Below are 144,179 nucleotides of genomic sequence, written 5' to 3' on the forward strand. Positions count from 1 at the left end.
TGTTGTAGCTCCCCCCCGATGGTTGTTTTTCCTCTAAGCTTTCTTTCTTTAAATTTTCCTCTGTCTGACTAGCTCGAGAGACCTTCTATTTTGTTTGACCTAACATGTTTTCTACCATAGTCTGGACCTCTAGCAGGCCGAGGTGAACAGCAGGAGTCCAATATCCATATGAATGCAAATCTTAACATAATCATATCATCTCAATGGCTTGCTGGCATCACCTTTCAACCAAAAATGCCATGCACCATATTATTTGACTGTGGCTCTTAGCAGATGAACATTTTGTCATGTACTTGTTGATTGATTGTATGTCCTCTTCTGAGAAGTGTCTGTTCAGGACCTTGGCCCATTTGTTGATTGGGTTATTTGTTTTCTTATTGTTTAATTTTTTTGTGTTCTTTGTATACTCTGGATATTAGGGCTCTATCTGAAATGTGAGGAGTAAAAATTTGTTCCCAGAATGTAGGCTCACTATTTAGCTCTCTTATTGTTTCTCTTGCTGAGAAAAAACTTTTTAGTTTGAGTATGTCCCATTTTGTTGATTCTTGATTTTTAACTCTTGTGCTATAGGTGTCCTATTAAGGAATTTGGAGCCCGACCCCACGAGATGGAGATTAGAGCCAACTTTTTCTTCTATCAGACGCAGAGTTTCTGGTTTGATACCTAGCTTCATGATCCATTTTGAGTTAACTTTTGTGCATGGCGAGAGAAAGGGATTCAGTATCATTTTCTTGCATATGGATTTCCAGTTTTCCCAGCACCATTTGTTGAAGATGTTATCCTTTATCCATTGCATGCTTTTAGCACCTTTGTCTAATATAAGGTAGTTGTAATTTTGTGGATTGGTCTCTGTGTCCTCTATTCTGTACCATTGGTCTACCCGCCTGTTTTGGTACCAGTACCATGCTGTTTTTTTACTATTGCTTTGTAGTATAGTTTAAAGTCTGGTATCACTATACTGCCTGTTTCACTCTTTCTGCTTAGAATTTCTTTTGCTATTCTGGGTCTCCTATTTTTCCAGATGAATTTCATGATTGCTTTTTCTATTTCTGTGAAAAATGCCGTTGGGATTTTGATTGGCATTGCATTAAACCTGTAGAGTACTTTTGGTAATATCACCATTTTAATGATGTTAGTTCTGCCTATCCATGAACAGGGTATATCTTTCCGTCTTCTAAGGTCTTCTTCTATTTCTCTCTTAGGGTTCTGTAGTTTTCATTGCATAGGTCTTTCACCTCTTTTGTTAGGTTGATTCCCAAGTATTTTATTTTTATTTTTGAGGATATTGTGAATTGGGTGGTTGTCCTCATTTCCATTTCTGAGGATTTGTCACTGATATACAGGAATGCCTTTGATTTATGCATGTTGATTTTATATTCTGCCACTTTGCTGAATTCATTTACTAGCTCTAGAAGTTTCTTGGTAGAACCTTTTGGGTCTTCTAGGTATAGGATCATGTCATCGGCAAATAGTGCTACTTTAAGTTATTCTTTTCCTATCTTTATGCCTTTAATTTCTTTCATCTAATTGCTCTGGCTAGTGTTTCAAGAACTATGTTGAATAGAAGTGGTGAGAGAGGGCATCCCTTTCTTGTTCCAGATTTTAGAGGGAATTCCTTCAGTTTTTTTCCATTTAGAATGATGCTAGCCTGAGGCTTAGCATAGATAACTTTTACAATGTTGAGGTAAGTTCCTGTTATTCCTAGTTTTTTCTAGGGTTTTGAACATAAAGGGATGCTTTACTTTGTCAAATGCTTTTTCTGCATCTATCAAGATGATCATATGGTTCTTATCTTTAAGCCTATTGATGTAGTGAATAACATTTATTGATTTCCGTATATTGAACCAGCCTTGCATCCCAGGAATGAATCCTACTTGATCATGGTGCACAATCTTTTTGATATGTTTTTGCATCTGATTCGCCAGAATTTTATTGAGGATTTTTGCATCTAAGTTCATTAGAGATATTGGTCTGTAGTTTTCTTTCTTTGAAGTGTCTTTGTCTGGTTTCGGAATCGGGGTGATGTTGGCCTTGTAGAATGAGTTTGGAAGAGCTCCCTCTTTTTCTATTTCCTGAAATAACTTGAAAAGTATTGGTATTAGTTCTTCTTTAAAGGTTTTGTAAAACTCTGCTGTATACTCATTCACTCCTGGGCTTTTCTTGGTTGGTAGTCTTTTGATGGCTTCTTCTATTTCCTCCATTGATATTGGTCTGTTTAAGTTGTGTGTATCCTCCTGACTCAATCTGGGTAAATCACATGACTTAAGAAATTTATTGATGTCTTCACTATTTTCTATTTTATTGGAATATAAAGTTTCAAAATAATTTCTAATTATCTTCTGTATTTCTGTGGTGTCTGTTGTGATATTGCCTTTTTTGACTCTAACACTTTTTCATCCCATATGCTAGTAATTTGAGTTCTCTCTCTTCTTCTCTTCATTAGCATGGCTAAGGGTCTGTTGATCTTATTTATTTTTTCAAAGAACCAACTTTTAGTTTTGTCAAATTTTTCAATTGTTTCTTTTGTTTCAATTTCACTGATTTCAGCTCTGATTTTAATTATTTCTTGCCTTCTGCTACATTTGCTATTGTTTTGCTCTTCTTTTTCTAGGGTTTTGAGATGAAGTTTGAGATCATTTATTTGTTGGTTTTTCTTTTTTTTGAGGAATGAACTCCAAGCAATGAATTTCCCACTTAGAACTGCTTTCATTGTGTCCCATAGATTCCGATATGTTGTGTCTGTGTTTTCATTTATCTCTAAGAATTTTTTGATTTCCTCCTTTATGTCTTCTATAACCCATTGATCATTCAGTAACATATTGTTCATTCTCCACGTAATGTAGGATTTTTCCTTCCTTCTTTTATCATTGATTTCCAGTTTCATTCCATTATGATCAGATAAGATGCATGGTATTATCTCCACACCTTTATAATTTCTAAGAGTTACCATATGACATAACATATGGTCTATTTTTGAGATGGATCCATGTGCTGCTGAGAAAAAAGTACACCCGCTTGATGATGATTGATATATTCTATATATGTCAGTTAATTCTAGGTTATTAATTGTGTTATTGAGTTCTATAGTTTCTTTATTCAACTTTTGTTTGGAAGATCTGTCCAGTGGTGAGGGAGGTGTGTTGAAGTCACCCATAATTATTGTGTTGTCGTCTATTTGTCTCTTGAACTTAAGGAGAGTTTGTTTTATAAACGTAGGTACACCATTGTTTGGCGCATAAATATTGATAATTTTTATGTCTTGTTTGTGAATGGTTCCCTTTAACAGCATATAGTGTCCTTCTTTATCCCTTTTGATTAGCTTAGGCTTGAAGTCGATTTTATTCGATATGAGGATGGCCACTGCTGCTTGCTTCTGAGGTCCATGTGCGTGGTACAATTTTTCCCAACCTTTCACCTTCAGCCTGTGCATGTCTTTTCCTATCAGATGAGTTTCCTGGAGGCAGCATATTGTTGGGTCTGTTTTTTCAATCCAGATTACCAGCCTATGTCGCTTTATTGGTGAGTTTAAACCATTAACATTTAGGGTTACTATTGATATATGGTTTGTACTTCCCGTCATGTTTGTTTGTTTATTTATTTTTAATTTGGTTTGTTTTTCCCTCTTTGATTAGTCCCCCCCCCCCTATTTACTGAGGTACTTCCTACCATTGGTTTTGGTTGTTGTTTTTCATTTCCTCTTCGTGTATTGTTTTGCCCAAAATGCTTTGCAGTGCTGGTTTTCTGGCTGCAAATTCATTTAACTTTTGTTTATCATGAAAGATTTTTATTTTGTTGTGAAACCTGAAGCTTAATTTTGCTGGATACAATATTCTTGGTTGGCACCCATTATCTTTCAGCGTTTGAAATACGTTGTTCCAGGATCTTCTTGCTTTCAGCATCTGTGGTGAGAAATCAGCTGTTAACCTAATTGGTTTACCCCTGAATGTAATCTGCCTCCTTTCTCGTGTAGCTTTAAATATTCTCCCCTTGTTCTGTATGTTAGATTGCCGCAGTCTGGCTGGGCACAATCAGGAGCCACTTGTCAAAAGAAACTAACTTTATTTTTAGAACCACACACGACAAACAAAATAGTCTCTCAGGAAAAACCCTCAGAGCCTCAACTGCCACCACCGGCTTTCCCCAAGCCTCTCTCTCCCACACAAGCTTCTCTCCACCTCCCACAATCCTCCTGCTCTTGAGGCCGATTGGCTGGGTCACGTGGGCGGAGCCAAAAAAGTCCCCCAATGAGCAGCTCCGTGGTCTGAAAGGGCAGGGAAACAGTCCAATGAGCATCACCGCAGAGGAGCCAATCAGCTAGATGTTGCTGGGGCCGAGGAGCCAATCAGCTAGATGTTGCTGGGGCCGCTGTGAGCCAATCATCAGCCAGCAGCTGGAAGTTTGCTGGCAGCTGGAAGTTTGCTGGGGCCCCTTTGGCTGTGGCTCTCAACATCTCCCCCTCTCTGTTTAAACAACAAGCATGTGGCTTAGGGACCGTGCCTGTTAGGCAGTCCAATTCAACATATGGTCCTTACCCGTCATCGGATGAACTGACCTCTAGGCGTCAGCCTCCTGTCTTAGGTTGGTACCACTGCAATTGGATCATACCCGTCACTGACTACCGGTCCAGCATACAGCCATACTTGTGGATAGGCCTTTGCACCTGTGGGGGGGTGAGGTTCTTTGCCTCACCTCTGTTGGCCCCCAAATTTTAGACCATCACTAGTAGAGGAGGATGCAAAATGCCATGACATTAAGCCAATTGAGGGCTCCTTTGAAAAATTGTACCACCGGTGACATCATCAGCAAAAATACCCCAACACTACCACAAGTTGCTGCACCAACAGATAGTTCACAATGCATACAGGTGAGCTCACAATGTGTCCAGGCAAGTTCTGCAAGCAGTTCAGTGATGGCTATTGTAGAAGCTGTAGATTGGTTTTATCTTTGACTTCACCAGCACTGGGATGAAGATAGGAATTCTGGCAATAATGGCTAAAGAAAAAATTATGTAACATTCCAGAAGGCACTAAAAGAAAACAATTTTCTTAACAATTTACATTGTCTTTAAGAGAATTATTAAATATAATGAAAAGGAAAGGTGAAAGTAAACAAACAGATCTGTTAACCTTCTTTTTTGTTTACATATTAAAACAATCCTTAACAGTTGTTTACCCAATTTAAATTAAACCATATAAATCACGTGAAAAAAAATATTTGGATCCATTTTATCATGAGCGCTCATCATATATGATATATGGACATATGTACATTCAAACATATAACACAAAACACAAGTGTGCACACATAATATAATACATACAACACATAACATTATAGTAAAGGCCTTATAACTTTTTACAGGTGAAATCTCCATTGCAATGCTTAAAAACTCTATAGTCAAAAAATAGAACTGATCAGCAAAACATTAACCTAGGTCTGTATGAGCTCAAAAAACAAAATAGAACTTCATGATATGGCAAAGGGCAATAATAAAATAGATATTGAAAAAAGCATCCTGGTTCTGTTGCAGATGTAAGAATAGCCAAACTGGAGTTTTGGATATCAGTTGTTATGGATTTGAGCCAAATCATCTTCTTTTTGGTCTGTAGAAATCGCTTTAGTTAATCTTTCTGGAATCCAAATCGGCTGCTGTTCTCCCTGTGGAAACACATAAACAGACCCCCGACTCCAGACAATCACTGGGTCAGGACCTTGGTTAATCTCTCTGGAATCCAAATCGGCTGCTGTTCTCCCTGTGGAAACACACAAACAGACCCCCGACTCCAGACAATTACTGGGTCAGGACCTTTCCATTGTCCTGTTAGAATATCCTTCCAAAGTACCTTGGGCTTATGTACATTTTTTGGACACATATGCCTTTCCGCAGCACTAAGTCCTGATGAATCCAAATTTAAAAAGTTTAGAGTAAAAAGGGTTATTTTAAGTTTATCTTTGGGGAATATATACCCCTTCCCAATTCCTTCTTTTTGCTTTAATAAGTACATTTTAATAGTTTGATGAGCTCTTTCAACTATGCCTTGTCCCTGTGGATTGTATGGGATTCCTGTTATATGAGTAATGCCAAATGTTGAGCAAAATTGTTTAAAAGAGGTAGAAGTATAACCAGGGGCATTATCTGTTTTTAACTGTTTTGGAACACCCACAGTGGCAAAATTTTGTAAGCAATGAGCTATAACATCTTTAGTTTTTTCTCCGGCATGAAGGGAGCCCATCAAAAATCCAGAAGAAATATCAACTGTAACATGCAAATATTTTAATTTTCCAAATTCTGGCAAGTGTGTGACGTCCATCTGCCAAATATGGTTAGGTATCAATCCTCTAGGATTGACTCCAAGATTAACTTGTGGTAAAAAGGTCACACAATTTTGACATTGTTTTATTATTTGTCTAGCTTGTTCCTTAGTTATTTTAAAGTGCTTTTGTAAAGTATTAGCATTGACATGGAACTTTTTATGAAAATTTATAGCTTCTTCTAGTGTAGAGAAAATATGTATGTCATGTGTAGTTTTATCTGCTAAATCATTGCCCAAACTAAGGGCTCCAGGCAATCCTGTATGTGCCCTGATATGTCCTATAAAGAATGGATCTTTTCTGTCCCAGATTAGACTTTGTATAGTGGAAAGCAAAGAGAAAACAGTAGAAGAAGGGGAAATCCTACCAGCATCTTCAAGAGATACTATAGCATTAACTACATACGGACTATCAGAAAATAAATTAAATACAGAATCTTTAAACATCACAAAAGCTTGTAAAACTGCATTAAGCTCTACCTTTTGAGCTGATTGTTTGGGTACTAAAAATGTAAAAGTTTGATCAGGGGTAACTACTGCTGCTGTACCATTATTTGACCCATCAGTGAATATATTTGGAGCATTCATGATAGGTGTTTTTCTTGTCATTTTTGGAAAAATTACAGGATGCAATGACCAAAAAGACAATAAAGGATTAGATGGTAAGTGGTTATCAAATGAAACATTAGATTTGCACATGATTATTGCCCAAGTATTTAACTCATTAGCTAACTCATCAATTTGATTCATAGTATATGGAGTAATAATTTTATTGGGAGAAATTCCAAACACTCCCTTTGCTGCTTTTATTCCTTTGAGTATTAATTGTCCTACAGCCTCAGGATACCTAGTAAGAATAGTGTTAGGAGAATAAGATAAATGTATCCATAATAATGGACCTTCTTGCCAAAATACTCCTGTAGGAATATTTTTTGTTGGTAGTACAATAAATAATAAAGGCAAACTTATATCAATTCTATCCAAATGCATATTTTCCATATATGTTTCAATGATTTTTAATGCCTTTCTTGCTTCAGGCGTTAACATTCGGGGTGAATTTGGATCTGATGGACCTTTTAGGATATCAAATAAAGGTCCCAACTCTCCTGTTGGTATACCTAAATAAGGCCTTATCCAATTTATGTCTCCTAATAACTTTTGAAAGTCATTAAGTGATTTGAGTTGATCTACTCGTATTTGAATTTTTGGTGGACGGACCATGGTTGAGGATAATAGAACTCCTAAATAATTAATTGGAAAATTTAATTGTACTTTATCTATTGCTATCTCTAGATTATAATTTTTTAATAAGTTTGTAAGTGTGGCATAACATTCTAGCAATGTGTTTTTATCTTTGTGTGCTAATAATACATCATCCATATAGTGAAATATTTGTAGTTCAGGATTTTGATTTCTAAGTGGCTGGATTACTTTGTTAACATAAATTTGACACATAGTTGGGCTGTTAGCCATCCCTTGAGGGAGTACTTTCCATTCATATCTCTGATCAGGACCTTCATGATTCAGTGCAGGGATAGTAAATGCAAAACGTGGACTATCCTCAGGATGAATTGGAATTGAAAAAAAACAATCTTTAATATCTATAACTAAAACATACCAGGTTTTTGGCAAAGCAGACAACTGAGGAATCCCTGATTGAGCAGGTCCCATAATAACCATCTCATTATTAATGGCTCTTAAATCTTGCAATAATCTCCATTTACCAGATTTCTTTTTGATGACAAAAATGGGAGTATTATGGGGAGATACAGAAGGTTGTATATGTGCTTCTGCTAATTGTTGTTTGACCAGGTCATGGGCTGCTTGTATCTTTTCTTAGTCAGGGGCCACTGAGGAACCCATACTGGTCTTTCTGATTTCCAAGTAATTTTGATTGTCTCAGTGGCCCTTTCTGAAAATCCAACCCATGTCTGTCTGTTCCTTGATCTATTTGTATTGGTGCTGCTATACCTTGTTCTTGTTTTTCTAATCTTTTTCCTTTCCTAAAACCTTGTCTAGTCATAATAGTGGGTGCATTTTGGTTGATGTTATTTGTTAATGTCAAACCTAATTGATCTAGGACATCTCGTCCCCATAAATTTACGGGAAGATGATCCAATACATATGGCTGTATAGTTCCTTCACATCCTTCAGGATCCTTCCAATCTAATACCATTGCACTTCTATGGGGATTAGTCGCCACTCCTAGGCCTCGAAGCGTTTGAGTGGCTTGTTGTAATGGCCAGTGTTTTGGCCATTCTTGACGAGAGATGATGCTAAGGTCTGCACCTGTATCCAGTAGCCCATTAAATTCATGTCCTTGAATATTTAGTTTTAGCATGGGGCGAGAATCTAAATTTAAAGAAAGCATAGCCCAATCTACACCTGTGGAGCCTAATCCCTTGGAACCTCTTTCTACAGTACGACTGGAAAATTTATCATGTAGGCTGGGTATTATTAGTAACTGTGCTATTCTATCTCCTGGTGAAATTACTGATATACCCTTTGGAGAACTGGCTATAATTTTTATTTCACCTTCATAATCGGGATCAATTACCCCAGGACTTATCATAAGTCCTTTTAGAGTAGAAGAGCTGCGTCCCAATAATAAGCCTACTGTTCCTTTGGGAAGAGGTCCTTTCACCCCTGTGGGAATGATTTGAACTCCCATCTCTGGAGTTAGTACTGCTCTGGCGGAGGCGCAGATGTCCAACCCTGCGCTCCCTCTGGTTTGTCTGATGAGGGATCTGATGGACAATGTGTCCTGGGCACTACCCTGATGGGGTTGCTGGGTTCCTCCAGTGCTCCGTATATTTGTGGTTTGGGGCCCCGGAGCATTGGGCCCCCCTGTCCATTTTTTGGCAATGGAGCCCGATGCCTTTCTCCACGATATCATGGATAAACACCTGGTCCTTGTTCGTTTTTTGATAATGGAGTACCCTCTATGGTGGTTTGAGAACGGCATTCATTAGCCCAATGTCTCCCTCTACGGCATCGTGGGCAAATACCTGGTATTCTACTCCTTTGATACCTAGTTTTGTTAAACCCTCCTCCAATGGGGCAATTCCTTTTAAAATGTCCTGTTTGTTCACAATTGTAGCATGTTCTTGGCCTGGCATCTAAAGCCTGTTTTACTGCAGCTGCCACAATTTGCCCTTGTTCATTAATGTCTCTGGCATCTAAAGCCTGTTTTACTGCAGCTGCCACGACTTGCCCTTGTTCATTAATGTCTCTACATAATTTAATATATGTGTTTAAATCTTCATGTTTCCATGGTCTAATGATATCTCTGCACCAACGATTCGCTTGCTCATAAGCCAGGTGTTTTAGTAATGGCATTGCTTGTTCTGTATTCCCAAAAACTCTGGTAGCTGTTTGAATAAGCCTATCTACAAAATCAGCATAAGGTTCATTAGCTCCTTGTATTACCTTAGATAATTGACCTTGTAAACCTCCATGTCCTTGTAAAGTCTTCCATGCCTTAATTGCATCTGCAGCAATTTGTGCGTATACGCCAGGATCATATGCAATTTGTTGCTGCTGATCCTCATAAGGTCCCTTTCCTAACAACATATCTAGATTTCTCTGAGGATAACCAGCTGCTGCATTTCGCCTAGCCATCTCCTTGCAAAATTCCTCATTGGCAACCTTCCATAACAGGTATTGTCCTCCATTTAGCACAGCTTTACACATATTAGCCCAATCTGCTGGCGTCATGTTCAAGTTGTTAATGGATTCGACCAAGCTTACAGTGAAGGGTGCTTGAGGACCATAGGTTGTTACAGCCTCTTTTAGCTGCTTCACTGTTTTGAAATTTAAAACTTGGTAAAATCGCTGCCCTCCTGCCTCAAATACAGGGCATGTTAATATTTGAGACCTTGTCTCAGGATCCCAACTATCAACTGCGGGGGTTGGGGGCCTCCCAGCATATGGAGGTGGCGCTGTTGGTTGGACACTTACGCCCTCTGGTGATAGAAAGGTGTTAGTAGCAGTCTCCTGTAGAGGTGGTGCTGTTGGTTGGACACTTACACCCTCTGGTGATAGAAAGGTGTTAGTAGCAGTCTCCTGTTGTAACTTTCCCCCTGATGGCTTTTTCTGTTTTACACTTTCTTTCTCTGTCTGACTAGCTTGAGAGGCCTTCTCTTTTACTTGAATCTTTTCCTCTGTCTGACTAACTTGAGAGACCTTCTCTTTTACTTGAATCATTATGTCTTCTTCTTCCTCTACCATTGTCTGAACTGAAGGCTTTGGACTAAGCAAACAAGATATGAATGTCCACAATGGCAATGTGCCAACTGGCAGAGTCCCTGGGCTTTTCTTTTCTATTCTTTTTAAATCTTCACCATGATGGTTCCATTGTGATATATTTAACAACTCCTCCTTAAAAAGCCATGGGCTACATTTTTGTATTGTATCAACGTATGCCCTGATTGTTCTTGATTTTACTGAGATGCCTCCTTCCTCTAACAATTTACTTAACACTCTTTCAGTTTGTTTTTTACTAATTTCTGATCCCATATTTCTACTATAATACAACCCAACAAGATGACGCCAAACAAAACTGAGACAGAATGAAATAAAAAGGGAACAACAAAAAGTCATTATAGCCTTTCTATCCTCCTGACATGGGCATCCGTCCTTTCTCCCTATCTGTTCCTCAGATGTAAATAGTTTTTCCTCAGATGTGAGCGGTTTTTCTTCCGTCTCACTCATCTCCAGGGACAGGCAACTTAAAACAAAAGTGAAACAAAATAACAAAAGAAGAATCTTAAAATGGCTACCCATCCTCTCACCCTGCCCTCAGGGGCGAGCAGTTCACTTACCCTCAGTCGCTCCCCGTGCGAGCCACCAAATGCCGCAGTCTGGCTGGGCACAATCAGGAGCCACTTGTCAAAAGAAACTAACTTTATTTTTAGAACCACACACGACAAACAAAATAGTCTCTCAGGAAAAACCCTCAGAGCCTCAACTGCCACCACCGGCTTTCCCCAAGCCTCTCTCTCCCACACAAGCTTCTCTCCACCTCCCACAATCCTCCTGCTCTTGAGGCCGATTGGCTGGGTCACGTGGGCGGAGCCAAAAAAGTCCCCCAATGAGCAGCTCCGTGGTCTGAAAGGGCAGGGAAACAGTCCAATGAGCATCACCGCAGAGGAGCCAATCAGCTAGATGTTGCTGGGGCCGAGGAGCCAATCAGCTAGATGTTGCTGGGGCCGCTGTGAGCCAATCATCAGCCAGCAGCTGGAAGTTTGCTGGCAGCTGGAAGTTTGCTGGGGCCCCTTTGGCTGTGGCTCTCAACATTAGATATTTTCATAATAATGTGTCTTGGAGTTGGTCTATTGTGGTTCTGTATGTTTGGCGTCCTGTAAGCTTCTAGGATTTGGACATCTGTTTCATTTTCCATGTCTGAAAAGTTTTCTAAAATTATTTCATTCAGCAGATTCCTCATTCCTTTGGTTTGGACCTCTATACCTTCCTCTATCCCAATGTTTTTTTTAATGATATCCCATATCTCTTGGATGTTTTGCTGATGGTTTCTTACCAGCCTTTCTGAGTTGACTAGACTCTTTTCAATATGATATATTTTGTCTTCATTGTCTGATGTTCTGAATTCTACTTGATCTACTCTACTAGTAATAATCTCATTTGAGTTTTTAGTTTGGTTTATAGTTTCCTTCATTTCTAGGATTATTGTTTGATTCTTTTTTATAACCTATATCTCCCGGTAGAGTTGTTGATTTGCTTCTTGAATTTGTTTATGTAATTTGTTGCTGAGGTGTTCTTTCATTATTTGCATTTGCTGTCTAATGAACTCTTTAAGATTCCATTCCATCTGAGTCAGGTATGCCTTGAGTTCTTTATTTGACCATTTTTCTGATGCCTCTAGGTTCTCCTATAGATTTAGGATGTCCTGCATTGTTTGTAATCCTTTTTTTTCCTTGTTTTTTCATGATACTTGTGTTACTTTCCGGCTCTGTTTGACTTCTGTGTTACTATTTATTCCTATAAATTTGTTTTGGTTTTGAATATCTCCAGGATCTCTCCTTTGTGATGGGACACTATGTCTAGAGATGTTGGGTTTTATTGTACTTTAAAGCAGATTCATTCGTTTCATAAATGACATATGGATTCTGATGGCGTATAGTGATCTGTGTTTTGGTCTTAGGACTTTATGTTTGGGTCAGGTGATGTGATGGTATGGGGGTTGATATATCCTAGCAACCTTGGAAGATTGCTCTACTAAAGGGGGATATTAACAGGAGAATGGACCAGAGTATTTGGGGTAGCTAGGGACTTGGAAGTACTGTAGACCACTTCACCTATATGCATTTAGTAAATTACACATAATTGAAGTCGAAATGCTTGGGAGGAAAAGTAAGAGAAGGAGAAGGAAGAAGTCACTAAAGAGAGAGAGAAAGAAAAATAGGAAGAATAAAAGAAAAGGGGAAAAAATTGAAAAAAAAAGATAAATGTAGTCTTTTTTTTATTGGTTGTTCAAAACATTATAAAGCTCTTGACATATCATATTTCATACATTAGATTCAAGTTGGTTATGAACTCCCAATTTTACCCCAAATACAGATTGCAGAATCACATCGGTTACACATCCACATTTTTACATAATGCCCTATTAGTAACTGTTGTATTCTGCTACCTTTCCTATCCTCTACCATCCCCCCTCCCTCCCCTCCCATCTTCTCTCTCTACCCCATCCACTGTAATTCATATCTCTACTTGTTTATTTTCCCATTCCCCTCACAACCTCTTATATGTAATTTTGTATAACAATGAGGGTCTCCCTCCATTACCATGCAATTTCCCTTTTCTCTCCCTTTCCATCCCACCTCATGTATCTGTTTAATGTTAATCTTTTCTTCCTGCTCTTCCTCCCTGCTCTGTTCTTAGTTGCTCTCATCTTTCAAAGAAGACATTTGGTATTTGTTTTTTAGGGATTGGCTAGCTTCACTTAGCATAATCTGCTCTAGTGCCATCCATTTCCCTGCAAATTCTATGATTTTGTCATTTTTTAGTGCTGCGTAATACTCCATGGTGTATAAATGCCACTTTTTTTTTATCCATTCATCTATTGAAGGGCATCTGGATTGGTTCCACAGTCTAGCAATTGTGAATTGTGCTGCTATGAACATCGATGTAGCAGTACCCTGTAGTACGCTCTTTTAAGGTCTTCAGGGAAAAGTCCAAGAAGGGCAATAGCTGGGTCAAATGGTGGTTCCATTCCCAGCTTTCCCAGGATCTCCATACTGATTTCCAGATTGGCCGCACCAGTTTGCAGTCCCACCAGCAATGTACAAGAGTACCCTTTTCCCCACATCCTCTCCAGCACTTGTTGTTGTTTGACTTCATAATGGATGCCAATCTTACTGGAGTGAGATGGTATCTTAGGGTGGTTTTGATTTGCATTTCTCTGACTGCTAGAGATGGTGAGCATTTTTTCATGTACTTGTTGATTGATTGTATGTCCTTCTCTGAGAAGTGTCTGTTCAGGTCTTTGGCCCATTTGTTAATTGGGTTGTTTGTTTTCTTATTGTTTAATTTTTTGAGTTCTTTGTATACTCTGGATATTAGGGCTCTATCTGAAGTGTGAGGAGTAAAAATTTGTTCCCGTGATGTAGGCTCCCTATTTACCTCTTTTATTGTTTCTCTTGCTGAGAGAAAACTTTTCAGTTTAAGTAAGTCCCATTTGTTGATTTTTGTTATCAACTTTTGTGCTATGGGTGTCCTATTAAGGAATTTGGAGCCCGACCCTACAATATGTAGATCGGAGCCAACTTTTTCTTCTATCAGACGCAGAGTCTCTGATTTGATATCTAGCTCCTTGATCCATTTTGAGTTAACTTTTGTGCATGGCAAGAGGAGGGGATTCAGTTTCATTTTGTTGCATATGGATTTCCAGTTTTCCCAGCACCATTTGTTGAAGATGCTATCCTCCCTCCATTGCATGCTTTTAGCTCCTTTATCAAATATAAGATAGTTGTAGCTTTGTGGATTAGTCTCTGTGTCCTCTATTCTGTACCATTGGTCCACCCTCCTGTTTTGGTACCAGTACCATGCTGTTTTTGTTACTATTGCTCTGTAATATAGTTTTAAGTCTGGTATCGCTATACCGCCTGATTCGCACTTCCTGCTTAGAATTGCTTTTGCTATTCTGGGTCTTTTATTTTTCCATATGAATTTCATGATTGCTTTATCCATTTCTACAAGAAATGCCGTTGGGATTTTGATTGGCATTGCATTAAACCTATAGAGAACTTTTGGTAATATCGCCATTTTGATGATGTTATTTCTGCCTATCCATGAACAGGGTATATTATTCCATCTTCTAAGATCTTCTTCTACTTCTCTTTTTAGGGTTTTGTAGTTTTCATTATATAAATCTTTCACCTCTTTTGTTAGGTTGATTCCCAAGTATTTTATTTTTTTTGAGGATATTGTGAATGGAGTGTTTTTCCTCATTTCCGTTTCAGAAGTTTTGTCGCTGATATACAGAAATGCCTTTGATTTATGCGTGTTGATTTTATATCCTGCCACTTTGCTGAATTCATTTATTAGTTCTAGTAGTTTTTTTGTAGACCCTTTTGGGTCTTCTAGGTATAGAATCATGTCATCTGCAAATAGTGATAATTTAAGTTCTTCCTTTCCTATTTTTATGCCTTTAATTTCTTTCGTCTGTCTAATTGCTCTGGCCAGTGTTTCGAGAACTATGTTGAACAGAAGTGGTGAGAGAGGGCATCCCTGTCTTGTTCCAGATTTTAGAGAGAATGCCTTCAATTTTTCTCCATTGAGAATGATGCTAGCCTGAGGTTTAGCATAGATAGCTTTTATAATGTCGAGGTAAGTTCCTGTTATCCCTAGTTTTTCTAATGTTTTGAACATAAAGGGATGCTGTACTTTGTCGAATGCTTTTTCCGCATTTATCGAGATGATCATATGGTTCTTATTTTTAAGTCTATTGATGTGGTGAATAACATTTATTGATTTCCGTATATTGAACCATCCTTGCATCCCAGGGATGAATCCTACTTGATCATGGTGCACAATTTTTTTGATGTGCCTTTGTATCCGATTCGCCAGAATTTTATTGAGGATTTTTGCATCTAGGTTCATCAGAGATATTGGTCTGTAGTTTTCTTTCTTTGAGGTGTCTTTGTCTGGTTTCGGAATCAGGGTGATGTTGGCCTCATAGAATGAATTTGGCAGAGCTCCTTCTTTTTCTATTTCCTGAAATAACTTGAAAAGTATTGGTATTAATTCTTCCTTAAAGGTTTTGTAAAACTCTGCTGTATACCCATCCGGTCCTGGGCTTTTCTTGGTTGGAAGTCTTTTGATTGCTTCTTCTATTTCATCTATTGTTATTGGTCTGTTTAAGTTGTGAGTATCCTCCTGACTCAGTCTGGGCAAATCATATGACTTAAGGAATTTATCGATGTCTTCACTATCTTCTATTTTATTGGAGTATAAGGATTCAAAATAGTTTTTGATTATCTTCTGTATTTCTGAAGTGTCTGTTGTGATATTGCCTTTTTCATCCCATATGTTAGTGATTTGAGTTCTCTCTCTTCTTCTCTTCATTAGCATGGCTAAGGGTCTGTCGATCTTATTTATTTTTTCAAAGAACCAACTTTTAGTTTTGTTAATTTTTTCAATGGTTTCTTTTGTTTCAATTTTGTTGATTTCTGCTCTGATTTTAATTATTTCTTGCCTTCTGCTACATTTGCTGTTGTTTTGCTCTTCCTTTTCTAGGGCTTTGAGATGAAGTGTGAGCTCATTTATTTGTTGGTTTTTCCTTTTTTTGAGGAATGACCTCCAAGCGATGAATTTCCCTCTTAAAACTGCTTTCATTGTGTCCCATAGATTCCGATATGTTGTGTCTGTATTTTCATTTATCTCTAAGAACTTTTTTATTTCCTCCTTTATGTCTTCTGTAACCCATTGATCATTCAGTAACATATTGTTCATTTTCCATGTGATGTAGGATTTTTCCTTCCTTCTTTTATCATTGATTCCCAGTTTCATTCCATTATGATCAGATAAAATGCATGGTATTATCTCCACCCCTGTATATTTACTGAGGGTTGCCCTATGGCATAATATATGGTCTATTTTTGAGGAGGATCCATGTGCTGCTGAGAAAAAAGTATATCCACTTGATGATGGTTGATATATTCTATATATGTCAGTTAAGTCTAGGTTGTTGATTGTGATATTGAGTTCTATAGTTTCTTTATTCAGCTTTTGTTTGGAGGATCCGTCCAATTGTGAGAGAGGTGTGTTGAAGTCACCCATAATTATTGTGTTGTGGTCTATTTGATTCTTGAACTTGAGGAGAATTTGTTTTATGAACGTCGCAGCACCATTATTTGGTGCATAAATATTGATAATTGTTATGTCTTGTTGGTGAATGTTTCCTTTTAACAGTATATAATGTCCTTCCTTATCCCTTTTGATTAATTTAGTCTTGAAGTCAATTTTATTCGATGTGAGGATGGCCACCCCTGCTTGCTTACGAGGACCGTGTGCGTGGTATATTTTTTCCCAACCTTTCACCTTCAGCCTGTGTATGTCTTTTCCAATCAGATGTGTCTCCTGGAGGCAGCATATTGTTGGATTTGTTTTTTTAATCCATGTTACCAGCCTATGTCGCTTTATTGGAGGGTTTAAGCCATTAATGTTTAGAGTTACTATTGATATATGGTTTGTACTTCCAGCCATGTTTGATTATTTATCTTCTTCTTTTTTTTTTTTTAATTTAGTTTGTTTCTCCATGGTTAGCTTTCCCCCCGCCCTCTGTCTTTATAGAGGCACTTCCCACTGATGGTTTTGGTTATTGTTTTTCATTTCTTCCTCGTGTAGTGTTTTGCTCAAGATGCTTTGCAATGCTGGTTTTCTGGCTGCAAATTCTTTTAGCTTTTGTTTACCATGAAAGATTTTTATTTCGTTATCGTACCTGAAGCTTAATTTTGCTGGATACAGAATTCTTGGTTGGCATCCATTGTCTTTCAGTGTTTGAAATACGTTGTTCCAGGATCTTCTCGCTTTCAGCGTCTGTGATGAAAAATCCGTTGTTAACCTTATTGGTTTACCCCTGAATGTAATCTGCCTCCTTTCTCTTGTAGCTTTTAGTATTTTCTCTTTGTTCTGTATATTGGATATCTTCATAACAATGTGTCTTGGCATTGGTCTACTGTGATTTTGTATGCTTGGTGTCCTGCATGCATCTACAATTTGTATATCCGTTTCCTTTTTTATTTCTGGAAAGTTTTCTGTAATTATTTCTTTCAGCAGGTTACTCATTCCCTTGGTTTGAATCTCTGTACCTTCTTCTATCCCGATGACTCATAGGTTTGGTTTCTTTATGTTATCCCATATCTCTTGGATGTTTTTCTCGTGGTTTTTAACCAGCCTTTCTGAGTTGGCTAGGCTCTTTTCAAGATGATATATTATTTGTCTTCATTATCTGATGTTCTGGCTTCTACTTGCTCCACTCTGTTAGTGATACTCTCAGTTGAGTTTTTAATTTGGTTTATCGTTTCCTTCATTTCTAGAATTATTGTTTGGTTTTTTTTAATAATCTCAATCTCCTGATAAAGATGCTTAACTTCTTCTTTTATCTGTCTATGTAATTCATTTTCAAAGTGTTCTTTCACTGTTTGGATTTGCTGTCTCGTATCTTCTTTAAGGTTCCATTCCATCTGTCTAAGGTATTCCTTGAGTTCTTTATATGACCATTTTTCTGCTGACTCTAGGTCCTCCTGAATATTTAGGCTGTCCTTCATTGTTTGTACTCCTTTTCTTCCTTGCTTTTTTTATGCTGCTCATGTTACTTCTTGTTCTGTTTGACTGCTGAGTTACTGTTTACTCTTATAGATTTATTTGATGCTTGAGAGGAAAGATATTAGAAGGGAAGGGAAGAAGTCACTAAAGAGAATGAGAGTAGGCTGGTAGAATTCAAGGAAGGGGGAATAAGAAAATTGAAAAGAAATGAAAAGACAAAAGAAACAAGAATAACAAAGATTAGATAATAAAGAAAGAAAGAAAAGACGAAAAAAAATTTTTAACAAAAATAATAGCGATAATAAAAAATGAAAATTAAAATTTTTTAAAAAATAATAATAATAAAATAAAAAAAATTAAAAAAAAGAAACATTGAAAAAAGTTAAAGAACAACAACAAATAAAAATTGAAAATGAAAGAAAAAGAAGAAAAAAAAAGAAAAAGAAAAGAAAAAATAATGATAATAATAATAATAATAAATGCAGTCCTAGAGTTCTATTAACTCTATTAACACTAAAGAGAGAGAGAAAGAAAAATAGGAAGAATAAAAGAAAAGGGGAAAAAATTGAAAAAAAAAATAAATGTAGTCTTAAGAGTTTGATTATCTTCTCTTCCAGTAGGTGGAGCTGTGCCCTTCAGGCCAAGCTTCTGCCCTCAAGATGCAGGAAAAAATCCCTATGAGGCGGCTCCTCCTCCCCAGCTGGGCGGCTCACCAATCCTGGTCACCCAGGGCCGTTCTTGGTCTCCAGCACCCCCAGCTTCTCCTGCCTGCCAGGCCCCACTCAGTGGTGCAATTCTCCACAGAACTAGTTACAGGCCAGGCCTGCAGCCCCCTGGGTGCCCTATTTTCTTGAGCGACTGGGCACTCTGTTTGCCATTCACCCAGACCCCAGGTTGTGGAGCGCGGGGGCTGGGGGCCATCAGCTTATTATGCCTGGTTCCCTCTAGTAGCCACACCCCCGGGAGCTGACGAAAAAGGCCTCCCCTGTCAGCTCTGGTGGGAGGGGGAGATGGAGGTCATGTGCCCCTCCTGATTCCCTGGGCTCCGATAATCACGCTCACGGACAGCTGGGGAGAGATTTTTGAGATTTCCCAGCTGTATGGGGAGGGATGGCTGAGGGTCACACACCTGTGGTCGCCGATTTCGCTGTGGAGCGATCCATCCACCGAACTCTGATGACGTTGGTTCTCTGCCATGGTGGACACCGGTCTCCTTGCCGGGGTGTCCGATGGGAAGGGTGGGTCTGGTCTGTCTCTCCTAAGTCCCTACCTCGGCTCTCAGTCCACTGGCCCATGGAGGCTCAGTTGGCACCACCTCAAAAGATCTTCCAAAGCTCCAAAATTTTGTTTCTCTACTCCGCTCGAGGGTCTCTGTAGCGTTGAGTTGCGGCGGGTCGGCAGAGGGTCGCAAATCAACCAGCCAGTAACTCCGCGCTGGGTGGCCTGGATTCACCCTCACCCGAGCACACTGTGGCCTCTGAGAAGCTCAAACTGCTCGCTAATGTTCCACCTCAGCCCAACATTGCTGGACGTTCCTGAGCAGACAGCATCCAGTCGTTCTGAAGTCTCTCTTTGCCAGCGTAGCTGAGGAGGTCACGGGATTGCTCCTTCCGCACCTGCCGCCATGTTCTTTCCTTCACGTTGCAGCTGTTACTGGGGGACTGTGTCCTCCAGTGTCCGTTGGCCACGTCCTCCAGTGCTGTAGCAGACCCCAGCAGCTCAGCATCAGTTTCTTTTCCTTTCCTGGTTTTTGTGAATTCGGAGAATGAAAAACACAGAGCAGAATGTGTAAGTGCTAAGAGTAGGACTTACTGATGAAACAGGAACAGAAAACTCTCACAGCAGAAGAAAAGACCGCACATTGACTTTCTCCCCCCGAAAATCCCTGGTCTAAGGTTTATATAGCACTTGGGTCACTGCTATTGGTCCAAATTTATGCTAATTAGGGTTTGGAAAAGTACTAATTCTATTGGTCCAAACTTAAGCCAATCAGGACTTAGAAAAGTAATAGGGCTATTGGTTACCCCTGAATCCTATTCAGGTTTGCCTTATTTCCCAGACTTTGGGAAGCAGGAGTTTGAAATCCTTGAATTGCGCATGCTCAGTAGAGCTGTGGTGTGAGCTGCTGCAGAGGGCATCCTCTCAAAGTGCAGGGTGACAGGTCACTTCTGCCCTGGCCTGCCTCTCTCAGGCCCACGCCACCACCACAGGCTCCAAGGCAGCCTGCGCTTGAAGCCATGCTTCAGCCCACCCAGGTCAAAGCTGCTCTGGCATCGCTCCCCTACTGCTTCTCTGCAGGCACCTGTGGGCTTGCTGCAAGGCTTTTGGGTGGGTACCACTGCTCTGGAAAGCAGTAAGGAGATTTCTTATAAAATAAAAAACAGAAATACTGTATGATTTGACCAACGAACTTCAGAGTATATAGCCAAAGGAAGTGAAATCAATACTTAAAAGAGATCTGTGTCCTTATGTCCACTGTAGCATTATTTTCAGTGGTCAGTATGGAAGCAGTTTAATGTCTATCAACAACAATAAAGGTGTAGCCAGTCCCAGTGGCGCAGGTCTCTAACCCCAGAGGCTGGGGAGGTGGAAGCCAGAAGATTGCAAGTTCAAACCAGTGCCAGCAACTTAGTGAGGCCCTGTCTCTAAAACATAATAAAGGGCTGAGGATGTGGCTCAGTGGTTAAACATCCCTGGGTTTAATCCCTGATACCAAACAAACAACAACATGAATGTACATAGGAAATACACAAACATATGGTGATATCATGAGGCACCCACAAAATATCTGAGACTCCTCATGTTCATTTTCTTTCATAGGTAAAATCCCAGGCTAAAGAGATGTCCCTTGGTACTGAGTTGTTCTGCCTTAGGGGAGGGGTGATAGAGGTAAAATGAAACTGTTCTTTTAACCTTCCTCAATGCTTCCATTTTCATATATTTGCTTCAATGAGGTGCTTGTACCTCTCCACTGGACACCTGCACTCCCACAAAGGTACTGTGACAAAATCAATATTTCTATTAGAGATGGCCGAAAACTCTACTTATATTTCTTTGGTCACATTTTGTAAACATATATCATTACATTCCTATTGCTTTAGTATTCAATTGATTTTTAGTGAATAAAGCATGTTAAGGAATTTAATAATTGAGAAAATCGTATTTATATTTTCCCATTTCTGATGTTACTCATTCTTTTGTTTAGATACCACTAGAAAATGAAAATGCAAGGCACAGACTGAATGAATTTATTGGAAATAGGTAGAAAATATTATAATTTCAAAAAGGAATTATACAAACATATGAATAAAGTAGAATACTTGATATATAAAACTCTAATAACTTATAATTTGGTAATAAGATAAAGAGTAACAAAGTGGGGATAAGATTTGAATACATATTTAACTAAGGAAGGTCTTGCATGCCTGAAATGAACATAAATAGATACTTGACATCATGAGTCATCAACAAAATATCAAGCCAAAACTATTAGAATCTACATGTCCTCCAGTATGGACATAATCAGAAAGTAGAGCTAAATTTGATGATATCAAGTACAGGAGATACTGTGGAAAAATACAACATTCACAAATACTGGTGAAAATGTAAAGTAGCAGCGACACTTGAGAATACTTTGGCAATATCTAATTAAGTTACACTTTTGAGAACAACCATGAAATTTAGCAATTTATTGTTATTTACTCCACCTAAATAAAAATATATGTTCATATATTATCTTGTACACACATGTTCTTAGCAGCTTTATTAATAATAGCTTTAAACTAGAAATTCAAATATTAACATATGAATGAATAAATCATAGTGCATTTACATGTTGGGATTCTACTTAAAGATAAAAAGCAAGACACAGACTTGTCTCCCCACACAGACGTTGATGAATATCAAAAAACATTTTACTAAGTGAAAGAAACCAGATGTATAAGAATAACTACTGTGTGAATCCACTGATATATTCTATATCAAGTAAAGTTCATCTACTACACAAAGCACAGAACTGGTGATCTGGTGGAGAGAGAGGAATTGCCTAGACAGGGACATGAGGCTTCTTGGTGTAACAAACCCAGTGTACAACTCCACTGTGGTCATGGTGGTTAATTGGGTGTATATGTTTTTTCCAAACTCATCAAGCTGTGTAACTAAAATAACTGCATTTTATTCTATGTATATTATATCTCATAGCCTTCTTTTACAGAATGAACAATCATTTGTTCTCTAAAGGACCATCTAAGCTTAGTCATTCTGGGGAAGGTAGTAGTTTTGATAGGGAACAGTCAGACATGAATGGTGGGAATTTGAGTTAAAGGAATAATTCTATAAACTGGCCGTACTGTGTTGACCCCCAAATGCTTTCTTTTTCAAGAAGCAATATATCTGCAGCCCTGCCTGGCCTAAGTGGACAGGGTATGACATATTTCTCAGCAAAGTACTTCTTATCCGCAGGAGAAATGCAGGCCCCAAATAATGTCAATAAGAGGAACTCAAGTTTCCCTTCAGGGGGAGACTTTGTGACCTTTTTCACACACCAGATCCCCAAACTCAGGGAGATAAGGATAATTTCTTCTAACCATAAAATCTGTAAGAATTTACAGTTAAGAATCCAATTAGAACTGATCAGTATGGGCCAAAGTGACTAGAGTTGTCATGGCAGTGGGGACTTGAAAGTCAGATGTCACCCTGATGTCAGTCAAAAGTCAAGAGGTGGACCTGGGCAGAACTCTCCAGAGAGTCTCTGGGATTCCCAATAAAACTGGAGTGCAGGAGAAGCATGCTGTCCCTCTCCTCTCTGAGAGACCCTCATTCTCCCTTGAGGGTGTGCCCTTTCCCTCTTCCTATCCCTGCAATAAACTTTCGCCTCTTACTCTGAGTGACATGTCTGAAATCCTTCTGACTTGATCACAACAATCGGGGGTTTGAAGGGAACCTCTTTAGCTGCTTCCGTTTCCTGGAAGGCCCCAGCTCTGTAACATTTTAATAACTTTTTCTATTTACTCTTTGAAAATCAGCATTTTTATTTTCTGTATCTTCTGGAGTCAGTTTAAGTATAGGATATATTTTTGAAATATTTTCTATTTCATTAATATTTTCACGGAGAACAAAATTATCTTCTACATATCTTCATTTCTCTCTCTTTCTGTGGTCATCTAATCTTTTTTTTTTAACATATGCAATATGCATTCTTTATTTGTACACATACATCATGTTTTATTTTTATTTACCTATTCATCAAAATTATTTCCATACCTTGACTATTGTGAACAATACTTCAATGAATGACATTGAACATGGTAATATAAACACATCTTCAAGATTCTTATTTCACATCCTTTGTATATATACCCATAAGTGGAAATGATGGATCATATGGTAATTCTAGTTTTCACTTTTCAAAGAATTGTCATATTATTTTCCATCAATTCTCATTCCCACAAAATGGTACAAAGTTTCTCTTTTCTCTCCATCCTCATTAACATTATTTTTGTTGTTTTGATTTTATTTTTTTTTTAAATTTTTTATTGTTGGTTGTTCAAAACATTACAAATTTCTTGACATATCATATTCCACACTTTGATTCAAGTGGGTTATGAATTCCCACCTTCACCCCATACACAGATTGCAGAATCACATCAGTTACACATCCATTGATTTACATATTGCCATACTAGTGTCTGTTGTGCTCCGCTGCCTTTCCCATCCTCCACCATCCCCCCTCCCCACCTCTCCCCTCCCCTCCCCTCCTCTCTCTCTACCCCCTCCACTGTATAACCCTGAGGGTCTCCTTCCATTTCCAAGCAATTTCCCTTCTCTCTCCCTTTCCCTCCCACCTCTCATCCCTGCTAAATGTTAATCTTCTTCTCATGCTCTTCCTCCCTACTCTGTTCTTAGTTACTCTCCTTATATCAAAGAAGACATTTGGCATTTGTTTTTTAGGGATTGGCTAGCTTCACTTAGCATAATCTGCTCTAATGCCATCCATTTCCCTGCAAATTCTATGATTTTGTCATTTTTTAATGCAGAGTAATACTCCATTGTGTATAAATGCCACACTTTTTATCCATTCGTCTAATGAAGGGCATCTAGGTTGGTTCCACAGTCTTGCTATTGTGAATTGTGCTGCTATGAACATCGATGTAGCAGTGTCCCTGTAGCATGCTCTTTTTAGGTCTTTAGGGAATAGACCGAGAAGGGGAATAGCTGGGTCAAATGGTGGCTCCATTCCCAGCTTTCCAAGAAATCTCCATACTGCTTTCCAAATTGGCCTCACCAATTTGCAGTCCCACCAGCAATGTACAAGTGTACCCTTTTCCCCACATCCTCGCCAGCACTTGTTGTTGTTTGACTTCATAATGGCTGCCAATCTTACTGGAGTGAGATGGTATCTTAGGGTGGTTTTGATTTGCATTTCTCTGACAGCTAGAGATGGTGAGCATTTTTTCATGTACTTGTTGATTGACTGTATGTCCTCCTCTGAGAAGTGTCTGTTCAGGTCCTTGGCCCATTTGTTGATTGGGTTGTTTGTTCTCTTATTGTCTAATTTTTTGAGTTCTTTGTATACTCTGGATATTAGGGCTCTATCTGAAGTGTGAGGAGTAAAGATTTGTTCCCAGGGTGTAGGCTCCCTATTTACCTCTCTTATTGTTTCTTTTGCTGAGAAAAAACTTTTTAGTTTGAGTAAGTCCCATTTGTTGATTCTAGTTATTAACTTTTGTGCTATGGGTGTCCTATTGAGGAATTTGGAGCCCGACCCCACCGAATGTAGATCATAGCCAACTTTTTCTTCTATCAGACGGCGTGTCTCTGATTTGACATCAAGCTCCTTGATCCATTTTGAATTAACTTTTGTGCATGGCGAGAGAAAGGGATTCAGTTTCATTTTGTTGCATATGGATTTCCAGTTTTCCCAGCACCATTTGTTGAAGATGCTATCCTTCCTCCATTGCATGCTTTTAGCCCCTTTATCAAATATAAGATAGTTGTAGTTTTGTGGATTGGTTTCTGTGTCCTCTATTCTGTACCATTGGTCCACCCGCCTGTTTTGGTACCAGTACCATGCTGTTTTTGTTACTATTGCTCTGTAGTATAGTTTGAAGTCTGGTATCGCTATACCACCTGATTCACACTTCCTGCTTAGCATTGTTTTTGCTATTCTGGGTCTTTTATTTTTCCATATGAATTTCATGATTGCTTTCTCTATTTCTACAAGAAATGCTGTTGGGATTTTGATTGGCATTGCATTAAACCTATAGAGAACTTTTGGTAATATCGCCATTTTGATGATGTTAGTTCTGCCTATCCATGAACAGGGTATATTTTTCCATCTTCTAAGATCTTCTTCTATTTCTCTCTTTAGGGTTCTGTAGTTTTCACTGTATAAGTCTTTCACCTCTTTTGTTAGGTTGATTCCCAAGTATTTTATTTTTTTTGAAGATATTGTGAATGGAGTGGTTGTCCTCATTTCCATTTCAGAGGATTTGTCGCTGATATACAGGAATGCCTTTGATTTATGTGTGTTGATTTTATATCCTGCCACTTTGCTGAATTCATTTATTAGCTCTAATAGTTTCTTTGTAGAGCCTTTTGGGTCTGCTAAGTATAGAATCATATCATCTGCAAATAGTGATAATTTAAGTTCTTCTTTTCCTATTTTTATGCCTTTAATTTCTTTCGTCTGTCTAATTGCTCTGGCCAGTGTTTCGAGAACTATGTTGAACAGAAGTGGAGAGAGACGGCATCCCTGTCTTGTTCCAGATTTTAGAGGGAATGCCTTCAGTTTTTCTCCATTCAGAATGATGCTAGCCTGAGGCTTAGCATAGATTGCTTTTACAATATTGAGGTATGTTCCTGTTATCCCTAGTTTTTCTAGAGTTTTGAACATAAAAGGATGCTGTACTTTGTCGAATGCTTTTTCCGCATCTATCGAAATGATCATATGGTTCTTATTTTTAAGTCTATTGATGTGGTGAATAACATTTATTGAGTTCCGTATATTGAACCAGCCTTGCATCCCAGGGATGAATCCTACTTGATCATGGTGCACAGTTTTTTTGATATGTTTTTGTATCCGATTCGCCAGAATTTTATTGAGGATTTTTGCATCTAGGTTCATTAGAGGTGTTGGTTTGTAGTTTTCTTTCTTTGAAGTGTCTTTGTCTGGTTTAGGTATCAGGGTGATGTTGGCCTCATAGAATGAATTTGGAAGTTCTCCCTCTTTTTCTATTTCCTGAAGTAGCTTGAAAAGTATTGGTATTAGTTCTTCTTTAAAGGTTTTGTAAAACTCTGCTTTATACCCATCCAGTCCTGGGCTTTTCTTAGTTGGTAGTCTTTTTATGGTTTCTTCTATTTCCTCAATAGATATTGGTCTGTTTAGGTTGTCTATATCCTCCTGACTCAATCTGGGCAGATCATATGACTTAAGAAATTTATCTATGCCTTCACTATCTTCTAGTTTATTGGAGTATAAGGATTCAAAATAGTTTTTGATTATCTTCTGTATTTCTGAAGTGTCTGTTGTGATATTGCCTTTTTCATCCCGTATGCTAGTAATTTGAGTTCTCTCTCTTCTTCTCTTCGCTAGCATGGCTAAGGGTCTGTCGACTTTGTTTATTTTTTCAAAGAACCAACTTTTAGTTTTGTCAATTTTTTCAATTGTTTCTTTTGTTTCGATTTCATTAATTTCAGCTCTGATTTTAATTATTTCTTGCCTTCTACTTCTTTTGTTGTTGTTTTGCTCTTCTTTTTCAAGGATTTTGAGATGAAGTGTGAGATCATTTATTTGTTGTTTTTTTCTTTTTTTAAGGAATGAACTCCAAGCAATGAATTTTCCTCTTAGAACTGCTTTCAATGTGTCCCATAGATTCCGATATGTTGTGTCTGTGTTTTCATTTATCTCTAAGAATTTTTTAATTTCCTCCTTGATGTCTTCTATAACCCATTGATCATTCAGTAACCTATTGTTCATTCTCCAAGTGATGTATGCTTTTTCCTTCCTTCTTTTATCGTTGATTTTCAGTTTCATTCCATTATGATCAGATAAGATGCATGGTATTATCTCTACTCCTTTATATTGTCGAAGAGTTGCCCTGTGACATAATATATGATCTATTTTTGAGAAGGATCCATGTGCTGCTGAGAAAAAAAGTGTAACTGCTTGATGTTGGGTGGTATATTCTATATATGTCAATTAAGTCTAGGTTATTAATTGTGTTACTGAGTTCTATAGTTTCCTTATTCAACTTTTGTTTGGAAGATCTGTCCAGTGGTGAGAGAGGTGTGTTGAAGTCTCCCATGATTATTGTATGGTGGTCTATTAGACTCTTGAACTTGAGAAGAGTTTGTTTGATGAACCTAGCTGCACCATTGTTTGGGGCATAAATATTTATGATTGTTATGTCTTGTTGTTGTGTGGTTCCCTTAAGCAGTATGTAGTGTCCCTCTTTATCCCTTTGATTAACTTTGGCTTGAAATCTATTTTATTTGATATGAGTATGGACACTCCTGCTTGTTTCCGAAGTCCATATAAGTGATATGATTTTTCCCAACCTTTCACCTTCAGCCTATGTATGTCTTTTCCTATCAAATGCGTCTCCTATAGGCAGCATATTGTTGGGTCTTGTTTTGTGATCCATTCTACTAGCCTGTGTCTCTTGATTGGTGAGTTTAAGCCATTAATATTTAGGGTTATTATTGAGATATGAGTTGTTCTTCCAGCCATTTTTGTTTATTTCTGTTACTAAACATGGTTTGTTTTCCTCTTTGATTATTTTCCCTCCCTTTACTGTCCTACCTCCCACTGTTGGTTTTCATTGTTATTTTCCATTTCCTCTTCCTGTAATGTTTTGGCGAGGATGTTTTGAAGAGATGGTTTTCTAGCTGCGAATTCTTTAAACTTTTGTTTATCGTGGAAGGTTTTAATTTCATCTTCCATCCTGAAGCTTAATTTCGCTGGATACACAATTCTTGGTTGGAATCCATTTTCTTTCAGTGTTTGAAATATGTTATTCCAGGATCTTCTAGCTTTCAGAGTCTGTGTTAAAAGATCAGCTATTATCCTGATTGGCTTACCCCTAAATGTAATCTGCTTCCTTTCTCTTGTAGCTTTTAAAATTCTCTCCTTATTCTGTATGTTGGGCATCTTCATTATAATGTGTCTAGGTGTGGATCTCTTATGATTTTGCACATTCGGCGTCCTGTAGGCTTCTAGGATTTGGGATTCTGTCTCATTCTTCAAGTCTGGGAAGTTTTCTCTTATTATTTCATTGAATAGACTGCTCATTCCTTTGGTTTGGAGCTCTGTACCTTCCTGTATCCCAATGACTCTTAAGTTTGGTCTCTTAATGTTATCCCATATTTCTTGGATGTTCTGCTCATGGTTTCTTAACAGTCTTGCTGAGCTGTCTATGTTCTTTTCCAGTTGAAATACTTTGTCTTCATTGTCTGATGTTCTATCTTCTAAGTGTTCTACTCTGCTGGTAGTATTCTCCATTGAGTTTTTAAGTTGGTTTATTGCTTCCTGCATTTCTAGGATTTCTGTTTGTTTGTTTTTTATAACCTCTATCTCCCTGTATAGTTGATCCTTTGCTTCCTGGATTTGTTTGCGTAATTCATTGTCGAAGTGATCTTTCATTGTCTGATTTTGCTGTCTAATGTCTTCCTTGATACTCCCGATCATCTGAAGCATGTATATCCTGAATTCTTTATCTGGCATTCCATCTGCTGCAGCTGTTACCTCTTCTAAAGTTGCGTTGACCTGCATTGCTTGTGGTCCTTTCTTTCCTTGTCTTTTCCTACTGCTTGCGTTTCTTTCCTGCAGGCGCGCGTGGCGGATCTGCTCTCTCCTTATTCCAATTGGGGTGTCGTGACTACCACGCCGGCAGGCCACCGGGCCTGATCCGCCAGTCAGTTGCAGGTTTGCCTACACTGCAGGCGCGGGCGTCGGCTCTACTCTGCCCCTACTCCAAATGGGGTGACGTGTCTGTCGTACCGGCAGGCCACTGGGCCTGTCCCGCTGGTCGGTCGCAGATTTGCCCACCTTTCGGGCACGGGTGGTGTCTCTGCTCTGCCCCTACTCCAATTGGGGTGTCGTGACTACCCCGCCGGCAGGTCGCTGGGCCTGTTCCTGGCACGGGCGGCGACTCTGCTACCACGCTGGCAGGCTCCTGGGCCTGATCCGCCAGTCTGTCGCAGGTCTGCCTACCTTGCAGGCGTGGGCGGCGGTTTCGCTCCGTCCCCACTCCAATTGGGGTCACGTGACCACCACACCGGCAGGGCCTGATCCGGGTGTGGGCGAAGGATCTGCTCTGCCCCTACTCCAGTTGGGATGACGTGTGTACCACGCTGGCAGGCCGCTGGGCCTGACCAGCCAGTCTGTCACAGGTCTGCTTACCTTGCAAGTGCGGGCGGCGGCTCTGCCCTGCCCTTCCTACCACGCCCGTGTACCCCTGGGTCGCGGGTCTGCCCACCCTGCGGGCACGGGTGGCGGCTCCGCTCCGCCCCCCTCTCCAATTGGGGTCACGCGGTCACTACGCCGGCGAGCCGCTGGGCCTGCTCAGGGCGCTGGCAGCAGCCCGGCTCCTCCCCTCTGGCTCGACGACAAATCGAGAGAGACTCGGGTGTCTGTGCCTCACCCCCCCTACCAGGAGACCAACTGTTTCTGTCGCCGCTGGTATTGATGAAGTTCTCTCCTCCGCCGCTTTCTGATGACATCAGATCTCTGCCATGTTGGTATCCTATGCGAATGGCAGCATTTCGTTCCCCTTGCCGGGCAACCAAAGCAACGGGTGCGTCCTGACCGGCCCTCAGCAGGACCCGGACCGAGAAGCAGTTTCCGCGGGCTCCTAGCCCTGGGCCAGGGCAGTTCCAGGAGCCGGAACTCGGCCGCTCAGGGCTCGGTGTATGCTCTGATAAGAGCAGACTCCAAGAAGCAGCCTCCGCAGGCTCCCCAGCCCTGGGCCAGGGCAGTTCCGGGAGCTGGAACTCGGCCGCCCTGCGCTCGGTGCTCGGTCCGATAAGAGCAGGCACTAAGAAGCACCCAGGCACTGAGCCCGAGCAATCTGTCTGCAAGCCACAGGCGACTGGCAGCCTGAAATTACCTGTTCTATGGCTGAATGAGCTGTGGTCAGTCGAAAACAGGGATGGTGACGTCAGCTTTTCAACATGGTGGCCGCTGGCCTCCTCTGTGGTCTGACCGGTGTGGAGAACCGAGATGGACCGCTTCCTTCCCCCGTCTCGAACCCAGAATTCAGCCCTGAGTACGGTGCTTGCACAGCTGGCAGAAACTGCAGCGCTGTATCCCTGCATCGCTATCTCCTCGTTTCCCAGCGCGTGCTGCAGACTCTAGCCACGGGGCGATTTGCTGAATAAGCAGTGTTACCCTCCGTGCGACAAACCTCTCGCGTTTGAGTCCCCGTAGCCAATCCTCGTGCGATGGAAATCCTTCCTCCAGGTTCCGGAGCACCCCACTATTGCTGGAAATTCCTAACAAGATAGCCTTTAGCCGTCCTGACTTGTCATACTCCCACACAGTGAAGCAGCACATGGGGGCAATGCACTCCCCTCGCCGCCATCTTGCCCGCTCCTCATCTAATCTTTTAAAATCTTATTTTAAAATCTTATTTTAAGTGCATTCTGCCCTTTTTCTTGACTAGATATAGATGGTTATTTAATTTATTATAGAATCACATTTTTAAATTGTTTTATTAGTGTTACCTTCTGTTTCCCAGCATATCTTTGCTTTTATCTATCAGGTTAATTTTTCATTTCCCTTAACAGATTTTGTTTTTCCTTTAGTATTTCTGGGTTGTATGCTCCATTCATTTACTTATTTTTCTTTAGTAAAGCTACAAATTTTTCTATATGCTATACTTTGACTGAAGCCCAGAGGTTCTCAAATATAAACATAAAATAAAGTAGGGATTACTAAGTATAGTAAGACAGTGTTTCCTCCTCAACTGGTTCTAAAGTCAATTCCTAAGAAATTCCATGGCATTACCTAGGGCGATTTCAGAAGGTCTTTAGCATAATTAAAGAAGGAGATAGCTTTTCATGCTGGACACTTCAAAGTCAATAACACTCACACAGAGTTGCAAACTCTGTATTGTTTTTGAAAATCCTCATTTGGTCAACACAGTCTTGTTCAAAATTGACCACATTTGAATGGTCAGTTTGGAAGGGCCTAGCTTTCTCCTTCCTTGGCCGTTCCTAAATGGTTTGATCACTAGATGGCAGCAGGATGTCGGAAAGGATGCCGAAGCTCTGTCATGTGCTTGTGATAGTGAAGGTTCTGCCAAAGCAGAGGCAGTTTTGGGCTTCCCTGTTGGTGCTGTCAGCACGAGTTCCTTCCAGTCACTAGGAATACATTTCATAGCGGATGCTAATGAGCAATTCCCCAGTTTCCTATTCAAACACCTCAACAAGATTGTTAGCATGCCCTTGGGAATTTCAAATGTTTTTGGTGAGTTATATCACTGAATGAACAATATTCTTTAAAAGTTGATCCCCACCGCACTTGGATACCTCTTGTTTGGCTCACATGAGCTTGTCCTCTATTGATCTGTTTCTGTAGTTACATCATGAGCCCCCGGTGAGGGTATCTGACATCTTAGCATTTTTGTTTATTTGTTTGCTTATGTCTTACCACCATTCTCGAAATTTAGTTATAATTGTCTATGGAAGACCAATCAGAACAATAGAGTTTAGAATTAGTTGGGATATTTTCAAAAAGTATTTTGGAATAAATTCAGATTTATAGAAAGCTTAAAAGGATAGTACACAAAATTCCACCTATTTTTTTTCCTGGTAAGTGTGTTTGACTTGTCTCTGTAGCTAACCCTGGAGGCTGTCTCTATTCCTCACGCAGCTAAGTGAAAAATAATGACTCCAGAAAATATTTGATCCATAATGGATTTTGTTGGATGGTCTCTCAGTCACTTGGGTTGCTGTAACAAATACCATAAACTAGATGACCTTTTATCCCGATTCTCAAAGGATTTTCACACATTTACCATTTACTGCAATTTTACCACAGTCTTGGATGAAGCAGGCATTTGTCTATGGATTGCACAGATTTTATAGACAATCAAGGTGAAAATTGGTTCCAGATGCCAAAACTTCACCCTCTATCATTAGAGGGTGGGGAGAGATGCTCTTCTGGTAGATCCCAAGAAAATCTTAGGATTCACTATTTCTTTTTGGCCTGAATTGGATATTATGACATTTCTTCAAACAAACCACACAGAGCAGGAGACAGGATTTGCTGAATAGCTTGAAACTAATCAGGGGCCATTCCTACAGTCAGAAAGGAATCCGTCCCGCCCAAGTCATGTGCGTGAATGATGGTAATGTGGATTCTCTGGGAAGGGAATCTGGGTGGCACTCAGCAAATTATACCCTCTTTCCTGTGTTTTTAGGGCTTCCTCAGATTAGTACCTTGTCAATTGTTATCTCCTCATATTTACTCAGAGTTCATCTTCTCTCTTCGAATTTAGAAACTTTCAGTGGAATTTATAAGAATTGAGTCCTTCTGTAGTGTCAAGGTCCTGTATCAGGAATCTTATCTGGTGTGGTTCTTGGGTGCAACATTTACCAGCCATGGAACTTAGTCACTTTAGAAATTCTCTGATTCAAAGTTTCAACAGCAAAAACAATGGATCCTGCAGTCCTAAATTCTTGAGAAACTGAGATAGAAGTAGGATAAAGTCCTAAATTCAGACCATTAGTTCTCAAGAGGAGAGACTTTGTCCCCTTACGGGTCTCTTGGGAGTATATGATGGAATCATTTTTTGAGTTTGCAGATGAAGAGGGTTGTTACTGCTGGCAACTAGAGGATGGAGGCCAGGAATACAACTAACCATTCTACAGTGCCCTGAGCATCCCCTGACAAAAAGTTCTCTCTACTCAAGAGCATCACTGCAGGTTATGGGGGAGAAAAAAGAAAACACTTTTCCCTTTGGGGAATTTTTATATTCTAAAATCTATGAGATTTGATGTTTGTCCTTCAGAGTGTGTGTGTGTGTGTGTGTGTGTGTGTGTACGTGCACGCCTGTGTGTGTGTGTCCTGTTGAATAATAAGGAAAACAATCATTCACAGGGTTGAAAAAATTTTGAAAAGATTGTATTTGGAATGTTAGTGGCTGCTTTAAGTCCTTTCATAGAAGGAGTTTGAGATATAGACCATCACCTTACCCTTGCTCTGCCACTTGGGAATTTCTAGATATAGTTCAGACTGTGAAATTATGATTCTTAGGAGGAGGATTGTATTGTGGGTGAGATGGTGATTCCCAGAGTATAGGAGAGAGTTACTTAACAGAACTTAGGAGAAACAGCCATTTCAAATACAAGTACAAATGTTTGACCTGCTATGTTGTAATTTTTAAAATTTTCCCTAACCCTTCCATAAAATCTAACACAGTCACAGATCTGCAATCAGAAAATAAAGCAATCGGCTTACCTATCTCACCCTCTCTGACACATAGCAGCTGATTGCAGAGTTTAGGGACAAGAGTGGTGCCCACAGGAAAACAGAGAATAGAAGAGTAGGCAAACTGAAAGGATGAGTTCTTTTAATTAAAATGCTTTTGATGAAGGACTTGTAAAACTAATTTAGTTGTCTAGTCGTCAGATTTTTCTTGCATCGTAGCTCATTTTCTGCATGATGCTTGGTTCTGTTTGTATATCATTTAATCATCTTTTGTCTTCATTCCCAGCACAGTTCCTCCCTGTGCCTGCCACAGTGTTGGGTGCAGTGACTCTTCCAACAGCGGCATCTGGCTTCTTGGTTCTTGCTTGTCTAGCTGGTACTTCTTCTGCTCCTCACGTGGCTCTTGGCTGTCATTTTGTTTGTGACCTCCCTTTCCAGGTTATTCATTGAGTCCCTACTCATGTTCATCCTTGGCACATAGGAAAAAATAAGAGCAATGCCCTGCCTGGCCTTATGGGATTGGTGTAAGAGAGAAAGGAATAATGACATTTGTGGACTAGACCAAGATCTGAGACATAGCGTGGAGGAAGGAGAATGCCAGGAAAGCATGTTTGTGGAGGTTTATGAGGCATTAGCAGAGAGGAGAGCATTAAAGTCCAAAGAACAAAGAGCAGCCTAAGTGGAATATTCTCTCTTCTGTCTGGCCACCAGATCATCTATAGAAGTTTCTAAAATATGGATGCCAGATCTCACCACAGAACTACTCAATGAAAATTATCCAGAGTGGTTCCAAAATTATGTGTTTTTGAAGTGTTTCAGGTGATCCTGATGATTGTTCAGGTTTAAGATGCTAGGCTCGTGATTTCTGGGGAGGTCACACATATGGTTCCTGCCATATGTAGGAATAAGCTTCCAGAGCCCCAGAGGTTCCAGGCACATTCCTGGCACTTGAACTCTGCCTGGACCCAGCCTAATTTGTATCCATTTGTCCTCCTGCACTCCAGCCTGGAGTCGGGTCATTACTGCCTCAGCTCCTGGATTTAGATACTGTGCTGACCTCGTGCATGGATCCCACCCATTTGGACTGAACCTTACCATATTTCCCTTGGCTTATTCTAGTGGCACAAAAAGAGAAGAGATTAATCTTTTCATTTTGACATGATAAAATATATACATTCATTTTTTCCCATGAAATCTATTCTACAAGGAACGAGTGGTTTCCAGGCCTGAAAAATCTTCTCACTATTGGCATGTGTGCTTTTTGAATGGCCCTTCTAAGTGGTTTGGCTCATCTCATCATTTGCTGCTGGAGATTTTTGATCTACAAGACATTTGTAGCATGATTTGCAGGAAATTGGCCTAACTATACACAGTGAGGCTTCAGTATTTAAAAAGGATCTTGTCTCCAATCTGTACATGCATATCTAATCGCTTATTCATAGCATTTTTAAAAAATTTAAAGATCTGTATTTCTCTGTTTATCATACTTCCCTGGCTCAGTAAAATACTACTCTTGTATTATTAAAAAAATCAATTGTTGCAGTAATGAGACTTTTAAGTACAGTCTTCCCACAGTTCCTTCTATTAGGGAAATCTAATATTATTCTTTAATATTATTTATGCTATAATAAGTGTAGTGTGCACATGTTTCAGTAAACAAATACAGAGGTTTGGAATTTGAAAAGTTAAAAGTGAAAGCTAATCTCAAACCTGGTGAAAAAGGGGCTTGAAGGGCATTTCACAAAGTGAATTCTGAGATGACACGGATATTGCTAATTATGAGTCGGCAAGCAAGACGAGCTTACCCATAGCATCTCAGGGTCACCTCCCTGGACTTTGGTATGAAAAGTAGGAATCTACATCATAGAATATAAATCCAGGATCTTCAGCAGTATTCTATATCTTGTGTAGTATTTGATACTTGATATCTCATGGATTTCTTCCATCATGACCTTGCTCCAATTCCATTTCACGTGCTCTTCGTCTATGTGACAATGACTGAGGTTGCTGAGCTTAACATTCTCACTCTCATTATCTTTCAAGACTTATTTTGCACCAGCCTGCCATGATTCTCGGTCTCACTCAGATTCACACAATCTCCTTATCCCTAAGGAAATTATCTTTGCTCAAGATCTTCCACTCTTCAGAAAGACGTCTTCAATGAAAATCACAGAATACCAAAGAAAGAAACTGAAGAAGACCTTAGAAGATGGAAAGTTATACCATGTTCTTGGATAGGAAGAAATAATATCATCAAAAATGGCCATACTACCAAAATCATTATACAGATTTAATGCAATTCCAATTAAAATACCAACAATATTCCTCATAGAAATAAAAAAAGCAATCATGAAATTCATTTTGAAAAATAAGAGGCCCGGAATAGCTACTTTTCTCTTCAGTAAGAAATTAAAAGTAAGAGGCATCATAATACTAGACCTTAAATCATACTACAGATTTATAGTAACAAAAACAGTATGGTATTGTCACCAAAACAAACCTAGGAATTAGACCAGAGACCTTGTGCCTAATAGAAGAAAAAGTAGGCCCAAATCTTCATCATGTCGGATTAGGCCCCAACTTCCTTAACAAGACTCCTAAAGCGCAAGAAGTAAAATCAAGAACCAATAAATGGGATGGAATCAAACTAAAAAGCTTCTTCATAGCAAAGGAAATAATCAAGTATGTGAAGAGAGAGCCTACAGAATGGGAAAAAAAATCTTTGCTACATGCACCTCAGATAGAGCACTAATCTCCAGGATATATAAAGAACTAAAAAAAAACTCTAACAACAACAACAAAAAAACAAATAATCTAATCAATAAATGGGCAAAAGAACTGAACAGAAATTTCTCAGAAGAAGAAATACAATCAACAAATATATGAAAAAGTGTTCAACATCTCTAGAAACTAGAGAAATGCAAATCAAAACTACACTGAGATTTCATCTCACTTCAGTCAGAATGGCAATCATCAAGAATACAAGTAATAATAAATGTTGATGAGGATGTAGGGGAAAATATACACTCATTGGTAGTGGGACTGCAATTGATTCAACCACTATGGAAAGCAGTATGAAGGTTATTCAGAAAACTTGGAATGCAACCATCATTTGACCCAGTTATCCCACTCCTCAGCATATACCCAAAGGACTTAAAATCAGCATACTATAGAGGTGAAGCTACATCAATGTTTATAGCAGCTCAATTCACTATAGCTAAGCTATAGAACCAACCTAGGTTCCCTTCAACTGATTAATGGATCACGAAAATGTGGTATATAAACACAATGGAATATGACTTAAAGAAGAATGAAATCATGGCATTTGCTGGGAAATGGATGGAACTGGAGAATATTATACGAAGCAAAAGAAATCAATCCCAAAGAACCAAAGGCTGAATGTTTTCTCTGATATGTGGATGCTAATTCACAATAAGAGGGGCAGGGTATAGTGGTATTTGGGACTGAACAGAGGGGAGTGAAAGGAGGGGAGGGGGCATTAGGGTAGGAATGATAGCAGGATGAATCAGACATAATTATCCTATGTGCATGACCTATATAACTCTATATCATGTTCAACCAGACAAATGAGAAGTTATACTCCATTTATGTATAATGTGTCTGATATATTCTACTGTCATGAATAACTAATTAGAACAAACAAAAAGAAAGAAAGAGGAACCAAATTGTTTCTTTTATTGCTGAATCCTAGTTATCATTTAATACCTGTTAACATTAGACCTAAACCTACATTGTTTTTCTCAACCCTCAAGAACAAAATATTCTTTCCCAAAATTTCTTTAGCATTAGAACCCTTCCTTTCCTTTCAGTCCTCACGTATGCAGTCTGGGCTGTCAGACACCTTCATTTCCATGCTTGCACTGTCTTCTCTCAGCTATGCTGAAAACTAAGCTTGGAGATCAGCACTTTTCCCTCCACATTCTCCCAAGCAGACAACTAGCCTCTCACACCATATTCAAGTATGTATTAAATTGATGAATGCATCCAACACAAGTAGATATAGTGTATGCACAGAATTTCTAACTGCTTATTGATAACAGAATTTTTACATGTGAAGAAAAACATATTGGTATTTATCCCAGGCAAGTATTTTTTTTCATTTTCATATATTTTTTAATAACGTGATTTATTCTTCAGTAAATTTCATCAGCCACTAATTTTTAACATTTAACCATAATTTTGAAGGTATAAAATGCCAATTCTGGTTAAAAAATAGCCCTCGTTGATTGTGCCAGTCCTTGGACTGAATTTTGGAAGGAAAAATAATCAATATTTTTTCCAGTGTTTCTTGTTAAAAGTATAATAAACACTTCCAGAGCTGTAAAGTACATCACAGTCAAATTTGTTTGCACAGGAGCCAAAAAAATCAAAGAAACATCTGTTAGGTAAGCAGGATGTCAGATGATTAGTTTAAATGACCACAGGATAAATCTGCATTGAGTTTTCCAGGGTATGGAGGTTCCCAGACAAATCTCACTGCAATCAGACAATTGAGGCAATGAGCAGAGCATGTAATTGTGGTCATTTCTCCACATTTCTTCATGCTTACCATAATTGTGTTATTTTCTCCCATTGCTAATACACGTCTGTTCTCTAATATTCCATTACCCAGTTGGAAATCGATAGAACACACATTTCCATGATGGCTCCACAGCATGCTATCTTAGGGCCAATCACTCCAACACATTCTGCTTCAGAATCATTTACAACCATGAAGCCCTTACATACATCTCTAACTTCATACACAGGCAATTACCATGGTGTTATTTTCCAACAGTTTATAACTTCCCTAAATATCCTGAGGGACCAGACAGAAATACAAGCACTTGGCCCTCCCCCACGGGGTTGTCAGAAAGCAGTGCAGCATTTATTTAAGTTGTTTCTCTCTCAGAATTTGACTCTCCAAAATAGAAAAGAAGCACATAGTTTTTAATTAAAATGTAATAAGAACTAACAAAAGATCATTTGTAAGCAAAAGAAAAAAATAAATAAAAAAGAAAGAACTTGGAGTTAGGAATGCAGCTCAGTGGTAAAATGTTTTGCTGGCCTGTGTGAGAGGCCTGGGTCCCATGCCAGCAACACAAAAAGAAAGAGAGAGAGAGAGAGAGAAAGCCAGGCTGTTTCATATTTCATTCATCTATAATAAACTGCTATTAATAAATATTTTATTGTTTTTCCAGTTTTTCTGGAATATACAAAACATTCTTTTTATATAGAATTGAGATCACACAATATTTTTTTACTTTGCTTTAAAATTTGGTGATGCATCTTCTTTATTATACTATGTAATTTATTACATGATTTTCTATGTAAATATTTTTAAATATTTAAATATTTACCATTTAAATATTTTTTAATATTCCATGATCTTACTATCATTTTAACTAATTTTAAATAATGAATATATATGCTTCCATTCTTACTATAATATTTTTCTTGCTACATCATGATAATTTCCTATATAATATTCATACTACATAAGATAGAGACATATTTTGTTCCCCTTTACTTTTATACTGAATGTCTATTTTTCTTTTAAATTCCAGAAGTATTTCTCAAGCTTGTTTTCCAACTCCCTCTGGGATCCAGTCTAATGCATCTGCCTCCTATAACGCTTCAGTGGAGATTATATCTTTCACTTCTAGACATTTCCTTGTTTGAGCTTTTCTCCTCTTCCAGAAAGACATGGTCTAGCATTTCCTCTCTCCCAGAAAGACATGAGTATAATATTTTCTCAGATAACCTGATAAACAAAAATTAAATATTTGCTAACTTTTGTCTATGCCTTCCCATATATCTGGTTTATTGAGGGCTATTTGGTGATGTCTCAGCTCAATTTTCTTGGAATAGCTTAGTCCTTTCATGTGTAGTTCATTTATAGATGACATCACTAAGGTTAATGAGAAGGAGAACAATTATTACTAAATATCTGAGTAGATTTCTGAGCTCTTTCATTAATCTGGCTTATAAATGCAGTATCACAGATGGGTCTCAACAGTCAGAAGCTTCTTATAGAAGAAAGTAAGAAACTGACTCCTTTTTGTTTGAACTTTCTTACAGTTTTGTCTTATTAATCTCAAGACATTCAACTGTTTTTTAATTTTTAATTCTAACTTTTGGTAAAGTGCTTTAGTCTGTTTTTGCAGTGCTGGGGATCAAACTCAGGGCCTTGTGCACACTAGGTAAGTGCTCTACCACTGAGTTATATCCCAGCCCAGGTAAAGATTATTTTGGAAAATCTATTAATGTCTAATTTCTCATTAGCCACACATTTATGGAGATTTTTTTTTTCTGTTTTGGTGGGGGGAGAAGTTTCAGGGATGTATTTATAGGAGTGTGTATTCTTCCATAATTTTCAGGATGTAATAGAAGAAATAAAGAGAAGTGGGGAGAATAGCGGCAGGAGAGAAGCTTTAGTTAGGCTAAATAAGAGACATGCTTTCATATGGACATCATAGGAATCGTTTAAGATAAAGTGGATGAGAACAAGAATTGACTGGGCTTAGCAATTGCAAAAAATAATGGAGCAGCAAGTACCTTCCAACTCACAACCCTCTGGGGAAGACAGGTTTGATGCGTGTAGTTGAAGAGCCTGGGACCCCAAGGCACTGACCGCTAGTTTTAGCTCATGGCTTACTAATAGCAACAAGAATCTCATCTAGTTTTACTAAAATTCGTTTGGGAAAACCCCACATTACATTTGACATATTACTAAGATGTACAAAAAGTGTTTCAATTATTAGAAGAATAAAGTGTATGCCTTTCTCAGCAACCGAGGAAGCCACCAAATAAAAGCTACTGCATTGGTCACATCTGAGTAATATATTCCCTTACTCCGTGATGAGTCATTCAATACCCTCTGTAGGAGACAGTAGACACTGAGTGAAATACACAGGATTAAGTTAAGAAAATATGACCCAGGGTAAATTATACTCAAAAGAGTAGATAGAATAACCAAGGCATTTTGTTGAATTTGACACTATATTGTAAGTTGGAATTCAGAAAATGTTCACCAAACCGCTTGAAAATGCTTTCCATTCCTATCCAAGAGATAATAAATAATTTGTGCTTCAAAACAAGATTTTTTTTTCAGTTCCAGTTATTACATAAGTCTTAAAAGCAGCTGTATGGCAATAAACACATACACAAAATGAGGTATTTTGTTCCTATTTTGATAAAAACTTACAAGTTCTTAGTTTACAGACCATCTTTATCTGCCCATTAGACTTTAAAAATCTGTCTTTTCCTCTGTCCTGTGGTGCACAAGTAAATAATGTCATCCACATTTAGTAAATGGAGCCAGAGACAGGGAGGGGCTTGTCTAAACCACCCAGTGAGTAGGTGGCAGTTCCTGGATGACGAGGACTCCCAGGTATTAACATGAGTCTTCTTAGCTGGCATTTGTCTTGCCTGTCCACCCTGACACACAGGAGCATCGGGACACAGGCCCTCTTCTGGTGCTGGGTTCCACCTCTCTCCTGAGGGCTTCGCAGGGTTCAACCACGCTCTTATTTCTCACAGCCCAATTTAAAGGGTGTCTTGGAATCTCCTGAAGGATGCTTGTTTAATATATAAGTCCTGCTTCTAGGACACACTCCAGAATGTCCTCATATCTGATTGTACCTCATGAAGATTTTTTAACACATTATTCTTCCTTGGTCTTTTATTTTACTTTTCTCTTTTTTGTATGGTTGAGTGTATCCTGAAAAGCTAAAGAGAAAGAGGCCAGGCACAGGCAGAGGAGAGTTGGTATTTATATTATGCATCAATTATACAACTGAAATACGCTGTGATGAAATGAAAGTGTGATAGTTTGATTTTTGTTATGAGGTTTTCCAAATACATATGTACTTACTTGCTGAAAGTTTAGTTGAGTTTTGTTTTTGTTTTTTAACTTGGTACCAAGTGACAGAGCGATGACTGTCATACCATGGATCAAAAAGTGAGTGCTTAGTTACCTGTATTAACTAGTATTTTGCTGTGTCATCTGGTTATCACCCTTTGCCCTGGTCCAGATATTCCAGCCAAAGATTAATGTGTGCAGTTTTTAAATTTGTCAGATATAGTGGTTATAACTGCATTTATTACTTAATTTTATGAGATAAAATCATTTCCCATGAAGTTACTTCTATCAAAGAGTACTTTATATATAGCAAGGTTTAAGGTGATGCCAATGCATTAATTCTTTTTAGGTTCCTAAAAACTAAGGATATGGATGTAAGCCTTCACATACAATGCAAATCAATAAATATATACCAATTATCCACATGTGATAAGGTCAATGGAGTAATCAAGTCTCCTCAGATTGAGAATGTCACAACCACTTCTATAACCTGTTGGACCAATCACTGTTCTCGGAACTTTGTGGGTGTACTAACTTATTGAATTTTCACAATAATTTAATGAGACAACTACCATTATGACCCCCATGAGAAAATTCTGGCAAAGGGAAGTTATACTTACTTAACTAGTATATGAGCCAATAAATACATATGTGGAACGGTGATGGATTTTAAAACAGTTTACATTAAATGCCTTAAGATTATTGGAGGCATTAAGCCCTACAGGTATTCATGAGAAGAAAGAATCAAAGTCAGTTTTGTACAGTCAGGGAATGTGCCTGGTAAGTAGGATCTTGACAGCATAAAAGGAACTTACTGAAGCATAGCTGAATGAGAGGATGTGAAGCTCTGCCCTTTATCCCAACCACTGATGTGTGGCATGAGTTCAAAGTCAGCTGGGTGGCAGAGGGCGGATGGGGAATAACAGCAGCCTGTGGTCACTGCATGTACTTCCTATCTATCCTTTTTTTCTTGTTGTTGTTGTTTTTAAAGATTAGTGTCTGTTTTGTTGATGACTTCGAGGAAAGCACGAACTTCAAGCAGGAGTCAAAGTGAAATAGGATTCAAGTTGACTATGGGAAAATGGTCTAGAAGAGTCACTTGTTTTCTTTCCTTTCATTTTCTCTAAGAGTCTACATAAATCTGAGCTAGCTTCTCCCTGTCCTTTTTGAGGAGCTGAGGTTTCTCCTTCAACTAAGTCCACTATAGATTGTGCAGTTCAGGTGCCAAGTGAACACTGCCCAGTTGGCTCCTTTGTAATCCTAGCTCTTGATGCTGTCGACTCAAACAGCCTCAGAAAAGGCAACTCTTGAAACTTCCCAAATCCTTCTCAAACCATTGCTGAACTCTTCCTATATGACAGCTTGGTCTTCATCCACTTTACACCAGAAGTCCTTACATTTTGGTTTTCAATTTTTAGTGAGTGGCTCTCTCAGATGAGCTTTAAGAGTAGGCTTTTGCTTTATTTCAGCAGATATGAGTCAGCTCCCAGTATAAAACTCTTCAGCAGCACTCAGGAAGAGTTATAATGGTGAAACAAGACATGAGGCTGTTTATTCAATAGACAGGAGAAGTTACAAGTGGAATAATACAGTCATCCAAAAAGATAGGTTTTAGGAACCTGTTTATTTTAACCAAGTGAATTTATAGACTCAAAGACTGAGGTCACTGCCTCTCAAGCCTGGCTGAGTATTTATTTGAACCACTTGGGCAGCTTTTACCAAATATGTAAGTCTGGGTCTCATCCCTGGAGGTCCATGCTAAATTAAGCTGGAGGATGTCTGAGCATTGATGTTTTTTGAATAACTCTTCAGGTAATTCTGAAGTGCAAGGGGTATGAAAACTACTGACCTTGAAAACTATCTCAACTGACCATTATGAAATACACAGTGTAATCAAACCTGTGTTTTATTTGTGTTTTCACTGAAAGTGCAGATTCATTAATTGCTCTTTAAACTTCTTTCAGTTACAATAAATGTAGTTAGAAACTAAACACTTTTAAAACACCAAAACTAGTGTTAGAGCTTTAGTTAGAACACTTAAAAATCCAGTGTTAAATCTTCACAGTGATTGAAAGGCTTCAGTCTTTAACAGGATCCTTTGCTCAAATTCTCCCTGTGGGAATAACTGTTGCAGTAAAGACCACTGGTCTTTAAAAATAAGACAGTACAGTATGTACTCCTAAGAGTAAATGTTATAATTTGGATGTGTGTTATCCGCAAAAGCTCATATGTGAGACAACGCAGGAATGTTAAGAGGTGGAGTGGAATGGTTGGATTATGAGAGCTGTAACCTAATCAGTGGATTAATCCACTGATAGGGATTAACTTGGTGATAACTGTAGGAATGTGGGGTATGGCTGGAGGAGGTGGGTCACTAGGGGAATGCATCTGGGGTTTACACTTTGTCCCAGGTGAGAAGAGCTTTCTCTCTGCTTCCTGGCTGTCATGTCCTGAGCTGCTTTCCTGTGCCATATCCCTCCACCAGGTTCTGCCTCATCCTGGACCCAGAACTATGGAGTCAGCCAACTGTGGACTGAACCTCTGAAACCATGAGCCAAAATAAACTTTTATACCTCAAAGTTGTTCTTGTAAGGTATTTTGATCACAGGAGGGAAAAGCTAACTAAAACAGCAAATTAGCCCAAGTTCTTAACCAGAGACTCTGGATAGGAATTAGCAAATTCTATGGAAAAAGTTGCCCAGTGTTCTTTTATTCATTCCTGTTGAAAGGTGAGAGTGGTCAACCCACAATAAAAAATTAAAAAAATAAAAAAAAATAAACCACATTCTCAGAAAAAAAAAAAAAAAAGAAAGGTGAGAGTGGTAACGTGCGAAGAGTGAACTTAGGATAGCAGGATGGGGTGACGCCCCATGAGTCCTCCACACTGAGAAAGTACTATAGTTCAAAGCGGTTGGGCAAGGGTGGTTGAAGACCACTGGGGTATAAATCTGTTAGCACTACAGTTGAAAATTGATATGGAGAATGTTTATATAATTCAACATGATGAGGAAGTAGGATCTTACTCTTTAAAAAATGAAAATATATCTCTTTTACATTTTTATTTCTTATGTTTATTAGAATGTACTATTAATTGAACACACCTTCAGGGATTAGTCAGAAGTCATCTCTGAAAAGTATAGAACATTGAATAGGTAGCAGAGGGCAAAATCCTGCTTCCACAGACATATTGGAAACCACAGTAGAGACCTGCACCTAATCCTTTCTACATAGTTTTCTTCTCCCCAATTATTAACATAAATGGACTTCACAGTTTTCTACTCTGTGGATCTCATTATCACCTGAGGTTGTAATCTCTTCTGCAGCCTCTCCTTCCATTTTATCTGAATCCCTTTTGGCAGTTGTCAGGGTACCTACGAAAATTTCTCTTGAAATTCTCCTCAACTGATTGATATTTACATAACCTTTGCCAATCTCATTTTCTTTATTTATTATTTTATAATAAAATTGAGCATAATTTATGGGAAAACTATGCTGTCAACTTTTCCTACTTAAATTTTCCAAAGCCCAACTTAGGAAAATTAACATTGTTTGCTTTTGTTGTTGTTGTTGTTGTCAAATATCACTATAGTAACTACTGCATATATGCTAATTCTACCAAAATTTTAAAGGCAGATTGTAACCCATTGACATCCCATAATCCTTTTATTTAACTTTTGTGGCCTCCCTGTTGCATTATTCAAAGTATCTGTTCCCTTCCTTCTCCAGTCCGTTCAAGTCTCTACTCCTTCCCCATCCCAGCTTCTGTGAGCAGGCAATCTCCTCTGTCCACGAGTCCATTCAGGGGAAGAGCCACTGCACCTAGATTTTGATCTTCCCTATTCTCTTTCCTGTCAAGAATCTCTCCTGATGACGCCCTTGATTGAATCTTATCCCCTTCATCTATGAGATGCCACTGTATGCTCTCTGCCCAGGATCCTCACGCTCACCCTGTTTGTTGACCAGTTGCTTGGCAGTGTATTCAGGTTTCACCATCTTAATACAATGCCCCCCCCCACCCTGATTCTATTTTATATTGCCATATTCTCTCATTCATGTGTCCTGAGTCATTTAAGTGGTTGGTAGTTCTCATACCCTTTTGATCTGTAACCTCTTCTCATCTCCCTCTACCTCCTTCTCTTAAACCTCATTTTCTGTGACCTCTTGTCTGAATTTGCTATTCATCATTTTTATCTTTATGACACTATCTCTGTCTCCATCCTCTGTGACAACAGCTGTCCTCATTCTTGCGTTCTATCTCACACTCTTTCATTGACACATTTTTCTCCAATGGCCTCCAAGAAGTTCTACACTCTCTCTGTTTATAATTTCTCCCTCAAGGATATCTTCCTTTCCCACAACCTCTGATAGGTATTTAAGTCCCAAATGTGTATGTTCAATACCAGTCTCTAGGTCTCTCCTTTCATTTTTAATTTTTTGATGGTCACTCACAACAAATGCATCTTTAGAACTGAACGTACTGTTTCCCTAAAGCACATTTTCCAGTATTTTTTATTTCTATTAATCAGCTAACTGATACTGAAGCTCCAATCTCACTCAACTTCCCACTCAGCTCTTGTATAATTTTTATGGTTGCTTTCATACTACCTTGTTATTTATTTAACCAGAGTTGACTCTAGAGACATGCCTAAAAATGTGGGCCTGTGAAGAAAACCCAACCTCTTGTTTTGAGTGCTGACACAGTCTACCCTAATGAAATGCCCCAGTGGTAAACAGATGCCCTCCGTTCATTGTGGGAAGAGGACTCACCTGGTTTTCAATACTCACCTGGTTTTCAATATAGCCACTGGTCACTACTTATATGAGCAGGCTATGAAATTAGAAATACTTTATAGGAAAATACTTTATGCTGGTGATGGTATATTTTTAGTAGATATTGTATATTCTACAATATGAATATGAATAAGACTAATTTAGTCTTAATTTAAATTAAAATCTTAAAATTCTTTAAATTGATAGTTTGAAATTGAATTTTTTAGATTCACACATGATAAGGAACACTTACCTGGGAAGAAATAGGGACAAAGTGAAGATGTGAGAAAAAGTTTTCCATGATTTTCATTGTCTCTTTTAGTCTACACAGGCAACACAAAGTTTAGAATTCACTGTAAAATATGTATTACATAAAGTTAAGTCAAATTAGATGAAAGACTGTTAGCATCAAAACTATAAAATAGTGTGTGTGTTAAATAATATTATATTGCAGTACAAAGTACAGTAATGTTGGATAAAATGAATCAAAACAGTTTGGGAAATAATAAATGAGTGCTGTGACAGAGAAAACTCCTTAGTGCCAGGAGAGATGTCTTTCCTTCATCTTTATACCTATGCAGAAGGTTGATACATCTTACGTGTGGTGTGTGTGTGTGTGTGTGTGTGTGTGTGTGTTTATAATTTACTGAGAATCAGTACTACCTTTGCAAGCTTACTTTATAAGCTAATTGTCAAAGATGAATGTGTCTCTTGTTCTGTGGAAATATAAATGGTAAATTCAGAACAGTAATCCTGCAGAACAGAAATGTCTATGATTGACATATGTCACCCAAGTATACGGCCCTTCAAAAGCATTATGATGAAGAAAATATGCTGTTGATGGTATATTTTTAGTAGATATTGTATATTCTACAATGTACAACAAATGGAAGGAATTTATACTTCAAAATATCATGCCCACAAATCTCTGAAAAAAAGCTAAATCCATCAGTCTGTTTCTCTATGGAAAAAAATTGAAACCATTTCCTAATGGGCTTTTAAGCTTGAATAAATGTTCACTAAAAACGTAGAGGGCTGGGATTGTGGCTCAGAGGTACTTGCCTCCCATGTGTGAGGCCCTGGATTTGATCCTCAGCACCACATAAAAATAAATTATAAATAAAGATATTGTGTCCATCTACAACTAAAAAAATTTTAAAAATGTAGAACTGGATCTCCCCTGTTTGATGATTTTATCAGACTCTCTAATCTCATCTTTTACTCGAGATCATCAACAGTGCAGAAAGGAGAATTTTAAATGATCATTTCTGGCTCTACTAATTTACAGAGGAGAAAACCAAAACACAGAGTGGTTGTATGACTAAGTGGTCACACAGACATATTGCTCTGAGGCCAAAACCCAAATCTTCAAGTCAAAATCTGTCCCAATTTCCTAACTTCCTCACTGTCTGTAGTGAACTTCTCAAGCTTTGAAAATTACTAAGTAACCACAGTTTAGGAAGATGGTGTTCTAGGAAATGGGTGAAATGTTCCAAGACCAGGTCCCTAGCCTGGAAGACCTTCCTAACAAAGAAAACAGAGGTAGGCGGCTTGTTGGAGGCAAGACCACACTCTTTCCTGGCTGGTTAGATGGAGGGGGTGACTTGGAGTTGCAATAGGGTAGGTGCCTCCTGGTCGCCACTGCATAGCTAGGAACCAGTATCAATTCCAGAACACTGATTTTGCAACTGGATCAACAAGTGGACTTCAAAGGAGTTTTACTTCCCACTTGAAAGTTTATGCAGCATTTTGTTTATTTTATTTTTATTTTCTTGTCTTTGTACTATCTGGAGTAAAGTCCAAAATAGCTTTCCTCAGATTTTTTAAAGGATTTTATGAACCAAAGAAGAGCTTAATGTCATTGACCGAGACTTTAGGAGGAAGTAAATCCTGTTATAAAACTGAAGTTGGTACTTGTATCTTTGGTGTTTCTGGTCTCTCTGTAATATTTTGCCTTTATTAGTAATTTCCCATTCCCATAATCCCCTCTCATTTCAGATAGTCAGTGTTATCTTTTTCTCTTTCTCCAAAGTGCATCTTCAAGAAGGAAAATTCTGGAAACTGTACACCCAACTGAGCTGTATATGGCTGAAGAGGCAATTGTACACCTGCTCTTCCTGCTGAGTCCAGCTGGGGGTTTGAGGCAGACCAAGTACCTTCTAATTTGATAATAAGAGGACTCCTCAAAGGCCTTGGCTCTTGCCATCTCTCTGCTAAACCAACTTTTAATGATTTTGGCTGGAATGTAGTTCTTGTCCTTCATTTGTCCATTTAAACTTCTACACAACACAGAGCTTTGTCTGAGGGAGTGAGAGGTGTAGAGAAAGTTTATTTGCCATGCCATGCAGGAGGGGGAGGGGCAGCTCCACGTGGATTGGTTGATAGTTATTGTAGGAGATCAGGTGTCCTAGAATGTGACAAAGGGGGAGCCTGACCTTTGCTCTCCACGTGAGGAAACATCCAAGCAAATAAAAAGATGCTGGAGAAAAAGATACATCAGTTAAGTTCACAGAAAGAAAGATGGCAGGCTGAAAGTGGTCAGTTGGGAAGAGTTTAACAAGGGGACTGTTCACAAAGGTATGGGCAGCGTTTAAGGAAACCAGTGAAGGTTCATATATGCCTCTGTGTTTAGTAAAAATAGAGGCCGTTTATCACTATGTATGACCTGAAGGGGAAAAGGAGAGGAATCATGGCAAGAATCCAGACAGAGAGGTGCTGCCTGCAAAGGGCCTCGCAGTAGAAGCTGAGGGTGGGGGTAAAATGAAGAGAGATAAAGCCCAGCCCCGGAGAAGCTTTCCTGTTGGAAAGTAGCCACTGTGATATAGAAAAGGGTCTAGAACAAGCTGAGGTTGTTCAGCAACAGCCTGGGGGAGAAAGGCGAGCCAGCCAAGAGAAGAATCAGGGATGTGTGGCAATACCGAAGTGGGGCTGGGCCAAACTCCACTGCTCCAGCTCCTAACTCCTCCCTGAAATCAACATCCACCTTCTTGCCCTTTTCTTGAGGAGGCCTGTCTCTTCTAATCTCTCCAGGAAAGTCTACCCTGAGTAAAAGCTTTATCAATGACCTAAGCAATGATAGAAAAAATAGATTTAGAATATGTGTAGTATGAAATTGACGATAGATGGCTGACATGTTGGATAACTCAACTTGTCTTGTAATCATGATGATGGAGTGATCAGTAGTAGATGGTCAGGCACTTTTAGAGATATGTTAGTAGCATCTGGGAAGTGGGCATCATGGAAATTCCTTCTAGTAATTTGTGTGTTTGCAAATCTTCATGATAAAATGCTGAAGAAATAATCTTTGTAGACTTAAAGCATAGAGTTAAGAATAGCATAATAAAATTTAATATGGATTAAGTAATATTAAGTTCTTAGAATCAACTATATAAAACTATAATCAATCTAAGAGAGTAATTTTAAAAAGAGTTCAACTGAAATGTATTTAAATTTGTTCATTTCTACATGAAGTGTCTCTGATTTTTTTTTAAAAAGTTGGAACCAGTGAGTTTCAAAGGGCAACTGAAAAATTTAGGCAAGAGTTAGAGGGAGACTTACTTTTAAAATGTAACTTTCATACTATGTATCATGTATTCAAAAACTATTCATCAATATTAACTATTCAATAAAAGAAGGATTTTTGACATCTTTAGAGGGATAGAGAAGGAAACATGATCTATGAAATAATCTTAATCCCAGCTCATCTCAAACTCAGCAAGATTAGCTCTAAAGTTTCACTTTGGAATTTTCTTTTCTTTTCCTTTTTTCTTCCTGAACCCATTCCTTTCAACTATAAACAGCCGGTTTCATCCAGGGGGTGGGGGTGGGTGGGTGGGTGAGAAATTAGCCTGATACTTCTCTTTTCCTCAAAGAATAGTTTTATAAACAATGTCCTCCGTGTGGGCTCTCCAATCAACTCTGTTTTGACTGCTCCACTCAGATTGCCCTTGGCAAAGACATCTGTGACCTCGAGACCATCTCCAAAGCCCACTTTTTACTTGCTAAATAAAAAAGTGGAGGTTTTTATTTAGCAAATAAAAAGTGGAGATTTGGTGCTGATGGCCACTTGATTTATTTAGAAATTCCCTTCTGTAACACAAGCTCCCCAAGTATCCATCATTCTGAATTATTCTCAGTTACCTGTTCAAGCTCTCTTTCCCCTTCTTGTACTCACTTTATGCGTGCCCCTAGCATTTGATGACTTACACTAGGCTGCTCTTCTCTCCTCCATGCCCCAGTAGACTACTAAACAAGGTCAATGGGAGAAGAAAGCTGGTTTTCCTGTTCTTGGAGAAATTTAGGGTTTTTATTTTTTTATTTTTATTTTTTTTGGTACCAGGGATTGAACCCAGGGGTGCTTAACCACTGAGCTTTATCTCCAGCCCTTTGTATTTTTTTTATTTTGAGACAGGGTCTTGCTAAGTTGCTGATACTGGCCTTGAATTTGCAGTCATCCTGCCTCAGCCACTGAGATTCTGGGGTTACAGAGGTGTGCCACCACTCCCAACTTGGAGAATGTATTTCCACACCTGTTTCAATCATTGCTTCCTCTGTTATATCTTAAGTGATAGAAAGAAGAATTTGTAACTCTATACAAGGAATGCATCTAAGGTATATTCTCTATTAATCAGGGTTCTCCAGAGAAATAAAATCAACTGTGTGTGTGCACTTGTGTATGCACACGCGTTGTGTGTGTATGTTTGTGTATGCATATGCACATGTATTCAGTAAATGTAGAATCTGCAGGGTAGGCAGGCAGGCTGCAGACCCAGAGTGAAGCTGCACTTCAAGTTCAAAATCAGCTGGTTTGCAGAAGTGTATCTTGCTCAGGGGAGGTCCATTTTACTGTGTTAAGGCCTTTGACTAGTCGGATGAGGCCCACTCACATTATCGAGAGTAATCTGCTGTAATCACTGTCCACTAATTGAAATGCTAACCTTATCTAAAATTACTTCCAAAGAAATACCCAGAATACGATTTGACCAAATATCTAGACTTGGTCAAGTTTATGTATAAAATTGACCACAAGATATTTATATGAAATTCCAAACCTTACTTTCTTCAGACTCTTCTCTCAGTTCTTTTATGTTCATTTGCATTTATTTCCTCTCTTTCTAAGTCATTTTTAGAAATGAATTTATTCTTGACCTGCTAAGCAGATCCATCTGCTAAACAAAATTAATAGACTCTGAATATATGAATGGTTGTCATCCAGACATGTGCACAAATGGTCACAGGTGGACCAGAGTGCAGGCTAACAACTTCAAGCAGTTAGAAGTTGAGAAAAAAATCAGAAAGGATTGCCTATTCTTACATCGTTATTCTCTCAACTTTACTGATTGCCTCATCCACCCCAGAAGCACATGTCACGGAAGCAGACAAGGACAGAACACAGTAGCAACTGAATAAATATTTGCATGTGGAATTCATGATTGAAGGAGGATCAGTCTCAAAAAACAAACAGAGCATGGAAGTTATGGGTATTAGAAGAAAAAGGAGAAAGGGGTTGTAAGTCTTTTATCTGCTTTGTACTCTGCTCCCACAGATCATGTTCCCTAGTCAAACAACTCTCCTCGTCAGGGGACCAGGCCTAGCTCCTACTTATTCCTGAGTGGTGAGCTTCAGTTCCCTGCCATAGGCAGAATCACTGATGGGAACCACTCACATATTCCTATGGGAACCAGGAGCCACCTCCTTGGTTGACACCACAAATCCTGCTTCTCTCACAGCCCTGGTGATTGACTGAGCAACCTCAGTTTCGCCCAATTTGACATGTGGCCCTTCTCCCCATGCTGCAAGTACATGACTTGAACTGTTGTCAACCTCTTCTGTCCATTGTGTCGGTCAGCTTCTTGTTGCTGTAAGCAAAATACCAGCAAGAACAACTTAGGGGAGGCAAAGTTCATTTGGGCTCACAGTTTCAGAGGTCTCAGTCCATGGTGGGCCAACTCCATTGCTCTGGACATGAAGTGAGGCAGAACTACATGGCAGAAGGGTGTGGCAGAGTAGAGTTCCTCAGCTCATGGCAGCCAGGAAGGGTGGAGGGAGGGGGGAAGGGGGGGGGAGAGAGAGAGAAACAGAGAGAGAAGCCAGGGACAAGATATAATCCCCAAGGATACACTCTCATTAACCTACTTTCTCCCACCATACCCCATTTCCCCACAGTTACCACCCAGTGGTCCATTCATGAGGTTATATCTCTCATAACCGAATCTTTTAACCTCTGAACATTAGCTCATGCCTAACACATGAGCTCTTTGGCGATATTTTTAGATCTAAAACACCTGTGCAGAAGATCATCATGTTTTCAGCCTTCCCCATAACACTGGGATGGGAATTCCTCTCTATCAAAAAGTAGATAGAAACAAATAAAACAGTAAGATATGTCTTTCACATGTGCAATTCCTCTTCTAACTCAGTGAACAGAGTGCCTGGGAGAATAGTTATTCTGGTCCTGGGGGCAAAACAGAGTTACAGTGAGGTCCTTCTGGTGTTTCAGAGGTCAAGATAAGGTCTCCCTTTCTATAACTGATGGTTCTAAGTTGTTATTGTTATTATTAGGATTGGACCCAGGGGCACTTTACCACTGAGCTACATCCCAAGCCCTTTTAATTTTTTTCTTTGAGACAGGGTTTCACTAAGTTGCTGAGGCTGGCCTCAAAGTTTTGATCCTTCTACCCAAGTAGCTGAGATTATAAGCAAGTGCTACCATGCTGGGCTCTAAGAAATTATTTTTGAAAGTATTTTGAAGCCCTTGAATAACATAAATATATAGAGAACACAGCACAACAATTTTATATATATATATATATATATATATATATATATATATATTTATTTATTTATTTTAATCACAGCCAAAATTATGAATCTTAGGAAACAGCCCATGGTGGGTTCTGAAATCACAATAGAGAATATGACATGGGTACTAGCCCCAGGGATTTTGAAATCTAATTGGAGAATCGTTTTTTATGTGTGAAATAACAACTCAAGGTACCCTGTGAATTTCTTCTTCCTTAGCCATTTACTGGAGACAGTGCTGTGCCCGGGTCAAGTTCAGCAAGAGCCTTCTCAGGTTGGTGGGACCCTTCCCATTCCCAGGCATTCCTTACTGCACCAATACCCAGTATCCCCAATCATAAACTAAGGTGCTACACTCTTGTCCACTTCATTCTTCATTGACCACAGTGCTCCTTCAGGGAGCCTTCCCTGCCATGCTGGGGAAGGCCTCTGACCTCTGTCCACACCCGTCGTTCACTAGAAGAAGATGCCACGATGAACTGGTGACATTGCATGAAGATCCATGGTAATGATCTTCCTGTCTCCTTCACCAGACTGTAAGCATCCCAGACGAATGGTTGATTTTTCCAGTTGTGATCTCAATGTCTGACATACGCTAGGTACTAATGAAATATGTACTGAATTAATGGAGAAAAATGTGTGTAATAATTCAAAGTGGATATATCCTGTCTCTTCCCTGCAAAGCACAGAGTTATAGAACTCGGGTTGTAGAGGCAAGGAACTATTTATGAGACCAAGTATTTTACATGTATCCCATGAGATTCTTTTTTTTTTATTGGTTGTTCAAAACATTACAAAGCTCTTGACATATCATATTTCATACATTTGATTCAAGTGGGTTTTGAACTCCCACTTTTACCCCAAATACAGATTGCAGAATCACATCGGTTACACATCCACATTTTTACATAATGCCCTATTAGTAACTGTTGTATTCTGCTACCTTTCCTATCCTCATGAGATTCTTAATCATGGTAGTTGAAATGTTCAATAACTATGATATGCTATAAAATAATGATAAATATTATAATAACTTAAAAATCCCTATGATTGTTGTTTGATGCTTTTATGATGATGTGAAGGAATTCGTTTTCATTGAAATTATTCTAGGATGATGATAATATGCTTCTGAATCCATAAAGTAATATGAAATTTTAGTGGCCTGGATGTGGGGTTTGTAGTAATAAATTGTTCTCAGGGTTTTCTCTTTCATAGGAATCGTATCAATAGAAATAAGTCTGTGTACATAAGTCAGCTAAGCAATTGAGAAACACTGACATATATGGCTAAGAGCTCAGAAAGTACCTCTGCCACTTTCTATATAAGTAACTTGAGCAGACTGCTTAATCTTCTTAATCTATGTAGTAAAGATGACTTGAGTCTTAATCTTTTGAAATAGTTCATGTTTTTAAACTCCAATTTTTTCACATATGAAATGGAGGTAAACAGTATTTATAATACATGAGTGTTATTAGCATTATGTAATGTTATGGTTTGGATGTGAGGCGTCCCCCAAAAGCTCACGTGTGAGACAAGGCAGGAAGGTTCAGAGGAGAAACCATTGGGTTGTAAGAGTCTTAACCCAATCAGTGAATTAATCCCTTGATAGGGCTTAACTGAGTGGTAAGTGAGGTGATAGGGTGTGGCTGACAGTGGGAATTGGGGGTGTGGCTTTGGGGTGTGCATAGTTTGTATCTGGAGAGTGGAGTCTCTGCTTTCTGATCATCATGTGAGCTGCTTCCCTCTGCCAAACTCTTCTGCCATGATGTCCTGCCTCACCTTGAGCCTTGAGGAATGGGGTTGGTTGTCTGTGGACTGAGACCTCTGAAACTGTGAGCCTCCAAATAAACTTTTCCTCCTCTATAATTATGCTGCTCAGGTCTTTCAGTCAGTCACAGCAGCTAGTGTCTAAAACATATAACAAGTATAATGGATTTGGGAGAGTCCCTGGAACTTAATAAGAAGCCCGATTAATTAATTACTTTATCAGTTATGCAGTATGCTTTCCATGCACGCCAACTTAGTCTCACTATCACAGGCCCTGAAATATCAACCTCTGTGCTTCAGAGTTTCCTGTTGCTTCCCGGTTGTCAGTTATGAGACACCCCAGAATCTGGAAAACTTCATGCTCCGGCTGTCATGCATTCTTATTTCAGGATAATTCCAGCTCCCTGGGATAATGTGAAAATAGAACCCAGGCTGATGGGAAAGGAGAAATTGACATAATAATTAGATTGACTTGGAGACTGATCTTCAGAACCACATATGTATGTGAGGGAAGAATAACGTTCTGAATAACTGTTTGCCAACATAGCTAAAAATTATATATCAGAATATATGTTTAATTATACATATAATATATACTACATTGCTATATACATGGAGCACATATGCATAAGTATGTTCTATACACCACACACATATAGTATGCCTCTGATAAACTACTGGCACATTTACCAACATACGTGAAAGCAGTTACCTGCATGTGACCATTGGGCTACAGCAACATACTGGAAATGGGCTTCTTTTGCACAGGGAACAGGGAGAAAAGGGGGAGAGAAACAACAGCTTATGATGAAGGAATCTTGGAACCAGCCAGGAGGGAAGCAGCCAGCACTTCCGCCTGTGCCTTTGTTGCAGGACCACAGTGGAGGTTGTGCAACACCTTCAGTAAATACTTCCTGCATGGAGACAGTGAGCCAGGGAGTTTCATTCTGTCTCACTCAGGAGGCAGGGAGGGAGCCAGCCGCACAGGTGTGCAGGTGTGAGCCGAGAGCTGCTCCTGGAATCACCCAGCATGCTGCCAGGGAGCCTTCTGGTCCTCACTTTCCTCCTTTCTCCAGCCCCAGGTATGTAGTAACTCTTTTTTTCAGGTTCTGTGAAGTGCATCAGAGAACTGCTTGCTTTTTATCTGCTCCCAATACCTTTGCCATATAAAATATTTTGAACAGTTGTATTTTTATTCCTCAACCGATTTTGCTAACCGACTGGTCTAGTTGTAACCTATCTGTTGGGGGCTGTGAAGACTGAATGCCCAGAAGACAAATGAGAGGTCTCCAACCAACATTCGCAGGTCTGATGTGAGAACATTTAGAAGTCAAAGCTACATTTCTTACAGCATAACTTAAATAAGCAATATGGTCTCTGAATCAAAGAGTGGGATTGATCAAAACTCATATTGACGTTTTTAGTGTATTAAAGATGCAACAGATTTGCCAGGTTATGGCTGTGTAAAGATTTTGGAAAATATCTGCTACTATGATTGGGGCTTGGTAGGCTCTTTATGTTCCTTTGGACTGCACATATTAATATTTAGTACTTTTATTACTAGCAATTATAAATATAACTACTAGAAATAAACTGTTCACCAATTTTATGTGTAGAAAGCATTCTGATTTTACTTCACAAAAAGGTGTTGAGGTTAAGTATTAGCTGATGATTCACTTCCATTTTGCTTGTTGTATCAAATGGTTAAGAATTTAAACGTGCAGAAATACTAGTACTTAATGATATGTTACATGGAGCCAGTCTTGCCATTCTGGTAAATTCTCCATTAAAGTATGGATAAATGAGATTTGGAAACACATTCCTCCAGCTTATTTCTATTTCCACAGCTTCAGTCAGCATATTGGACTCTAAGTGTCTAGAGTCTCCCTGGTTAACCTTTTCTGGGGTCTTAGAATGCCTGCTGGGACCTGGGGACGGAATCAATTATCAACAAAAGGTCTGGAGTTAGGAGGGAAAGACGCTTCTCTCCTATGATCTATTCTGCACTAAAACCACTAAAACTAAAGTGGTTTTCCAAATTGATTTCCAGACTTGTAAAAATTTTATTTCATATCCTTAAATAAAGGGATGATGATAGGCATTCATGTACTTGACTTAAAATTCCTACTTTTTGAGTCAAAATCCATAGGAATCTTCATTCTTTATCTTTTCCAGAAATGCTCAGCCACAACTCTTGAGGAACCCACTCAGTCAAACATAAGTACTGCATGAGTTCTAGCTTTGTCCAAGAGGGTAGAGATCAGGCTGATCTACTGACCAAGTCTCATGGCTGACACTGGGTGCCCATGAATATGACAACATTTACAGTGAAATTAGGGACCCCCACTGTTTCTGCTCCTCCTGAGTGTGCCTTCACAACACAGTGCTGAGAGATGCAGTGTCCCTGGAAGTCATGCCCCAGAATGGGACATCACACATAGGACAGGGTGGCGGGGTGAGAATGAGGACCTGCTCCCTCTCATCTTCCATCCGTAACAGAAAGTTGTCCCACTTCTTTTACCACCTGGTGTATTTTCAAAGGTCTTTCCTGGGTCACTGAAATATTCATGCTAATTTTCTCATGGGGGTTTATTCTTTAGCCTGAATGTAAGAATTTAAGCAATTTTTCCCTCATCTCTTTGTTTCTCTGTCCCCATCATAAATACGATGCATACGTGCCCCTCAATGATGATTATGCCCAGTTCTTAGACACTTGAAATAAAAGAATGAGATGTAAAATAAGACCAGATGCTTGTAATGAGCTTCACAATCCCTTGAGAAAAATGATATGGGATTTCATCATAGGAAAAGAAAAAAAACACAAATATTTAAAAGGATTTGACAGGCAATTGAGGGGTGAGGAAGTAAATGAGTTATAACTGACAAAGGAGGAAGGGTTGATGGTATTCCAGCAGAATATCCTGGGGATACACTGATTTTCAAAATTATTTTTTTCCTCAAACTGTCAGTTCTTTCTTGTCATTATAAGGAGACTAGAAGACAGAAAACAGTGTATACAATGTAATCTCAACAACCAAAATAATATGCCTCATTAGGATGTGTTTTTCTCAAGGTGTGTACTCATTTTTACTGCTTGAAGTTTAAAATGTCAAGGTGTTTTGAGGAGAAATACAAAAGCTCAGAACTAAAGTCAATGTCATTACCTAAGTCCAAATTCAGTGCTGATGTCATTGTTCAGTTAAAATGTTTCAAACAGATTTGAACAGAAATAAAAAATATCAATATTATGTCTTAATTTTCTAATCTCCAAAATGGCCTGACATGCTATAAAAAATAAAGTAACAATCCAGACTAAGATCTCATATTGCAATCTTTTTGTTGTTGTTGTCATATTTATCTTGTAAATAAGTTTTGCTTTTTCCGAAACAAATGAACATAGATATATCTCACCAACTCTAACCAAAATAACAATTTTCTTTTTCTTGATCCAGTTTTGCTGGCCAAACTAATCCAACATATGAGTTCTGTGGGAGGGAGAAAGCAAGTATTAAAATAAATTAGTGGAAACATATTGTGTTACACCTTGGATTTGTGTAATCCCTGGATGGCAGTTAGCTGTGTTTGTTCCACAGGCTTCCAAATAATTAACTTGATGTTATTCTGCTGGGAGGAGGCTGAGCTGTCTCCTTCTAGCTTGAGGATGAATATTTAGGTCAATTATTTCCCTATATCTGTTGTGCAAATTTTTGTGTCTCAGATCTTCATTATTTCAGGGGCCTTCCAACTTTCAGGAAACAAGAGCCTTTCAGGGAAATTTTGTCTGTTTTTGTTAGAGAATTTACTGTGTTGCAAGAGTTTAGAATTACTTGGAAATTCACTTGTTTCATACCAAAAAAAAAAGAGTGAGAAGTTGTTTAAAAAAATCTTTTTTGTTTGTTTTGCTTTGTTTTTGGTTTCCATTTGGAAGTGCTCAAAGAAATTGTTTAATGAACTTGCACATTTTGAGTCTGTGTTTAAGAACCTGTTTGTAGTTTCATGATTGCTTGGGACCTGAGGATGCCAAGCCTTTCCAGAAGCCTGGGGCTCAGCATGCACAGCAGAGAAAACTGGTATGGAGTGGACTGACCCCTCTCCCTCTTGCTCCTTCTGAACAGAGAGTGTGTGTATTACCACCTTCTGCTTTTATGCAAAGAGTCATTTAGGCAGTTATCACTTTATGACCCAAAGGGAGCCTGCTCTAATAGTTCTTGTTAGAATCATACGTGTTGCAGATAAAAACCACTAATAGAGATTTTAAGAAGTCACTGAGGTTGCAACATTGGTGAAGTACAGCAATTTCGTGTCAAAGGGATGAATCTTCTTACCTGTTGGTTTCTTGTTGTGCTGAAATAACTGGGAAAATTGAACTGGATGGAGAGAAAATGATCATTTAAAATTTCTTTAGATTTTTTGTATATTCGTTTTGAAAAAAAGTTTTTGTAACTAATGGTATTATTTCTTGTCCAAAAATTAATTAAAAATAAAGTGTACCTAGTGACTGCTTCCAAGAAATGAGTAACGGGGGAACCTGGTGATGTTGCTCTTGAAGTGTGACAACATGAAAAGGGCTTAATTTGTCACAACTGACTAGAATTTATCCATGCAAATGAACATGGCCCCTTCAAACACATTATAGGGGATTCTGCATTTATTTGCATAAATTGTAGACTACTTGAACAAGCTTTAAGTACTATTTAATCTGCACCCTTTTTTCAAACAATTATGAACACTTTAACTGAAGCCAAAATTAAGTTATTCTCATGTCAGTACCATGGATTTAAGTGTTTTTGAAATGCTTATTAAGAGCAAATCTCAAGCCACTAAAAGAAAAGCTCTTACGTTATTTTTAAGACCCCATTTTTTACTATAAGAGTTCTTAGCAAACTTAATATTTTTTTCTAATCTTCCAAGTGAAATGTAAATGTTTCTTGAGTGATCAAATGAATTAAACCCATCCTAAAATGATTAAGATTTGACATCACTAGGAATTTTTGAATTTCTGCTCTCATTTTGGAAGAAAATGTTAAGCAATGAATGATTTGTTCTGTGGGAAATCATTTTGGATAAGGTGTAGAAGTACAGACCTCCTGGGTGACTGACAGACAAATAACACTTAGTCAGAGACTCAGTTACCTTTATTAAAAGGCCAACCAAAGCAGCATGAATTTCTATTGCCATAGAAGTTTAGTTTGAGTCTTTTAATGGGATGAGCATGGATTGCCTTAAGAGGGCCTCCCGAGAAGAAAAAGAAAGCATTTCTCCTCCAGTCTTAGTTCGGTGTGGGGCTGGGCTGCCTCCTGCTCGGAGGGCTTCTGCTCTCTGCACCTGGGTTGGACCTAAAAGCCACCTAAGCTGTCAAATAGTGCATCCCTTGACATTTCCTCAGGAGTTAGGCCCTGGGCACAAATGGAAAAGAAAGTAGAAAACCAGCCTTAGCTTTGGGCAAGCTCTGAACTTCTCTCTACAATGACTTCTAGAGGCAACAGGAGAGGAGCAGGCAGGATGCAAATAGGTTGTAACCAATCACGTCCCAGTTCCCTCTCTGTTCAAATGGTGTTTCTCTTATTTTCATGGTTTTTGAATATTTTAAAAAATGTTTCTTTGTATTTTTAATGCCAGCTCAGCCCACTCCATGAACCAACCTTGTAGAAGAGACTTTTCTTTCTGGGACTTAGTTTCAAATATTTCTATTGGCACACCCAAGAGAGAAAACATTAGAATCAGCCAGGCGCACATTGGTTATCTCATTTACATAACACATGTTTCTCCAAGTGCTTCCACTCAATTACTGTGGGACCAGTTAGCTTCTGGGATCCGGGTGGCATCTGCCTCTTTCCTTTGCCTTGCGCTACTGCTGTATGTGTCTCTGCTCAGGGAGCCACTGAAGGCACCCAGGAGAGCAGAGGAGGGGGGACGTGCAAAAGAAATGCTGTCACTCAACAGAGACGTGGGCACACTTTTAGTGGGAAGACATCTGGAGTTGCAGATTCTAGTGAAGAGTTGAGAGAGAAAGTGTGTTTCAGGCTGTGTCTGCCTCCTGGCGCAGCTGACCTGAATCTCACACAGTCTGTGTGACATCGTTCACAGGTGACGTGTAAGGATGACCAACACTGACTGGCCCACTTTGGTTCTGTCTAGCTAACCTTCTGTTTTCCCCTTTTATTTTTCCTCAGTAAGTGCTACCAAGGAATTCCCGGAGGTAAAAGATTATGAAGTGGTTTATCCCGTAAGACTCCATCCTCTACGAAAAAGGGAGATCAAAACACCAGAGGAGAAGGTACAGCTTCTGAAACATGTCCGAATTTTAATTTAAATTAAAATATGTGTATGTGTATCACACATACATCTCATACAAATACATCATATATTTATATTGAATGCATAACTGGACTTTATGAAGTTTTTAGCTTTAGGCCTTCGAGGTGAATAACATTAATATTTATGTTTGTGGGGTTTTTTTTTTGACCCTTTACACTATGATCCAAAATTTTACTTTTAACCTTATTTTGCAAGTCTGGTTCTAAGAATTAGAATTTAACTAATTTTATAATTTATTCTGTGTACTTCCAAAAAATTAGATACGACTTATTTTATCTATTATGTTTCCTTCTCTCTATCCATCTAAACACATAAAACCATGGCTGTTAAAACAGGAGAATACTGCAAGTGAATGGGTATTTGTATTTTAATTTGAAAATTATACCTTTTCTAAACAGGCAGCACTGAAATTTGGATAATGCTTACAAATGAAACAACACGTTTTCCGTAAACATTCACTCAACAAACTTTTATTTGTTGTACGAAGAAAGCTAAAGAAAGCCTTGATACACTCAATAATTACCTGCACTCTGAAGTGTTCTTCACTGGGAGCTGACAACTTACACAAGTATTCTAAAATGCAAGTCCCTGGGAGAACATGTGCCCCTACTAGACAGGGCTCCTCACAGTAGTTCTTTCAAAGCAATTTAGGAGAGCAGACCTCAAAACAGACCCTACTTGCAATAATAGGTGTCTATAAAAATTATTTCCACTAAGTTTGGTGGAATCCATGTGTGTTGGATTCTTCTTCAACATGGCTTTCTTCAAATGCTTTCATGCAGTCTCTTGAAATTGTCAGATACCATTTCTCCCTCAATATTTTAGAAAAAATTTTGGATATAAATAGTTTTCTCTCACAGCTATCAAGAGATTTCTTCATCACTGTAAGAATAAATGTTTTTATTTGGAAATTTTTATCTTGATACAAAATCACAGTCTCATTACAGGTACATGCTAGATGATCAATATTAATTTTAGGAGCTATTGAGTAGACGGAGATGATTAATGAATGCAGCAGATGTTCAGTGTAGATCTCTATGACTTGTGAAGTTCACTATTAGGGTGAGTTGCTACATAGGCCTTATGTTTTTCTGATCCATCATGGTAGTGTACAGGATCTAAATTCAGAGGACTAGCTTGTGTTCACATCTTAGCTTGGTGAGTTCTCCCCCTTGTAAGCTCAGATACCCAGAAACCTGAAATCTTTGTCTTAAAGATGATAATGATGGCATGTGTATTGCATGGATGTTTTGAGATTTAATGAATGAAACATTAACTCCATGTTCAAGATTAGGCTGACACTGCCTATGGAACCCATTATATCACACTTTTTATGACTAATTTTCAAGGCTTTTTGTGGCTTCACGTCCCAGTAATAAGACATCTTTTTCCCCCCTTCTGCTCCTTAACATGACATGCTTGTTAGTCACCCTGAAATTGTTTTTTTTTTTTCTTTCCTTAACAATGTACTTATTTCTACCTCTGTGCCTTTTCTTATGGATTTCTTGCTACTTGAAATGTTCATGTTTGAAGAGAGGCCCACCTTGCATTCTTTATGAAGCTGATCCCTTTCCTGAATTTATGCTATAGTCATGGGCAGTGTTACACAATTTAGCTCTTGATTTTTAAGCACATATTGATTTTATATGTGCAACAGTAGTGTGTGTGTGCCCTTTTGTGTGTGCTCACATGTGTTTTGTGCATGCATGTCTGTGTGAACACAGTGCAATATTCTTTTTTGTTTGAAGCTGTCCCAGTTGATCAAATAAAGGCATTTTTTTACATGTTCCTGACTCCCCTTACCTTCATCTTCTAACCCCTGTCCTAAGATAAATATTTGTCATATAAATATTTGTTGATTCAAATATATCTTTGCAAAGCACATCAATTTAATCTTTCAAAGTTTGGATACAAAGATGTCAGATAATTTATCCATGTAGTAGCCATAATGGCTTGAGCTATTAAAGTAAAAGAGGTAGACATTTGGTATCACGCAGTCTACTGCTAAATAAAAGAAAAATATTGCATGCTAATATTTAAACAGAAATGGCCAAATAAATGTTCATATACACTTATTAATTACTAGTAAATGTTTTTGTATTTTTTGTAGGAAACATTCGAAACTGAAGTAAAGTATGAAATGACAGTTAATGGAAAAATTGCAGTGCTTTATTTGAAAAAGAACAAGTAAGTACGTTTATATCTGATGTCCTCACCAATAGCAATTAGGTAAGGAAAAGTGTTGTTTGAGTCTGTTCCTTCTTGTGGCTCTCACAAACCTTGACAAATCATTTTTTCCTCTTAACTGTCTCAAGAAGTTCAGTGAATATTTCTTTCTGCTAAAATAATAGAAATTCTATTATTATAATAATTCTATTATTATAATATAATTCTATTATAATAGAAATTTCTAGTATTTTGATATTTTTATAAATAAAAAACAATGAATGAGGTGTGAAGAAACATATTTTATCTATTTTATGAAACAGCAGAGGAAAATGTTCCAATGTACTAAGCTATAACAAAAAAAAAAATCCCTCTATGTTAGTACAATCTAGCATCCTAGCGTTAAAGGACTATATTTCAAAATCTTTTGAAACTCAGAAGAGAAGATATAGAAATTCAACTCCAGGGCCAAATAAAAAGTCAGAGTCAAGACCAGAACTGGACTGACCTCACTCCAGAATTGGTGTTCTTCCCACCGACTGTCCACTCCCTGCCCATGATTCTTGTGCATCATGTTGTTCTTTTGTCCCCATTCTCTTCATTTGGTCCATTTGAATTCAACTTTTCTTCTCAAATTTCGCTGCCTCTGCTGTTCCCCAGATCTTGCTCATCCTGCAGCTAGACTATTTCAAGAGTAATTTCTCCTAAATCTGTGCTTTCAATGTCTTTCAATCCCCAGATCACTCTGTATAAGACAGCAGAATTTCTCCCCCGCCCCCCGCCCACGACAATAGACTATTACTTTTGCAAAAAAAAAAAAATCGCAATCAACTCAAGTCTGGCAACTATGTGGTATCATGGAATTGCACCAACTTTGGATTCAGGTTCCCTAGCTACAGTTCTTTACATTTTAAACTCTTTATTCTCATCTAAAAATAAGAAGAGTGATATGTATCTCACAGGATTATTCAAAGAACTAAATTAAATTATGCACATTACATTCTAACACAGTGCCTGCTAGAGAGATGCCTCTCTTTAAAAAAAGGTTCATTATTCACAATAATTCAGAGTAAAGATATGATATGGGATCAACCTAAGTCTCCGTTGATAAATGAATGGATAAACAAGTTGTGGTATATGTACACATACATATGCAGTGGTCTATTATTTAACCTCAAGGAAAGGTTTTTGCAATAGCATGAGTGATATTGTGCATAGTGAAATAAGCCAAGCACAGAAAGATAGATATGTACAACATAATCTCACTAACTTTGAAATCTAAATGAGCTCAACTCCTAGAAACTATGAGTACAATGATGGTTAGGAGGGTTGAGGGGGGCAGGAAGATGTGGGTCAAAGGTTTCAAGGTTTCAATTGTAATATGAATAAATTCTGGATATCTAATATGCATGCATAGTGACTATATTTGATGATGATGTGTTTTATACTTGGAATTTCCTAAGAGAGTAGATCTTCAATATTCTCACCACCCATATGTGCATGTGCACACTTAAATGGTAACTATGTGAGGTAACAGATGCTGATAAGCTTGATTGTGCTAATCATTTCACAATGTGTATCAAACCATCATATAGCATACCTTAAATAGCTTCAATTTTTATTTGTCAATTATACTTCCTCTCTCTATATATATCATATATAAAAATAGTACTGTATATATAGAAGCAATGCATTGCTCATGTCATTCATTTTTATCAAGTTTGACCTCAGTTCTGCTTCTTCCTAAAGTCTCTCCTCAAAGCAGGTGAAGTCCCATAAAGAAGCAGGTACTATTCCACATCACTCAAGAATGTCCTTGTCCCTCCCATTCATTCCAATTTAAACAGCTCTTTCATGCTTGGGCTTTTCTCACTCAGGGGAGGACCCAAGAATTTAACACTTTCCTGTGCAACCAGAGAAAACTTGAATTTGAGTGCTTGACTGCACAATCAGAAGGAGTAACCCCTCTATTTTTTATTTTCTTTTTCTCCAGGAATCTCATTGCACCAGGCTACACAGAAACACATTATAATTCCACAGGGAAAGAGATCACTTCTAGCCCTCAAATCATGGTAAGTCAGAGTTTCCTCAATTCGTTCTTAGTAAGAATGTAACCCACACACCTAAATACAGTGTCCCTGCCAGGAAGTGGGACTGAGCCCACAGCCGTGGTACCTTCTTTTCTGTAGTAGTAGCTACTTAAATGATTTTCCATTGTTTTTCCATTTACCAAGCACAAAACCATGACAACTCGGATCATCTTTTCCAGCTTTGAAGGGAGGTGGCAGGAGTAGGTTATTTTCTCTAGAGTTTTCTTTGGGGTTATTTCAACAGTGTGGAGTTAAACACCCTCGTGTCCTGGTGTGTTCCCCAGCATTCCTGTCGCTCCCTGTGTTAGGGGAGCTCATGGCTGCTGCTTCCTCCAGGGCAGCTGCAGAATTCCGCTCTTGACGCCCTTCCAGAGCCCCACTTTGTTCAGACGGAGCAGCTGACAGCCTGGGACAGTGCCTCCCTTTTGGAGTTCCCTTTTTCATTGCAAGCAGTAACACATGGGCCAGTCTCTCATCTGTCCCCAGACCAAGAGGTCCTTCATGGGACACCCACAAGGAAAGATGGTAGAATATTGTGAGAATTCATTTAAATGTGGTGAAACTCTGAATAAATTAATAAATAAAAATATAACCTGAAAAATGCATCATTTGGGGGAACAGGGGCATTTTAGAAGACATTTAATAAAAATATAATACATTAATGATTTAATGGCACATTTGCCATTAAAGGGAAGAATAAATATCTACTATTTGGGGGTCTCAGATTTTAAATTTATTTTATATATATATATATATATATATATATATATATATATATATATAAATTTATGAGATATACATATTATTTTTCTTCTAAAGAGCATTCCTAATTCAGCAACATCAATCAAACCATCACATTTCTTACCTTAAATATCTCCAATTTGTCACCAATATGAAATCAATACTTTATCAGTATTTATGTATTCTTTAAGGATTTTAATACATAAAAAGGTTTTATTTCATTACTTTTTAATATCATTAAAGTAGCTGTTGTTCAGAAGTAGTAGTTTGAAAGCATTATAGGTCCTATTTCAAGATTTCAAATTCAGATTTATCAGGGAATGCAAAACCTGTGACTACTTTCCTTTACAAAACCCCTTTTCCTTTCCTCTAGGATGACTGTTACTATCAAGGACACATCCTTAATGAGCCAGATTCTGATGCGAGCATCAGCACATGTAGGGGTCTAAAGTAAGACTCTGTGAATGTTTTGGGTGAACCTGTGGTTATAGTGTGTGTGTGTGTGTGTGTGTGTGTGTAACAAATCTGAAGGTGCTCAAGTGCAATTGATTATGCCAGAGTTGGGTGTGAATCTTGAGGGCTCTAAAATTTTGAAACATGAAGGAAATACCGTTTCTTTTTATAGTGCTTTGTAAATTTCACATCTGAATTGCTTTCAGAGTTTGCTTGCTTATTTGTTTTTAAAATGTGGGTTTTGAGACTCAGTTTTAGAGTCAGAATCTCTCCACCCTCTCTACCCACTCTGAATTCCCTCCAGCTGGTTGCACACAGGACTCCAACATCCATTCCTTTCTTTCTGTCTGATAATAGCTCCCCATACCTCTGTCTACAGTAAGACATCTCTTCTGACGCTTAGACTTGATTATCTAATTTCCTCTTCCATATCTCCAGTTGGAAATCTTAAAGAATCTCAATCTCAATATGCCTTAAACAGAACTAATGATTATCTCACAAATCTGATATTTTCCCTGAGTTCTTTATCTCAGTCAATGGTATAATCAAATTACCAATTGCCCAATCCAGAATCCCAAATGCCTTTAGACTTCTTACTTGTCGACCCTGATTAATTACATCTTTTAAATATTTCCTGCTATTCACTATATCTCAGCTGCAACATTCTAGACCACCCAGCTACTGTGCTCCTTTATCCAAACCATTGCAAAAGACATGAGATGTCATCTGCCAACATCCACTCTTGATATCTTCCAGTTCTAGGTACACTTAATCCAGTCTCCTTATTATGTGCTCTTGTACCTTTTTGTCATACTAGTATCAGTTATAATTATATATTTTACTCATTTATCTCTCTCTCTCTCTCTCTCTCTCTCTCTCTCTCTCTCTCTCACACACACACACACACACACACACAGTGGTCATTTGATACACATCCATTTTTCTCAGTTGAATACAAATTCCAAGAAGGAAAATACAGTGACCAATGCCTAATAAATAATGGGCACTCATTAAATATTATTTGAAGGGATCTTAGCTCAGGCCCCTTCACTACAGGAATTGAGAAGAAATTGATAATATTGACCATGTGTTGTTCATGTTTCTTCTCTTTTGATTTTTAGTATTATCCTATTGGGTCAGTATTATATTTGCATATTATAGATGAAGAAATTGAAGCTGAATGAATTTACATAATCTTTTCATGGTATCATAGATAATAAGTGACAGACCTAGGATTTTAATGCTTTATCTATAAGACATTGACATCTTCAGAAGAACACTGGATGAGTCAGGAAATGTCCCTCTTAATGCCAGAACTGACATGGTTGGCTATATGACATCATAGTAATCCCTACTCCCTAATAGGTCTTATTTCCATATGGAGAAAATAAGTTTAGGCAATATTTAGAAACTTCTTCAACTGTAAGTTTCATTATATTTTATAGACATGAGATTAAACTGCTTTGGAATTGACTAACAATTTTGTGAGGTCCCTTTCTGGAGTTTCTACAGCCTTACTTCCCAGTGCAAGAATATCTTATTAACTATCTTGAATTCTCATGCTGTGCAGGGGCTACTTCAGCCAGGGGGACCAAAGGTACTTCATTGAACCTTTAGGCCACACAAATCAGGATGAACAGGAGCATGCACTCTTCAAGTACGACGCTGAGGAAGACAAGGTTAATGGTACCTGTGGCGCGGATGATGTGTCATGGCCACCTGGATTGCAGCAGAATGTGAGCCTGCACAGCACCAGACTGGTTGTACGCACAATTCTGCATTTTTATTGTGACTCTATAATGCATTGTGTCCTAGGTTCCAGTCTTAGCAGCACAAATGACTTAAAATTTTAGTCTTTGTTGAAATTAGTAGATTATAGAAACACTAATCATAAAACATTGTTGGGCATTCATGGTTCATTTAACAAGTACTTATGGATCCATTCTCATTATCAACAAAATTCAAGGGTTAGAAAATAGTAAAATGTAATACCTGCCTCTAGGAGCAGGCCAGTCACAGTATTCTCTAGAGCTGCAGAAAAGTGTCAAGAGCAATATTTAATGTTTTGAGATGACAGCCCGCTCCCTTCACGAATGCATGCAACTCTTCTTCATTCCTGTATTACTTCCTCGGGTGCTAGGAATAGAGAATGGAGCAAAATAGATGCAGGCTCTGCCTGCAGGAACACAGCATCTTCTTTCCTCTCTGGAGTTGAGCTTGTAGTCACAGAGAAGAAATCAACACAGTTTTGTGTTTTAAGTTGTGAAGCGGGTGTTAAAATATCTTTGTCATTTATTGCTTACATTTCCTTCAGGATCTCCTTTACATCTAATTATCTCTTCTTAATGTTCTCAGAGTCAGCACTGGGCAAATAGGTTATGAGTTAAAATTCCCAGTGAGCTCACTCTGCTGTGGGTTTATGTCATACCAGAACTATCTAAGAAGACAGAAGAACCAGTCCTGGCTGCACGTCACTGTGAATGTCACCTTTGTGGTCCTTGACAGGCTTCTTGTCCTCCTGTCTCACCAGCTTGGAAACCATGCAGGGCTGGTTTTGCTTCTTGACCCAATTCTCTCTCTGGCTCTCCTCCCACCTCGCCAGTGCTCCTCCTTCTGAGTTCCTCCCTGTTACCCCCTTCTTTGACTGACCTCTAAATATTAGAGGACCTCAGTTCCAGCTGCCTTTCTTTGCTTCATCTCATGTTCTTCCTGGGTCACCTCCTTCTGTCCTAAGCCTTCTTAAAATAAGACTTTGTGCTCATTGGTAGTAGCTGCGGTTCCAGTTTTGGCCTCTTCCCTAACCAGCAGATTGTTATAATTAACCACCTACCTGATATAGCCATTTAAATAATGAGTATCACAAACTTAATATGGTAAAGCAGAACTACTGATTTTTAAGCCCCAAACAAAACTTAAGTCTCTCGCCCTCTTCCTGTCTCAACTCTTCCTGCCTCCACTCATCACCAATCAAGGCCATATCTGGAGAGGATTTCTCTTTCCTCAGCCTGTATCTGTCAGCAAGTGCTTCCCCATACATTCCAGATCTTTACTCTCCTGCCTTTTCCCACGGCCCTCCCCCCATCATCAAACAATCACCATGGCAACAGAGGCTGACCTTCTGCTCCCACTCCTGCCTCAACAGAATCCACTCTCCAAACACTAGGCCAGATGAATTTCTTATTGTAAATCACATTGCATTCCTTATCTAGTTAAAGCTCATTGACTTCCCATTGATTCAGTGTAAAAATCAAACCACTGACCATGGGTTCCGGATCCTTGTATGATTAGGGCCCTGTTTCCCTCTCCCAACTCCTACTCTGCACTCCCCACCTATTGATGATCTTTCTCCATTGTGTTCTGAAAAGCATTAACTTATTTTTCTGTGTTTTAAACCTACCAATCAAATTTACCTTAGAGTCTTTTCACTAATATTTTTTCATTGCTGGAATGATCTTCCTTTTTATCTTTCTTTCCCTGGTTCTCATTTTATTAATATGTTTTCTTATAGGCCAGCTCTTTAAAGGAGCTTTTTCTAACCATCTATTTTGAAATAAGTATCTAATCACTCAACATCATATCAGCCACTTAGTCTAGCCCACAATGCTAATGATCATCTGATCCGTGTGTGTGTGTCTCTTGTGAGTTCCCTGAGCAGAAGAACAAGTCTATTTCCCTGTTGTATTCCTAGTTCCCGGAACACTGTCAGTGCTTACTAAGTGCTACTAAATATTTGGTTCCTGTGGAGAGTGGGAGATAAGTACAAATCTCATTACATAATACCAAAAAATCTACCTTGAGTAATTTGTTCTTGGTAATGGAAACTTAATCACCTATTAAAAGATAAGGCCTTTCAGAAAACAAGCTAATAGACTTTGATGTTTTATTGTTTATAATTTATTACTGTATCAGTCACTTTTCAATGTCACAATCCACTATAAAAAGTTTTGTGTTTTCCTTAGAAAGGAAAGAGATTCATCTCTACATGAAGAGACGAAAAGAGAGCAGGGTATATGCTATGGTGGCTCTGGGCATTGAACCATTGACAATGGCATTTGGCAACTGGTATTAACCAAGATAGGAGTAAAGGGTCAGGAGAAAAACAACAACAACCACAAAACCCAGCAAAGATGTTGGAGTCAAAGTTTGTCTATTTTATGACAAGATAGTAGGGAAAATTTACTGTTCAAAATACCCAAAGACTAGTTCCAGCCCACTTAAAATTAGTTATGTAATCATTTAAAGTATTTGGTAAAATGAAAGGATCATACTAGAATATTACAGATGTCCATTCTGTCTTGAACATTCTGAACCTTCTCTCTGTATATATATATATATATATATATATATAGATAGATAGATATAGATAAAATGGTAATATTGTTTCTCTTTGTTCCCAGTGATCACCCAACTTCTTGTAAAAATAACACTTGTCAAGTAAAAGAAAAACTTTCAGAAAAAGTAATTGTCCTTATATTTCAGAAGTTGAATGACCGGAAGCTTCAGGAACGTAAGAAATACATAGAATATTATGTGGTCCTGGATAATGGTGAGGTAATCATATTAGATGAACATACCTTTTAAAATCCTCCTTTACATTAATTTATTTGTTATGTGACAGAGTAAATTTCAGGATCAGTTTTGACAAATCATAAATATTAGTTATAGCTACAAATTACTCTGAGCCTCCAAAATTTGGTATCTGTAATCATGGTGATCTATATGGTTTCTCCTTTCAGAAACATCAGTGATGCTATATGCATAAATTAAGTTATTGGCCCTATAATGGCCCTTTCCTGCTGTCTGACAAGCTTCAGACTTAGTTTCCAGTTAAATTCTCTGTCACATCTTCTGTGAAGTAGTTAACATTTATAAATTTGAATGCCTGTGCCTCAGCGAGCAGTAACACTCGCTTGAATGGGGTCTTCAGTAAAAGGCAAATGATCGGTGATAGTCACTACTTATCTTCTTTTAGAAGAATGCATTTTCATGTAGTAGGTTTTCTAAACAAGTGTCCATGTGTTTAATATCAAAAACAAAAGTCTGAGTTAACAAAATATGAGCAAGTTACAGTGTTAGCTTCTCTTGCATTGAATTAATTTACTGCTCACATTTTTTTTTTTAACGAATGAGCTATCCCTCTGCCCAGCTGACTCTGTACCCCTCAGGAAACCATGAAAAAATTAACTGGAAATACATTTTGGAAATTCCCAAGAGCTTAGAGAAATAAGGAATCAATTCATTCCTAACATTAAGTGTTACTGACAAAGAATGTATACAGCTACCTTTCTTACCTTCCAATTATATTAACTTTTAGTAATGCCTATTTCTGTCTTGATTGTTTTTAGTTTAAGAAGTACAATGAAGATCTGGATGAAATAAGGAAGAGGGTATTTGAGATGGCCAATCACATCAACATGGTAGGATATATTTTATTAAATGGATTTTTAAACATTGTCCTAGCAGGTATCATTGGGATTTTCTATGGATGCACAAAGATCTGAGAAAGAAGATCAAGACCCGAGACTGCAGTTGCTGACTGGCTTCTGAGTCATGACTGTGACTTTTGATACTTAGTTGAACGTCAGGTCAGTATCACATGTTAGAGACGTTTCTCATCTATGTACCACACTGTTAGGTTCATGAAGCCTGTTTTTTTTTTTTTTTTTAAGGAGGGTAAAAAGGGTACGTACTTTTTGTTAGCCTGAAATCCATTAAGAAAATCAAATCCCAATGCAAAGGTGGTATAGGGAAAACAAGAAAAGCAAAAACAAAAATAGACTCGTCTCTGGCACAATAGCACCTTTTCTACACATTATCTCATTTACTCCTTAAAACAACCTAAATAAAACATTACTAAAACTTAACATATAGCCGAGGGATTATATCCTCAGAAGCACAGTAACTCCTGCAAGGTCACAGAGAAAACAATAGATAGGATTTAAGTAGACAACTTAAAGGTCTGTCATTTTAGAATCTTCTTCAGTTAAACAACTGAATAATATTCTTTAGACATAATCATATCATCCAGTTTCCAAATCTTAAAAATCATTGTACCTCCCTGTTAGTTAAATGCTATTTGTTTCTTGTTAGTTGAATAAGTAGTTGGTTGGCATCCTCAGTTTGAAATGAGGGTGGTGTCCTGCAAATGCTCTAAAGACAGACAGAGGTGAGCATGGATTCAGTAACCGAGGTCAGGCCTTATCTTCTCATGGCAAGAATCACCCCAACTCTTCTGAATGAACCCCAAGAGCCAGCCACAGTATGGAGTACCTAACTTGTGCCGGGTACTCCTCTCTGTTGCAGAAATAGAGTGGAGAACAGAATGGACAAAAGTCCCTTCATTCAAGGATCTCACCTTCTTATCAGGGGGACAAATATGAATAAGGAACTAGGATGTTGGATGGAGACAGGTGCCAAAAAGAAAAGTGAAACAGAGTGCAAATAGGGAGAGAGGGAGGGTCCATCACGGGGGGTAGAGGCGGTAAAGGAGCCCTCTCTGATAAGGGGGCATTCAAGCAGGGACCTGGAGCAGTGGGGCCCCAGGGAGAGTGTGCTAGGCAGAGGAAAGGCCCTGGGGGCAGAAGCTGGCCTGTCAGGTTTGAGGGAGGGCAGGAAGGCCATTGCGGCTGGGATGCGGTACTGTGGGGCAGGTGAGAGGACATGTCTCCCTGATCGGGTGACTAGGCCCTGAGCACCCTGTGGCCTCAGAAGGGACTTTGCATGACTCTTCATGAGTGAGGCCAGCACTGAGAGCCAGGGCTGAGGTGCGGTGTCTCAGATGTACATGGTTGAAAGATTGAATGACTGAAAATAAACTGAAGGGATGTCAAGGCAGAAGCAAGAAGGCCAGCAGGGGGATCATGACACAATTCTGGGCAACAGGTGACGGTGGCTGGGGGAAAAGACAGTGAATTTGATGAGAGAGCTGAATTCTTGAATAGGGGAAAGACTGGGATCCTGATTCAGAAACAAAGGGATACCTTTAATATGTCTAAGTGGAAATGCTGATAGGTAGACTTTATAAGATCCAAGTTCAGAGACAAAGTCTAGGTGGAGTTCTATCTTCAAATATATAGATTCCGGAAGGATTATAATTTGGTTGAAATTATTTTTTGGCTTCTCTTTTAATAACTGAATTCTTTGATGGTTTTTTGGCTTTCCAAATAACTTTATGAAGAAAACAAAACAAAACTTTGTTCCAATCTCCCAGCAGATGTTGCCATGAGAAGTTCTGTCACTGAGAATGTTTAGAAACTATAGTAACAAATTAGGCTTTATATTTAGAGTAAGCATATTGTCTGGGAAACTTAACTCATGACTTCTGTAGTTTATCTCATCTACATTGTGGATGATTTGATTTAGTCCAGGCCTAAGAAGTTCAGGATGACTGTCATAGTCTGTTCAAGCTAGTATCACAAAATGCCACAGACTGGGTAGCTCATAAGCTAATTTCTCACACTTCTGCAGTCTGGGAAGTTCAAAATTGAGGTGCCTGCAGCATTGGTAACTGGCAAGGCCTACTTTCAGGCTCATAGATGGTGCTTTCTTGCTATGTCCACAGCTGGTAGGAGAAGCAAGACAGCTCCCTGAGGCTCATTTTGCAAGGACCCTAAGCCCAATCTAGAGGCAGCCACTTTCACAGCCTACTTACATCCCACAGGCCCTGCAGTCACTTTGGAAAACAAGACTTCCATGTGTGAATCTGGGGGTGGCAAAGAGGGGCACAAACATTCAGACCACAGCAATCACTTATCATGGATGTAGGACTTTTTTTTGTAATATGTTGCTTCATTAATGCTCAAACCAGGGTTGATCCAATGTGGCCAACTGTTAAATATTATCACTATAAGAATATTGAAAAACATAGGAATAAATATACTTAAGTGAAGCCATAGTGATAAGCTGTTAACATAACATTGTCGCATTTCTTTTGGTCACAGCAAAAAAGTTTGTGTCCGCAGAGCCTTTGCTCTACAAAAAGGAGTCTATAGACTCCAAATAACTAAGGTCATCTGTATTTCTTTTTGAATGGTAATTTTTGCATTTGCAAAAAGACATGGTAATTTGTGTTTCACTAATATGTTTGGAAAAAGGTTTTTACAGTGCTGTTATGAATGTTTTACAAAATAAAGTTCCTTGGAGGTATCAAAATAAGATAATATCTGATGATAATTCATTGCTTTGCCATTTATTGTCTTTGCTCAGCTTTATAAAAAACTCAATGCTTATGTGGCATTAGTTGGGATAGAAATCTGGACGGACGAGGATAAGATAGTGATAACCCCAAATGCTTCCTCCACCTTGGAAAACTTTTCTAAATGGAGGGGGAGAAGCCTGCTCAGCAGAAAGCACCATGATGTTGCGCAGTTGATCACGTATGTATGGATTTTCCTCTTTGCACTCCATGTGGTATTTAACGTTAAAGCTTTTCACAGCCTCACAAAGCAAGGGGCATCTCAGGGTAGAGATAAGAGGAGGGGTTGACACAATGGTAATTAAAATTTTAAAAATCAATCATTGTATTCAGTATTGAATATATTTTATTTTTGATTCAAGCATTTTTTTAAAAAAAAAGAGGTCAAAAATTTGGCAATAATCCATAAGTTAGTTTTTATTGGGTTTATAAAAGCAAAGAACCAGTTTAGATAACAAAAAGGATTTAGACTCAATGTTTTAAAAGAACTGATTAGCTTTAGTCTTTACTTCAAAGAACTTATAGAATCAAAGGAAAATTGAGTGTTTTATTCTACCTCCACACTTCCAGTATCCTGCTGAAATGATCAGCTAAAAACAATAGAGATTATAAATCTAATGGCTATAAATTGCATAAGACCTGAGCATATCCTTTTAAAGAAATCAAGAAAATGTTGTTGGATAACTAAAGAGTTTTTAGTGGAATCAGACAAAAGGAAGCAGCAATGATTGACTTGACATTACTGGAGAGCCCACTACCTAAGAAAACAGTGAATGTCATGTGAAATTAGTGGACTACATCCTGTCGGAATCAATTAAGCTTTCTGTGCTGGTCAATTGTTACTGCATAACAAAACAAAACTCCTGAGCTTAAAATAAGCCTTCTTAACTTATGTGTTGGATGCCTGGGTTGGTTCATGTGACTAACTTAGACTTCCTCCAGTATGACCATCTCAGGATAGCTCACCTCTACCAAGGTGACTAGCTTCCCCCACAGTGGGCACTCCAAGAAGCTCAGGAGGAACCATCAAGGCTTCTTATGGCCCAGCCTCAAAAATCACACAAGTATCACTGCTGGTGTGTTCTCTTGATCAAGAATATATGGTAGAACCAACCCAGATTCAGGGAAAGGCAGTGCCCAGACTGTGAGCCCTGCGTGGCTGGCTCAGTGGACAGTCGTATTTGGAGAATAGCTGACACTTCTTTAATCTAGACAGGTGAGCTCTAGACTCAAGGACAAGCCTAGGGACAGAGCCCACTCTTTGTAGAAAGGATTAGTGATCTCCAAGTTCTTGAGGATAGTAAATAAAAGGGACTTGGACTCTTATCAGACCCATTACAGAGCAAAATTCCCATGTAGAGTATATTCCCATGTAGAGTAATAGAGTAGAATGATAGAAAATCATTGACAAAATGATCAATGTGGGTAAAGAAATGGCAATCCAATGTTGAGAGAGATTTCTTGAAGAGAGAATAAATAAGATACAAGCACTGATTAAAGACAGAATGAAGAATCTATCTACCCTTCCATTTATAAATGGAAAGCTTTATAATTTGCCAGACACATTAATAAAAGACACCTGTACCTAAGTGTAACCAGGTAAGGATATGAGAGGCCAAATATATTCCACACGGAGGAAAGAAACCAAAAAAGAAATAACTCCAGAACTAGGGAAGGAGTTATTTTTTAAAGTGTAGTTGTGGTGGAATTGAAGCCAGACAAATGTAGAATTAGTCATAATTAACTACAATATAAATTTAAAAGAGAATATAAATGTCCAAAGTCTTTAAAATACATATACCACAAGATATATTTTCAAAATGAAAAATATCTGAAATCAGATTGAATATGGGATAAAACCTTCAGGGAAGGAACAGTGAAGGAAGAGTTAAAGTTATTTTGCGTGACAGAATCAGTACTCTCCATTCTTGATGTTTTGTGGAAAAATAGAGGTTCCATCCATTTTTCGTGTAAATGCATAATCTAGGGGGATTGATATTTGAAAATTTTCTAGGGATAGACAAAGACCAGAGCCTGTACAGACTGCAAAAGAATATAAACAAAAGAATAAGCATGTTATCTTTACTAATGAATTGGAAAAATTAAAAGAACCGCCCCCAAATTTAAATTACTAAAGATCAAATGGCTCATCCTTGTAAATAAGTGTGATTGGTCCAAACCTCTTTTTAGTGGGACTGATATTTCAATAGCATAAATAGCTAAAGCAGTGCCAAAGGAAAACTAAAGTAACTGGTTCTAAAAATATATGAGAAAAATGTAAACTAAGACAAAGTTTTGTGGCAATGCAATACCAAAATCAGATATATAGAGAAAAACATTTTTGGGGGATCAAAAGAAAGATGGACAAAGGATAAATTTCAAAATGAAAAGTATAAGAATAAGAACTTGCATATAAAATATTAAAGGTGATTACATTCTAGTGCTTGGATTTCAGGTGATATGAAAGACACTAGAGAAAAAACACCTCATGCAATTTTAAAAGCTGAAGGAAAAATAGTTCACATTATGAATTTTTCTGCTAGCTATTTAAAGTTCTAGATGAACTGTCTATAGAAAATATCACTTAGGATTGTAATTTTCATGTCCATCAATTCCTTCCTTGTAGCTCAACAGAGTTGTCTGGAGCCATGGTGGGCCTTGCCTTCATGTCCTCAACCTGCTCTCCATATCATTCTGTTGGCATCATTCAGGTGTGTTTCAAGATGAGCTCATGGTCCTACGATTTGCATTTGCCAAATGCCTCTTCCCTCTGAAACTATGAGGGAAATCACTATCATTAGTCTCCCTTAGACTCACGTGGTAAATAACTTCAGGTGAATTGTAAATGGCGAGCCAACCTTGAATTCCATGATAAATCAACTTGTCATAATCTTTAACTTTGATTCAAAATGCTGATCTATCCTCAGGGTTGTTGCAGCCATATTCATGAGGGATGGTGATGTGCAGTTTTCTTCTTATAATTTGTGTATATATTTCTTCTTTCTTCTTGTTCTGTGTTATCATGGTAAAGTTAGTCACATAGAATGATTTGGAATATGTTCTCAACGCCTAGATTCTCTGGAATTTCAAATTAGAGCTGCGATCATTCCTTTCAAAATGTTGATACTATTCAACAGTAAGATTATGTGGCTAAGACAGTTTTGACTAGAAATTGACTGTCTTCAAAAGACTCTTAAGACTATTCAGTCTTTCTTTACTTGAGCAAGCCTTGGTAGTTTTGTCTTTAAGGAAAGCTGTTCATTTTTTTTTTCAGTTGGCAAAGAATTATTCATAATATCCCTTATTGTCTTTTCGACATAGAATTTAAAAGTAATGTCCCTCTCTTATTTATGATATTAACATCGTGTTGTCTGTTTTTTGTGGCCAGTCTGGGTAGGATTTTATCACTCAAATGAGCAACTTTTGGTTTCATTGATGCTATGATTTTGCTGCTGTTGACTTCGTTGATTTCTGTTGCCTTGGACAGACATTCCCTTCCTTCTGATTTCCCTGCATTTAGTTTGCTCTTTAATGCAATAAGTCCCTCACTCTCTACTGCTTTAATTGCCTACAAAATATTTTTTATTTTGGAGGGAGGCTCTTCTTTGACTCATATTACAAAAGAGCTATAATAATTTCCACTAATGATTGTTTTTTTTGGTTCCAAGGATTTAATTCAGAGGTGCTTAGCCACTGAGCCACATCCCCAGCCCCTTTTAATTTTGAAACTGTGTCTCACTGTGTTGCTTAGGACCTTATTAAGTTGCTGAGGCTGACTTTGAACTTGTGATCCTCCTGCCTCAGGCTCCCAAGCTGCTGGGATTATAGGGGTGCACCACCATGCCTGACCCACAGTTGATTTTTTAATGGACTAAAACACACTTTGCAGAATTTCAATGTTTTCAATTTTTTGAGGTTTGTTCTTAGCCAATGCTCTCTATAAACTTGTTATTCTGCTGTTGCTGCATAGAGTGCTCTATATTTGTCAATAATGACAAGTTAATTCTTAATATCCTAATGAAGAGAGAGGGTATTAAAGTACCTAAGAATAATTACAGATTTTTCTATGTCTTCTTTAAACTTTTTAAGTTTTTTGTTTCATGAATTATAAAGCTTTATTAGGTATATACATAAGTATAGTTTTCATGTTTTCTTAAAGAATTGACCTCACATCATCATGTCATCATCCTAAAATATACATCCCTAAAATATTTCTTGTTCTGGCATTGACTTTGCCTGATATCAGTGTAACTACTATTGGGCAGCTCAAGTTTGCATGACAAATCCTTTTCCTTACTTGTATATTTAGCCTACATTTTTCTTTATACTTAGGAAAGGTTTCTAGTGGACAGTATGTAATTGAATTTTGTCTTTTAACTAACATGAAAATGCTTTGTTTAGCATATTGAGAATATATATATATATATATATATATATATATATATATATATATATATATATATATATTCTTGGGTTAGAATCTTTCATCTTGCTAGCTGTTTTCTATTCCACCTAGTCTTTGGTTTATTTCAATTTTTATTGCCATCTTTAAGATTGAGTATTTTCAATAATAATTTTATTTATCTCCATCTTAAGCTTTTTGTTGACAAGTTTATTTGTTTTAATGTTTGCCTGAGACTTATCATACATCTATGTTTTTCAGTTTACCATTTTATAATTTGTGTATATATTTCTTCTTCTTTTTTTCTTGTTCTGTGTTATCATAGTAAAGTTAGTCACATAGAATGATTTGTAATATGTTTTCAATGCCTTGATTCTCTGGCATTCAGAATAGAATTGGAAGAAAGATGGTTATATGTAGTGATGGGCATTTAGTACCAAAGGGATTTGTGCGTGTGTGTGTGTGTGTGTGAGAGAGAGAGAGAGAGAGAGAGAGAGAGAGAGAGAGAGAGAAGGCTGATAATGTTACACTGCTTCGTATGTAGTTTCAGAACTTTTAAGAGAATACCTTTAATTCTCCCTCCCATCCACTGCACTATTGCTGCCGTATTTAAGTCAGCCATGATTCACATGTATTGCTGCTAGCATTGCTATAAAGAGTCGTTTGTCATTGCAACTTGAATTAAGAAGAGTTGGCTTTATGTTTACTGCCATCCCATCACATTCCCAGCACTCTTTAGTTTTCTTGTAAACAATCGACTTTTTATCCAATATTATATATATATTTTTCCTTCCAGGGGATCTTGAAAATAAAAGTTTCTTTAATCCAGTGAGTTCTTTCAGTTTGTTTGTCTGAGAAAGACTTTATCTTGCTTTCATTTTAAATATATTTTCAGACTCATTGGGTTCCTGTAACCCCAACTTACTGGTGGGTTTAAGGGGAGGACTAGTTGTTTATGTGCTTTGCCTGGTTGGTGGAAGAATAACAATATCCCAGCTCTCTACATCCCAGGTGGAAATGGGACAAAATACTTTGAGTGACTATCTATGAATCTGGGTTTGTGATGGGTTTCATGGGATGAAAAGAAGTAAAATACACATTGTCTGCCCTGAAAGAGCTTGCCATAAAATTGGAAGAGAGATTGGCCCAGTTATATGTAGTGATGGGCACTTAGTATCAAAGAGATTTGTGTGTGTATGTGTTGGGGGTGTGTGTAAGAGAGAGAGAAGCTGGAATGAATCTCTTTGTTCCACTAGACAACAGGAAGAGTTTTAATGAGAAACACATCCTTCAATTTATAATTCCTTTTGGAAATGAGATTCCATTCCCCCATTCTTATCCTTAGGACCACAGTAGCAATCTTCATAGAGTTGCGGGGACAATGGCCCATGAAATGGGCCACAACCTTGGGATGATTCATGACTCCTATGAATGCAAGTGCCCCTCCACAGTGTGCGTGATGGAGCAAAGAGTAAGGTGAGCCTCTGGGGGCGAGCCGTTTGTTCCTGAGTTTGACCCTGGCTGAGCTGCCCTACCCTTTAGGTCTTCAGCAATGTATTCAGATTTTTGAATTTAATAACTGCAGTACTCATGGGTATATCTGTGCCAAACTACCTTACCCTTCATCTATAAATGATGTTTTTGTCAACTAAAATGTAGTTTCAGTAAATTATCTTTCTGCTCTTGGGGCATCTCATCATTTTATCCTGATGTGCACAAATGTAGCTGCAGAAAGTTATTAGCATTTATCAAAATTCCCATGAATTCAGAATGGTTGGTGGTATGGAAAAGGTTCCTAAAGAAAAGTCTAGTTAAACAAGAAGCTTCTCACTCTGGACAATGAAGATAGTCTGTGACGAGATGACATATTCCTGTCTGGCCTTGGGCAACACTTCAGCCAGTCTCATCTTTTAAGCTGTCTCAGACTCTTTTAGGCATTCATGTCCTCTTTTTTCATCCCCCAGCTCACTCAAGCCAGGGTTATTTCCCCATGCCCCTTCACAAAATAGGGCGTGACTGCATGCCAGTTATGTAGTTTGATAGGTGCCATAGATATTAATGTATTTTTAAGCCTCATCTTTATTTGTGGGATGAAGAGATTGTTAGTTGAAATTTATTTGAAAGAAAGTGAATCCTTAGACATGTACATAAATAAGATTTTGCTACCTTTAGGATTTTTGCAACACTGAATGATCTAAGGCTAAATGAGACTATCTGGGTAAGGCAGACATGTTTTTATTGAAAATGGCCAGCGCTAAGCTTTGAGATGTGGCCATATGTTCTTACTAAGCTGGGGTGTTTATGTCCACTATGGTGGGTTAATTCAGGCATGCAAATGACTTCATGATTTAGCAATTGATCAGAGGATTGGATTTGATCTTTAGGGGAGGGTTGTAGATATAATCGTACCCAATATCAGACTTGGCACCCCATATGCTAAGCATGATTGTATTCCATTTTCTCTTTTTCTACCTTCACAGCTTCTATATACCCACGGACTTCAGTTCCTGCAGCCGTGTCAACTACTACAAGTTCCTTGAAGAGAAATCACCAAATTGCCTCTTTAATACCCCATTTCCTGCAGATATTATATCTACCCCCATCTGTGGGAACCATTTGATAGAAGTGGGAGAGGACTGCGATTGTGGGACCCCTGAGGTACTACCAAGCCCTTTCTAAAAGGTTCTAGTTTGTTTATCATTGCTAAGAAGAAAAAGTATCATAGAACACGTGGCATGCTGTAAATCTGTTTGGGGTATGGTCACTGGTGGGGATCTGTCAGGCCGGTCTTCCTGACAAGGAGCTGGCATGGCTTAGTAGACCTTGCTAATTTCCCTCTCAGTGCTCCTGCCATCCCTCACCAACTTAGGCTCTGTGTCCCCATCCCTCTCTGTATGGCTGAAATATTTCAAGTTTCTCATGTGGCTGTGACTCATTGTGACTCACTTAAGATGTGGCACTGTGACAATGCTGAGAAAGTGAGTAGCTGGCTTGCTCCATGTCAAGAGCTGGTCAGTGAAGAAACCAGGGTCTGAATTTGGGGGTATTGTTTCTGGAGCCAAAGCACCAGTTACATCCTGTCCTGCTTCACGACTGAGATGCTGCCATCAGGGGACCTCCCGATCTCACCCTATTCACAAGGCAGCCATGTTTCTGAATGGGGTCTTTTCCCCCATCTTACTAACCCTGATAGAAGTAGTGCATCAACCCTCAGGGTTTGGCTGTGCGCTAGCTCACTAATAAAGTTCCACATTTGTTCCGTCCATGAGCAACTAAAAGATGTTCATATTTCAAATAAGGGCTATAAGGGCTCTAGTTTTAATTTTAAAATATTATAACTATACAAGTATCCCTGTTGTCTAGGAATCCAGACAACTGCAAGGGACATTGCCCAAGGCAGGAGTTTCTCCAGGGCCTGGGGCAGGCAGGCTTCTAATTTCTTGGAACAAGGCAGGGAGAGTGAGACAAAGCCTGTGTCTTATAGAGTAGAGTTAAAAATCAGAGTTGGATAAAGAACTTTAGAGATAGCTTTTTAGTTCATATTCTAGACACCACATTGACTGCTGGATAGGTACACAACTGACAAGTTGCAGTAATTATTTCTACAACTATTTAGATACATTTTATTATTTAAAAAACCTATCCTAACTATACTTTTATTTCTTTGTTTTTCTTTATATTTTACCAAGAAGACTAGCTCTTCCTTTTTTTTTTTTTTTTTTTTTGGCAGGGGATGGGGAGTAGTATTGATATGGAAGAAATGGAAGATTAGGGGAAAGTTATTTAAGTTTAAATTTAAAAAAAATAATAGAAAAGACATTTAAGTTATAAAAAACAGATGTAAGTAGAATTCAGATAAATACAAACCACCATTTACTCCAGAATCTATTTTTCTAATGTTTGGTTTTGGTTAGGGCTGGCACTATGGCTCAGTGGTGGTAGAATACTCTTCTAGCCATGTAAGGCCCCAAGTTTGAGACCAACACCCCCCCCCCAAAAAAAAAAACAACTTTTGTTTTATCTTTACTTTTTTTTTTTAAAGAGTATTTTTAAAATACTGTCTCTCTGATAAATAAATTATATGACTTGTGTTGAAATGGGACCGAAAAGTAATTTTCATTTGTTTCTGTTCTGTCTTAGGAATGCACCAACATTTGCTGTGATGCTGAAACATGTAAAACCAAAGCAGGGTTTCAATGTGCGACAGGAGAATGCTGTGAAAAGTGCCAAGTAAGATTAACTGGCTCTTTCTATATGAACATCTCAGTGATTCTGTTAAGTGAAACAAGCAAAACACTGGTTTCCTTTCTGTAAAATTTACCAAGTATCACATTTCTAAGTCATCCCTCAATGATTTGCATGGAAGGAAATAATTTTCCAACAATGCAAGGAAAGTGATATTATCTCATTTTGCTTTGGAAGCAAAATGGAGACTCCCCAGAACAGAAAATGTGAAATATAAAATGGCCACTAGGAACTGGGTCAACTGGAAAATCTTGAAGTAATTATCATTGTCAAGTGAAAAAGCAAGGCACAGAAAGAAAAATATCACCTGATCTCATCCCCACATGGAATCTGAACGAGGTCAAATATAGACACAGAGAGTAGAGCAGTGGTTACCAGGAGAAGGGAGAGGGGAGATCTGGGGAGAGGCTAGGTAAAAGGTACACAGTTTCAATTACGTAGTATGAATGAAGCTAAAGATCTAATGAGTATCACAATCACTGTAGATAATAACATTACAGAATTTTGCTAAGAGATTCCATGTGTTCTCACCGTGTGCACATGTTAACTATGTAGTAATTATTTCACCCAGTGTACATACTTCAAAACATGCTGTGTACCCTAAACATTATTTTACAATTAAAAATAAATTCAAAAATAAGTAATATGGTCACTAGCTAGTGGGCAAATCCCAAACATGACCTACTACAATGCCACACTAGTTATTCCCATCCTTGCTTTATCTCGCGATGTTTGGTTAAAGAGTTTTTTAAAATTTGAATAGTGTAGCAGTGCTCCTATCTTCAATGTTTGAAGCTACTTCAGGATGAAAGTCTTAGAAATAAGACATGTTATTTTTATCTGTGGGGCTTTTTGACTTTTCTTTTAAGGTGGAGTTTGTAGTTTACATACTGCATATAACTCCATATTGTGATCATTTCTCTGTATATTTTTCTTCTTGGTTAGATTGGTTCCTAAGGGCAAGAAAACTGATTCTCTTCCACCTAGTGTAGATTTTCATACATTTTAAAGGCACAAGAACTTTTCACAGAATTAATTTTCAGATAACATACCAGGTTATAGAAAGTGTTTGCTATATTTCTTTGTTATTGTCAGAGGGAGAGTACAATTGAAAGAGATCAAAAAGAAGTGAATTTGAGAACTTAGTATTCAACAAATGTTTATTAAATGCTATTTGTTAGAGATAAGATTTTTAAAAAATCAGTTTTCTTCTCAAGGAACTTGTTATTTATTCCCTTTGGGAAATCATATACACACATGAACCAGATGAAAAAATAATGCATGATTAGATAGATGCCCATATTGATACTATGACACTTTTTATGCATATTTTCAGTTACCTTGTAAAGTAGATGTTGAAGAAATGGATCTTCAGTGAGATTAAATCCATTTTCTTATGTTAAGCATCTAGAAATAGGCAGAGAAAAGATTCAAAACCTTATCATCATCTAAATTCAAATTCAGTGCCCTTGCCCACCCTGTGTAGAAAACAAGAATAGCAATTTGTACTGAAGAGGTCAGGTAGTCCATCATGAGGAAGAGGGCTTTCAACTTGTCTGGAAAGAAAAACAAAGTATTGATTTTAGATTTAGATGTATACAAGAAGGGAAAGAATCTACATACGGGGGCAAATTAAGAGCAAACAGGGCACAAGCATCCTTGTACTGCAGCTAAGAAAGCTAGTCCGCCTGGGGCAGCTGGGCTTGACTGTGAAGGATCGCCCATTCTCTGAGAAGTGGGTTTGATCTGGTAACTGGTGTAAGGATGGCCGAGGTTGTTGAGTGCAAAGAGAATGTGCCCAAGCACATACCAGGGAGAAAACCTGCTCCCCCAGATGCACATGAAGGGCAGAAGTAGTTTTGCATAGCTTTCTCTGAGGAAGTAAGAGCAAGATTTGCAGTATTAGATTGCAACAGAGTTAAGACATCAAGTAAACTTTCGGTTATTTTTTTTCTTCATGATGAATCGTTTCTGAGAAAGAAGGGAATTGAAAAGAAAGATCTGAACCTTATAATAAAAGGAATTAAGACTAAGGAAACCTGATGCCTGGGAAAGTCTCAGGTCATGCTGATCTGCTGCTTGTAAAACTATCTTCCTCAATACAAATGATTCAATAAACCTCTGAAGCTACAGATTTAAGTTTTGAAAATCTCCACGTACATGCATCAAACAAAGAAAGAAATAACTTCCTTCTCTGCGTCTGAGATGTTGCTTGATTTTTCTTGTGGACTTTTCTCCTCTATGATTCTTTAGGGGTTACATTATAAATTCAAAACATTGATTGCTTAAAAACTTAGGGCGTTGATGGACATCAACAGAACAAGAGGTGGCTTTAAAGTATTCAGAGCAAAAATAAACTGAAGAAAATTATGCCTCTCATTTCCATGCCTCAAAAGGTCAAATGGAAATGATTATTTGTGTTAATTTGAGGTATTGGGGCAAAGGAGATGGGAAAAAAAGCCTTTCTCTACTTTTCCCCCCCTGCAGCTTAGAAAGGCTGGGACTGTGTGCAGACCTGCAAACAACGAGTGCGACCTGCCTGAGATGTGTGATGGTAAATCCAGTCGCTGCTCCAGTGATAGATTCCGAGTCAATGGCTTCCCTTGCCAAAATGGGCAGGGCTACTGCTTGAATGGGCGGTGCCCTACGCTGCAGCAGCAGTGCACAGAGATGTGGGGCCCAGGTAGGGGACGAACCTGGCTCTCTATGCACATGCAGAGAAAGATCCTTTGGATGACAATGTAATCATCAGCAAAGGGCCATTCTTTTCCTTCTTCTTTAAACTGTGTCACACTCAAAACCATGGATGAGTGTATTTTAAGACTTAACGAGTTTAGAATTGCCAGATTTGGCAAATAAAGATAATGATAACCCAGTTAAATTTTAATTTCAGATTAACTACATTTGTGATTTAGTATCACTATGTGCCATGCAGTATTTGAGATACACTAAAATAATAATAATAATAATAATAATAATAATAAATGAAAGAAAAGAAAAACCATCTAAAATTCTAATTAAATTGGATATCCAGGGTTTTGTCTGTCAACCCTAAGATGTTTCGCAGACAAGCAAACTTTAGAAGTTTGTGGATGCACGCGCGCGGGCACATAAGGATGCAATGCATGCTTGAGTGGCAGGAATCCTGGGGAATGTTACCAAAAACAAAGAAATGGCTGGGTTGTGGCTTTGTGGTAGAGTACACTAGATTTGATCCTCGGCACCACAAAAAACAAACAAACAAACAAACAAAAAAAATCAAACAAATAAATAAATAAATAAAGATATCGTGTTCATCTAAAACTATTTTTTTTTTAATGTTGAGGCTGGAATGTGGAAGCGCAATGAGGAAATGGGAAAGCTCTTCAGTGGATACTTTGGTCCCTGGAATGTTAGAGATCAGACTCTGATTAAACCATAATAAAAACTTTCAAAATAAAAGTGTAATTTAAAGCTCTCCAAAAACTTTAACATTTAAATTATATTAAATAGCTTGGTTGGAAAGACAATTTTAGATCACATAAGTGATCTCACATGTAAAAGCTGAAAAACAGTGGAATTTGTAGAAATAGAGAATAGAAAGATGACTATCAAGGGCTCAGAGAGGGGTCAGAAAGATGCTATCTTAGGTTACAAAATTCTATTAAAAAAAAAAAAAGAAGGGTTTGTTTTTTTTTAAGCAATTATTTGGATTTCCCAAATATGATCTGCATTGTGTCCATGGATTTAATTTTCATAGCCCTTCCCACCACACTTTCAAATTTCTACTTAAATGACTGAGGAAATTCTTATTCAAAAAGAAAAAAAATCTACATATTCCTAAAAATATCTGAAAAGGTTGCATGCAGGAACATTTTCCTAATTCCTGAAAATAAATCAAGACTAAGGAAAGAAAAAAGCATTCCTGATGCACAAAATACCCAGAAAAACAAGAAACATCAGAATCCTATAAAAATCTCAAAATAAAAGTAAAATAAAATAAAAATCTGTAAATAAAACCTTCTGTGTTCCGCAAGAGACTTAATTTGAAGACCAAATCTTAGTGCCATTATTGCATCAGGAAGTGAGGGATGCGCTGGAATCTGACTTCAGCCATCCTGTCTGTATTTTCTGCAGCTGGGTATGCTGCAGTAAAGGTAGAATGAAACTGATTTTGCTGGCTAAGACTTCATGCTGCCCTGGCTAACTTGGTTATATGACAAAAACCTTGGGAAAGAAAATCTTTAGCACAGAAGCAAAGCTCTAAGCATCTCCTTTATTACCTGGTTAAAAAAAAATTGATAGATGTTACCTACTGCCTTAGTTTGACTGACTGTATTTATTATCTGTCTCCACTAAATCCTGTAAACTTCCTAGTACAGGGATACGATCCATCTTCTGCATAGTTGTATTTTCAGTACCTCCTACTACAGTGCCTGACTTTAGTAAATATTCAAAAGTATCTATTGAATTAATGTTGCCTTTTCTTATTTGATAAGAATGGGGAAGACCTTTTACATCTCACATTAAAAACTATTATCAAATACTACAGAAGCAGACCAGGCCCCCAATTCTCAATTTTACAATTTATAATAATAACAAATTTATCTTAATCTGAAAAATAGCATAACATAGACACATAATAAAAAATCACTTTTGAGCATCAAATCATTTCTACAAATCAATAGAAATTCAAAGTACTAGAAATGTGGTTAAGATACAAGCAGGCAGTTCATAATGAAGAAAAAATACAATAAAAATTAAAATTATTTTAACTCACCACCAGTATGAGAACTATGAATGAAAACAAATTAAACTTGTATATTTGTGTCCTGGCAAAGATGTGTCACAGGTGTTAATGCTCAGGGTTGGCAAAGATGTGACAGCACACCTAACTTCCCTATGTCACTAGTAAAAATAAGGATTAGCACAGTCTTTAGAGAGAATGTGGAAAAACACTTACACGACCTTAAAAGTATTGTTTTGTACTCCCTAGCAATCATACCAAGAAATATGTATTAGCAATAATTTTTCTGCCACCCTTTTTGAAATGATAGTGAATAATATTAAAATATTTCCAAATTCAAAAGTTAAGGATTGGTGAAATAAACTATAGTTTTTAATCTAATGACATTTTTGCAGCTGTAATGCCATAGCATATTTAATGTCTGGAAAGGTACTGACATATTAATTGGGATAAAGCAAGTTAAAATGCAGCCTATGAATGATACTTTTTGTAATCTTAGCAAGAGGAACTCAGAGGTTTGGGATTAGGAATACGATTACTCACACCTAATTATTCTTTTTTTTCCAGTGTATTTTATTAGTATAATAAATGTTAGTAATGTTACTTACATTCAAATAATCATGAAAATATAGTGACAAAACTCATTGTCTTGAGTATTGAAACATGAAGTTCATCTATAACGTTTTGAGTTTACAAAGCAATACAATATGTTTAATAGGTTTTTCTTGAAAATGACACAATATCCTCAGAGACTTTTGCTTATTTTAACCTTGTTTGTCAGTTGTCAAAGATTTATTCAAAATTCCCCAGTGCCTAAGAAAGAGTCGTTTAGTGATTTTTCATAAGGACAGCCTATCCCAAGGAAAGCATATAGGTCTTCCACTCAGCAGTGGGCGTGAAGTTGGTTTTTTTTATCTCTCTGTGACTTAATATGGTTCTTAGTTTCTTCATTGATCAAATGAGAATGACAATAAGAAAGGCTAGTGTTCTTGGCCACATGCTGCTCACCAGGCACCTTTCTCCGTGGCTGTCATTTACTCACTTTAGCAGATGTCCTCATTTCAAGGATGAGCAAACCCAGGGAGATCAGATACTTGCCCAGGTTCACACAGTTGCTTCAGTTTTGCTTGGTGCCTGATCTCTTAACCACTGGTTTGTGCTTGTCTGTCTGGGGGAGACTGCATGAGAATTTAAACACATTTGCCACTTGCTTGGCACATAGTAGGAGTTTGAACATAAATAGAGTCACCATGGCACCATATATTGACAAAGTATTTTATGAAAGTTTTTCTCTCTTTATTTTGTTTTGGGTACCAGAGATTGAACTCAGTGGCACTCAACACTGAGCCACATCCCCAGCCCTATTTTGTATTTTATTAGAAACAGGGTCTCACTGAATTGCTTAGCACCCCACCATTGCTGAGGCTGGCTTTGAACTCGTGATCCTCCTGTCTCAGCCTCCCGAGCTGCTGGGATTATAGGCTTGCGCCACCGTGACTGGTGAAAGTTTTTCTCTTTTATGTGGAAGATGTGCACAGGAATATTTTCAAAAATATTTTATCCAACTAAACAATTTTAGTCCTACTACTTTCTATTATATTTGAGTATTTATATTTTGGTAGATCTATATTTAGTAGATGGATAACTGCAATCAAATACTTTGTTAACTGAGTTTTAAGTTGATTTCCTTATTAAGCTAATTATGACTTTCTAAAATCTTCATTAGAATGTTTATACACTATTTCATGTTTTCTCAAAACTATGAATAACCATAATATTTTCCTCATAAAACTCATAGAATATCATCTTCAAAATAAATTTCATCATTGATCTAAAAAAACAAGATAGCATTTGAATATGGATGCTTGTAGGCTGGTGACAGAAAGCATGTCTTCTGGCTAAGTCTCTATACTTAGAGGGGTTTTTAACCTTCAGCAAATCATTCAAATACTTCTAAAATTTATTAGTCATATTCAATAACAGAAGATTTAAAAGATTATTTTAAATTCTAACCAGATCCTCTGATACCAAACATTGAGATCTGTATTTCTGAGAATGGTCAATAGAAATTATGCAAAAATAGTACAGGCCGAGTGTCTCTAATTTGAAAATCTAAAGTCCAAAATGCTCCCACACTCCAAATTATTTTGACTACCAACACGATGCCACATCTACCTCACGTGACAAGTCACAGCCAAAACACAGGTATACTAAAAATGTTGTATAAAATTACCTTCAGGATATGTGTATAAGGTATATATGAAACATAAGTGAATTTTCTATTTAGCCGTGGGTCCCATCCCCAAGCTTTCTCATTATGTATATGAAAAATTCCACCCACATCCCAGATTTAAATCCTAAACAGTCTGGTCCCAAGAATTTTAGATAAAGGTTACTCAATATGTACTTTTCATTCTAGTTTTATACGTCGTTAGTCTTTTGCAGAACTAAATTTCTTGCCTCTTTTCTTTTCCTATGTCTCCCCACTTGCACCCAGGAACCAAGGCTGCAGATGAGTCCTGTTACCACAAGAATGAAGATGGGTCCAAGTATGGATACTGTCACATAGAAAATGACACTCGCATTCCCTGTAAAGCAAAGTAGGTGACCTTGTTTGAACCTTCTTCTCCACAGACTAGGGTAATGGCACACTTCAGCCCACATTCTGATTTATTCCAGTTAAAGGAAAAGAGAATCCAGATCCAAGCATTTTGACATACTTTCATTGACGACTATGTGCCATGTTTGGGCTAGGTACTGAATCTCTTTCTGCAGATGGCACCAAGCACGGTTGTTATAGTAGAATGGAGATTGGAGATCAAATATGCAGGAGTGAATAGTGCTGGTTGGAAATTTTCCCATGAACTTTCCAGTATTCTTCAGCTACTTTTCAATCTACTGCTTTTCATTATGAGTCTGGCAGGTAGAAATATTCATCTACCTTGAGGAATAACTGATACAGGACACTGACAGTTTTATTTAATTTAGCCGTGGAATTACATAAAGAGTCAGTAAGAGATAAGATTGAAAATTTGTTTTATTTTTAGTATTATATCCTGCAAAGAATAAAAAAAATTAGAATATCTCAGCGGATGCAATTGAGATTTTTCTTTCCTTTTTTTTTGATTCTGCAATTTAAAATGGCTTAGAATTCAAATTATACTAAACTCTTTGTACCAGCTTCAAATTTTATATACACAAAGTAATTTATAACAAGAGGCTTGAACAAGATCAGTGTTTCTCAGAGTTTTCCTAATGAACACCAATGTTTCTGGATGACAAATATTACCAAACAAAATTGGGCCTTCTCTTAGAGGAATCTTGGCCTACATAACAAATCATGGTGGGGGTCTCTCTTTGGCAGGAGCCAGGGCAGATTCAAAAGAGGGAATATTATGTAAAAAGCAATGTGTGGGAGTCAGAGGGCGATAGGCGGTGAGTGGGAAGGAAGTTGGGTAGTTCCATGTTTCCTCTGCACCTGTGCACCCATGTTATCCTGCATAACTGTGTGGATGGACACTGGGTAGTTTCTGCAGCATGAGGCTCAAGTGTCTCATCAGCCCACAGCTTGCCCTTCTAGTCACTTCTTAACAGTGGGGAGTCAGCCTGGAGTTCCATTTGCCCATGGCTGGCTGTCTTCATATGGTTCTACCCCAATGATTCATGAAAAAACACCCTCTCATGTTTAAAGGGAATGCATGACTTCATCCATTCTTTATTATACTTTCTGCAGCCACAGGAGACATTGGAAAAAATCTAGTGGAATTGCTTTCAGAATACTTTTTCGCAGCCCTCTGAATTTTGTGCAAAGAAATTAACTCCAATTTTATTGCCTTTGCCTTTGCTTACTTTTATTGGTGGCAAATGAATGACTTCCTTGAATGTTGAGTAGTTTAATCTGCAGATGCGGGCCGACTGTTCTATTTGTAATCCCACTAAAGCCTTAAAAATCAAGGGAGGCTCAGTTTCGTATGCACCTAACTCTAGTTGAGAATTAAGAGTTTTATCTGTTAGAATTTTTCTGCTCCAAGTCATAAAAACAAGTATATTACTCTCTTAGGTGCCCTCCATGATGTTAGGAATCCATCCTCTGTGTATCTTCTAGCAGTACCACACTTACAACCTCTGTTCTCAAGTATTTCTCTTGGTCTGTAAGGGCTTCTCCAGCTATCACACCCCAATCAGCAGAAAGGAGAAAATGCTGAGGGGTTGGACATATCTCCTTATTTTGGACAATCTCCTAGAATCTAAGTTTAAGATTCTGCTTCTTTCCCATTGACTAGAACTTAGGCAACTTGTAAAAATGAGCTCTCCTGGGATCTGGAAAAGGTGTTTATTTGAGCAATAGTGTATTTTACTAATCTCTAGGGTTTCTATTACTGAGGAATGAGGGAAAAAAGGCATATAAAATACAAACTAGTAGTCTCTGCTACAGAGATAAGCATTCTTTATTAAATATTGATAGCCACCGAGCTGACCTGTGTTTATATAAAACTACAATCTGAACCCTGAAATAATTGTGGCTTTTTCCTCAGAGACATCATGTGTGGCAAGTTGTTCTGTCAAGGTGGGTCAGGTAATTTGCCCTGGAAAGGATTTATAATATCTTTCCAGACATGTAAACTATTTGATCCTGAAGATACAAGTCAAGGAATAGACATGGTGGCCAATGGAACCAAGTGTGGGAAGAACAAGGCAAGTTGAAATTGTGGATGTCACTCAGAATGTTTTTTGTTGTTTGTTTTGGGGATGCTTGGTTTGGCCTGTGTTGTTTTGCTTCTCAGTTATTAACCACTTTCCTTGTTTCCCAGTTATTGAATTCATTGTGTTTTGATACAATAGCTATGAATTTGAATTTGTTATACCTATAAGCAATTTAAGATATGAGAATGGTAGAGAACCTAGCAGAGAGCAAGAACAGGAACTGTTGTTAATATTCCCAAACATTGTGGTGAAATTTGAAATAATGATTTACAGGTATGATTTCAGGAAAGGTGTGATATGCATGCCGGCCATACATGGATAGCCCATGTTTGTCTCCAGAACGCTGGCCTGCATGGTCCAGGAGCACTGTCCACTCTCCTAGGTTAAATCTGGAAACCACTGAAAGTGCCAAGGTGTGGGATACTACACTTCAGTTAACAATCTATACATTCATTAAAAGTATAATAATCTCACAATCTCAGGCAGAGGGACTACTTGACTGGGGCCAACATGAACTTTGATAATGCGGTTCATCTCCCATAGGAGATTAGAATAAGCCTATTTATTGCATTCATATATCTATAGAACCCAAGAATTGCCCCAATTTTTTATTGTTGTAAAATATTATCTTATTTCCTAACCTGTTTGAGCTATTAAAATGTGAATTTATTGACAAATGAGTCTAAAATTATCTTTGTGGTTCAGTATTGGTATTATTTAGTTAAAAAAATCAGAAAACAAATACAAAAATATAAAAAAAGCATATGGAATTGGCATGGCCCATGAGTCTTGGAGCCAAACATATAAATTTAGAAAGACTTAAATTCTGCAGATTTGAAATGAAATGTTAGTTCTAGATTCTTAAGAGGTCCTCAGCATCTGATCTTCCTTCCCAGTACGTTTCTTAAAATACACGCCATCATCAAGGGCAAGAATTCCCACGTGAAGCAGGCAGTCTTTAATTGGATCTTCCAGATTTCAGATGCTGGTTCCTTTAGGTTTTCTAGAAGCTTTTAAAGGCCTTAAGACATCTCACAGTAGCCTGGATGAGTTGCAGTGCTTGAAGTTAAGGGAGGAGGGACGTGTAGACTGAGGCAGAAGTTAGGTATCCCTGGGTTCTCTGCCTTTAAGATCATCTTACCATTAGTGTCCGATCCTTAACTTCTTGTATAGTCACTGTTCCTGAGATATAAAGTGGTTGGGAGTCTTTAAAAGTAGATCACTGTTTAGGTAAACTTTATCAATCATATGGGGTTAGCTTAACTAAAGGAAGGGCACAGGCAAACAAGGCCATCTCCATTTTCCTTTTCAAACCGGCATCTGCAGAGGAAAGAGGAGGATTGTGTATCTTTACCTTCTCCCTTGACAAAGGCATGCCAGGGCCACTTTAGACAGTGCCTGTCAACCTCATCACACACTCTCAGCTTTCTCACCTTCTTACAGAACGGATGTCACTTCAAAGGCCTGTACTTCTCTCTCTGGACTTGGCTGTGTAACATGACTTCTACCCATCACACCACTTTCCTTTTTTCTTCTCTGTTACAAAATCTCTCCCCTCAATCATGATCAAAGACAGATGATTGGGTTTTGACTTTACAACATTGCTTGTCTTATGGCTCCTGTCGCACCTTAGCATCAGTTCCCACACTATATCAGGCTGCTTCAGGTTAAAATGGACTTCAACAGTCAGGATGTTGATTAATTCAAGCAACGCTAAGTCCAGAACACCACATGGTTGATTTGGTGGTACCCTGGCACCATCAAGGAGCTAGTTCCTTTTCTCCTTGCCCCCTGCTGTCTCCAGAACGCTGGCCTGCATGGTCCAGGAGCACTGCCCACTCTCCAGGCTGGAGTGCGGAGCAGAAAACACAAGGTTTTCCTTGGGTGGCTTTTCTTAGGAGTGAAGAAATTTTTCTTAGAAGCACATTTCTGGCAGACTTGGAATCATCATTTCTCGCCCATAATTTTATTACCCATTCTTAAACTAATACTTGACAAGGGACAAGGAATGACCATGGTTGACTTGTGTTCACCTAAATTCATCCTTTGAAGTAGGGAAGGCCTCAGTCTCCCCAGGAAGCACATGTGGACCCTACATATTAATAAAGTTGGATGTCTGCAGCAAACACCTGCATCTGCTATGTGCATGTTAAATAATCAAAGTAAGAAAAGCGGCTTCGACATATTTAGATGTTTTATGTTGAAATCTTCCCACTTGGTTTTCACAGTAGAATGATTTAGTCGAATGGAATCAATGAGGAAGCCCAGAGGTGCAAAATAAAGGAGAGCAGAGCTGCTCTAGGGAAAACGGGTTCCAAAGTCTGTTCCTGCAGCATCTCCTAGTGTTCCAAGGCGCACAGTGTTCAGAAGAAGGCTTATGCACTTCACTTGCCTAATCCTGCATTACATCCTCCAAACGCATTTCACAAGTGCCTATTAGGTACTTGGGACTAGGTTTTCAAACTTCATGAATTTTAGTGTTCCAACACTGGTAGGTGCTCAATGAATGACAGCAACTCTGATAATAATTCAGAGAGAAACAAGAAAAATATTTTTTCTACATAAATGATCATTGTTATAATATGGCATGTATTGGGATATCAGCATGTATTTTCCAAAATAATTTTATTTGAAATGGGTACTTGTATTATGTGAAGGGCTTAGTTCAGTGCTCTTCATCTTACGTGTGGGACTGAAGCTGTAGATCGAGGGAAAGATCCATAGGAATTAAGCAAAGGAAGGAATTTATCGATGAAGGGGGCTTCCCACATGTTTTATCATAAAAATTTTCAGGTGCCATCTTCATCTTTCAGAAAAATACTGTAATTTCCTTAGTAGGAAGGCAAGTTGGATAACAATAATAGTGACTAACAGAAGACCAGATTCCACACAGTCAGCCACTGGCAAAGATGAAGCCACCAGGATCACATTTTCACGTCCCTTTCAGGTGTGCATGAATGCAGAGTGTGTGGACATGGAGAGGACCTACAAGTCGACCAATTGCTCCTCCAAGTGCAAAGGACATGCGGTAAGGTGTGAAAATGAGTGTTCCCGAGCCTGCAGAGTCATAGGTGATTTTAAGTCAGTTGCTGTGAAGCAGAAGGAATGCTTTCGGGGTTCAAGGGTCACGGTTGAGTGTGGCCAACCCCTCGGCAGCTCTGACTCTGAGACTTCTCTTCTGAGGACATTAACTGAAATGCCTGCGAGGCACTCAGACCTTACCTGGGCAGGTGAAGGACGGCAGAGGGGAGGAGTGACCGTGTTTCAGAGTGGGCTTGTGGTGGAGGAACGGGGCTTTGGAGTGTGCGCTCAGTCTAGTGGGGAGACTCACAGCGCCCTTGCCCCTCCAGGTGTGTGACCACGAGCTGCAGTGTCAGTGTGAAGAAGGATGGGCGCCTCCGGACTGCGACGACTCTTCCACCGTCTTCCGTAGGTGACCTGCAGCCTGGGAAACTGCTCTGCTCCTCCAAGCTTTGGTTTTATATCATGTAGGACTTTGTTGCCTCTTTTCTCTCCTCTTGGAGTTCCTCTTCTATAGTCATAGACTCCATAATACTAATCCTCAAAGCCTTTTTGATGACTTTTAAATCATTTTTTTCCATTAACTCTATTTTTACTCTTCAGACCAAGAAATCTCAAATTTTGTTTTAACATACCAAATTTTCTTGCTTTATGATGACTCCTCTGTCCTAGGGGCCGTGACTTGTTGGATAGGTAAAATGACCTCATAAAACTCTCAGAGAACATGATTTCTGCTATTTTTATAGGTTCAGTGCATCTCTGGCTGCACTTCTTGCCTTTTAAAGTAACACTTCTCAGAGACTAATATAGCTAAACTATGTTTCTTTGTGTGTTTGTATATAGCACATCAGTTTTCCATACTTTTACTTTCATCCTTTCTGGATTCTCTTTATGTCTGTCTCTTTCATTAAAAAGAAAAATGCATGCAAATATCTCTCTTGCTTTAGGATTTAGTCTCATGCTTTGTGTTTTTTTATTTTTAGTCTTAATTTTTCTTTTTTCAATGTATCTGGAGTACTGATTTAGTTTAAATTCAATGTAATTACTGATATATTTAGATATAAATCTGTAATTATAGAGTTTCTATTTGTCTTGTCTTTTCTTTTTTTTCTGTCTTCTAGACTTACTGAGTATTGTAATCATTCCATTTTTTCTTTTTATTAACTTGAAGGTTATGCTTTTCTTTTAGACTCTTTTAGTGTAATTATCCTAAAAAGTTCTACTTCATCTGCTTTTGAAAGTAGATTTTATTTTTAGGGCAGCTTTAGGTTCACATCAAAATTGAACAGAAAGAACAGAGTTCCCTTATACCCCCTGCCTCCTGGTATACACAGTCATTTCCATTAGAGACATGCAGAACCAGAGTGGTACGTTTGTTATAATCAATGAACTGACATTGACAACATTATTACCAAAGTCCACAATTCACACAAAGGGTCTCATTTGATCTTCATTCCTTTCTGAATTTCCTAACTCTGTCCAGGATAATTTTCATGTCTGTCTCTGGATTCCTGCCCTCTCATTAATCTCTACAATTTCTCCAGGTTTTTTTTCCAATTAATTTTTTTCAATATTTCCTTCATCATAGGGAGTATTTTATTTGGCTTTTTAAAATTCTTTTTAGTGGGAAGGTTGATCCAAATTTTCTAGACTGCCATTACGAGAATTAAAGAGATTAGATATACTCTTCAATTATTTCCATTTTAAACTGAACACTCAGTTCCTGTTATTATACTCCTCTCTGTCTGTGCCCCAACTTTACCTCCAGACCATGTGCCTTCAAATTAGGGATGTTTGTAAAGCCAACTTCCTCTTTAGTTCTTCTGATATGTTGCTATCTTGAAAATAGAATTACAATTCCATTTTTAGTTTAAATACATTCTTTCCATTCTTAAGGTATCTACATTGTATCTAACACAAATGCCTACAAACTTTATTTTCTTTTTACTTTACTAAAAAGTAATTTTTATGGAAGGGAAGATGGGGAGATTTGAACTGACATCATTGTCTTACCTAGAATTTTATTTCTGAGGTATCTACTTCCACCTGCCTATGTGCTCACACTTGTGAACTTTTCTTGCATTTATACAACAACTAACCCTTTTTTTTTTTCTTTTTCATATTGGGGACTGAACCCAGGAGTGCTCTACCACTGTGCTACATCCCTGGTTCTTTTTATTACTTATATTTTGAAACAGAATCTTGCTAAGTTGCTGAGGCTGGCCTGGAACTTGTCATCCTCCAGCCTCAGCCTCCACAGTAGCTGGGATGACAGGTGTGCACCATTGCACCCAGTTATATCAAATTATCTTGTGACAGGTCTGCTGATCTCTATAATGACAGCAGGATCTCTCTGCATTCCTCTTCAGACTTGTACCTCCTGGTCTCTTGTGGTTTCTGATTATTAAAAGAGAAATAAATACTTGAGATAGCAGACATTATAAAAGAGAAAACACCACAAGGACCCAGGAATATTGGTTAAAACCATTCCCTGGTTCACGGGGTCAAGTAATTTATTTTCTGACCAATATACAACAAATATCAGAAAAACAGTCGTCTGCATCAGCTTTCTTACTAATATCTCAGCTCCTTATTTGCTACTGAAGAGAATATCATTTCCAGGTTGCATTTTTCATTTGCTGGTTTCATTCCAAAGTGAAGTTCAAAAGCATTTCATTCTCGCTCTGACATCCTCTCTATTTTTCATTTTTTCTAATTGCCAGCCCTTCATTTACCTGTTATCTCAGAATCACCCTTCAGAGAATTCTCAGTGGTATGATGCTTTTCTTATATTAAATGTTTCTTACTGATTTCCTCTTTATACATATTAATGCAATAGTCATGATCAAAGTACACTTTCTTTATGTTGGCTGTGAGATATTTTCCAAGGAACACAGGTTTATTTGGGGAAGGGGGAGACAAATTTGTGCACACAGTGAAGCAAGCGGTGTGTAGATGCCAATTCCGCCTGTCCTCTCTGTTGCAGATTTCTCCATTGTGGTTGGAGTGCTGTTCCCAGTGGCAGTCATATTTGTGGTGGTTGCCATAGCAATCCGGCACCAAAATGCCAGAAGAAAGGGGAAGAAAGTTCAGAGGTAAGCCTTTACTCGGCTGGGGCCTTAAATGTAGGAGTCTGATCCAAGCTCCCAAATTTAGTTTTGGTTTTCTTCACGTATTCAATAATATACATACATCTTGGGCCAGAGTTTGGGTAATTCTTTTTCTGGGAAATCCTTTATAGCAAGAAGTATTTTATTCTTCTATTAATTACTGTATTTATAATTAATAATAAGCATGGTAGTAACTCTCATTATTAAAGGCTGCTGCATTTATTATTATAAGAGCACTGCATCTAGCAATTATTCATCACTAACTATATGATAAACATCGTGCCAAGCCCTAGTATACCCACTATCTCATTTAATCCTGACAGGAGCTTCATGAAGTGTTACTGTTATTTCCATCTTATAGATGAGAAGGTGATGCCTATCAATCCTGCAAGAGTTGTTGTGACTGATGTGGAAACCAGCTCAGAGAGGATAAGGGATTTACAGTCTTGCAGAGTAAATAACGGAGCCTTGATTTCCATCTAGATCTATCTGTCTCACAAACAATTTTACAAAGGTTCTTATCCAACAGAATCCTTTTAGCATTTTTAAAAGCTAATTTATTCATCCATAATAATAAATATTAAATGAATAAAGATAATAAAATGAGATGATTCAGATTTTAAAAAAATTGGTTTTAACACCATTACTAATAGGCTCTGTGGGAAAAGAAAAACAAAATTGTTAATGATGTTTCTCAATTATAGGATAACTATACAAGAATATGCTGGGGAGCTAGGAAAAACCCAGCCAAGAAGCAGGCCTGACACAGTGGGCTGTCTTCCATCCTTTCCCTGGCATGCCGAAGGAAGTGCTGTCAATTTATACAACGTGTCTTTGCTTTCAGGCCACTATCCCCCACTGACACCGGGCCACACATGCAGAAGAGTAAGCCCCAGATGGTGAAGGCCATTCAACCCCAAGAGGTGAACTCCAGTTGACACTCTGCTTGCCAAGGCCCCAGTGTGTGACTTTTTCGCACTCTCCTATCCTGACTACATACTTAACACTTTTGCCCTGCGGTGTTTTCTCAAATCTACCCAAATTTGCCTTTTGTTAATGTGAAAAAGAATCCCTAAAATGCAGAGGCTACTTGGTTAGGGCTCATGGAATGAAGAGAGTAATGAACAATGAGAACCAATGTCTCCTTCTGTTTCTTTCTCTTCTGTACTCTGGGTTGATTCCTTGTTCTTTGGGCAAATGTCCCCATAGATAAAGTGCTTCATATTTTTGTATGACAATATATGCAATATGTAATACCCTGGTCATGTTCTACATGTCTAGAGATTTTAGTTGATGCTAGTTAATGGTAATAACATTGGTAATCATGTTTCTGGGGATATACTCCTATAAATGCCCCAACTGAGCCACTTGGATTTCCTGTCTTGTCCCTTAGTGTTTGGCTCTGAGCTACCAAGCTTTGAGTGGGTGACTTATTGGAAGCTTACTTAGGAAACCATTGGTTTTATTTAAAAATATGATTGTTTGTTTTGGGATGAGTTGGATGAAGCTGTGTGTCTCTGCTCTGCCTGTGGAAGGCAGTGTGCCTCTGCTTCTCTTGTGAGTTAGCAGCCTCTCTGTACTACCCTGCCCACCCTCGAGGAGATACTAGTGAAAAACACAACCCACTATGCCCAAGTAATTATCCAGAAGAATGTTGAAACTTGTGGAATATAATATATAAATTCTTCTGCAAAACGTTTTGAAAATGTGAAGTACGAGAATGTGCACCTCTCCATTATATTCCTAAATTTAACCATTAAAACTGAACCCCAGGGCTGAGAAATTGATAATGCCTTATAAGAAGAGTACCAATCTGCTTCATGAAGCACCATTATTAGTCAGTTTGGGTTGATATAACAAAAATGGCATAAACTGAGTGTCTTAAATAGCATCTATTTGTCATTGTTGTAAAGGATGGAAAGTCCAAGATGGAGATGCTGACAGATTTGGTGTCTGGCAAGAGTTTACTTCCTGGCTTGTAGACAGCTGCCTTCTTACTGTCTCCTCACATGGTTGGGAAAGAGAGATCGTCTCTTTGTGTCTTTTTTTGTAAGAGCATTAATCCTATCCTGAGAGCTCTTCCTTCAAAACCTATGTTCCTTCCAAAGACCCCACCTCCATGCACCATCACATGGGGATTAGGGCTTCGACAAATGAAATTATGGAGAGACTCAAACACTCAGTCCATAGTAACCATCTTCCATTGTCATTGGACTATGCATGAATTATATGTGTGCCCCAACATGAAAGCAACTCATGGGTTTAGAATATTCTCATGGGTAAGGTTATAAATTCTCCATTTCTGAAAATAATTTAAACCTTTTCATTAAGCACAACTGTTTTCAATAACTTATCTTCAAATTACTTTGCTTTTGTCTTCTTTCTAGCTAATTACAAAGCCTGATTTTCCACCACCACCAATTCCTACCTCTATAACTTCTTCGTTCCTTGTAAGTATTAGGTGTTCACTGGTGTGTTTTTTGTTTTTTTGTTTTTTAATATCTCTTGAGCTCACTTGGAATACAGTGTCTAAATCTTTGGGCTTTTTACTGGGACGTGTGCTTTGCAGGGTAACCTAACACATCCTACCACCTTTGTCCTGGGGTATCTCAAACAGCAAGGCCTATATATTATCTATAAATTCATATGTCATTGGATTTTAATATTGATTGTAATTATTGAAAAAGTGATATACTTCTGTTGTATGAGGTAAAATTTAAAGAATCATTTCTATATTTTCATACTAGAGAACATAAAGTTTTATCATTTGTGGTACTTACTATCACTTGTAGGTGGAATAATTCTTTTTTTTTTAAAGAGAGAGAGAGAATTTTTTAATATTTATTTTTTAGTTTTTGGCGGACACAACATCTTTGTTTGTATGTGGTGCTGAGGATCGAACCCAGGCCGCACGCATGCCAGGCGAGGGCGCTACTGCTTGAGCCACATCCCCAGCCCTGGAATAATTCTTATTAGAGTTTTGTTTTTGTTTTTGTAGTAGAAGGTAGATGTTTTAGTCAGCTTTTTCTCCACTATGACTAAAAGTCCCAACCACACAATTGTAGGAGGAAGAGTTTATTTGAGGGCTCACTTTTTCGGAGGTCTCCATCCATGGACAGCAGGCTCCATTCCTCAGGGCTTGGGGTGAGGCTGAACATCATGGCAGAGTGTGTGACAGAGGGAATCAGCTCACATGGTGATCAGAAGCAAAGAGAGAGAGACTCTACTCTCCACACACAAATATATACCACATAGCCACGCCCCCGATTAACTACCTCCTCCAGCCACACCCCACCTGCCTCCAGTTAGCTGTCAGTCAATCCCATCAGGGATTAATCCACTGATTAGGATAAGGCTATAACCCAATCATTTCTCCTCCAAGTCTTGCATTGTCTCGTGCATGAGCTTTCGGGGGACAGCATATCTAAACCCTAACAGTAGAGTATGAAATTAGACCATGAATTGGAATAAAAGTCAGTGTTCATGAACTAAAAAATGGAATTCATTCAATCATAAAACAGTTTCTGAGCATATTCTGTCATGCCTGGTACTCTTTGGGGGATACTTGAAAAGGTATGAATCTAAGTTCCTTTTCTCCCCCAGAAATTTCATATTTCTAGCTGAGAGACAGATCACATACACATGAAGCACCTAATTCTTCACATATTACTTGTGCCAGAGTGAGAGAGACTGTGTTAGTCACCTTTTCCTCACTGTGACTCAAATTCTTAATGAGAGTGACTTAGAGGAAGGAAACTTTAATTTGGGCTCACGGTTTCAGAAGACTCATGCTCAGCGGGCTCCATTGCTCTGCGCCTGAGATGAGGCAGAACATCATGACAGAAGGGCGTGGTGGACGAGGCAGCTCAGCTCATGGCAATAGGACAGCTCAGAGGAGGAAAAAGGAGCCAGGAACTAGATATCCTCCTCAAGGGCACACCCCCAATGACCCATCTCCTCCTACCAAGACCCATCTGCCTACAATTACCACCCCGTAGTCCACTCAAATTATTAAGCGAATTATTGCCTAAAAGCCCAACCTCTGAATCTTTCTGCATTGGGGACCATGTTTCCAACACATGCGCTTTTTAGGGACATGCCAGGTGGAAACCATAACAGATAGGAATGTGAGAACACAGTGAGGAGAAAATGAATGGGTTTAAAGTGCTTAAGGGAGAGGAGGATCCATTGACTGAGTAGTTGGAATCTGAACTGGCCCCTGACGTTGGGTAGAATTAACGAGTGAAGAGGAGGTAAAGAATATTTTTTATGAAGGAAATAATTCTGTTAAGATGGATTAAAACATTGCATTTCTAATGACCTACCATTATTTTTGCATCTAATTTAGCACAAAGAAACTGCTACTGTTTTTTAAGATAAGCAATGTCTTCATCTAACATAAGAGATCCATGGTCTAATTATTATAATAATGTATCATTCCTTACTAACAAGGGAAAAGTTCCAACCATGTGTTCTTAGAAGAAGTTCACCAAGAACAGTACCTGTTGATTGTCTGGTGGGTATTAACATGAAAATCTTGCTTCTGAGTGTGGCCACTAACCAAGAAGAAGAAGATGAAAGTATCTGAGCTAGAAAGCTATGGTGACCTCCAATTTCCCTACTTTCTCAGGAATAGTCCCTAAGGACAGTGGGAATGGACTCCATCTCCCAGAGAATAATGACCCACACCTGGTCACCTCTCCTTTCCATATTATGATAAGTGTCCAGATGACTCTTTGGACCCCAGGATGGTATTTTTCTCTCCTTGTGTTCCTTCCCTCTCAGGTTTCCACTTCTTCACTCTTGATGTTTCCAATAACCTATCCAATAGGAAGTAGAGATCAGAGAATTGGTTCTAGCTTCTTAATAGTTCCGATTTACATATACGCATAAAATATCTACATTTGTAGGACAAGTTAATTAACAGTTTTATTTTTTTAGGACTCCAATCCAAAAGTCTGAAGCAGCAACTAAGCAAGAATTAATGGACCTGGGATGAAATGGGAAGTCTTGAAAACCTGGAGAACAGAGAAATACACATACTTTCTCACTATGTGCTCCTTACACTAAGGAGGTTAACGTTTCCTGATTCCTGCTATACCTTTGAAGAGATTCAGTAACATTTTTCAAGAAAGCCTGACTCTTGAGAATATGTGTATCAATTTAAAAATTTTTGTCCATAGTTTGGAAAGGAAGATTATTGAAAAGAGATATGTATAAACTTTAAGTCTCTCTAGTTAGTTGATTTTTTTCTTATGCACCCCTTCTTTTTATTATCATGCTAACTAATTGCTTGAGTGTCCTTGAACACTTTGATTTGCTCATGTGATGGTAATTAATGTACCTTCTAATGAAAACAAATAAAAATCACAGGGGACTGGAAGGGAAGGGGAAAATGCACATTTATTATTAAATGCATTGTGACTTCTTCATTGTTTTAATACTTAACTTGTCAAATCAAAACCCTCAGTTAAGAAGAAAATTCTGTAAATGTTGTCTCTTCCATGTGGTGTGTCTCCTGCCTACATTGTTTTCTGAAATATTTATTAACTGTGTCATTTGAGGTTTTCTAAAGTTGAGCAAAACCTACCCAATCAAAATAAAATTATGATTGATATTTGGTTAATTCAGTTACTAACATGGTAAAATTGAACTTTACTTTCTAAATAGAGAAAGTTTTAGTTAAATAAACCAATAGCATACACCAGCAGTTGCAAACTGGTGACCTGCAGGACATGTTTGGACTACAGATGTCTTTTATTTGGACTGAAAGATGTTGACCACATAGTGTTTTTAAATGTTTTGAATTTATTGCCTACATTTTTAAAAAGTGGGAGATCTTATATAAACATCAAAATTCCAAGCTTCTAAAGTAATCAGTTTGTGAACACTAGAACCACATGGCCCTTAACGGCCACAACTTAGCTGACAGATGGTGGGGCAAATATTGCTGGTTGAATGCCTAATATCCCCCCCTTCTTCTTTGCTTTCAGAACCCCAGTTTTATGCACTGCTCATTTTTAGATAAGGTGATCCTAATTATCACCCAGATAAGTTCTTGTCACTTGAACTCAATTATAATGATCTTACTTTGCATACCAGTGGTCAGTCCAGAGAGGAGCATACAACTCTCCTTTTTTGATAGAGGAGGTGTGTTGGGGATTTCTGGGTACTGTGTTCTCATTTTCTCTTTGGGATGGTGGCATCTGCTACTGCTGCAGCTGACCTGTGATTGTGAAGGCAAGGATGATATGCTGAAGAAGACAGAATGAAAGATTCAAAGAAGAAAATCTGGTTTTATTAATGATGCCACAGATTAATAACTTCTGGAGTCACCCCACACTTTATTGGGACTTCAGGTTATATTTCCAATAAATTTTCTTTATTGTTGGAGGCATTTCCAGTTGGGTTTTTCTCTCACCTGCAAGACAAGTCATCCTGACTAATAGAGTAGCCGTCTGCTTCACCAGGGTGCCTGCCCTCTCCATGGCCACTGCTTCCCCTTGTTTCTCTTGCCCTTGGCCTGTTTCATCCGTTTCTATCACCTCCCTGCCCGCTACAGGCTTTTCTTTTCATGAGGAACTTTGCATATGAGAAGTCCATATGCTCTTCTCATATGGGGATCTGGATAACTTCACTCTGGCCTCAGCAGTGAAGCCCAAACATTCAGAACCAATGAAACTCCACATCATGTACAACCCCAAGAGTGGGATCCTAATAAGAATAAGGTGTACTCCATGTATGTATAATAGGTCAAAATACACTCTATGTACTGTCCTGTATAGCTAAGCAGAAGGAGGAGGAGGAGGAGGAGGAGGAATGGTGAAGTTTGATCCCCTGCAAGTGCACAACCTACAAAATAACCCTGGTTGGTGTAAACTTTCTTTCCATCTGGGTGTTTACACAAGAAAACAAACAAAAAGACAAAAAAACTAGCTGAATCTGCAGTTTGACGCTTCAGAATATCCTGTCCTGATCCCAGACTAAATCCCCATTTCCTATAAGGCCACAATCTACTTGTGAGCAGCCTCTGAACTTTGACGCTTTTCTGTTTGTTCTTTGTTTTAATACCTGTTCCCAGCCACAGATTAACTTTATATTTTTTAAAATTGATGAAATGGAAATCTATGAATTTTCAGCTAGCCACCTACTAGGGCCAAAGCTAGAAATAAATCACAGGGAGTGATGGCTGAACTTTCCCGGATGTTCCTAAATGATGCCACCATGTCCTTGGTGCAGAGGCCTGCTAGGTCCCTTTTGGAGGTAGGCAACCCCAGCACGATGACAGGAAAACCATTCCTTACCATAAGCTTGCTTGGCAAAGCTACCTTGGGAGCTGATGACAGCTGATAGTGATTTAAACAGTTTAGAGCAGATGCAGATTCACAGACAGAGATCCGCAGTTGACTAACTTTGTGAAAATCCCACTCAATTCACATTGAACCAGCTCAGGTATTCCACCAAACCTATTCTCACCAACTATTTTTACCATCTGTATTTGTTTTTCTGAACGGGTTAAATGATGTTTTTATTCAGGCACCTAAAGTTTCTCTACACTGTTTATCACCTTACCAAATTGTTGCTTTTTTGGGTGAGTTTTGGGAATGCATTTACCTTTGAACAAAATGATGAAGTATGCATGAAAAAAAAAAACAAGCAAATTTTAGTTGGTTGCCATCAGAGATATGGAAAAGGTCTTTATTATTATTTATATGAATTCACATTGTTAACAACAACTCCCATATGACAAAGGTCTGAGGCTGACCTTGGGCCAACAGTGAGAAACTGAGCTTCTTGGTTCAGCAGCCTTGAGGAGCTGAATTCATCCACAACCATGACTAAACTCAAAGCTGATCCCTTCCTAGATGCGTCTTGATTGCAGCCTTGTTAGGAACTTAGGGAAGAAGACTGGGATAAACTTTTCCCCTATTCCACACCTCAGAAACTGTGAAATAATAAATATGTGTTCTTTCAAACTGCTATGGTTGGGGGGTAATTTACTATGTAGCAACAAACCACTGATACAAAGCAGTAGGATCAAATAATTCAAATACTCCAGATAGATGATCTAGGAAAAATTATCATATTTACAAGGCTCTCATCATTGCAAAAATTTTTAATTTTCTTTCTCTTTCTCTGTTGTTTCATGTGTTTTCTGATCTTTAGGAGCACCAATTAGCTGCTGGACATCTCTGATAGCTATTCTCATTTCTCACATTTCCTCTCACTTCAGTTGGTGTTTCCTTGGTATTTGTGGAGAATTCTTTAAGTTTATCTTCCACATTTCAGACTTTACATTTTATACTCTCAGTCTTCCCCTTTGCTAATTTTAAGGTATTCTATAACTGTGCTATTTGCGTATTCAACCATGAAGCCACCTCCAAAACATAGACTGCTAAATGATACAGTGGTGGCCCGTCGTGTCCATGTCATTTTCCAGCAATATTCTGTATTGCAGTTTTGGTTTCTGGGGATGCAGATTTTGAGATGAATTTTAGCAGGCAAAAATTTTTTTAGGAAACAGTTTCAGGCACACCATTTGTGTAATGGAATTAAAGAAGCAGGAACGGGCAAAGGAAGAACTTGGGCTTAATGTTTCCCAGTCAAGGCCTTAGAGAATGCCACTGTTTTAGTCATGGTTTTTAGTGGCTATGACCCAAAGACCTGGCAAGAACAATTAGAGGAGAAAAAGTTTATTTGGCTCATGGTTTCAGAGGTCTCAGTTCATAGAGGGCTGACTCCACAGCTCTGGGCCCAACGTGAGGCAGAATATCCTGGCAGAAGGGTATAAAGGGGAAGAACCGCCCAGGACACAGAGATGAGGTGGCAGAGAAAGAGCTCCGCTCACCAGAGATAAGATATCTACTCCAAAGGCATGCTCCTCCAGCCGCATCCTGCCTGGCTAGTAACCACCAGTAAATCTGTGTCAGTAGATTAAGCCTTTGATTAGGTTACAGCTGTCATAATCTAGTCATTTTGCCTCTGAAGTTTCTTGCATTTTCTTAAACATTAGCTTTTGGAGGGTACCTCATATCTAAATCACGATGCCCACCTCATCCCTGAACCTGGGCTGAATGGAGCCAAGCTGGGGGCAAAGAGGAAAAGAGTTTATTTCCTCATGTCAGCCCATCTCAGGTTCAAGATATACTCAAAAGGGATGTGGTCTTGGGAAAGATTTATTTAGTAAAAGTATTTCCAAGGAAGACTTAAGGCTGCCTGTTGGAATCACTGACAACTGGGAAATGACTTCTTCCATGTTAATTAGGGATCTGGGCAGCTTCTATTTATTTCCTTTGGATGCTATTTTATACGTTGCATGGTTGTCTTGAAAGTTTTCCAGGTTTTTGCTACACATTGTATATTTTTATCTAGAAAGTTAATTTGAGTTTAAATTTTAATTAGGGCCTGGGGTTGTAGCTCAGTGATAGAGCTCTTGCCTAGCACTTGTAAGGCATTGAGTTCAAACCTCAGCATGACATAAATAAATAAGTAAGTAAGTAAGTAAATATATTGTGTTCATCTACAACTAAAAATAATATTTAAAAATTTTTAATTAGTAATTTACGAAAGTGTTCCTACATGAATGACACACCAGTCAGTGTGGTCCAGTTCTCCTGTAGCTGATGACAATTGTAACCTCAAGAATTGTGCTTCCTCTAGAAGGGGTAGGTCTTTTTATCCTTTAATTCAAGCTGAGCAAAGTAAAGACAGTTTCTAAATGGATCAGTTTATTGTGATGCACACAGAAGCAGCCTGTAAGAAAAAAGGAATATATACAAAAATATAGGGAGAAATAGGTAAAAGAAAGTTGAGCATAGAATGCTAGTAACAAACCAAACACTTTGCATTTGCAAAAGAAATTGTCCCCCTAATCTAGGGAGACCATGATCATAAAGGTGGCACTCATCCAGTTTGCAATGTCATCAAGTTGCCCAAGATAAAGTCAAAGGACTATCCACTTGGCAGGGCGTGCAGTAGCCAATGCTTTTTCATAGTGAATAGAAGGAGCAATGTCCCAGGAAGATGTGTGTAAATGGCAACATGAAGTCTCTGGTATCTAAAGTCCCAGAAGGTGTATTATTTCAGGTTCAAATGGTCAGTTCTAGGAGAACTCCCAGACACCAGCTATTGCATTTACATATTGGTGCACAATTAGTCAAGGGTGACTATCAGCCATCCACTTGGTTCAGTTACAGCTTGTGTTTCAAGAGAAAGCTCAAAATGGATTTCATGCAAAGTGCAGCCATATTGATCAGAATTAAAACACCAATGGTTATTGAACAAGAATCATAACCGTGAAACACAAAGCACAACAATAAATATTCTCATTCTTAAGATCCACCTGTCTTAACACTCCCATGCCTGCAAGATTTCCACAATGAAAGCCTCCGTGGCTATAGGGCTCCCTTGCCATTGCAGCCACCAAAAATATACTTCCTTGCTGGGACAACCTAGTTGTGATGGAGAATCTGATTTTCAGACACACCTTCCCAGAGCTTTGAATCAGGAGTTTATAACATAAGGCAGGGAACGTGGAGAATTGGTGGATACTGCAGTAAGGGTGAGTTGGTTAGGAAGCCACAGCAGTTGGGCCAGTTGCTGGCTCTAGTTTGGTTTGGTTGAAAATGGTATTGTCAGTATGAGATGAATGACAGCACAGAGGTGAGACATAAGTTTTGTGTTAGTTATTCTAAATTATATGAGCTGGAATTCCCGACTGCATACCACCAACCCTGGATCAGCTGTCTTCTTGCTTCAGTCACCTAAATTCTGTTTTTCCCCCTAAATAGTTCTTATTGTGGTAAAACACACATGAAATTTAGCATTTTAGCCAGTTTTCAGTTATCATTCAGTAGCATTCTGTACATTCACTATGTTGTGCAACCACTACAACTATCAATTTCTGGGAAAGGATACCTTTTTTGTGTGTGTGACTAAGTTTTATTTAATGCAGGCACTTTAGAGAGTAGTACAACACTCTAAAAATGACCGTGCAACCTGAAACCTTGCAAAGTAATCGTAATCAAGGGGGGGAAATCACAATTATTCTATGACCTCCATTTTTTAAAAAATGTTTTTATTAGTTCTTTGTTGTTTTACAGCAGTGGGCTTCATTCTGACATAACCGTACATGCATGGAATACATTGTTCAATTCCAGTCTTCTGCACTTCCTCTTTCCCTCCCCTCCTCCCTCTCTCTGTTCCCCTTCCTCTGCTCTATTGATCTATTTATTTTTTTATTTTTCTTATTGGTGCTTTATAAATACCCACAAATGTGAAACTCACTGTGGTGTATCCAGAAATACACAGAGCATAATTTGGTCAATGTCATTCAGCTGTTCCTTCCTTTTCCTGTCCCTCCTCTCTCCCCTTCTGTCTCCCTGCTCTACTCCACTGATCTCCCTTCTGTTTTCACAGGATCCTGTCCTCCCACCCCCACTGCCTTTTTGTCTTACCTTGTTTTGCTCTAGCTTCCACATAGGAGGGGAAACATTAGGCCCTTGAATTTCTGAGTCTGGCTTATTTCATTTAACATGGTCTTCCCCAGTTCCATCCATTTATCAGCAAGTGACATACATAATTTCATTCATCTTTATGGCTGAATATATATATATATATATATATATATATATTCTTAAATATATATATATATATATATATATATATATATATATATATATTCTTATTCCATTTATCTATTGACAGGCACATGAAATGGTTCCACAACTTGGCTCTTGTTAATTGCACTGCCATAAATAAATGTACCTATAACACTATAGTATGTTGATTTTAGTTCTCTTGGACAAACGCCAAGGAGTGGGATAGCTGGGTTCATATGATGGTTTCATTCTTTGTCTTTTTAAGAATCTCCATACTGTTTTCCAAAGTGGTTACACTAAAATTTGCAGTTTCACCAACAATACAAAAGTGAAACTTTTACCCCTCATCCTCTCCAGCTTTTATCTTTATCTATTAATAATAACTTTTTATTTGTTTTCTCTCAGTCCCTGGTAGCCTCCATTCTACTTTCTGTCTCTCTTGTTTATTCTAGGTGCCTTGTATAAGTGGAATTATACAATATTTTTCTTTTTATGCATCAGGCATATTTCCCCTAGGTATAATACTTCAAGGTTCACCTATGTTGCAGTATGTATCTGGATTTCACTCTTTTTTTAAGATTGAGTTAATTCCTTTTCATATATTTACATTTTCTTCTGTTTATTTCCTCTTTAATCCAACTGGAGACAATTTCTGTGGCTGCACAACCTCATTAACATTAAGCTTATAAGCGTTTTTTCCTTGTTCATTTTCTAGCTGAAATAATGCTTCTATTTCTTTTTTACTGGCACATAATAATTATACAGAACAGTGGTTTCACTGTGGTTTATTATTCATACATGCACATAACATTATTTGATCAATTTCTTATTTTAATTTGCACTTCTTGTGCAGCAAACATATTTTTAAGTTGGTCATTTCATACACACTATTGCTAGTATTTCTGAGACTCATTTTCTTTCAGGGTATTTCCATCTTGCTAATAAGAGCCATATGGAAGGTTGCTATTGTTGCAATCAATGTAGTGTCTGGGTCAGTTTAATGTTGAAATGCTAGGCATGCAACCCTGATGGGAATGACAGTTTAAGGAAGTTCAGAAACTTATCTAAGTGCAAACTAAAGTGACACAAATGTGACTACACTTAACAGTCTCCTCCTGATGTCCCAATGACTTTGATGAAAGATGGTATAAGCCACTTAACTGCAAAAGTTGCTGTATTTCTCACAAGGCCTCAGTCCACAGGCCAAGTGCTACAATTCAGCAGATACCAGTTTCTCCTTAAAAGACAACCCCTTTCACCAAATTGGCCTTCTAACCCCTGCAACTGCTGTGACACAGCTCACAGAGACTTGTGTGTCTTTGGGGACATGTAACTGCAATTGACATGGAGTCTGCAGCCAATTCCAGGCAAAACGTTTTAGTCTTTCATGTTAATAGCAAGACTGAGTAGATCCAATAAAAAGCTGAAGTCTCAGGCTGGGAACAAGGGAAAACTGAAAAAAAGATGTAGTGGAAATACAAAGAGGAGAAAGTAAGAATTCATAGGAAAATAAACTTTTGGTGTGGGAGGGTACAATGTGGACAGAAATGAAAGTGTCAGCAATCTTAACTACCTTTTCAACCTTATGCAAATAATTTAATTTATCTGATCATCTTTACAGTTCTCCATCTGTAAAATGGAATTAACAATTCATGACTTGCCAGTTTCCACAGAGCATGCTGTGGTTTGGATGCTGAATACTCTCCAAAGGTCCATGCATTAAAAGGTTTGTCCTCATCATGGAGCTATTGGTATGCGGTGGAACTTTGAAAAAGTGGGGTCCAGTTGGAGGTCTTCAGGTCACTAGGGACGTATTCTCGAAGGGGACTGTGGGACTGTCTCTTCTTGTGTTCTATTTTGCAGCCCAGTTAAAAGGTGAGTTTCTTTGCTTTTTCACTCACCCCCTGCCCTGATGTGCTGCCTCCCACCACAGGCCAGAGCAACAGGGCAACTGGCTATGGAGTGAAACCTCCAAAATGGTGAGCCAAATGAACCTTTCTCTCTGGAAGTTGATGATCTCAAGTATTTGTTCTTGTAATGAAAAGCTGAGGAGCATTGAGGAATTTCTAAGAAACATGTAATGACAGTATAAAAATATAAAGCTAAAGAGAGATGAGAGGGCTATGTCCTTGAACTAGAGAGGTAGATGGTATGCATTTATGGATGACCCACTGGAGGAGGACTGTCATTGAGTTTGCCAGTGACTAAAGCCTCTCTCTACTGGCTCCTCGTCTTTGAGCAGAAGGTAGAGCTGGGGGAAGACTTACTTATTATTTGTTTATTTCTTCTGTGACCCTTTATTTTCTTGGATTTTATTCCCCCTCTGATGTGCTTTTAGCATTTTTCTCCATATCCCTAGTTGGTTTCTTCCTCTTACATTAAGTCTAATCTCACCTAAAGCTTCTGGAACAAATACTGTTCCAGATTTGAGGCTACCCTATGTGATGCCTCTGAAGGTTTATCTTGGTAAAATCAGTAAGTGCTGAATTTGTTCAGCTTCTAAGAAGAAAATGATCGTGATTATAAATTTGATGATGTAAAATAATCAGGATAGCCTAAGGTGGTAATAAAAATATTCAGGTGTACATTATGACCTGTACTTGATTATGTGAACTCACTTAATCCTTATGATAATCCTATGCAACAAATAATTGTCATTATTTTGCACACGAGGAAATTGAGATAAAACTGAAAATAGGTGGTTTTTCTTTGGATCACACAGCTATGAACTGTTGAAGAGGGACCTTTAATCCAAATTCTTAGTTCCTTCCACACTCCACACTGCCTGCTATAAAATTATCTTGTATGAAAAAGCACATGTAATAGTATAGTATTCACAGGAAAATTCTACTATTGTGTCTGTAGTAATAATTTCTTTTATATATAATGCTTCTAGTGAAATTTTTCTAGTGGTGTAGTCATATCTCATAACCCATTGACCACTCTTGAAAATCACCCCTCCCCCCCCGTTTTGTTATTTATGATCTGCACAATGCCTGGAAAATGATACTCAATAAATCACGTAATAAAATGCGTTCCATCAAGATTATGGATTTAGTACATTGTGCAGTTTATGCTTATCTGGTTGTTTTCTTTAGTTCTTTAATAAAAACCATTACAAAGTTTCCATTTACTAAGTCGAGATTGGGGATAAAAAGATTAATGTCTCTCCCTGTTGTCCAGTCTAGTTCTAAGAAATACAGAGTAAAATCAGGACATACAGAGGAAATGTTCATCAGGAGAAGCTTGTTTGGGATGTGTCACTTAAATCTTGAGTTACAGACTGTTTATTAGACCTATAAAGGAAAAAGAGAAAAACAGCATTCTAGTGAGATAATGTGGCTAAATGCTCTTAATTCTGGAAAAGGGACATAATGTCTAGGGAACTGTAATCGGAGCATCAAGAGTACAGGGAGTACGACATTTTAATTTATTTTTAATACCCTCTCCATTAAATATACACACACATTTATGCATGCGCAAATTTAGGAAACTTAAGAAAGCATAACATAAAAGGAAAAGAAACCTTTAAGAAAATTAGAAAACAAGAAATTACAGGATCCTAAAGCCCTGGGTCAGATGAGACACATGAAATATAAAGTACTTCACCCTGCATGTTTAACGATGAGCTCCAACTTTTGCTCCAAACTACTTAAAAATGAATAAAAAACCAAACCAACAAGAGAAGTAAACAGGACTGACATAAGATTCACAGTGTCCATAAAGTTAGAATAAACACAGCATGACCAAGGACAGTAAAATCACATAAACAAAGCAAAACCATCTGGCCAAAGAAATTTTAATCACTGGATCAGAGGGAGCACAGCTCTTCCTGTTTCTGGGACCTGAAGGAAGTTTTCAGGATGCCTTACTGGGTTCATCGAGAGAATCTGGCTGTACCTTCTGCCTGCACCCACCCAGGAGCCCCTGTGCCCTTCATATATGCAGATCATCAGCTGCTTTCTCAACACACGTGCTGGTCACACCCATTCAGAAAGTCACCCCAAAAGAGAGCAAGGGATAGGCTTGAATTAGGGCACCCTTCGGACCCTTCACAAATGACTCTGAGCACTTCCAGGGGGAATGGAGTCAGTATTTCCAACTGAAGTGCCTACTATGCATTGGGAAGCCATTATTCCATCACTGAACAAGCAGTGCTTTCTCCTGTTTTTAGAGAAAAGGCTTTTTAAAAATATGTCATCTATAAATTTGCCATTGAAGGACTTCATGTTTGAAAACAATGATTTTAGTGACATTCTACATCATTGCACATTTATTACAGATGTCTTTCTAAACCTCGACTATTTGATTATCTCCCAAAATTATGGAGGATAGATGTAGAAATGCTAAAGTCTAGAAGGTAGGAATTCAAAAACATGAAACTAAAGCAACACTTGAGAGAATGGAATGTATTTTTCTATAGACTTATTCCCAGACTTATTGACCTTTATTAGTCATTGAAGCATATATAGGGTGTTACATTTTTCTCCTTACTCCTGTAGTTATTTTTATTTGTAATTCATTATGTTTAGAGTAAAAGAAATAATAGTAAAGGATTGCATGATTTTCTTCATTTGCCAGAATACAATGTTGAAGGTATTCTCCATGTAATAATGGTTCTCGGCCAAATGAGAACATCAGAATCGACTATGTAACTTCAACACCACCGGCATTTGGTGCTGTCTGGGTTCTGAATTTGGGCCATTCTAAGAAATGTGCAGGAGGATTTCATGGTTGTTTAATGTGAAATCCCTAATGGCATGTTAGTGGAACATTTTCACATGCTTATTTGTCAGACACCACCTTTAGACAGAATCATTTGCCTTTTATCCTGTGACAACTGGAAATAATGCCACCAATAGGAATTACCTTTGAGTCCTCTAATTTCTCTTTGGGTTTCGAGTCCCCCGTGGTTTGACTTGATGACCTCCACCTCTGCAACAGCAAATGTGGGGCTTCGTGCAAAAACATCTCACCACAAAAGCCACAGGAACTGTTTGGCTTAGACTTCCACTTCTTCTCAATGCACAGAGAATGGAGAATGGAGAATGAAGAGGAAGAAAGATAGCGAGGCTGAAAACTTGAGGTTTTATATTACAAGGGGGCTTTTAAGGACCCATTCAACTGGATGATTTAGTTTTAAGTAAATTTAATGGGAGGAAAAAAAACATGAGTACCTTCATCTTCATTTAGAGAGTCAGTACTTTCAAGAGAATTCCTGATGTGGCACACATTTGTGTTTGTTTGGATGGTTTTGCTTTGTTTTGATCCCAGAAGAATTCAGGAGAACTGGAAGTATTCTTTGGGGAATGTGGGGATGGGGGTGGGGGATGGGCTTAATACTGTGCCTACAGGTGCATGTTTGACTTGAAATGTGAGGCAGCTTGACAATTTTGTGAGAGGGTAAAGGAGAAATAGAAAATGCTGAACTCACAGTGCTGTGTGTCTACCTGCAGCCCCAGGCACCAGTCCCATGGCACCTGGGAGTGAAGTCAGGGTAGAGCCCTGCCAGGGAAAGGAGCTCAACAGACCCCTGAGGTTGCTTTGCCACTCAATTTCTTTCATCAGTATTTTATAATTATTATTGTAGAATTCTTTCACTTCCTGATTTAATTTATTCCAAGGTATTTTAGTATGTTTTTTGTTTTTTGCTGCTATCATGAATGGGATTTCATTGATTATTTCTTTCTTAGAAAACTCCTTAAATGCTGTCCAAAATGCTACAGGTTTTTGTACATTGATTTGTGTTCTGCAACTTTACTCAACTTACTTATCAGCTGTAATAGACTTTTAGTGAAGTCTTTGGTTTTTTTCTATGTAAAGATTCACATCATCTACAAACTGGGATAATTTACCTTTCCCACTTCCTATTTATTGCCTTTTATTTCTTTCTCTTTCTTAACTGCTCTGGTTAAAACTTGCAGAAATAGGCCAGGTGCAGTGGTTTACATCTATAATCCCAGTGGCTCAGGAGGCTGAGGCAGGAGGATCATGAGTTCAAAGCCACTCTGCAATGGTGAGGCACTAAGCAACTCAGTGAGACCCTGTCTCTAAATATATATATATATATATATATATATATATATATATATATATATATATATATATAAACAAAAGGGCTGAAGATGAGGCTCATTGGTTAAGTGCCCCTGGGTTTAATCCATGGTACCAAAAACAAAACAAAACAAACAAGCAACAACAACAACAAACCTTGCAGAAATATATTGAACAAGAGCTGTGAGAATGTCTTTGTCCTTGTCTTGCTCTAGATCTTAAAGGAAATGCTTTCAGATTTTTCCCATTTAGTAGACTCTTGGCAATTGGCTTGTCATTTAGTCTGTATTATGTTGGGGTATAATCTTGGATTCATAATTGTTCAGGTTGTCTAATCATGAAGGAATGTTGAATTTTATCAAGTGTTTTTTCTGCATCTATTCAGAGGATCATATGCTTTTTATCCCTCCTCTGTGATGTATTACATTTGTTGATTTGCTAATATGGAACCACCTTTGCATTCCTGGGATAACTCACTCTTGGTCATGGTGAATAATCTTTTTAATATGCTCTTGCATTCAGTTTGCTGGTATTTCACTGGAGACTTTGGGGTCTCTGTTCATCAGGGTGTTGGTCTGTAGTTTTCTCCCTTGTTCAGTCTTTTGTTGTTTTTTCTTGTGTTGTGGTCTGGTTTGGTATCAGGGTCATGCTGGCCTCACATATTTGATTTGGAAGGTTCCTCCCATGTTCATGGATTCAGAAAGCCCATACTGTTAAAATGACAATACTACACAAAGCAATTTGCAGATTCACTGTAGTCTCCATCAAATTACCAATTGAAAGGAAAGTGACCAAACACTCGGAGCAACCAAGAGATCTTTATTGCAGCAGTGCAACAGAGGAGGAAAAGAGAGAGAGAGAGAGAGAGAGAGAGAGAGAGAGAGAGAAGAAAGAGAGATCAAGGGAGAGCAAAAGTAAGAGAGGGAGACAGAGAGAGCAAGAGCAAGAGAGAGGGGGCCCTGCAGGAAGGAGTTTTTATAGCCCAAATCTAATGGGGTCTCTGGTCTACAAGCTTCCTTGTTGGCGGACAATGATTGGATCACACAGTAGTTGCTAAGGGTGTCATCTTCTGCCTTCAAACAGATGGGGCAGGGGTCAGATGTGGGTTTCTGTGGCCCCAGACCAGTGGGGGTCGAGTGTTCAGCCTTGAGTGGGGTTGAGTGTTCAGACTTGATGCAAACAGGTGATAAAGGACCAGACAGAGGGCTTGAGTGGCCAGGTCACCCTGCAGCTAACTTTGTTTGGCACGCCCTGCAGACAGCTCAATTCAGCCTGTCCTGCACCTGATATTCCTCCCTTTTTGTTTTTATAAGTGACATGGGGACTGCGTAAAATCCTCTGACTACTCCCTGCTTAATGGTGGGCAGCGTGGGACCTAGGAGGGAAAGTGGAGGAATGTTCGGGGCACAGGTCTAGGAACACCAGGACAGCCAGAAATAACACCCAGTGGCTATAGACAGTTTTCTTGGAAGGGGCAAAGTCCATAAAAGTTCCTTGAAGCCATAGGTTGTCAATGGCATCAAACCATTTCTGAGTGGAGGAGATCTTTGGTATCAGCCATTGGTCCTGTCATAGGGACTCTAGGAAGTATAGGAGGTGGCTTGGTTGAATCCTGTAATGTTAAGGGTGACGGCCCAATTGCAGCCAGTGATAGGGCAATCGCCTTGACCCATAAACTGAGAGTGGGTGGTGTCATCCTGGTGTCATGTTGCTTGGATGTAGAAGCGGCATCTGTGTTTTGAGATAAAAACTTGAGAGAGCTTAATGATTAGTAAAAGAAGAGAGTTGGCAAAAAATCTTGAGTTTGGTGGTCATGGTGGAAGTCCAGGACTGGACATTTGGAACAGGTGCCTTTTTAAGGCAGGAGACGTGGTACCAGGGGAGTGTCTAAATGTTTGATCACCATTGAGGTAGTAAGTATAACTGTATGGGGTCCCATCCAGTGAGGTTCCAATGATTGAGGAGGTAGTTCCTGAAGTAAGACTGAGTTACCCAGTTGAAGAGGATCCAATTTGGTTTGTGGTTGTGCTGGGTTTGAGGCAATGAGTGGCGCAGGAAGGCACCGGTCTGCATGTTCCCTAGGAGTTTGCATAGAAGTGTGAGATTAAGCAGGTTGGACACAAGGGGAGGAGGAATGATTGGAAAGCTTTGGTTGATTAAGAAAGGGCACCCAGAGAGTTGCTCAAAGGGGCCAAGGCCTGAGGGGGCCCTTGGGCTGCCTAAATTCATGTGAGGGTCAATGGCAGGAGATTGGGCTAGGAGAGCCTGCGTTCAATAGCAAGTTTAGTGAGAGATGATCCTTGAGAATGCCGTTAGGCCCCTCAACCTTACTCGAGGTTGGGGTCAATGGGGGATGGGGAGCCTTCAAGTGATGCTGAGGCCTTTGAAGACTAGTTGAGAAACACCTGAGAAGTGAAGGCTGGACCGTTGTCTGACTGGATGGTGGCCGGAAGTCCAAACCTGGGAATGATCCCCTCATTGAGGATGGAGGCAACGGTGTTAGCAATTTCCCTGGATGTAGGAAAGGCATCTATCCAACCTGAAAAAGTATCAACCCAAGTAAGTAGGTAGCAAAGCTTTTTGTGCCTAGGCATGTGAGTGAAGTTGATCTACCAGTCTTCGTCTGGCTGGTAGCTCCGCATCATCTGATGTGTGGGGAGTTTAGGTTTGATGCTTCCTTGTGGGGATACTGTAGAACAGACAGAGCAAGCAGAGTGGATCTGCTGGAGAGTAGTTCTCATTCCTAGGAAGTGAAAGAGGGGTTGTAAAATCTGGAAAAGGGGTTAGGGAGGGTTTTAGGTGGGGGCAAAGTCTCTGGAGCCAGAGGAGTTGGTCATGAGTTATAGGTCTCTGTCTTGGGCATCAGGGGCTGGTAGTCTTAAAGAAGTAGTTGATTGACCGGCTGGTTGGTGAATTTGTGTATCTGATCTTGTAGGAACTTCTGTAGGCAATTTAATATACATGGTCCTATTAGGAGAAACATAAAGAGGACTAACAGGGGTTTTGTGAAGGGAGGGAGTCAAGGCCATAATTGACTGAACATTCCCCATGGAGACTGTTGGCTGAGTTGCTGTCTCTTCTTTTCTAGCTGTTCTTGTCCTTCATCACTCCCAGAAACGACTGTGTTTTAGCTTAACTATTTTTGGTAGGTGTTTAAGATCAAGCTGGTTCAAAATTTACTTTGTTTCTATCTATTGTTAAGAGTCAGCCGAGTTCCCATAGGGGTCACTCATGGGGGAACTTGAGAGCAGCTTCTTAGTTCTGCTAGTGCCATTTGCGCTAGGATGGGTCCAGGTCTTGCTTGACCATGTGGCTTCCCTTGGAAGCATCAGGGATGTCTCCTGTCTCCAATGACCCTCTGCTGAGAGCCACAGCCAAGTCGGAATGGCCCCTGGCATTTTGCCAGAAGTAATGGTTGAGAGGCGAGCCATTAAGATGATGCTGGATTGATTCAATTGTATATTAGACCTTTACTGTCCTCCTTGGGCGCCCGCTACTTTGGAGTTCTCCAGAGGATTGCCTAGGGAGTTCGCTATGGTTGGGGAGAGTTGGGGGGGGGGGAGTTCCGGTTGGTGTGTGGTGTGTTCCTGGGGCCCACATGGGTGGCGTTGGGGAGAATTCCCGGGAAGTGTGTGTAGAGTGCCAGTGAGAGTTCGGGAATAAAGAGTTGCTGTTTGAACCTACTAGGATTTGTGGCGGCTCGGTTATTTTGTGCCCAGCCAGACTGCGGCAACCCTCCTATTCACAGCAAGTGCACTGATTGGCTTTTCATTCTCCAGTGTTCTCATTAATCTCCCTGATCAGGAGGTTATGTGGCCCAGAGTTGCAAAGCTCTTTAGAGAAGTTCTCTATTCCCTAGATTCAGACTGACTCAGAGGGTAAGAGCCAAATATTGGTTTTCTTGGCCATTTTAATTTAACTTTAAGTCTTGATCTTGAACTTCTAGCAAAGTCAGTTTCACCTTAAATTAAGAGTACTGGGCTTTACCTGAAGTCTGGCCTACTTTGGAATCATTCTGACATGTAGTAAGATGGAAGGCAGAGCCTATCTCAGGTAAGGCAGGGCTCTTTATAAATCTTAGGTAAAGTGTTCTAGTATTGAAGCCAATCTTTGTTTCTTAAATATCATTTTATAAAGTTTACATATATTGTGCTTGATGTCACATGAATGCTAGCTAACTCAATATGATGTTACATTTAAATTGTACCCCAGTTTATAGAACTTTATATTAATCTTATTGATAACAGGTCTAGATATAGAAAATTAAATGATATAAATAAATCTCCAATGTTATTCTTATAAGCCTAAAATTACCATGCAACTTTAGTTTGGAGAACACCAGCTTGATATAATTTTTTTAAAGCTTCTATCTTAAAGACTTATATACCTGGAAAATATGAACACATTTAATATACAAAGAAAAGTAATAGCACCACAATTACTATTGATTTTTTAATATTAATCAAGTTTAGCTCTTAAATAAATAACATATTACAATATTGCAAAATAACAATTGTTGTTTAACCATAGTTGAATAATGCTTAATTCCTTCAAGATTACTTGCTCAAAAAACTTACATATATAACCCACTTACAGAGACCTTCTTTATCACTTACTTAAACCTATATAGCCAATGTACACAGACCTTCTTTATCACTTGCTTAAACCCTCTTATTTACTTAATCACATAGACTCTCTTATCCAGAAACACATTTTCCTTCTATTAAATCCAAACTTAAAACCTTCTAAATTTTCTTTCCCATCTGTTAACTCCTTCTTTATTCACACTTTGAAACAATCCTTGTGAATTTCTGAATTTAGGCAAAATATTCCATTTTAATAAGAGATATTTTGTTATTTGCAGTACACAATTAATCACATCTGTTTACCATTTCTGAAAACATAAACAATGTTTAACTGTATAGAATTATATTGTTGTAGGGATGGACAAGGCAAGGCACCTAAGATAGCACCGAAGGTAGGGAAACAGTTTTATTTGGTTGCAGTCAGATTCAGGGGGCACAGCTTCTGCTGTAATCAATTAATCCACTGAACCCCAAGTTTATGTAGTTTCAGAATTTTGTACCCAGCACGTAGGGGGAGAGGCTCAGAAGTTCACAGTCTACAGAAGTTCACAAAAAGCAGTTTTTTTTTTTTCCTCTGTTCTGGGCAAGTTAACCCTTCAAGGACACCAGGGAAGGGGGGAAGGGGAGTGCTTTTTCTCCCCTTTCTTCCCTCCCCCTGCCAGCTGTTACCATGGAGCCCAGGTGGTAACTTCCTTATCTTAGAAATTAGTCATCACTGTGAATCCCCTGCTCAAGGCCAGAGGCCTTGTTTACATATTTTTGTGAAAAACTAGTAAGGGGATGTCCAGCACCTGAAGTGCTGATTTTTTCCCAGCCAGTGGCCAAGTAAAACAGGGCAACACGAAAAGAGGAAGTTTATCTACATTAAACTGTAAGGGACGTTAATTCTTAGTAACCTGTTTTCAGTGATGACAAAGCAACTTTAAAGGCCATTTTCACCAGATCTTGGATAGGGGTCCGAGGGCTCTCTTCAACTACTTTGAGCTTTGGGTTAGCTGATAAGGGGACCTGGTGGGACCAGTTGCGGGCACTGACAGGAGAAGAGAGGAGTGAGTGGGTGGAGGGATACCTCAGTACCTGCTACCTCAGCAAGGGGGCAATGGTTTGAGGAAGGGCAGTGGTTTGGGTTTTTGAGCTAGTCATTGGAGGGGAGAAAGCAGGTTATTGAAGCAGGGGAGATGGTGGAGGGGCTGGGGCAGAAGGTTGAGTGTGAGGACCTATTGGAGCTGGGCGATAGGGTGGAGGTTCATCAGCAGAGTCAAAAGTAGTGGATGAGTCCGGAGGAGGAGAAGGTTGGGGATCGGTGGTTGTGGGGGTTTGTTTGCAAGCTAGAAAAAATTATAGAGGTTTGCAAGAGGTGCAGAGAGCAGAATTGGATGGGAGCAAGAAGAAAGTTTGGACATAAGGGATGTTCACTCATTTTTTTCAAATGCTCACAGTAATTGTAAAGATCCCTTAGAATGGAGGGATTCAGAGACCCAAAAGGGGGCCATTTGCTTTGGTTGTCTAGGGGATAAGTGGGCCAATCCTGGGTGCTACATTTGATCAGTTTTGGGGGTTTGATGTCTGGTGTCAAGGAGAAGATTTTGAGGTTATCCAAGAGACATTGTAGGGGAGAGCAGACCAGCAGAGAGGACACATTACCCATGTCCCAAACGCAGTATAAGGGAGAGGGAAGGAGACACAAAGATAATATAAGAGAGAAGGAGGAAACTGATTTATAGGCAAAAGGGGCATCCCCGCTAGAGCCAAAAATCAGGAGTGCCTAGTGGCAGGTTTGAGCTGCAGAGATTGGTCGTCACCAAATCCTGACAGCCGAGGCTCCCATCCTGGATGGGGCAGAGCCATGGGAGACCTCTCCAGACTCCTGGAGAGGCTGGAGACTCTCAGGGCCGGAAAGAGGGGAGAGAGAGAGGCAGGGGAAGAGAGAGGAAGGGGAGGGGAAGTGTCTCTCTAGCAGACGAGTCTTGAAGGTGCGAGGACTAGGACTTTATGAGCCACTGAGACCGTGAAGGTCTGGGTGGGGTGATGTTCAGTTCTCTGTTATGTGTCCCCGGAGGTTACACAGTCCTCCGAGGGAGACCTACAAAGCCTATGCTCGGAAACTACCAGCTGGGAAGGGAAGGGAATAATTTTGAGCCCAAGAGTCCATTCTGCCCAAGGAAGGAGTCGCTGAGGGCCACCGAGGCCTTGAAGGCTGTGGTGGGGTGTTTTCCTCCCCGAAGGTGGGCAAAGAGGTTTGCCGGACAAGCAACAATCAAATCCTCCCAACACCACCATTGGGTTTAGGACTCCAGGAAGGGGAAACTCACCAAACAAAATTCTGGTGGTCGAGAAAATGGGTTCAGGACGATCAGTGAGTGGCCCTTCCAATGGAGGAGGGACCCAAAAGTGGGTTTTAACCCTCTTCCCGGGTTTCGGCACCAATGAAAGGAAAGTGACCACAACACTCAGAGCAACCAAGAGATCTTTATTGTAGCAGTGCAACAGAGGAGAAAAGAGAGAGAGAGAGAGAGAGAAGAAAGAGAGAGCAAGGGAGAGCGAAAGCAAGGGAGGGAGACAGAGAGAGCAAGAGCGAGGGGCTGGCAGGAGGGAGTTTTTATAGCCCAAATCTAATGGGGTCTCTGGGTCTGCAAGCTGCCTTCCTTGTTGGTGGACAATGATTGGATCACACAGTAGTTGCTAAGGGTTTCATCTTCTGCCTTCAAGCAGATGGGGCAGGGGTCAGATGTGGATTTCTGTTGCACCAGACCAGTGGGGGTCGAGTGTTCAGCCTTGAGTGGGGTTGACACAAACAGGTGATAAAGGATCAGACAGAGGGCTGCAGGTCACCCTGTAGCTAACCTTGTTTGGCATGCCCTGCAGACAACTCAATTCAGCCTGTCCTGCACCTAACACCAATGACATTCTTTACAGAAGTAGAAAAAAGTACTAAAATAAATATGGAAACACTAAAGACCCAAAATGGCCAAAGCAATCTTGAACAAAACAAAGTAGGAGGCATCAAAACACCTAATTTCAAGGCATATTACAGAGCTACAGTAATCAAAGCAAGACACTGGTGTCAAAAAAGGTACATAAACCAATGGAACAGGAAATAAACCAAACATCTACAGCCAACTGATCCTGGAGAAAGGCCCCAAAGCATACATTGGATAAGAAGCACCTCTTCAATAAATGGTGCTGGGAAAATGGTGTGTCCACAGGTGGAAGACTGAATCTTGACCCCTACCAGTCACCCTGTGCAACAATCAAAGATACAAATGAAAAATTTAAAAACCTTCACACTAGTAGAAGAAGACATAGGAAAAACACTTTAAGACGTTGGTATAGACAATGATTTTTTGGATGTGACTGTAAAAATAGGAAATGAAGGCAAAAATAGACAAATAGGATCATGTTACACTAAAGCCTTCTGTACAGCAAAGGGGAAAATCATCAGAGTGAATTGACAACCTGCAGAAGGGGGGAGAGAATATGTTTACTAAATATTCATTTGAGAAAGGGTTAATATCTAGACTGTATCGGGAACTGAAAAGACTTTCATAGAAAAAAAGAAAGTAATCCAATTTAAAAGTGGACAAGTGATTCGAATAGGCACTTCACAAAAGAAGAAATACAAATGGCCACCACACACACACACACACACACACACGCTCAAATCTACCTCCAGATCCATGTTTCCTGCAGAACTATCACAATCACCAAGGTGTGGCTGTGTAACTGATGGATACAGGGAATCTGCCAGGGATTCCCAGAGGGTCTGGACAAGCCCAGGCTAGAAAATTGATTAGGTAATTCCAATATGCTGATATACCAACCAAAGCAGGGGGTATGACCTCTGTCTCTAGTGGGTCAAAAACAAGCAAGAGATTCCTGGTCAAAGGAGAATATTTAGAGCAAGGCTACAGCACTACTTCCCATCTCAAACCACTCACCCAACCCTCAGACCCCTGCCCACTCATGCTCTTGGAACAGGCATCCTCAAGGCAATTGAAGCCATCATGAAGATCATTCACAATAAAATACTTGAAATTCTGTTGTTCTGATACCAAGCACCTCTTTTCCCACCCAAGGACTTAGGAAATGTGCATTAAAGACCTTCTAGGTAATTTAAAGTCAATCACTTAACTTCTCTGAGTCATCTACAATGTAAGAATTATAATCAGAACTATTTATACCTATTGTTATGATGCTTAATTAAAAATAATGTGTGCAAGAGTCTTTAAATGCACAAGGGATAGTTGTAACTTTTGTGAATGCTTCAATTTATTTTCTTTCTATGTAGTCCATATTTAAACATCTTCCACAAATACTTTATTTCAAAAATACTTTATTACAAAACATTCCAAAATGTTAAGTTTTAAGCTTTATGGGGACAAAATTCTCTGTAATCAGGATGCTGGTCATGATTTCTTAGTTTTATGGTCACAAATTAAGTCCTTTGTTTAGCCAATCCTTGAATATTGTAATCAATAAGGGTTTGTATATGTGCCATTTCTCATTTCCTTCAGACACACTGAGTAAACAATTTCTTCACTGTTATTTCTACTGTTTTAATTTATTGAATGATATATAGACATCTAATAAACAACATCTAAATCTCATAGAGTATTTTTAAACTTCTTTCATGGTGTATATATTCACTGAATATTTTAAAAATTTATCATCTTCAAACTGCTGTGTTCCTCAAGAGTACACAGGGACATTTTTCTTTGGTCTTTAAAAGAGTTGACAAACTGCAACTCCCATCAACTCACCAAATTGGAAGATGCCTTCTATAAAATTCAAGCAAAATCCTAGAACTCATTCCAAATTCCTCTGTCTCTTTCACGTAACTATATCCAATCAACCAACAAGTCTGACAGTTTTATGAGCTAAGTATTTCTCAAGTATCCATCTTCTCTTTTAAGGTCAATGGCATTTTCTTCTTGTAACTTGGCCCCTGCATATACCATAAGCATTATGCCATATACCTATTACCTTTTCTGTTATGTCCCAATCATGGGAAACATACTGGAGTTAACGGACTTGATACTTTTCTACACACCCGTGTCTTGTCTTTTATACCCAACTCTTCTTCTCTAACTAATATTGTCTCACTCTTTCTACCCACCGAGTGATGTCTACCTGAACACAATGCCCAGACCTCAAACACAGGACTTCCCATTTGTGTAGGCTATGTCTCTTTGTAGATGTCTTCATTATTAAATTTATTGCAGGAAAATCTCAATTGCAGGGATTCTAACATTTTGTAATACACAGAAATGTAGTAGTAACTTAATGTAAACTTAAATAAAGTATGATCCCAATAAATATGCAACTAACCTAGCAAATAATCCTAGTTGTATCATTGATAAACAAAAGTTAATACCAATTAAATACACTGAAAGCAGTATCATCAACAGTGATAGTTATCAAACATGAGTTAAATAATATCTCAAAAGTTCAGAGAGACAATAATTGTTATCCTAAAACTATACTTCCAACTATGCTATCATTAAAGAATAGGATGAAGGAATACACTCTCGGAAAAATTGTTAAAAACCATAAAAGTACCTATTGCAAGAAAACTTTAATTTACTAAACTTATTAATTAACAAAAGGGATTTATTGAAGAATATGTTTTACAAAGAAGAAAATTATTTGTTTTAAAAAAGGGGTCCTACAAGGACCTTTGAACAAAGAAGTTGGTAAATAGGTGAATAATTCCAAAAACCATCATCTGTATAAAATACATACACACACAAAAAAATAATGATTCGTGTTGGGGGTGAAAGTCATGGTAAATCTATAAAAAAGGAAAGGATGGGCTGCTTATAAGTGCTGATCAATTGTGGGTTTTCTTTTTTAGTATTTGATGCTAAATATATTAATTAGTATTATACTTTATTAAAATTGCAATGATAACTGGTAAAGAATAAAGTAGAATGCTTATCTTTTAGATAAGGAAAATATTAAAAAAATAGAGAGGAAAAAGCTATTAATTCAAAGGAAGGTTGAACTCAAGCACAATAAAGAGAAAGGTAACATCAAAACTTACAATCAGATGCTCAGAAACTTCCAAATGTACCAGTAAAGAGTAAGTTCAGCAGGTAATGAGTATAAGTTTTCAGACTGGGACAACCTTTTAAATGAAAATTTAACTTGGGATTAACTCTCTGAAAAACACTGGGTCAATATGTTCCAACAAAGTCAAATAACATCACCTATAGGAGTTTATCCCAGAAATCAAAGAAATACATTCAACTACACATCACAGTTGCACACAATGCAATAAAATATTGCATTAAAATATCAATATTTAGTATGAGGAAAATTCTTGTGGTAAAATACTATGCCAAAAATAACAGGTTGCTAAAACCCTTTGTATAATCAAGATTAATTTTCCCTCATTTCTTCTTTTAATTATTGCATAAAAAAGAGATGAAAATAAATTGTCAAAATGGCAACAGAAGTAATTTATTAATGTTGGAACAACAGACAATCAGCATTTTACCCTCAATATATTTTGAATATTTATGACTATGCAAATATCATCTTTCTGAGAGAGAACTCACAATACACCTGAGACATACTTCATATGCACTATATAGCTTGATTGATGCCGACCTTTCCAAGATAATTTACTTTTGCACATTTCTTTATAGTTCCATGTGCTGCACGTGTGTGTGTGTGTGTGTATGCATAATCACATGGGGACTTTTGTAAGAAACTTAGAGTAGTTGTATTACCAGTATCTCTTTTTTTTGTATTAAGAAGAATGAGAATCAGAGAGATTACACTATCCTGGCTGCAAGACTGCTAGGTGATTATATTTTAGATTCTCAGTTCTTTGTGCCAGTCTCTTGAAATATGTACAGAATATTGATATATTGAATATATATAGAATATTGATATATATTCTATATATATATTGTAGATGTATAAATAACTGTGCAAGTGTTCTCTTGGGTGCCTCTGTCTCAGTTGGCTTATTTCCATCACTCCAGGAGGACCCAAGGCTAGCTGCTACTCAGATGTGTGTGCTTCATGAGCAACAGTCCCCAGACATAAATACCTCTCATAAATGAGGAACATTCTCAAGATCTGACTACTGCAATTTCTTGGAAATTTCCCAACACCATGAGGAAACATTCATTCCCCACTCTCAGAAGAAAAGTTTTGGTCTTATTTTCTTTCACAGATTCTGATGAGAAGTAGAGGGAGATAAAACAGACAGCGGAGGAGACCACATCTTGTCCTCAGCTACCTGTAGTAGCCATCATGTCACGGCTCCTGCTTTCTGTTCTCTGGCTCATGGTTCAAACACAAGGTAAGCACATTATATTGGCATCTTACATAAAACCAGAATTATTTGATGAATATTTAAAGCACCCTTGTTAAAATGACTTACGATCCAAAGATCAATACTGTATTCATTTTAGTATATTATTGCCTACCTCTTTCTTTACAAGGAAAAGTGCATCTATATATGTATTTAAAAATAACTTTTTGAGTGGAGATATTTTAAATGACTGTGTTAAACATGTACTCTAAATCTTGTCAAACTTTTTAAAAATGATTATATATTTTGATAAATGAAATTCATGTTTGCACAATATTTTCTAAAAATGGAAAAAGCAAGTTTACTTCTTTCTCTGTTTATATTTTTTTACTAGTAAAGAAATCTTACTGATATCTTCATGAATCAAGACTGTTTTTTAAAAAAATCTGCATTTTTGGATATTTTCATAAGAAACGTTCTGAAAAGTGGAATGACAGAGTCAAAAGGACCAGTTTCAGAGACAAAACTCCTTCTCTCTTTGAGGTTAATTATTGAGAAGTCAACTTGATGTCACTATACATACCCTTACTATGCCACATATAAATGGAACTCCCTGATGGCCCTCATTGTCGCACTAATGATTACTCGATCATCATGTTAAAAGTCAAGTGCTGTGAATCTGCACATTTCCATATATAAACACATTTGAGACAAATCCCATCCTGGGAGAGGCAAAGGACCTACTGAGGACTTGTCTAAGCTGACCACAAAATTATCACTTGCTTAACAGTTCTGTGCCATGGTTTCCAGCACAGGGCTGGCTCATAGCTAATCTTCCTGATGTGTTTCTCACATTGTTCAGTCCTTAACACAAAGAAAAGATAAAATAGAATAATTATTAAACTAATAATTATACTATACGTGCATACAGATCATTGAAGTGCTAGAAACTCAGTGTTCATCATTGACTCTGAATTTATGGTTTGTATAATAACTTAGCAAGAATGTTCTGAAATTGTATCTCTCATTGAATAATTCTGTCATTCTTTTTTTTTTTTTATTGTTTTGCTGGTGATTGAACCCAGGGCCTCCTAAAAGCATCGTTTTACCACCACTGAGCTCTAACCCAGCCCTTATTTTATTTTCTCCTTTTAGCACACAATGAACTATTCTCAGGAAAGCATCACGGCAGAAATTTGGGAGCTGTCTAGGAGGGAATTCTTCCTTTACTGTTTCCTTCAGGGTCTCCACATCAGCCAGGTGTAGAATTGCTTGATGTCCCTAAGTCACACCTGTTGTCACAGGGGTTGAGAAACAGGCTTTGAACCCAGACACTAATGTGTGAAATGTGAGCATTAGAAAATAAGACTGACTTTATATGAATAATTGAACAGAAAAGGTGGACTGCCACTTTCCTAGCGTGGCACTAAACAATTTTATGCATTTCATCTCAAGTTTTATACAAATCTCTTAGATAAGAAGTGGTAAGAAAGCAAAATGAGGTCATTTAATTGGAATACAAGACAGCCTCTTTTGGCTCCATATGAATTTTTTTCCCTACTATTTGTAAACAGTGGGAAACTATGTGATGTAAATTGGAGTCCATCAAGAAGGAAACTTTGTTTATAAACAATGTTGCTACTTATGAATATTTTAATAAGAAACATTCTGAAAAATAGAATTTGCTGCTTTCAAGTTCCTCCAGTAGAGGTCTACAAGAATCTGCAATCTTGAGAGGAAACGCTAATGAGGCAAAGAGCATCAGAGTTGGTCACACAGGGAGTAAAATCACTGCTGTTAGAGTCCCTCCTAAGAATCAGGTTTTACCTGCCAAAGGAACATGTGATTTTTGCAGTGAGTACTCGGATGTTGTACTGCCGTGAGAGAAAGGGACATAGAAACGGAAAAGTAGTAGTCCCTGAGAGCTTTGGGAGAAAAGATATCACCGTTTTGAAGGGGAGTGTAGAGGAAGAAGGGACTGGATTATAAAAGGAACAGCAGCCCTGATATTCCTGGTCGTGTGGTCCAGAGCTCGCACATACAGACATCATCCAAGAAATTCTCATCCTGTTCAGGTTTTCTTAGAGGGGAGTAGGGGAGGCTTTATCATCAAAGCTAAAGTAGGAGAATCAACCTGTTGCTCGTGTTGGCACTCTGGTCTTTCATGCCCTTTCAACAAACCAACCAACCAAATCCAAAGGAAACAAAATAAAAGTTTTCAGTTTTTATATCAATATTCTCTCTCTTTCCCCAGCCATGGTCATAAATCAAACTCCTGGAATAAAGCTCTCTGAGGTAGTTTATCCTAAACTACTGCACATTTCACACGAAGGAGGGATGGAAAACAACCACACTAAGAGGCAAGGCAAAGAGGTAAGCCTGGGAAGGACTGGAAGATTCCAGCCACCCAGGACACCAAGAAAGAGCCCCTTCACCACAGTTAACTCTAACACCTCTGGCTTCAAGTCCAGCTTGAAGTGCAGCTAGCTGCCCTTGTCCAGGACAGAGCATCTGACTTGTAAGCATGCTTTTACAGTTAAGCAGCAGGAATTAAAAGGGTAAAGATTTCTGGAAAGTTCTTCAAATTTGTAGGAGAACAGGAAAAGATCCTTGGAAGGGCAGCCATTTCTAGAGAGAGATGTCACTTCTCAGTCTCTCCAGCCTGGGTGTGACCCTCCCCTTTCCCCAGTGGCTCACCTTTTTCTCAGACATTGTGTTTAGATTGGAGAATTCAACGTTATCTCTATAGTTTGCAATGTTAGAGTTTTGTTTATTAAGGTTATTGACTCTTTGACTATTACATTGTTGAAAATATTCTCCTCAGTTTGTAATTTTCATCTGATTTAATTTTGGTTAGCTTTTTTTGATTGGTTACCTTTAGTATGTTTGGATTGATTTTAAGGTAAAAATGCATGCCTTCTTATTATCTTATTGGTGATCTATTATGGTTTGTATATTAGTGCAAACAAAAAGACCCCATTTCACATATTAGGGCTAGGTTAATTGGTAAGTTTGATTGCCACCTAACTAAACTTTTAGGAAGTCTGCCTTATTGTGCAAGTTAAGCTTTATTTTAGGAATTTTAAAGGCATAACAGAACTGCATTTAACCTCTATGAATTTATGATTGTTCTCCTGACATAGACTGTATACATCATTTATATTATTATTTTAAGTATACTCAGAAATACGGATTGTATTACATTATTATACCATTAAATATTTTCAGGAAATATATGCACCTGAAGTTCAGTATCAGATTCTCTTAAACGGTGAAGAAATCATCCTCCACCTGCAAAAAACCAGGTAAGTTGTGCTTCCAGAAGGCCAAATCCCTGGGTTATATTATGAGAATGTGGGAAACAAGTCTTGAGACTCTATTCAGATGGTTGGAAATAGAAGACATGAAGCACATTGAGCTTGCGATGATATTAATTTGGGTTAATGTTATAGAGGAGGGTCGATGCTTTTCTAGGGAATTATATGCGCAATGTAAAAGAGCTACACATATAAATTACTTTCTTCCTGGAATTTTCCTTAATGTACTGAAATACTTTGCTATTCAGGTGAGCTTGGATGTGACTTTCCATTGCTTTAGTAAGAACGGTATGTCCAAGGCTGAGTCGGGGTGCACAATCTTGAGATAGATTCCAGGAGACGAAACTCCCCTGAGTTCTATAGCAGTCCGTGAAGTTCTTCAGGGAGGCGATGGTTCTTCAGCTACACTCGTGACCCAGAACCCTATAGAAACTTCCATTAGGCTGTGTCCTTGGTGAAAAATAAAAATTCTAAAGTGATCCATTTATGGTAAAGAATGCTCTGATTGGCTTCAGCAGCAGAGTTCCAATGATGGGAAAGGACCAAATGGTCAAACGTCAATGATTCCTCATCATAGACAAGTTACTCCCTCAGTGTTGAAGGTTATGTCAGGTGAATCACCTCTGGTACCACGTTGAGTGTGTCATGCAGGTTTCTGCTTCCTCAAGGCATCTCCTGGGGCCAGACTACACCGAAACATATTACTCATCTGCAGGGCAGGAAATCACCAGACGCTCTCAGAGCACGGTAAGGTCTGCTGCTTCCTGGGATCTGCTCCTTGCTTGGAAAATGCATAGGTCCATGGATAACTTAAAAAAAATCAAATGACCTAAAATCAAGATGCTTATCTGTGACTAATGAGACAACAGGTGGAAAATCTCCTTCGGTTTTTAGAAGGTAGGAGTAATAGGGGATTTCTGTGTTGTATTTTTAGGAGCCACCATAAGTCCACTTGTCCCTAGACCATTTTAACTATAGGATAGAAATAGTCTCTGCTTTAGATAACTGAAAAATTGTGTCACTGTTTAACTATTTCCTGAAGATATATTCATTTATCATAGGGTGAGTAATGGAATATAAATCAATTATATAATTAATATGTTTACATCTGGTTAGAGCACCATCCTATATACCAGTTCTAGGGCCTAACCTTCAGACATAGAGAATAACTGTGTAGAGAATCAGAGAAGAGCAGGGAGAACATACAGGTTCATTCCAGAAGTACTGATAAGCTGAGAGAGTTTCTCAGAGCCCTTCTCCATGTACCTTAGATACAATACATATGTCTCTCTCTCTCTGAAAAAAACAACAACAAAAAAACAAACAAACAAACAAACAAAAACACATCCAAAAAGAATCCCCCATGCTCAAATATTAATGCCTGTGATATGTTAATGTAGTACATTGTCTAAGTCTTCTATAAGAAAACATTACAAGAGTTTCTTCCCAAGGATTGACACACACACATACACGGAATTTCATATTGTGCAAAAAGACCATTTATTTTGAACCACAGATTGGTCATTAGCTTTCTAAAATTGTTGCATGTTAATGGCCCCCTACTTTGCTGATGTGAACTATCAATCATGTAAATTTGTAATTGTTGACAAATATTCTGGAGTTGAAGTCTGTGAAAGGGATTCCACTAATAGATCAATTAAAGTTGCTGAATTTAACCAGTCAGTTTGTCTCAGGTACAGAAGCATAGCCTCTTGAAGATTCTAATGTCTAGAAAACTGGATGCCTGGTTTTGTTAACATATGATGAACAGTGTCTTTGGGGACTCAACACAGGGAACCCAATTCCTAAGGGTACAAGACCTGAGGTTCTGCCAGCAGTAACATAATTCCCCCACCGAGGGGACTGGCCACTTAGAGGCAAATTCACTTTCACCATGAACCCATGTAACTGCAAGCACCTCAGATTTGCTTTAGTGCAAATTAGTGTCAGGAAAACATCTCAGACATCAAATACAGAGAGTTTCTAGTGTCAGTTTTGGAGAAATTTAGAATATCCCTGATGTTTTCACTGTTTTTGTTTCTAGGAACTGCTATTTGAACTGCCGCACGTATTCAAGATGGCGGCTTTCCCCACTACTATAGACCATATACTTTCAGAGTGCATGCTTATATTTAAAGCATATGTGTTTTTTTTTTTCCACTCCAGAAACACTGTTACTATGAAGGTCACATCCTAAATGAAAAGGATTCTGTTGCCAGCATTAGTACCTGTGATGGGTTGAGGTGAGAAGCACACCAAAAATATTAAATATCAAGCAACATTCTGTTATACAGAATTGAGTCTCACTGGGCATTATGTCTTGTTACTATTTTGGTGATTTTTTTTCCTTCATCACTAATTGCTGAATATATGTGGTTGAAGTGGAGACTGAAGCATCACCCTTACAATCATTTCGTAACTGATGTTTTAGAAGTCAGGCCCAGCTCTGTTTAAGCAAGAGAGCTATGCTCTAGACCTTGGTGACATCTGGGTCTACTTCCAAGTCCATCTACCTCATTCTGAAGCAATCATGTCTTCTTCTCTTTAAGATTCTAACCTGCAATTACCTCTGCTGAACTTAGTTTTTAAAAATTATTTATTTTTCTAATTTGTTATATATGGTGGCAGAATGCAATACAATTCATATTACACATATACAGCACAATTGTTCAACCACAATTTGGTTGTACACAAAGTAGTTTCACACCGTTCGTGTCTTTATAAATGTACTTAGGGTAATGATGTCCATCTCATTCCACCATCTTTCCTAAAAATATAGAATGCTTCATGAATTTGCATGTCATCATTGAGCAGGGGCCATGCTAATCTTCTCTGAAGATTCCAATTTTAGTGTATGTGCTGCTGAAGCAAACACTGAACTTAATTTTTTAAAACATTTGTGTGTCTATTTTTTTTACACTGGTAATTCTTGCCAACTAGGAAACTTTAGAGTAACAAAAAGCACAAATAAAAAAACAGTAGCCACTGCAAAATTTTACCTCTGAACTATCACTATTACTAACATTTTTCATGTCTGTAGTCTTTTATGCACATAGAGAAGTATTCTTTTCACACATGATTGAATAATGAAATAAACACATAATTGCTCTTCCAATATGGTTCATACTTAATAACATGTTCTCACATATCATAAAATACCTTCATAAATACAGTTTCAATGACATTTTTGTTGGATTCATAATATTCCATAACATGGACTCACTTTCTGTTTCTGAACTAATGGTCTTACTAGAAAGAGAAATTCTTTAAGCTACTGCTAATCCCATATGTTACTCTGGCTGGTCTACTAATCCTTCTTTCTCTCCTCTGGAGCTCTTAGTTTCTAAATGTTCCTTTAATCCATTCCCCATTATATCCCTAGGATCTACCAAGAAATAATTGTTAAGTGAATAAACAAACTATGGAAAAATACATACTGAGCTCGTGGTGTAAGATCCAAATTTGGGGGGATTGCTTCATTTTAGTAAATCTTCAGAATTTTCTGGGTGAACTAACATAGGCTTTATTTAAACATTGACAAATACTGCTTACAATGTAAATTAACGAATGTTAGTTAAAAGGTCTGTGGATGATAACTGTGTGTGTGGAATTGGATGGGAAGAGGAATCCATCCTTTCTGAGCAGTGTGTGTGCTGTGTGTGAGGAGATCCTGAAATACAGTCTCTGTGCCTCACAGAGGACACTTCACACACCGTGGCCAACGATACCTGATAAAACCTGGGAAAAGCACAGACCGGGGAGAACATGCTGTTTTTACGAACGACCAGGAAGAACTAGACACAGCGAATCACACTTGTGGCACGAGAACTGTTGGCAGGAGACAAGGCCATATTCGAACTTTCAGGTCCCTCAAAAACCCAGAGGTGAGTGTAGTTTTCTGCTTCATCATCGATATCAATCATCTCAGCTGTGACGTGTGATGTATGACATGTTGTCATTGATTACTTATCCTTCATTTCTTTTCATGATTAAAAAAAATGTCATGTAAGCTTTGGAATCCTTTAGGATAAAGATACCGATAAACAATGTTCTTTTATTGTCTGTAAAGCAAGAAGACATTCTTCAGGCCCAGAAAGTCATCAATCTCTTTTTGGTGCTGGATAACGCCTTTGTAAGTAAGAGATGCTTGTGGTTCCGGGACACCGTGCTCCAATGGAGGCTTAGCGATCAAGCAAAAGCCATGCATTTCTGCTAACAGTGCTTGTTGTGTGCCTGTTTTTCTTGGCTTCTCTAACTACTTTGCAAGCAATAGGTTTTAATCACCTTCCCTTTTCATACCCACCAGACACCATGGATCCTTAATACCATCGAGCTATTGGCAATCAACCACAAAAATAAAAATAACATAAAATATAGGTTAAAGATTAAATTACTTTAACCTTTTAGTGTAAAATATCAATATGTTTAATATAGCCTACAAATATAAATTAGTTGCAAAACTATACATAACTTAAAGTTTTAATTATATATACAGAGAAAAATACTGGTATCCACATTTTTACCTAGTAAATATTGCTTCATGTTTAAATTTTAATTGATAGTGAATTGGTTTCAAAATATTCTCAATTATTAATTTGGCATATCTACTTAGAAATGAACAACCATGAAATTTTTTGACCCCCACACTCTTACATTTAAGATAGACTTTGTTGAAATAGCCTTTCACAAAACAGTCATAAGTAGCCATGATATGAATAAATGTGAATTATGTTAAAATAGGTAATTTTTTTTATAAATGTGAAATCCTGTACCCATTCAGCCACTTCACTTTAATTTCCTTTTTAATTGTACTCTGTGCTTTGCATTTTGCAGTATAAGATGTACCAGGGGAATCTAACTGTGATGAGAAGCTTTGTGTTCGATGTGATGAATCTCCTCAATGTGGTAAGACATCTGTCGTGTGAGCCTGTGCTTCCACACGTGGGCCTGGGGCTCCTGCCACTTCATGTAAGCAGTCAAGAGAGTCACAGTGCTTTACGGGCAGCAGTCCTGGGGACATTTTAGCAAAGCAAACACTACCTCAAGGTAAAATCACATACACTACAGCAAAGGCAACCTCTGGTGTTTCTCTTTTTAAAACGGAAACTCGTCAATTATGGTGCATCTATTTATCCATCATTTGTGGTCAGCAAAAGTTCTAAAACCCTAAAGGAATCTGAACCGTTGTGTCCACAGATTTATAAAACTATACATGTTCGTGTGGCCTTGGTCGGTATGGAGATCTGGTCAGATAATGATAAGATAAAGGTGGTCCCCAACATTGGTGAAACCTTCAAGAACTTCATGAGTTGGCATCGTTCTAACCTGGGCAAGAAGAAGATCCACGACCATGCGCAGCTCCTCAGGTGGGCACGTTCTGGCCAGGGCAGGTGCATGTGGGCAGAGTGAGAGCCTCCCCCAAGGTGCCTTGGCAGAGATGTGTGCTCAGTCAGACTTCCCTGATCAGTCGTGAGAAGCCCTGATGTCCTGCCATTAGCAATTCACCTGCAGGATTTTGGAGGCCCCGGTGCAATCTATGTGGTGGGCTCTAGGATGTGAGATAATCAACATGGCCATGATACTGTTGTAGGATAGTACAAAGCTGCATTGAGGCCCATGAAAAGGCTAGGCAGCCAGGAAAATGTAGAACAGCAGTGGGGAAAGCTGGTGGTTCCAAAGACAGGCTGTGACAGTGTTTCTGTGCCTTTCACACAGTGGGATTGGCTTCAATAATCGCCGCGTGGGAATGGCAGCCTCCAATTCCCTGTGCTCCGCGTCTTCGGTTGCTGTTATTGAGGTTTGTAAACTTACACTAAGGTTCCCTGTGGTTCTGCCTCTCTGGGAAGACGTGTAGAATGCTTTGCTCAGAGTGGGCATAGTGAACATTTGCTGAACCAATCAATAAATGTGGAAAGGAAACCACCGGCAGATCATTGTGCTGCAGATTCCCTGGACTGTGAAATATCAGGCCTGCTGGGGGGTGCCACACTCGGATTGGTATTAAGGAATACAGCAGGAATGTTGAGATGGAGATGGGAGCCAGGTGCACTCCGTGGCCTGAGACTACTCTAAATTAGTCTTTTGGTATCTGTGACCAAAAGAGGACATTCACGGAGCAAAGAAGCATGCAGGGCTCCTAAGGTATCAGCATGGTGACAGTTGTTATAGAACTTTGAGTCCTCATTAGGATACCTCTTTGGACTTTCTGTGGACAATGTAATTGCTTTAATAATTGATTACTAAGAACTTAGTGTCTGTTAGTTCAACAAACACTTATCGAGTACTGACTCCGACCAGATTCATAGGATCCAACCATTTCCCCAGGTTCATTCAGCCTCGGGCAGTGAGCAAAGGTGGGGCCAGAGCTTCATGACTCATTCTTTTCCAGCTCTCAGGCTATTCTTTTTAAGTGATGAATATTGACAACAACTGAGAAATAACTAATTAAAATAGGAAGTAACAGATCTTTCTTTCTTTCTTCTTTTTCAGGCTAAAAGAAAGAATAATGTGGCTCTTGTAGGTGTGATGTCACATGAGTTGGGCCATGTTCTCGGCATGCCTGATCTTTCATACACCGTCAAGTGCCCCTCGGGAAGTTGTGTGATGGGTCAATATCTGAGGTAAGACCGTGCCACTCTAAATTTTTTCCCCTCAATCTTAAAGAATTCGGGATGCATTCTGCATTTATTGGATGGGTATTTTTTGTCCAAAGGCTCTGTATCCTGTTAATTCAAACCCCAGTCTCTTTAGGCACAATATCACATATCATTCCTTAAGATTTTTAAATACACAAAGAGTTTATAATTAAAGTGACTGTATTTTAACTTAAAATTACTTTAACTTGAAGTGACAGCATAACTTCTGAAAACATTAGCCTAAGATGATAACTGTATCTTCATATAGCCTGACCCATGGATTAATCAATCCACTTCTATACATTTATGAATTACTTATTAATGTCAATCACTTTGCAAGGACTTGGGATAAAAAAAAAATGAATAGATCGTGCCTTGTTCTTGAGATGTTCACAAATAAGGAGAAATATGTCCACAGAATCTTGAAGTCTGCAGTTATTTCCCTTCACTGGGCCATTGTTATTGTCTCTTATACACATTCCTCAGTGGGAGATGAGTGGATGGTAACCGAAGGAGATTTTCATTGCTGTTTTTGTTTACAAAAGTGCTGAATCCACATGAGAAATTAAATTCTTTCATCTCTACATCTGAGTCTCTAGGAAAAAAATTTTCAGTTAGCTCCACCACCCACCAGATATAAGGACTATCATGTAGTCCTTAGCAGTTACTAAACTTGCAATTTCCATCTAGCCAGATAATAGAGTTAGATATGTTAGATTTTCATAATCACTTAACATGAAAAGCCACTGCACTCTATATAGTGTTATTTCTGAGTATTTTTCTGGTTGCAGTTCAAAATTCCCAAAGGATTTCAGTTCATCCTGCCTCTCATATTTTCAAAAATACCTTTCCTCTCAAAAACCAAAGTGCATAATGCAAGCACCTCTACCTGCAAATATAATAACAGAACCTGTGTGTGGGAACCAACTTCTGGAGGTGGGAGAAGACTGTGACTGTGGCTCTCCTAAGGTACGAAATTCTACAAGATCTAAAAACAACTTTTAGAGACCTAGCAGGGTAATTCAATTACGCAGGTTTTATTTTTTTCTTTTTTGATGTTCTTTTAGAGATTCTAAAGATAAACTTGATATCAGAGTAAAAAGTAGATTTGTGCTTTGTTTTTCTATTAATTTTAGTTTTCTTTCCAAAAGCATTTCAAATCCCAGGATAACATAATGACATTATTGTGTGAAGTTAAGTGTTAGGTAGTAAATTGCTAACTCTAAGATGTTGTTTATGAACTTTATAGACATATTCATGTAAAAATCCTTGCTTTGCTCTCAAGGTCACTGATATTTCCATAATATTAAATATTTTCTTTGAAAGAAGAGCTGCCTTCAAAGTTTCTCAGGAAACATTTTCTTCATGTGGTGCTTACACAGTTTGAAAGTTTATTCTAAACTATTTTTGTGCAATGTTTTCTCTTTATTTAGGTTCTCCTTCATTACTAATTTTGATGCCATCTTAATGACTCATCAAATATTTTTAAATCAATCCTCTGTTTTCTTCTGGGTAGAGAATTATACCCAAACAAACAATGGAAATATGATTTGATCTTGTCAATTCTTATTCCTTCATATTTTCTTTTACCTTTCTTGTGCTATTTTTTAGAATTTCCATAAAAACACAGAATGTAAGTCACGCTTGTCTTGTTCTTCATTTTATCAGCTGACCTTTTACAAGTTGTCACCTAGATTTTCCTTATGGTGACCATGCATTGTGCTAGCTGTAGTTTTCATATGTTGTAGATAACTGTTAGGAGATTCAGCAATGGCTGCCGTCGACTAACTGGTGTTGACCACCATAGCAATATGGTTTTCTCCACTCAGTCTCTTAACAGGATGGATTCCATTGCCCTTTCTGTACAGACAAGCTGCCCTTGCACTTTGGGTGGAGAAAATTCACAGTTGTAATGAAGAGTTGTCACCCGAATAAGCTGGGATTTTACGAACATCACTTTATAGTTTTTGCATTTGTATTCATCTATGAGAATAGTATCTGTGATCCCAATCAGTCTCACTGCCAGAATTTTGTGGGCTTGGTAAAATGAATTCAGGTTTCAGTTTTTCTCTCTAATTTCAAATGATTGGAGTAGTGTAGCATATTTTAATTAATGTACATGTAATAGCACATGGACCAAACTCATTAAGGAAATGCTTAGATCATTTTTTTTTTTTTGGTTACTGAAGAGATAGTTTTCATTGTTTATGATATTTTTTTCCCTATCGTTATTTTCCCGTGGTCATTTCCAGTGGGGTTGGTGTAACAGAACAGTTTAGTTTAAATGGTGAAATTTGATTTCATTGCCGTCTTGTACCTAAATCCTATGCACTTGTTCTGTGGGAACAACACACGGACCCGACTCTCCCGGTCTTCTGTGTACTTTGAAGGAATGCAAGGATCGCTGCTGCGAGGCCAGCACTTGCCAACTGAAACTTGGACCTGAGTGTGGAGAAGAGGCTCCCAACCCTAACACGTGAGGCCTTCTCCTCGGTTGTTACTAAATGTTTTCTCACTTTGAACTTGGGCTTGAGGAATTTGCTCCATTAAGTGCTGTAATACACTAAAACACAACTTATTTTGTAGTTTTTTAAATGGCTCCGCTTGGGAGAGAAGAAAAGGTGTTATGAACATTAGTATGTAAAGCTGTATGGGTGGGCACAAACGGAATCACAAAAGGGACCACTTCAACATCTGTGAAATTAGGACTGCTGAGGTCTGCAGCGGAAACTAGAATATTCTGATAGATGATGATGAGTTTGATGAAAGGTAAGATAAGAAGAAAAGGGTGTTTTTTTTTAAAGACTTGATGAATGAGCACGTTTTATTCTTGGTTCAGAGTTCATAGTTGTAATTTGCAAGGTAGGCAGAAAGTCAATAGCATTTGAGAACACGATGCAAGACTTGGCAATTTCATGCCTTTTAAAGTGTCTCAATGAGCCAAAATCCAGATATTCATTTTTGTGTTTTATAGAATCCCATTGCTTGGAATTTGTTACTTGGTTTTTGCTTCAGTGCAAAATATCTCTGAATACAAAAAAAAAAAAAAAAAAGCAAGAATAATAAAGATCTTAAAGAGGAAAGACTCAAAATACATCACATGGCAAGAGTCATATTATTTATTTACCCCCTTTCCATAATTTCTTTTAAAACTTCAACTGCATACAGGAAACAATTGACTCAAGTGCCATTGACTACCACTTCCTCAAAAGACAAAGACGGCCCTTCCTTTCTTCACCAAGTACCTTTGCTTATCACTCTGTGAACTCCAGTGGGTCTGCTCTCCAGGGAATTCTGAAAATTGTGCCTGGACCAGTAGCATAGCATATCAAAAAGGAAGGAGGAGGAGGAGGACAAGGAGGAGGAGGAATGAAAGAAGGGGGAGGAGGAGGGAGAGGAGGACAGGAAGGAAAAAAGAAAGAAAAGAAAATCTACCCAACTCTTCAGGGGTTTGGAATGACAGGTCGGCCTGCTTTAATTCTATCAAATACTAACTTGAGACTATAAGCTATTTAATTTGTTTTCTCACCTGTCAGTTGGAGCACATGGTATTATATCTCAGTAGGGTATTCAGTTTTATTTACTACAACTTTCTGATTTTAGTTGTTACATAATATTTTATAATTTACAATAACTATGACCTCAAAACATTTTTTTTTCTTTTAATCAGATCCTGAATCAAAGAGTCTACTTCATTGAGAGGTTGCTTTGCCAAGACAAGAATCAAGAACCCTTACCAGGAGTCTTATATATTTTTACCTTTGTACCTAGATGTACATGCAGCTTCCATATTCTGGGTACCGCATTTGTAGATTCAATCAACCAGTGATGAAAAATATTTGGAAAAAATAGTTGCACCTATGCTGAGCATTTAGACTGTTGTTCTTGTTGTTATTCCCTGAGCTATACAGTATAAATAGACCTACTGACATAGCGTCTATATTGCATGAGGTATGAAAGTCATCTAGAGGTCATTGAAAGTTTATGGGAGAATGTGTGCTGGCTATATGCAAATACTCTGCCATTTTACATAAGGGACTTTGAGTACCTGTGGATTTGGGTGTCCCTGGAGGTCCTGGGATCAGTCTCCAGGGGATTTGTTCTTCTTTTGTGATTCTACTTTGTATGTTTACCCATCCAGTCATCAGATAAATGGATGTACTTGGAGAAGTTTCCTATCTACTTAGACCTAATCTTCAATGCATTTCCAAGGACCATGAAGCTGTGGCTTGGCTTTGCCCTTTGGAGAACAAAAAGAAATTATCCTTTGACCAAAGTACTTCAAAATGTACTACTGAATTATTCAGAGTCAATCCAAAATTGTAAAATTACAAGTGACTTGACCTTAACCTTACTTGTCCTTGACTCAAGAAAAAGTCACACCCCCTAGGGGGTGCAGGCTCTCAAGTAGCAGAGAACAGAGGAGAGCTCAGGGGTCTTGTCACTGCTCAGCGTGCACCCTGCTGTACTCTTGTTAGTGTGATGTTTTGCTACTTCATGGGAAGATTAATTAAATATAAACATTTCTTATTTTAGTGAGGTATAATCCTTCATGCATCTCTTTCACCATTAAATTCAAAGTTTAATTGGAGAAGACCCTTTCTTACATGTCAATGGAGAGTAGAAGGAAGGCTTCATTCATCTATTCATTTAATAAACGGTAGTATCAATAAAAATGCATTGGTTTTTCTGTATGGTCATTTAAAAAGAATGAGCATTTCTGTAGGAGTCAAGATCTTAGTTATTGCCTTCCTTAAAAAATGTTCTGCCTCAATTGCTTGACACAGTGTAGATCTGGGTGGCTGGAGAGGGGATGGTATGGGGAAGACCTTCACAATTCTGCCTATTAGCATCCCTGTCCTGAAAGCTGGTGGGTAGTTTGGAGGGAGAGTAGCTCTTAATTCTAAGTGATTTTTATTGTCTTAAGTCCCAAGCCTTTACCTATTAAAATGTCCTCTCAGATGAATTTAAACTTTGAAATAATTCCATATTTTCCATGAAAAGATCCACCCCTCTCCCTTTTTCTCCAGAAAGCTGAATTAGAGATTTGGACAATTTTTAAAGTTTGTGCATGATTGATACATCATCAAATAACCAATTTAAATGAAAATTTTCCATTGATTTTACCAGTGGTCATAAAAATTTTCAGAAAAAAAAATAATTCATTACTAAGATAAAGAATTAAACACTATTTTTGGAAACTTCCAGATGACTGACATGTTGGTAGACCAAACATCTGGATGGTTTGCTTTGCTGATCGGCAGTGTGCATCCAGCCCAACTCTCACATAGCATGCACTTGAACAGCTAGCAATGACTTTTCACGGGCACAGTTCTTTTTCCAACCACAGCAAAAACAGAACACAGCTTGCATCTGTTCCTTGCATAAATTTCCAAAGCATTTTCACTTTTTTCATCTAGTTTGATAAGGAAATGGATAAGATGTGCAGGCAAGGCATTATTTTATCTTATTGGGGGAGAATCTTGGCAAAGAGGTTAATAAGTGATTTGCCTAAGGTTCCATAAAAAAACTTATGACAAACATAGAACTCCAATTCAGGTCCTAGGTTCTAATGCTTCATGCCCACCATTTTATCCTCCATTCAGATGGGATTATCCCTAGAGATGGATGACTTCACACACTAAAGCACCCAGAAAGAACTTTATTTTTTCAGACTTAGAACGTGTCCTAGATCCCAAGGGAACCCAGGGTGACGCTGGAAAGTGCACATGAGCTCAGAGCATGGGTGTCAATGGACAGTGCTCAGTGATTTGCTTTCTAAAGGTAATGTTGAAATTGCCTAAACTTGTTCCT

The 144,179-nt window shown here is 38.5% G+C and overlaps 2 protein-coding genes and 1 non-coding gene across 3 annotated transcripts; 2 read left to right on the top strand and 1 right to left on the bottom strand.

Moving 5' to 3' along the window:
- Positions 1 to 19,211: 19,211 nt before the first annotated feature.
- Adam28 (ADAM metallopeptidase domain 28) lies at positions 19,212 to 99,844 on the top strand. Its single transcript, XM_058580429.1, has 21 exons — positions 19,212 to 19,339; positions 57,906 to 57,934; positions 60,910 to 61,013; positions 63,165 to 63,241; positions 65,214 to 65,292; positions 66,425 to 66,501; positions 68,075 to 68,267; positions 70,984 to 71,055; positions 71,850 to 71,921; positions 74,710 to 74,879; positions 77,325 to 77,409; positions 80,446 to 80,576; positions 81,581 to 81,758; positions 83,241 to 83,330; positions 85,833 to 86,028; positions 90,569 to 90,671; positions 92,607 to 92,766; positions 95,723 to 95,803; positions 96,126 to 96,204; positions 98,783 to 98,891; positions 99,751 to 99,844. The coding sequence occupies exons 1-21, from the start codon at positions 19,212 to 19,214 to the stop codon at positions 99,842 to 99,844; spliced, it is 2,307 nt and encodes a 768-aa protein (XP_058436412.1).
- Positions 99,845 to 128,302: 28,458 nt separating this feature from the next.
- Adamdec1 (ADAM like decysin 1) lies at positions 128,303 to 143,038 on the top strand. The gene is made up of 14 exons (XM_046447825.2): positions 128,303 to 128,461; positions 130,668 to 130,786; positions 131,642 to 131,718; positions 132,399 to 132,477; positions 133,897 to 133,973; positions 135,428 to 135,614; positions 135,800 to 135,862; positions 136,564 to 136,635; positions 136,927 to 137,096; positions 137,446 to 137,527; positions 138,220 to 138,350; positions 139,157 to 139,334; positions 140,756 to 140,841; positions 142,036 to 143,038. The coding sequence occupies exons 1-14, from the start codon at positions 128,413 to 128,415 to the stop codon at positions 142,040 to 142,042; spliced, it is 1,377 nt and encodes a 458-aa protein (XP_046303781.1). The 5' UTR covers positions 128,303 to 128,412; the 3' UTR covers positions 142,043 to 143,038.
- On the bottom strand, positions 134,500 to 134,605 carry LOC124094890 (U6 spliceosomal RNA). The gene has a single exon (XR_006852367.1). It is a non-coding gene; the product is annotated as a U6 spliceosomal RNA (small nuclear RNA).
- Positions 143,039 to 144,179: the final 1,141 nt, after the last annotated feature.

The sequence above is a fragment of the Marmota monax genome, unplaced genomic scaffold (assembly GCF_021218885.2).
Source record: "Marmota monax isolate L192 unplaced genomic scaffold, Marmota_monax_Labrador192_F-V1.1 WCK01_AAM20220418_F8-fsc00040, whole genome shotgun sequence".
Taxonomy (NCBI): Eukaryota; Metazoa; Chordata; class Mammalia; order Rodentia; family Sciuridae; genus Marmota; species Marmota monax.

Excerpts from the sequence above, each read along its gene's own strand:
- Adam28 (XM_058580429.1), top strand. The coding sequence starts at position 19,212 with ATGGCTGAGGGTCACACACCTGTGGTCGCCGATTTCGCTGTGGAGCGA. Across the intron at positions 68,268-70,983 it reads TGCACAGCACCAGACTGGTT|AAGTTGAATGACCGGAAGCT; the intron begins GTACGCACAATT and ends CTTATATTTCAG. Across the intron at positions 96,205-98,782 it reads CGACTCTTCCACCGTCTTCC|ATTTCTCCATTGTGGTTGGA; the intron begins GTAGGTGACCTG and ends TCTCTGTTGCAG.
- Adamdec1 (XM_046447825.2), top strand. The coding sequence starts at position 128,413 with ATGTCACGGCTCCTGCTTTCTGTTCTCTGGCTCATGGTTCAAACACAA. Across the intron at positions 135,863-136,563 it reads TGGTGCTGGATAACGCCTTT|TATAAGATGTACCAGGGGAA; the intron begins GTAAGTAAGAGA and ends TGCATTTTGCAG. Across the intron at positions 138,351-139,156 it reads GTGATGGGTCAATATCTGAG|TTCAAAATTCCCAAAGGATT; the intron begins GTAAGACCGTGC and ends TTCTGGTTGCAG.